Source organism: Chlamydotis macqueenii, chromosome 1 (assembly GCF_036417535.1).
Source record: "Chlamydotis macqueenii isolate bChlMac1 chromosome 1, bChlMac1.mat, whole genome shotgun sequence".
NCBI lineage: Eukaryota > Metazoa > Chordata > Aves > Otidiformes > Otididae > Chlamydotis > Chlamydotis macqueenii.
In genome coordinates this window covers 70,136,532-70,258,427 of record NC_141556.1, presented here as the reverse complement: position 1 = coordinate 70,258,427, position 121,896 = coordinate 70,136,532, and the positions used below count along the sequence as shown (strand labels likewise).

The 121,896-nt window shown below is 41.0% G+C and overlaps 1 protein-coding gene across 2 annotated transcripts; it reads left to right on the top strand.

The window, feature by feature from the left end:
- The first annotated feature begins 236 nt into the window (after positions 1 to 236).
- Positions 237 to 111,687, top strand: RERG (RAS like estrogen regulated growth inhibitor). 2 transcript variants are annotated; one of them, XM_086756105.1, is made up of 5 exons: positions 237 to 356; positions 1,885 to 2,059; positions 92,583 to 92,639; positions 106,949 to 107,022; positions 107,745 to 111,687. In XM_086756105.1, exons 2-5 carry the CDS (start codon positions 1,999 to 2,001, stop codon positions 108,150 to 108,152), a joined length of 600 nt encoding a protein of 199 aa, XP_086612231.1. In that variant the 5' UTR covers positions 237 to 356; positions 1,885 to 1,998; the 3' UTR covers positions 108,153 to 111,687. The 2 variants fall into 2 exon arrangements, with proteins under 2 accessions (XP_086612231.1, XP_086612237.1); XM_086756111.1 differs by having other exon boundaries at positions 264 to 356; positions 1,998 to 2,059.
- The last annotated feature ends 10,209 nt before the right edge of the window (positions 111,688 to 121,896 follow it).

Sequence of the window (121,896 nt, the reverse complement as noted above, 5' to 3'; positions counted from 1 at the left end):
GAGTGGGGGGCAACACCTCGCCCGCCCCCCGTGTCCCGCTGGCCGTCCCCCACCGGCCCGGCCGGCACCGCAGCGATCCCGCCGCCCTCCGCACAGCACCGCACCGCAGCGCCGGGGCGGGCGTGCTGCGCCGGGCCGCCCGCAGGGGGCGCCGCAGTGCCGCTCGGCGTGGCGGTGGGCACTGCGGGAGGCGCCGCCGGGCGGGCGGAGGGGCGGGCGGCCTCTCCGCATTGTGCGGCCGCGCCGCCACTGCCGCGGGCGGGAGTGGGGGTGCGCCCGGGACGGGCCGCGCCTCCCTCGCTGAGCGCCGCGGCGCAGTCCGGGCAGCGCCGTGCGCGGCCCCTCCGCTCCAGGAGGTGAGCGCTAGGGGAGGTGGTGGGGCGGGGGTCGGCGGCGGTGCGGAGTTCTGCTCACGCTGGGGGGCGTGGGGAGGAGCGTGAGTGGGGAGGTGCGGCGCGGGAGGCGCGGAGCCGGGCGTGTTGGCAGGCACGCTGGGCGGGCGGCACCTGCCGGGAGCGGGGCCGGGGAGCAGCGCCCACCCGAAGTTACGGGGCAGGCGGTGATGAATCAATATCCACGTAGAAATGTCACACAGAGCTGAGGGCGTGCGGGAAGCGGAGGCTGCGCGGGCGCGGAGCGGTAGCAGCCGCAGGGCGCTGGGTCCGGTACCGGCGAGCGACCGGTGTCCCCCTTCCAGGCAGCCGGTGAGGTGACAGAGCTGCTGAAACACTTTGCGTCTCTAACCCTTCACGCAAAGCGAGCGTGGTCTGGTATCTGCTGTTCCAAACGAACCCGAGCGTGCAGACCTCAGAGGTGCATCGGGATTCTTCTCTGCGTAAGGTGTCTTTACTCTTTCATTTTCTTTACAAGCTTAGGCAAAATCCCCAGGCTTTCGTTTCAAGGAACATCCTTGAAATGCATTTCACTGTAGAGCAGGTAATATTAACATAGTGCTTCTTACGTCACCTTTAGAATTTGTGGCTAAAGTGGACACCTTAGCAAACCTTCAGATTGGGTTGCATTCCTAAGTTCTACCTCGTTTTAACGGGAGACTAAATTTTTGAGGTTTTAGTCAGGGCTGAGGATCATCATCGTTGTCACAGGTGATATTTTTCACCCAGGATCTTGAAGCATTTTACAATGATAGGTACTGTTATGGATTTTTACTGTGCAGAGAAATCAAGGAGATGAAGTGTCCGGTGACTTGCTCAAGGTCACGCAGCAAAGCTGTGAATATAGATAATTCCCATGTGGCCTGTTAAAAGTGTGTAACCAGAAATTCTGGGATCCTTTTTCTAACCCCACGCTTTGCCGAATGTTTATGTATGAGCTGAGGCAGCTTAAACAAGGAGTGCTGGAGAACTTCTGGGTACGGATTTGTTTAGCAGAATGGGCAAGGTACAAGTGCCTTAGAGGTTTTTTTAAGCAACTGCAGCTGAGTAATTGAAACCTTTCTGAAACTGGAAGGCTTGAGGAAAGATCAGGTATCTGCAGGCACTGTTGGTGAGTGCTTGTGGTTTTTAAATACGTTCTACAAAAAGTCATTCATTGGAGTTGAGGCAAGTACAGTAAATATAAGCAATTGCAGCTGAAAGAGAAAGAAAGAATAAGGAACCTTATGCGGAGGTGTGAGGAAGGTTCTTTGGGTTGTTAAGTACTTTTTGCAATATTACAGTGCCAGTAGAAGAGCTAGAAACAGCGAGAGCTAGAAAGCTGAAGGGTAGGTTTTGCATGAACAGTGCCAAATGTGTCAGTGGTGTTACTGCAATGTTTAAAGAAGGAATGTAGCATCAATTATCATGACTATTTAAAAAAAGAAAAAAGGGGGAGGTTGAGGGAGAGCCTGGCTCCTTACAGCTCCATCCTCCTGATGTTCTTCCCCAGGCTCTGCATTGACGTCACAATGACACGGTGAAGTCGAAGACGGGAGCTGGGAACAGGTCTTCTGCTTCACTTTTGGTAATCGAGTGAAGTTGTCACCACTCCGTTCCTTCCAGCATGGCTAAGAGTGCAGAAGTGAAGCTGGCGATCTTTGGTCGAGCTGGTGTGGGCAAGTCAGGTATGTTTGCTGTCTGATTTTTTCTTCTGCTTGTCATCAGGTAACTTTTTGCTCCCCCTGTGCAGACAAAGTCTTTGTACAAAAAGACAGCTGTGACCTTATTCTTGTCAGAGAGGTCAGGGTCAGGCCAGGAGTTCTCTCTTTCTTGCTTTCTATGCTGCTTTCCCGAGGTTCTCCAGAATATAAGTACTTTTATTGCTTAAAAGAAACCAAACCAACAACAACAAAAAAGCAAACTTCCCACCCCAACTCAATCCCACTTCTCATGAAGTGAGTGGGAAGATTCCTCTTTCCATTGGAACAGAATTAGTAATATTTAATTTGTCTCTTCATAGCTTGTGCTAGATGAAGGTATTTATATTATGCTCCCTATCTAAGATCAGATCCTCTGTTAAATATTGTATGACTTCTGTAATAGCTGTAATTCTGGTTGATTTCAGTGGGAAATTTTAGACTTAGCAACTCCAAGAATTTTTATCCTCAGTGCTCTCTTGGATTTACATATTTAGAAGGAAACCATGGAAGTATGATGTGTAAAGTTTGCATTTGGAGAGATCTTTTGAGAAATAAACAGAGTCTGGTGAGTTCATATGGTAGAAACACAAGGGGGAGGTATAAATGTTAAAAATCCATTTCTACAGACAGCCTTTCCTTTGGTGAGACAAGGAGCGTAATGGGAGGGTTGTGAGCTCTCTCAGGTAGTTTGGTGGTGTTGCATTAACTTGACAGCTCCAGGACCACTCTAACATGTCCTTGCACCACAGGGATAAGGAAATAAGGAGACCGAGTCTAATCATGCTTCTGTGCCAGTTTGGGAATTGTAAGATGCTGTCTATTTTAGAGAAATCTGCGCAAGTGAAGCTAGGAGGGAGGACATACTGCTAAGAGCATCAGGCTAGACTCTCAACTGCTGTCAACTAGAAGTAACTTTTGTATTAGAAGTGAAAGTTCTGGCCTGTAAACATTATAGTTTTGTTAACTTCAGAACGGGTTGTTTAAAGAAGCACATTTACCCAGAAGGTATTTTACCAGAACAACACTTGGTGAAGTAGCTCTGTCAGCCTTCAGGAAAAAAGGCGTATGTGAGGCAGAGGTTGTTAGAGATTATACTGCTTATACAAAGACAATGCAGATTAAATTCTAATGTTTTGAATAAGATACCCAAGGGAATGCTGATAATACACTGGGATAAGTTTAAACTGTTCCTTCTCCCCTGCTGCACTCACCCTACCCCTCTTGTATTTGTATTTCATTGTCCTATCCAAGTTTTGCGAGTAACTTCAGTTGTTCCCCCTTGGGTTTGTCTTATATTCGGTTGATGGTTTCTGTGGTTGTCCAGTCTTTTGGTTGGATTCAAAATAATGCAAGAGGATGTTGAAGTATTTGCAGAAAAACTGAAACACTAAAAGATTCCCCTTGCCCTGATATTACTAATCATTTGAGATCTTATATTTAAAAAACAGAAACCTACCAGTTAAGTGCTCAGTTAAAATGCCTCACCAGCACAGGATCAACCTGAGCCTTTTTCTCCTACTGTATCCTTTTTGTAGACTTTATTATACTAGGATTTGATGGTAAAAATGTTTTCTACAGGAAACGTGGAACTGGGTGGGAGATAATTTTTAATGAAAAGCCAATAAAAACATCCTAGTCCTTCAGAGTCCTCCTCCTCTCTCTTTTCTTTTTTTTTTTTTGCTTTGAGATGCAAGGTAACATTACATAAAATATGACTAAGGTCCCCTCTTTTTGATTGTGACCACACGCGTGAATCTGTGTGGAAAGAAGGCACAAATAAGTGGGCAGCACAAGAAGGTGCATTTAAGGGGGTGGAGAAACTCCAGAGTACTGTCAGCTACCTCAACAGAGCAGCAACACTGCCTCCCAGAATCTCCAGCTTGCTTATGAAAACCCCTCTTGTATGTTCCCACAAAAGGATCCGGTTTCAACAGCTCACCCACTCCCAAGAAATAAGTGTGTGTGTGTGTGTGTGTGTGTGTGTGTGTGTGTGTGTGTGTGTGTAAGGGGGGGAGGAAGTCTCTGAAAATACCTATGTGCCTGTAGCCAACAGTTGCAACAGCGGGAGCTGTGCAAGCGCTGTTACACCTTTGCTAAAAGCCGAGCAGGACACAAAGTAGTCTCCAGATAGCTGGGTTTGGCGGATAAGTACCTTGCTAGATTAGCGTTGATAGTGTCTTTTTTTTTAGTGTAGCTGTGTAATTCCCTGTACTTGTGACCAGTTTGTAATGTGCTGTTGAGACAGGATGCTGTGGCTGTAGGTTACTAGAGTAGGCTTGGCCAGACAGCTGAAAGATAAGCCAGGCTCTAGAAGCAAGAATGCAAGCAGAATGCTGGAGCGCACTAGATACGTGTGATGAAAAGGAGACGCTGGGTGATAAATAAGGCCTTTGTAATTGCCAGAAAGTCGTGCCAAAATATGGTCACTGGCTTGCTTTCTTGGCTCATCTTCTTTTGCTGAGGAAGAGCCAGGCATTAGGTTCTTAATCTGTAAGTGGCTTCAGCACCTGACAGCGTCTGTGAAGTTACAGACACATACTGTAATATCCTGGAGAGGCTCCTCTTCCAGTTCCTGACCAGGACTTTGGATCAGTGAATCAAAGCAACTATGAAGAAAGAAGTGTTGTGCTTCAGGACATGTGGAGAATTAAAGCTGTCCCTCATGCACTATGAAAGTCAATAGAACTGTTACCATTACTGAGAGCTGAGGAACATCCTAATCTCATCATTAATGCTAGACATCTGTTTAATGGGGTGCAAGATTCCTTGTTCTACTAAGTAGTCGCTTCCGACTAATCCAAGACTCTCTCAAACATGAGGTGGGAAACCAGAACACTGTTCACAAGTCAAAATAGTGGTGGCATCTCAAAATAAATAATCAAAGCCCGGGAAAACAAAACTTTTCTCCACTTTCTTGCTGCTTATCAAGTTTACATGGTTCAAAGGTTTAAAAAACAAACAGAGGGGAACAGCAAGCCTGAGGGTCAGCTTTTTACTGTTCTTTCTTGCCTTGTCTGCTCCCACCTGCTGGAGAAGGCCAGCAGAATTGCTAATCAACTCACCTGTCCTGTTTTGGTTTTTACTTAATGTAGACCTAAACCTTTCAAATAGAAAAGGGGGAGCCAGCCAACTCAGAAAGGGCTACGTCAGAGTGCTCTAGTAAGGCACCTAGTTCAGATTTACACTAAGTAGTAAATCACTGGTCAGCTCATCTGGGCAAGCTCATCAGGTACAAACATCCCAGCCTGCTTTTGTACAGCGGACTGGATGCTCCTCCATTCACTCAGTTCTTATTGTATAAAAGTTGCATAAAGAGTGTTTTAAACTAGCTAAAAAAAACCCAGATGAGGAGCTCTGCCTGAGCCAAGAAGCACTTTGCTGTTGCTTTACTCGGGAGGAAGAGATGCTCTGTGGGTGGGAAGGGACATTGCTAAGCCCTGCTATAGATAATAGGGCTGCACCTCCTATATTTGGGCTAAAGTTAAGTGGCGCTGAAGGGGAGAACTTTTAAAGTCTTTTTCTTTATGTCCAAGAGGAGCTTGGAGGGAGTAGAGAATTAAAGTTGAAGCGAATTACTTAAACATTTCTGTTTAAATTGTTCTTCTGCTGAATTCTACAGCCTCATTCCTATGGAAACAGAAGTTATAATTTCCTAAATAGCTCCTTTTAAAAATACAGTTGGAACAATTAATACTTAAAGGCCGCCTTCTTCCGTGTCATCACAAGGTACAGTATGTGCCCAGAAAGCTAAAAAGGAGTGAAAGTGTATGAACCAGGAGAAGAAAAGAAGGGCACGTACTGGAGAGCACTGCATGGCTGATGCTTTTCCAACTCATAATTCAGTTAACTATGAAAGCTCAAAATACCTCTGCTTAGGAGCCTTTATATTTTGGCCAAAAATGAGAGAATATCCAGCTGCAGCGTGTGCTATTCAACTTGCCTTTTTGCTGTGCGTGTGCCAGGCTGAATACTCCGAGTTTTTGTGTTAGCGTGTGTGGTGCGCCCAGCCACAAGCAGATGCAGTTGTCGTCTGTTGGGCGGGCCATGCAGCTGCAGTCGTGCTGTGTGACATGGACGTGTGTGTGGTTCCTACTGGTGCTTAAGTGACAGGGAAGATACTAAAGCTCCCACATGCTCCCCCCAGTAAATGTGTGTCTGCTTCTAGACAGCTATGCAAATACTTTTCTTATGCAATCAGGCACATGAGACGTGGGGCTGTTGTCACCTTCTGATCCAGCAATAGTTCAGATGCTTGTGTTTGGGCAAGAGGGTGATTGATAAAGTGGCATCAGTAAAAAGTCATCCTGCAAAGAGCCTGTCCCATCTCAGAAATGAAGATCTCACCAACTTCAGTCATTTTAGTGTCACAGTAGGGAAAGTCCTGAGTAGACATAGATTTATACCTGTTGGCTTACGCTGTTTTCTTCATCTAACCCAGGACAGGGGGACATACTTGGAAGAAAGATACCTGGATTTGAAAGTTACTACAGAACAAATTCAAGCAACAGCCAAGCCAGAGAGCCCTACAACAAATCTGTGTTTTGTTTTTGTTATATGGTGATGTGTCTGAAATACACTACTAGGGATCACTTCCCAACTGCAAGGTCTGAGCACGTGGGGAATAGAACCGAATTCAGAACCACCCTCCCCCCCCTTCAAAAAACCATATGGGTTACTGGGAAAGAAGCCCATTTCAGAGTGATTTTCTGCTTCACAAATCCCTGCTCATATGTTTTCCCCCTCTAGTTTCATTTCAGGGTCTTTTGGGGAAACCTGAGTTATTAAGGAGTGATTAGTCATCGAGCTCACAGCTCTGCTAGTAAGGCAAGGAAAGCTACCACAAAAGCTTAAAAGTCCATGCTGCACCAACTGATGTATCTAGGGAGGATTCCTGTAATAAAGTACCTCTGAAATCCAGCAACATGGGTGGAAGGAGACCGTGGATTTTCTGGGGCTTTTGCATTCTCTGGTTTTACAGTTTTCAACCATATATCAGTTCATTGAGGTACTGTGCATGTATGTGTATACGTACTAGTAGAAATGTAACAGTAATTAGATCACTCTGGGTGAGGTTTTGTGATTATTTCTCCCTCAGCAAGTATGCCCCCCTGGAGCAGGTAATATTGCAAGGAACCAGTTGCATTAACATGACCTTTCCACGCTCCTGTCCAGTGGATGACATTGATGCCTATACAGAGGGTGAGCCCTGGGTTCATGGATCAGTGAAATAAGTTGCTGTCACTCATGGATACATGGATCATTGCCATGCTGACAAGGAGAAGGGCTGCTGTTGTTGTGGCCCTAATACGTGCAGTTTTTGGGCCAGGCAGGGCATATATTAACCAAGTGCAGGGCCCTACTGGGATCAGCAGTACCTGTGGGCTGCTTGGAAAAGCCCCACTGGCTGTGCCGCACATAAACAAGCTTTTAGTCAGCAGCTGTGTGACAATCAGTCTCTCTTGGACTTCCTCAAAACTGTATTTGTTGATTCTTGTTATGCTAAAACTGAAGGGAGGGAACACCAAGAACTTGGGCCAGGCACACAAGCATTTGCTCGGAGTGGCAAGATCTTGTATCTGTCACCTCTTCCTTTTCTTCTGCTCGTTTGCCTGTCTGTGGTTCATTATAGCCTTGCTCTTGGTGTAGAAAGCATTCATGCTCTGCTTGATATTTGATCTTCCTTCTGGCTAACCATGAAATAATAAAACACAGAATTTCTCTAACCAAACACCAACGTTGTTCATTCAAGCATAGCTGCCTTCCCTGTTCCATCTCATTTAACGACATCTGACATCGGCGCTACCTGCATCCCCTCTGAGCAGCTGGTGGCAGCTGTTAGAGCTAAGACTAGTCCTGCTGTTCTTTGTTTCTGTTTAGGTTGGGCTAAATATAGCCTGCAGTTTGATTACCAGGGAAGGAATGCCAGGATTCAAGATTTATGTGTGCAGCACAGATTTTTCTCTAGGCCTGCGCCCGGCCACCCCCTGCAGCTCTTGCCTTGATAAGATAGCCATCCTGCCCACTTCTGCCTCCTGTAGTTATTGTGAAAGACAGCCAAAAAGCTTCCTGGTGGAGAACCTGGAATCCTTCTCTAGCTTGCCACAAAGCCTCGCAGTGTTTTGGTCACTCTGCTGTTCCCCACCACGTCACTGAATGCACTGGTGTCTCCCAGGCTGCTGACCCTAATGGGTGCTTTCAGAAATGCTGAGATTCTTATTCTTCCACAAACTTGTTCTTTACCTCCCTGGTTTCTGCAGTAACTACCTACCCCTTGCCTTCCCTTGCATCTACTTTTTTTGCTTTGTTTCTTCTCAGCTGTCACACCTCCCTTTTCCCTTGCCATTTTAGTACATGTTCCCTAAAGTCTGCGTATGGTGGAATCACTTCTGTATTGTACTTTACATGAAAACTTTGTATTTACAGTTGCCTGCTCAGCCTCCTCACTTAGTGCTTCCTTAGTGCATCTGTTTCTCATCTCCAGCTCCTTCGTAACTCTTTGCCCACAGTGCATCATTAAAGGCTCAGTGCGCGAGATCCAGATGAGCTGACCTGGCAGCAGCGATGTGATGTAGCAAAGAACAGCCATTGTGAAGTGATTCCTACTGTCCCAAAAACCATTCCCTGGCTTGGACTTTGAGGATGCTCCAAGCTTTGACTGCTCCAGACAGTCATTGTGTAAAACCAGCTTCACACAGGTTAAAAAGGGAAGCGGTGTGTATCTTGACATAGCTAGACTCGGTCATAGAAGTGGGTAAATTCACTTATTTTGGCTTTGTAGCAGAGCAGGAGAAGCAAGTTATGTCTGTATTTCCCAAGCAAACTTTCTTCTTCTGCATTTATCTTTGTGCCACCCTTACACCTTTTACATTTACAGCACCCAAAAATAAATATGTAAGTAAATGAAAAACTAACCCTGCCTTAAAGTAGGAGGACCCACAAAATGGTTGAGGGTTAAGCTGAGCTGTGGTTACAGGGCTGTCATTAGCTGCTATTGACTGAAGGTGTTTGTACCCTAGCAGGCACGCTGTGGTGCACAGGAGAGCGTGAGAACTGCTGTAAGGTAGCAGTGGGTGCAGAAACTATGGCATCCTCATCCGTTTAGCTGCTTTGATTCCAAGTCTGTGCTTGCTCAGCATTACTGACAGTCTTTTACTATACCTGCTCCTGCAGAAGCAGAGCTATAGCTTTGGGAGAAGGCACTCCTCAGTTTCCTTCCCTTTCCACATGCAGTTTGTGGGGCACTCCCCATTGCCACTCTGCTGGTTATGGGACTCCCACCTCACTGGCCCTCAACCTGACCTGCTGTTTGAACTAACATTTCTTCCCATTCACCTCAGATAAAACCATGTCCCTCGATTTCATTGACTCCTACCTCTTCCCGGAGTCGGAAAGATAACTGGGAAGGGGGGGTGCATCTGTTTCTATCGCCTTTTTGTAATTTGGAATGGGAAAAGTACTTTTTATGATTGTTTCCCACCAGGTAGAGCATTCACGCTGCTGAGTTAGTCTGCAGCTGTTACGGTTTCTAATGGATTTGCCATGTAGGTGTTGGGAAATGCCATATATTATGGGAGTGATGCTATAGATAACTCATATTCTATGCATACAGTATGAAAAGATGAATGGCGAGAGAAGCATGAAGCCCCTGGGGAAGGAAGTAGTAGATATATTAAACATATGTGCAGCTTTAAAATGCCGTAGAAATTGGCTGGAGTCTCCAGCTGCCTTTCCAGAAATGTTAGACAGTAGTCTGCACACAGGAAAATGAGGGAGTATGTTGAAAACATCAAGCCTGGTTTTAAGAGCACATGGAGCTTCTAACACTCGCAGGTTGTTTTGCTGCAGCCACTCAGGGGTCTGGAGAAAGGAAGCTGCAGATAAGCAAGAGCAGAGGCCTGGGGCAGCAATGTGTTACCATGTGGGAACTGTTTGGATAAGGAGCTTGAAAAGTTTTTCAAGCTGGAAGGATGCAACTGGAGAGCGCACAGGATCTACTCTCCCAGGAAGGGAATCTCTTTAGCACTTGAACAGCACTCTAGCTTTCCAAAGGGCTGTGGGAACAAGGGCCACCGCCATGACCCTCCTGCAAGGCACGCCACTGTGACTATCCTCAAGGGGCCAATGTGGAACTGAGGTGAAGGAAGGAGGAGCTTGATGGTCTCCAGTCACCAAGGGAATTGCCAAAGCTTCTTTTCATGATTTCTCCTCTGGGCCAGGGCTGGCAGTAGTTACCCAGCACCTGAGCCCCAACTCCTGTAGGCCCTGTGGGATCCTCATGACCCTTTATGGCTCCTCCACTGCCATGAATTGTTGACAGCAAAATAAAACATTGAAATAACATTTATTTTCATTAAAAACATATTTGGCGATCCTGTCTTTCACTGCTTACCCTGTCTGGCTTAATTTCATTTTGACCCACAGAACCACAAGCATAAAAGGAGCTGGTCTTTACCTTCTTTCTCCCCTTCATGCGGCTATATTTGCCATCCAACTCTGAGTATAACTACAATATAATCCTTCATAGATGGGCACAACGTTACTCTAGAAGGCAGCTTTTGTCAGTGGCTTACCTCTGTGCCTGCCATGGGAAACAAAAATCCCACTCCTCACAATGCCAGAAGCCAGTTATACAAAGCTGTTGACCATGATCTTTTCCTGACCTACCCAGCAATTGACCTGTGCCCTTGGGGAGCTTTACAAGTGAGAACATTGAGTCTGACATTTGGAGCAGAAAAGTGCAAGAAAGAATGTAGAAGCCAAAAAATCAGAGCAGGCTATTTATTTCTTCGCTGAAATAGGGCTGCAGAATAAATAGAAATATATTGGAGAGTCACCACAGAAGAATGCAGCATTAGACCCATGGGGAGCATAAAAAAAATGCAAACAAAGAAAACCCCCGAACACCACACTCCGCAAAACAGGGGGGCATGGGCATATGAGTGCCAAAACAAACACCTTGTTTGGTGTGGCAGAATCTGTGATGCCAAGCACTACTGCTTAACCCAACTGGATGCTTGTGGTTACATATACTCGAGCTGGTTCTGCTCCAGGCTGAATTCCAAGATGAAATAATTTAATAGTGATCCACGGCAGGCGTTTGTCCCATGAGTCCATGTCTGCTAGATCTATTGCCAGGCAAAGTTTCAGGAAATTTATCTCTAATTAAGAGAACCTGGCCTTTATCTACAGGGAGCATGGCAGATCACAGAAGATTATTGAAGAGGAGTGGAGAGCAGTGTCACCATCCTTATTTATATATTTATTTAGAAATATGTCCTTCAGTGATGTGTGGTCTTTTACCCCTTCTGGCAGTGGGTGCCTACTTACCCCAGCTGAGGGAGTATCTGGCCAAACAAGCTTCCTTACAAAGCTGGGAGTGTGAAGCGGGCTGCCCCGCTCCCGTGCTGTGCCCACACAACCACCTTTCCCCTTGCTGCAAGAGGGACCTGAGGAAATTGCCTTATTTCCTGACCACAGCCAACATATACACTAAAGCAGGAGGATTGGGAGCTCTTGTAATTCATATGCTAGCAAGTGTAACTGCAGATGGAGCCCCTTACATCCAGTCCTTCTGTTTGTTTATGTTTACCTTGCTGATCAAATGACAAAAACAGAGAGCACAGCAATTTTCCCATAAAGATGCACAATCCTGAAAGAACAACACCTGCCTCTGAAGAGCTGCAGGCAGAAAGGCTGAGGGCAGCAAGAGACAATTTTATGCAGGACCCAGCTTACTGTTTTTCATTTATCAAATATTCATGTACTACTGATGGCATTCTGACTAAAGAAATAGGCTTGGGCATAGGGTTGTGAATAATCCAGCTAGAGGCTAGCTAACATAAGTTAGCCATAGATGGAAAACAATCAAAACTGAGCAAAAAGAAACCCATGCTTTTGAGATTTGATAAGTGAAAAATGTAAATCAAAATTCTCACCATTAAGTGTCAATGGAGGAAGGATTTGTTAATGAGTTGTACTGGTAAGATATGAAAAGTAAATGATGCAAAAAGCAATCCAAGTTCATTTTTTGCTTGAAAGGAAGCGACTAACCTGACTGCATGGTTCAGGCTGATTCAGAGGGAGAGGCAGACCTGTTCTGGAAGCACCAGCCAACCACCATTCTCCTCACATTACTGTCTCACTGAAATAAAAGCAAGCACTGGCTGAGGCAAGAAATCAAGATCTTGCCTTTAATTAATCTTCAGTGTCCTATGGTAATCTCAAATAAGTACATCTCATGCAAGAATACTCTTTCATTAGTGTTCAGTGTCATTTAACCGGTCTGTTTCTCACCACCCCCCACCATGCATCAATATCCCTTTGGTAATTTCTTAGGGATTTTTGTTTGCAGTTTCTGACCTGGCATCTGAAATAACCAAGTCTCTCCCATGAAAACAAACTACCTCTACTTTAAACATACTCAGTTTTAATTTTCTATTTAGGATCTAGTGCAAAAGAGGCACCTGAGCATTGACTCAGCATCACTATGGCAGGAACCAGTAGAAATTCACAGAGTGCCCAGTATGTGTTGGGAGGAATTTGGAAGCCTGCACTGTAAGAAATACTTGTGTAGTTTGGATAGGTCTTATGTAAAGCTCTGCAGACTTCTAGAGCACCAAGGAAAAGATCATGCACTATGTCCACTCTTTCCTGCTTGAAAAGGCAAATACATTGGATTCTGAGCTAAGAAAGGAGCTTTGCCTGTTCTGTTTTCGTAGTCCCCCTTTACAGAATAAACCACTAAATTATATAGGAATTTACTTCTTATTTTATTTTCATAACAAAATCTCAATAAAGTTGCCTGTTTCTTAAGGAGTTATAGCACCTATGATGTATATTGATCTGCAGTTTTTGATCTGCATGGTACCATAAGCATCAGCTCTGGCTACCTGGGTATCCCTTCGAAGATGAGGCAGGAGACAGACCATGGAAAATGCAAAATTACTCTAGAGCAATTTTTTAAGTGTTAGCACTTTAGAGGTATGAAAAGTATCATAATTTGCCTGCAGGTTTCTAGACACAGCTGAACAACGCTTCAGAATTATTAGGACTAATTTCATGTTCAGTATAATACATTCTGCCTCACATTAGGTCTGTATCTAAAAGACTTTTTAAGCAGCTGAAATAATTTTGCCTGGCTCATTTTATAGCATTTCTTCAATGGCCACATGTTTACTAAATGATACTTTCTAATAAGCTGTGAAAATTTTAGTACCATCAAGTTTGAGGAACTTCATTGCACATCACAGTGCTGGAGGCATTGCTTTTTGTTCCCAGTGCTGTAGCATGGACAGGGACTGGCTGCAAATAAAAGCAAAGGACTCAACAGAAAAGAGTGGCCCTCACAAGTTAAAACAATACGTTGCTGCCTTAGATCCTGTTTTATGGTTCTGCACAGGCAGTAGCTGACATTCACGTTATTCAAAAAGGCAAGGAAAATACAGTGACCAACAGCAGGAGTTGGAATGGGGCTTAGGGAAACATGTTCATGACTAAAACACCTTGAGGCTTGCTTGTGCACTGTCATTTTCCGTTCCAAACAATTAATATAATTGCTTTTGGTGAAGGTTAAAATGCTTTTTGTGTTTTGTGGCTAGCAAGACACAGTGGATGGAAAAAAGTCTTTAGTTTCAAGCGTGGGCAGACTGACATCATCGTGTGTTAAAAGTACTAAATCATTGTGCAATTCCAGGACTCCTCAGTTCATTTTAATAGGTGACTTAAGAAGTCAGGGCTCTACACTCCTGTGACATTCTAAAGGCGTATTTCATATGATATTTTGGAACACTTTGAACCTGCTGATGGCAAAAGTGCTCTCAGATCCCACATTGTTCTGCTTGGAAAAAAGTTCCCAGGGCAGTCGCGAACAAAGGATGGTTGATGTGCCTCCCAGAGGACTAACCCGGTGAGAGTAGTTTTGTACATGTCTCTGTTTTGTAAGGCATAATCCAGTTGCACCTCTTCAGTTTCTGAAGTCTTAGGGATGGTCTTAATGATGTTGCTTTTTTTTTTTTTGGTCTGAATCTTGACCTCTAGAAAAAACCTTACCTGCGTGAAACTTAGGGCACAGAGGGACATTCTCTAGTTCTCCATTGGATTGCAGGCTTTCTGAGGAGCAAGGCCAGCATCCCAGTAAAAATGGTGGTACATTACCTACGAGATCCAAGTTTAATTCCTGTAAGCAAAGTGTCTGGGCTGCAGGCTTTCAGCTATTCTAAGAAAACCAAACCAAAACCCAAACCCCACACTCAAAATAACCCCATGAACACATGGAGCCGCTCAGTCACTATGGGAATGCGGACTGTCTCTTGTATAATACCTAATGACTGTTCTGCCTTCAAGTTAATCCCTGTACCTGTCACACGAGGGATAGCCAGTGCTGAAAAAGCCTTATGGGTTGGGACACTTTTTAGAACAGGACAGGAGTGTGCAGTGAAGGCAATGATACTAATGTGTAAAGACCTCATATCACTCAAGGACTTTGGTGAAGTACTGGGACATGATCAGGGAATTTTTTTTTTACGTCAGCACAACGTTGTAACTGCTACTTCTAAAAAAAAAAAAAAATTAATTGTACCATCCTGAAGCTTTCCGTTGTACAGATGAAGTGAAACAAGTCCCTCAGCTCATGAATTTGAAAGACAGCATTGTTGCCTAAATGTCGTCAAACAGGTAGTGCACTTGCTACCATACTTCAATATTAAGTGATGCTGGAGAAACTTAAAATGTCAGTAAAGTGAGAAAGATATATGTATGGACTCTCTCCACTCTTAGGGAGTCAGTACAGGGTTCTCTAGCAGTAGTCTCAACAGTGCAGAACTTGTCCAATTTTAGGTAACTTATGAACACTCTAGGATTTTATTCCCCAGTAAATAAAATGCTTGTCACTGGGGAAATTATGTCCTTCATTGCAAGGGTCCTTCCTGACTCAAAAAATATGATCTTGTTAAGACAGATTATTTTTGTAATACAGTTATGAAATATCTTTAGAGTATTAAAAAAAAAAACCCAAATCTATAACTTTCTGTTAAATAAAACAAATACATATAATTTTATGGCACTAAGTTGGAAGCATTAGCTGAGTCAATGTTTGGACTGTGCTACAGGAGTGTTAATGAGAAATTGCAAGTTTTATGCATTTGAACTCATTAAAATGAACAGCACAATTTGTGCAGCAGTGACTTATTTGCAAGAATAGAGGTTAACAGGAGCATGTGGAATAGCAGAATAAAGATGCAATTTCTTCTGTAAATTCACATGAAGATCAGAACAAAAATACAGAGCTTTCTGCTGACTCTCAGCTAACATGAATATTTTTACTGATGACTGGGGTGTGAGATTTGAAAACAGAATGGCAAAGAAACTAAGAGCTTGCACAGAGGAGATCCTGCACATACTGGGGGGGAAATCTAGACACAGACAGTTTCAGAAAGAAAATCTAAGTTAACACTCGTGGAAGATGAAAAAGCAAAGTCACAGAAAGGTGAGCTTTAGATACAACTCTTCAAAGCTAAATGGAAATTTCATTGGATTATTTGCAAAGCTGAAGAACATTAGTTATGGGAAATTAAAGATTATTAGTTAAATTAATTCAAGAGTCCACAAAATGCTAGACTAAATAACCTTGTACAGTGCCCTGAACAAATGCTATGTCCCTCACAGACAGGAGGAGGTTGATATATAGGTAAGATTTTATTTCAAACAGTCTGAATTTCTGCTTCTTGGTGCTGCTATTTCTGCACTGTTTTCTTTTCCTGAGAGGTGATAATCTACTAGGGAGGTCTCAGTTTAAAGGAGACTCTCCTTATTCAGAGGCAGCTCTGGGAGATTTGGAAAGTGGAAGTTTCAAAACACTCACTGAGGGAATGGTCAGAAAGTAATGTTTGGAGATTTCTGTAATTTTTTTTTTTTTTAATCTCTTAATTAAGAGAAGATTTCCTCAGCCTTAGCCACTCCAAGGGCTTGAACAGAATTGATCCAGGAGAATCTGCAGTGATTTACAGCGAGGCTTTTTTTTTTCCCCTTTTTTTTTCTCCTTCCTCCAGAAAAATACTATTTTGGGTCTCTTCTGAATTACCATCTTTACATAGCAGTATTTGCACAATTAAGAAGTACTGACAGATATCTAGAGATCAATCCAAAATCGGTGGAAGTCAGTGGAAAAGTATATGTTTAATTCTGTGGGCTTCGGAGCAGGTCCGTGGAGAGCAAGGTCAGTTCCACGGACCATGGCTGCTGTCCCTCCATGGCAGTTCCCAGAGATTCCTTCCGGCAGGAGTCTGGTGCATCCCACACCCAGTGTTAGCAGACTCCCTCAGAAAGTAGTAAAATCATAGAATCTTTAAGGTTGGAAAAGACCTCCAAGATCATCAAGTCCAACCATCAACCTAACACCACCATGCCTACTAAACCATGTCCTGAAGTGCCACGTCTACACGTTCTTTGAACACCCCCAGGGATGATAACTCCACCACTTCCTTGGGCAGCCTGTTCCAATGCTTGATCACTCTTTCAATAAAGAAATTTTTCCTAACATCCAACCTAAACCTCCCCTGCTGCAACTTGAGGCCATTTCCTCTCGTCCTGTCGCTAGTTACTTGGGAGAAGGGACCAACACACCTCTCTCTACAACCTCCTTTCAGGTAGTTGTAGAATGAATTGAAAAGACAGAATAATTAATTGAAAGACAAAATACCATTTAAAAGTAAACCTTGTAAGGACAAAACTGTAGACCTCAGGAAAAGTGTGATATATTATTTACTCAGTCATAGGTGCTGAGTTTTTTTTGCATTTAGAATTTGGAACACTTACAAATTCTCTCAAAGTCCGTCATCTGAAAAAGTTGTAGTTCAGACTTCTTTTTCAACCCTGTCTTGCAACAGCAATAGACTGCAAATAGCGCAGCACTAACATACCCTTGCAGTAGCACATATTTCACGTACTGAGGACAGGCACTAGGTGAAGACATGAACTAACTGATATCAAGCCAGTACCTGTGCCGGGAACCCAACCCAGACCTCTCCAGTTCAATCTAGACCTTGACTCCTTGCACCAAGGACTCTTTTCCTGCTGTTTGCGTGGTTTAAACTGCCACAATCAGCGTGTTAGATTTTTCAGTCGCACAAATCCAGGCTTGCCACAACCTACTGGCTTGACCTCCTAGATACAAGAACCTAGCAGAGTGCTTCTTATCACAGGGCAGCAAGGACATGCTCATAGTTGCAGTGTTTTTCTGTTCAGCGATGAGGTGATCCTTCTAGATGAGTCTGGCTCAGAGTGCTCAGAGCAGTGGAAAAAAGAAGTGGTTTGTTGAGAACTTTGGCAATTAAAATACCAAGGAGACAATGCTAGTTACTAGCACACAAAGCATCAAGGTCACAGGTTCAGTGAGAGGAACTGTTTAGCTGTGCTGCCTCAAAATCCTGAGTTGTATAAGTGAAGTCAGCGCGGCTCCTGCGTTTCTTTCTCTGACAAGAAAGAGCATCATCTGTCAGAGTAAGCCTCAGTTTTCAGTCTGACAGGTGGAGCTGGAAACAACGCTATTTAAGGTAGCCTTAAATAGTACTAGAGTAATACCAGGGTCTCTCTAAGTTTCTTAGGACATTGCTTAGATTTAACTATTCAGAGTGGATGTTTCCATGCTGAGTGTCTGCTTCAGGCTGTTTTCAGGTTGGTTTTTTTTATTTTTTTTTTCTGGAAGATGTCTGCAGAAGTAATATAGTTGTTTCTAAGAACAAGGTTAGAAAAAAGATGAGTTGTGTCTATGTTAAAAATATTCTTGCAGCCACTTCATGTAGGTATTCTAGTATCATCATTCCCCAGAGCACGAACTCAAAATATGCAAGAGGGGGGTTAGCATGTCAGCAAGGGAACGCTTTTGCTATGCTTGTGAAAGTATACTTATGTTTGATAGCGAGCCAGTGCCTCTGGAAGTCCCGAGTTGTGTTTCACGTGTTGGAGCTGGGAGTGAAATTTTCCTTGTGAGTTTATCCTTATGGAAAACATTTCAGCTCTGGATACAAGACTATCTTTCTTTTCAAGGAGCTGTGTAAGGGAAAAAGAGAGCACGCCGGCATTATTGCATTTTCCTTTTTGCTGGCATGGAGGCACTGTGAAGAAGTACTGAAGTGCATGGGAGACAGAAGTCCCAAGAAATGAAAAGCAAACAGCAATATAGGATTAAAATTTCCTTTCCGTTACTTATCTGAAACAGATTTGTCTCTGAAAGCTGAAAATGTAGCTCACAGCCTCAGAGATCAGTGGCAAAATTTCAGTTGCTTTACTTCATCTGGCATCTAAGTCTCAGCACATCAGTGTGAGCCTTTCTCTCTTCCACGCTTGGGCTTTGATGGAGCTTTTTACACTCTATTTTTTATATCCAGTGCAACCAGAAATAAAGAATGAATCAGTGTCACCCACTTAAAGATGCTTCCCTCCTGGGCAGGATTGCAAGACGTCAGCAAAGGGAGATCTCCCTCCCGCAACTGCCTGTGTGGTAGTGAAGACTAAGGATAAGCAGAGGTCTCCTGTCTCAAGGGCCAGCAGGCCAGCCAGCACCTCTCACCAGCCCAAAAAATAATCCAAAGAGCAGGGCTGAGGTTTACCTCACTGGTTCGGGAGAAAATTTTAGTTTATGAATCTGAGAAACTGAAGCGCTACTAAAAGAGAAAAGCCTACCTTCATAAGACCTCTTGTCAAACATAAGCCACAAAGGGGATATCAGTGTATAATTTATATTTCTATTTTTTCTAACATCCTAGATAGAAGCCATTCCAGAACAGTTATTCTTCCCCACACACTTCCATTGAGTTGTTTTCTTGTGGCCTCTGACTGATTTTTTTTTTTTAATTTTTCTTCTTTAAAAAGAGGCTTTTTTTAGTGCAGGGCTGAATGCAATTTTCAAGTAGGCTAGTGAGCAGCTGGGGGGGACAGTTTTAATACCCTGAGTACACCCCATACAGCAGCAGCAGGCCCAGACTCCATTGTCGGTACATTAAATTAATTCTAGATGTTCATCCTAATTCTAGGTCTTCGTCTTAGCTAGATGCTCGTAAGACTCTAAAAAATGAGAGATAATCCAAATGCCTTCCCCAAGATTTAGCACTCACACAGCAGTGAGGAAACTTTTGTTTAGCCTGAGATTCCAGCTTAGCAACACAGTCTTATTTAGCTTTGGTGGAATTTTATAGCCTGTTTTACTGCTGAAAGAGCAGCAATGTGATGAAACTTTTAAATAAATCTCATCTGATGGATTTGCTGGTGCCTTGTTTAGACTAGGGGTGAAAAGCATCCCACCCTCAAAGCTCAACCCTTTTACCACCAACACAGGCGCCATGTTACACCATTAGTGCAGTCTTGACTGGAACATTTCTATAAAAAAAAAAATACATGTACTGTGTGAGAACATGTCACAGATGAGCATTAAGTGTACGCAGTGAATAACTAAACATTAAAACAAACTTATATTACCTTAAGTCAGGGCCCTACTACACAACAGCCAGATAGATCATCACTTCTGCTATGTGTTTTTACCCAAATGCAACAAGTGAACAAAATTAGTGTTCTGGAGTTCATCTGCTGCTGAAACAAATTGTGTGAAAAATAATCCATTTAAGGGCAGCTTCAATTTCATGTTCACTCAGATGCTGAGTTTGACCCAGTTTCTTTTTAAAGAAACTTCCTCTCCCCTTCCCTCGGCTCCCCTTTCTGCTTTCTACTTTGGTGCTGCAATACTACAGGAAGCTGTTTGAATGGTATTTTTCACCTTGTCTGAAGCTGACATGAGGAAAATCTGTTGTCCCAGTGAGAGTAAGGCCAATTTTGCAGACTCTTGAAAAAAATCAAATAATTTTTGGACAAACCCCTAAACTTCTAGCAGTTGTATCTAGATTTGGACTTTTATCTGTGCATTACTCAGGGAAAGCAAAAAAGAGGCATGGGTTAGTGTGTAGTTCTTGATCCCATATGACATGATATCTTAATAAAACTTGTACCTTTGTTTGCTTAAGCCCTTAAATATGTAGAACTGAGACCTTAGCTAAGATCTGTTGAAAGGGCAGCGTCACTGGTCTATGCAAGTGTTAAGTTAATGATTCTGAATGTTGCCTAGTGTTTCTGCTAGGTGAAGGAAAACTCCCCTTCAGCGTTTGTCCCTGTACGTAGGAGTTTAAGGGCCTGAAAACCCTGTATCTTGCCTAGGCTTTCTGCACATTGTTACAAGGAGGGGTTTTTCTGTATTTCCACTGCCTCCCCATTACCATCTCTTTTCTTTCCGTTCCCTCTTAAGATGTCCCTTGCTGAAGGATAGTGGAAATGAGGTCTTACAGCTCTGCTGCCTTTCTTGAGGACACGTCCTTCCAAACTGGATGCCTTTGTGTCAGCCTTTTCCTGCTCAAAGCTTTGTGAAAGCCTTATTGACTCAGTGTTTCCACTGTGGCTTGCAGGGGCATGAAAACAATATTTTTATCAACCTGAGGCATATTAATTTTACATCTATGAGTGATAGAAGCCTGATCTTTATCAAAGATACAGGAGCTGTCTACAGATCCAGAATGTCACATTCTTTTGTGACATTTGGACAATCAGTTGCACAGGCCTGGAAACTAAGCATATGAAAGCTTGAATCCTGAATTGTCAGTGTTACATCCTTCACTATAGTCAGGATGCCTTTATATCCAGGTGAGAATTTTCAGATCCTAGATTTTTAAAAACATCTTATGACCTACCATTACCAAAAAATTTATAAAAACACCTTGAAAAAATAGTTCTTTATGGAAGTTTTCCCTCAACATATTTCTGTATTTTTATATAAGAAAGGATACAGGTGACATATCTTGTGAGCTTGAACCTTTTTGAGCAGTGGACTTAAAATCTGTTTAGAAAGGATAAGAAGTTAATTGCTTTACTAGTTTGATATTGAATATTTAATAATTTTCTTCTTATGATATAGGAAGAGAGCATCCTCTTGCCTTTTTACACCTCCCAGAGAATCATAATTGGACTTGCAGTGTCATTCATACAAGTTGGCATGAATGTTCAAAGGTACTCTCAGTGAATTTTAACTGCTAAAGAGAACAGTTTTAATACGAATACAAGTACAAGGATCGTGTTTATTTGCACTTAGCAAATGAATGACAGTTCTAAAGTCCAAGTGTGTCTACATCAATAGTTAGCAGCCAGGAGAAAATGCAAGGTTAAATATTGAAATGTATGAAGCCAGGTTGGTGTAAAGCTCCAAAGTAATGTCATGCTAAAATGTTTCCCAGAAATTCTGCCTTGAAATGAACCACAGAGTGCTATGGTTGACAGCAGGGGACTTTGGTCCTAGTTTTCTAGCGTCTGTTCTTAATACTGCTGCTATCTATTATATAACCTTGAGAAAACTTCTATCATTCTGGGGCTCCTCACTCACCATCCTATGGTGAGACATGAGGAGAAGGCTTTATTAATCTTAGAGAAATGCTTGATGTCCTTGAATAGAAGCAGCCATACAAGTGCAAAGTGTGGATGATAAAGAGAAAATTCCCCGGGGAGAGACTAAGAGGAGGTGAAGGTGGAGGGGAGTTCCTGCACTCCTGTGATGCGTAGTTCTGCAAGTGCTTCTGCAGAATAGGTAGCTCTCAGAAGTCTGGCTGGAGTAAAAAAGATGCTGATTTGTGACTGAATTAAGCTTTGCAGTCAAGGTGGATAGGAGAGAAAGAGAAATTAAGGGAATGTAACAGCAGCTTTACAAGGAGACATTGGGCAAAAAAAAAAAAAAGGGACTCCCCAATTAGAAAGCAAAAGGGAGAGGGAAGATATGGTCAGGGTTTACACATCATTAAAATGGTGGGCAAAATGAACACAGAGTTCATTGAATACTACAGTACGAGGCCATTTGGTGAAACTAGCATAAGTCTGGCTTAAACCAGATACAAACAAGTATTTCTTTACAGAATAGGTAGTGACATCCTGAAACTTGTTGCTAGAGTTTTAAAGCACAGGTAACATCAACAGGTTCATAAAAGATTTACTCAAGTTCACGGAGAACAGATCTACAAATGGGTTTTGAAGGAGAAGGCAGGGATTTGCCTTAACATCCGTAATTCAACAAGTCTCAATGAGAGGAGCGGACCACAGATAGCAGCCGGGCTTGCATGCTTTCCCTAGACAGTATCTCCTGTTGCCGCTGTCGGGGACGAAGCACTTGGCTAAGATGAACTGTTGATCTGACCCAGTAGGGCATTTCGTATGCTCCTGTGCTACAGGGAACAAATCACGCAGGCAGTGCCGTAACTTTACACGCTGTTGTCCCTGTAAGACTCCCTTTTCATATTATCTACAGACTTTCAAATATCAGAACAGGACTAAGCACCTTCCTGAACATATGCTACTACTGCCCCCCTCCCCCCCCCCGCCAAGAGAGGATGTTTAATTTTTTTTAAAATTCACATTTTCAATTAGCTGCTGTTAAGATTCTTTTTACTTGCTTTCTGGTGTGAAGTTTCAGAACACACCTGCTTAACATTTTCAAACTTTTCTGCATAATCAGGGTGGCTGAACACGTCTCTGTGGGCTTTCAAACAAAGCTGAGATTCTTATAGTGTCTGCTGCCATCAGTCAGGACTGCAGTAAAGGTAGCAAATGTCAAAAAAATTGTGGTGAAGTCAGGAGAGATGGCTATATTGTTGTGACTAAACAAGACTGCAGCTGGCTGTCAGCCATCTAGATGATTTTGTATGTGTTTAGCTTCCACAAATCAAAAAGACTTCTGGAATTAATCTATTTCAGAGGTCTACATCAAAGAAGAACAACCATTACAAGTGGCATTTGAAGTGTCAGCACAGGTATTATAATAACCCGAATAATGGCACTAAAAATCTGTATTCTTGGCAGCGAACCCCTTCCACCACAGTCACAGGAGTATGGGGTGGTTTTTCTTGAGGCTGAACAGGTGAATTGTGTCTTAAAGTCTGTTGGCTGCAAACTTCTGCAACAACAGTTGACCATACAAACTGACATTGGTGAACCTGAGAGCAAAATCTGACCAGGTACATTTAGTTTAATGTGATTCTTAAGTTGTTGGCTTATGTTTTATTCTGCTTCTGCCTGGCTCCTTTCTTTTGCAAGTGCACTTTACCTGGAAGGCACCATTCTGTGCTTACTGGGCCATAAGATAGGGCATCCTTTTCACTTGACAGCTTTGGAAGCAGGGATAGACCTCATAAGAGAGGTGATAACACACATGCTTATCTAGAAGTCTTACAAAATTTCAACCTAGAGCTATTCAAAGTGTTGTGGTTGTTGGTGGGTTTTTTTTTGGTTTGGTTTTTTTTTTTTTTTTTTTTTTTTTGGAGAGGGCTGGTAGGGTGGTGTTGAGGTTTTTGGTTTTTTAAACAGACACTCAAACTCCTAGGAATAATTTCTGAAGCATAAACAGCCTAATCTGACTGTAGCCAAACAGAGGAAATGTTAATCTGTCTCACTGTAAACAAATACTTTAGCACTCCTTATCAAAACCCCTGTAGGACCACAGTATTCTTCAGAAGAGCTCTACCGACCTGCACACACAAGCCTTGGTATTTAAGTCCCTCTATTAAGAGGGCTACACATTGACTCACTAAAACAAGAAGGTGTGCAGCCTACTTATGGCAAAGCACAGGTGGCTTATTTTGAGGTGCTGAGCTGTAAAATAGGTTATTTGCCTATGTCCCCAGGTGCCAGGAGGTTATCTGGACGTCCAGTGCATGCGTTGATGCAGTTTCCAAGTTTTCTTATGCTTTACGTAGAGCAATCCTGGTTTTAATGAGAGAAGTCCTATATCTACTAATGAGAGCTGCAGATTAGGAAACAGGAGCCTGAGGGTTATCGATGATAGTTCAGTCCTTGTGTGGTCTTGGCAAGTCACTTAATTGTTTGCTACCTCAACTTCTCCCAGGCCCTGAAGAATATAGTACTTTGTTATTTCCTGCTTCCTCTTTCATTATGGTAAGCACCAGCAAGTCCCTGCAGAGATTAGAGGACTCTCTCTACTGTTTGCTATAAGGCAAACAAGAAAAAGATGTGCAAAAATCAGCTGATGTTTATATACTGACGGGTGCCTTGTTTGCAGTGCACCATATGGATGTGAAGTTTTCGTCTGGTGTATTCCTACAAGCAGATGCCTGAAGGAGCAACTGCTCATCTGAAGTTTTTACTAGAGGAACCTTCCATTTCGTTTGCAGCCACAACCACCTCCTCTTTCTCCTCCTTCTCTAATGTATGGAAATGAAATGTAATTATGACTCAGGGGAATATTTGTGCTTTCCCTAAATGCACTTTCTGTGAGAAATTTTCTTTGTTGCCTTTCTTACAAGCCATTTGTATAGTTTGTGTGCTTCTATAGATTGTATTTTGTGTATCAACAGAAAGCCATTTGCTTGTACTAATGTTATGGGCCACTGATTTTGCAGACAGGTTTGCCATTTCAGTTGGCTTCAAGGCCAAATCAAGGTATCCCAGCTGAATAGTTTGGTTCTCCCACTTTCTATCTGCAGGGAACTTTGCTTTTGTAAGTGCAACACAATGCTCAGTGAGGGTTACATGAATAACTAATCGTGAGGCAGGCATTAATTTCACACCATAGTTTATTAGCTGCTGTGTGGCAACCGCCGTGTGTTTGCTTTTTCTTATACTGTGGAAGATGCAAAGTAGCCCTAATGGGAGGTGAACTCCCTTCTTCATTTGGGAACAACTACTGCAAGGAAAACAGGACAATATAATGCTTATCAAAATTTGCCTGGCCCTGATTTGTTTTGGTTCCCCATGTCTTATGATTTAGTTGTCATTAAGGAACAGACACCTTACTCAAAACTAGTGACTTGAATTCAAGTTTCCTATCTGACTCAGGTTTCTTGTACAACCTTAGGTCAGTCACTTCACCTCTAACCTGATTATTAGACTATATCTTTATTTCAACAAAGCCTGAGGAGGATAAATGCTTTCAGACCTTTAAGTACTTGAATATCACAACAGTGGGAGGCTCCACATGTCAGTTTGGGTTATAATTGTGTAAAAATGGTATAGAGGAACTAAAAGATATATCAGCATATACTATATAGAATAGAATATATTTAGGGTTGCTGAAGAAATTCATTTACTGAGAGAAAAAGCAGATGAGATTTCTTTTACTGCTGTCTACTCCTTGACCTCCAAATTAGTTTTTCCTCGGTAAATTTTAATGTCAAAATAGTTTTCTTGTATTAAAAAAAAACAAACTTTCTGCAATGCTCCCCAGAGAACTATGGTTAGCTTTACATGCTTCCCCACCACCACCCCATTGTTTGCCGTGCACACAGGGCATCTTTGTTTTCGCTTTAATTCCCCCCACCTCAATTTTTTGTCAATTGTTTTGTTGACCACTTCCAGATGTCGCGTAAACCAGCAGTTCAGAAACCACAGGCTGAGAAACATCATTCTAGAGGCTACTGCAATATCAGAGAAGTGTTTGGAAGGGGGAATATGGGAAAAGCTCCTCTTTCCCAGGGGAGACAAAGCCAATAATTGGAATATTTTTAGCTAAGGACTTTGTTTCTTCACCTGTACCTTCACCATCTTGCCCAAACATCTCTGGCAGTGTCCTCAAAGTTAAGTTTCCTGTCCACTCACTGGGCACCTCGTGGGCACTCAGAGTATGTTCTCCATGATGAATCTTGAAGACACTAGGATTTAAGAAGCCTTCAACTCTGGGTGCTTCTACATGGGGCAACCAGAGTCCACTACTCCGATGCTTCACTATATCCTACAAAACAGTCCAGTGCTCCTGCATTTCCTTCCTCCTCACTTTTAAGGCATTCCCCCGCTGATGCCCCCAGCCCTGCCAAAAGTCACTAGGCAAACAAGCCCATACATGGCTAGGACATGCTGGCCTGAAGTACCTTATATTGGGTTTGTGTGGCAGGGTTTTGATAGCAGGGGGGCTGTGGAGTGGCTTCTGTGAGAAGCTGCTAGAAGCTTCCCCTGTGTCCAGAGCCAATGCCAGCTGGCTCCAAGATGGACTTGCTGCTGGCTGAGGCTGAGCCTGTCAGTGACAGTGGTAGCACCTCTGGGATAAGATAGTTAATAAGGGAAAAAACACTGGGGAAAGCAGCAGTGGAGAGAGGAGTGAGAATACGTGACAGAAAATTCTACAGACACCAAGGTCAGTGAAGAAGCGGGGGGGAGGTACACCAGGGGCTCAAGCAGATATTCCCCCGCAGCCCGTGGTGCAGCCCATGGTGAGGCCGGCTGTCCCCCTGCAGCCCATGGAGGCCCACAGAGGAGCAGAGATCCACCTACAGCCCATGGAGGGCTCCAAGCTGTGGCAGGTGAATGGCCAAAGAAGGCTGTGGCCCCTGTGGGAAGCACACACTGGAGCAGGCTCCTGGCAGGACCTGTGGACCCATGCAGAAGCAGTCTGTTCCTGAAGGACTGCACCCTGTGAAAGGGACCCTGCTGGAGCAGTTTGTGAAGAACTGTAGCCCATGGGAAGGACTCACACTGGAGCAGTTTGTGGAAGACTGTTCCTGTGGAAGGAACCCCATGCTAGAGCAGGGGAAGAGTATGAGGAGTCCCTCCCCTCAGGACAAAGGAGCAGCAGAAACAATGTGTGATAAACTGACCACAACCCCCATTCCCCGTCCCCTGCTGGAGAGAGGAGGCAGAGAATTTGAGGGTAAAGTTAAGCCTGGGAAGATGGGAGAGGTGGGAGGAAAGTGTTAAGATTTGGGTTTTGGTTCTCATTATCCTACTGTTGTTTGATTGTTAATAAATTATGTGAATTTTCCCCAAGTTGAGTCTGTTTTGCCCATGACAATAATTGGTGAATGATCTCTCCCTGTCCTTATCTCGAGCCACAGGCCTTTAGTTAGATTTTCTCTCCTTCTTCTCCCCAGGGAGAGGGGAGGGTGAGTGAGCGGCCATGTGGTACTTAAGTGTTGCCTGGGGCTAAACCACAACATACCTTCACTGCAGCACATTCAAAGAACAATATGGTCAAACACCACAAGCACAACCAGAGAAAGTAACTGAGACTTAATGCTGCTAGGAAGTCTGTGCAGTTCAAAGGATGGGATCTTGGCACTTTCAAAGACAATTCTTTCTAGAAGAGAAAGTGCTGACAGTAGGTAGATGGATGATAATTCCCTGTACAGGTTATTTTTGTAGCCTCAGCTGGATATGGCATATCTATGTTCCAAATTTAAGCATGTTTGTGTTAAAGAGCAGATCAGCATCTATAGTTCCCTATGCAAACAGTCTGGATACTGTACAGCCTACTGCAGTACAAGTTTTTGTCACTGCTAGATCAGTAATTTGCACTGAGATTTATCAAGACAAAATGCGAATAATGGCAGTAATGCTAATTGGTGCTGCCTTGGAGCAGAAGGTCAACACAGTTGGTACCAGGCCCAGGAATATGCTAGGACCCTTCTGAAAAGTGTGAAGCATATTGTCTTCTGATAGAAGTAGAAGAACGATCTGCTCTTTATGTGGCAAGGGGCAGGCTTACATGCTTGCTTTAAAGAGGCAGGAGGTTAAAAAGTGTTTCATAATGGAATGTAAGAGACTCAGCAAGTTGGTTTAAAGAAAATGTTTTTCCTCTCAGTCCATTTTAAACTCTCTCCCTATGTTTTTCCCATTGGCACTGAAGCATTCATCTGAAATAGTTCTCCCCTGTAGAAGCTTCTGTTCCAGAAAATGATATGAGTGAGAGAAATCTTCATCCAGTATCCCAGTGGTACTTATTAGCCCATAGTTGTATATCTGATGCCCTTTTTCTTTGGCAGCCAAGTGGGTTGAGACATTAAGCCTGCCTTTGAGCATCAGGGTGCACTGAGAATTAAGATCACCACCTTTCAAGAACCAAGGTTATAGACAGGAAACCAGTCGGAGGTCACTGCAGAGCAAGGAGTTCGGCAAAAAGCATCCCTACTTTTACTGTAAGTGTGAAGATCTGCTAGTAAGGAATACTGTATACACACCCTGCTCCATGTAGTTATTTAGTCAAGACAACTTGAGCATGATGACATAATTAAAACTGCTGTGCAGGCTAAAGGACCTTCCCTCAGTATTACTGCCTGGATATGTGGCTATAGCCGCATATAGCAGCTATAGGTATGTCAGGGAACATGTGCACAATTTTTTCTCCTAATGGACAAAGATAAACAAGCACAACCTTAGAAGTACATTAAACCTAATTCATCTTCAGCGCATTGCAATGACTGGCAAATCCAAGGTGAGCACGTCCTGCAAAGAACTGGGCTGGCATCCCCAGAAGACAAGGAAATTGTTCTGAAGTAAGAAGGGACAGTGTTAACTTGGAGCATAAGGACTATTCTAGAATATTTCTCTTTACAACTGTCCTGATTTTAAGCCTAGTCTTTTATGATTTAGTTGAATCCCTTTCCAGGTATTTGTTCTTGCTCGAAGCACAGCTCCAAGAGCTCAAGCTGTGTATCTTCCATTTTCCACATCAAGGATCCAGAAATAACACAAGCTTACAGTATTGCCTGCGTGGTATCAAATGACTTGCCTAAATGTGGAGCTCTCAAAGTGAAGTTCTGCATTCTGGTTTATAAGCCACCACAGTCATATTCCCTGTTTGGAGTAGCACAATGCCTTACACAGTTATTCTTACAGGTTCTGCATCAAGATTTGCAGGGGTGGTTTGAGATAATGAGATAGTTTTCTTCAGCTAGAGCTCAGGACTATGGAATTACACTTCATTATCACTTCAGATAGTGTCACCAAGACTGTCAAGATCAGCATTGGAATATGTAGAGACTAAGCTCAGTAGAAGAGCCAGTTTCTTAGCTGAACCTGGTGAGAGACGGTACTGTATCAGAAACAAGGCAAGGTGACATTAATCTTTCAGACCTTCTGACACCTACTTGAATCTTGGACTATTCTTTAGGTCTTCCCTTCTCTAGCATATGTCTGATTGAACCTATTTACAGCATACTGTGTGTCTTGTTGAGACAGGCTTTGTGTCTTTAGGGAATTCATGTGCTGCTGAACTCTAAAGGTTGTCCATATTTTCTGGACAGCACATCATGTTTACATGCATTGGTTTTTGGTGGCTGCTGGATCAAAATGTAGTACCTGCAGCTAACAGCCAGTTACTGGATCGCACAGTAGTATACACTGGCATGCAAGGGAAGTAGGATTATCAGATCCTGAAAAAAAAAAAAAAAACCAAACTTTCTGATTTGTTGTGTATCCCATAGAAACAGCGTAACATTTTTCTTGGAGAAGGGCCATGCACAAATGAGTCAAGCCAAAAGTCTAGAAAAACAACAAAAAACCCCACTGACTAATTCAGGCCCAAATACTAAACCTTGTGTAAAGAACATTTTCTACCTAGGATGGTTTCTCAGTTTCTATTGACTCCAGCCAGGCACCACCTCTGTTTTCATGGCATCAAATCATTCACAAAAAGCAATTTTTCCTAGGATCTGCATGTTGCTTGGGTTGGACAAGCAAAAAAAGCCAGTGTGTAGTAAGCAAGGGCTGCATCTCTTCACTTGAGTTCCCTCACTGCCATTGCTCTCCTCAGCCTCCTCTTCAGTTCCCGTAGTCCGTCCTTTCCCCTGCACCGCTATTATTGGAGTAACCACTGACATTATAATGAAAGTCACACCAAGTTAGGCACAGACAACACAAAGATAGATAGGATGCAACTATTTACACACTCCTGCATATTTCACTTTCTGGCCTCCCTTTTCTCTGCCCTTGTTGGAAACCATTCTTCTTCCACCTTCACCTCTCACTTTCTAAGACCACATCACTCTGCTTGGTGGTTCCCTGCAACGTGTCTAGCACACAGGGGAACAGATGGCACAGCTTAGGCCCAGAGAGAGGGACAGAAAAGCATTGACTTGGTATGTTAGTGCTACATCTCTGATGCCTGGTGAAGCATAGGCCAAAAACCTACTAGTTTGCATTGCAGGTCCTAGGATGAAGCTGCTTATTTAAGTGCCACGCAGCTTTGGCCACCTGGGCAAGACCATTCTTAAAGTAAGGAATCCTTAAGGGTTAAGTGCTAGGGGAAGCACTGTCACAAAGTACTTTGAGTCTGCAGCAGATCCATAGCATGTGGAGGCACAGCTGATGACCAGGCTAGGATAGACCATTTGAGTTTTATTTCCATTCTGCTCTGTATATGTCCAGAGTTTGCACTCAAGAGCAGACAGGCATCTAACAGCATGGGCAGGCAGCAAGCCTGCCAGGCCAATGCTACATCAATAGTGCAGACACAGCATGGGATGGAACAGCAGAGCACCTGAAGTCATAGGCAACAATCCTGACTTGTGGGGCAGGAGCTTAGCTGAACTCCAATCTTTTCAGGGCTGAGGACTAGAGGAAAGTTATGAGACGTTTCATAGAACAGTTCAGGTTGGAAAGGACCTCAAATACCAATCTAGTTTCGATTCACCTGCCCTGGGCAGAGACACCATCCACAAGATCAGGTCACTCACAGTCCCATCTAACCTGGACTTACACACTTGCAGGGATGGGGCATCCACACCTTCTCTGGGCAGCCTCTTCCAATTCCTCACCACCCTCATAATGAAGAATTTTTTCCTTATATCTAATCTGAACCTACTCTCTTTCAGTTTAAAGCCATTACCCTTTGTCCTATCACTACATGGCCTTGTCAAAAGTCCCTCCCCAGTTTTCTAGTAGACTCCTTTTAGGTACTGGAAGGCCACTGTATGGTCTCCCTGGAGCCTTCTCTTCTCCAGGCTGAACAACTCCAACTCTCTCAGTTCTCAAAGAATTCTCAAAAGTTTGGAAAGAACTTTTTCAGGCTTGCATGTCAAGCAGAGAATTGTTCAAACTTTCCTGCTCTGGAGGTGCCCGTTTGACAGGCTTGATGGCCTTCAGTGTTCATTTTCATTCCTACGTTTGTCATTCAGTGCTGCCCATGGCAGCAGCTTGAGATTCAAATGGCTCACTTGCTGCCAAGGGTAAGACTGAGAAGGAGGATGCTGCAGGAGAAAAGACAACCCCTCCCTGATCTTCCTACCACTGTAGCTCCCATGATGGTAGTGTGCTGTGCTCTCCCTGCAAGCATAAAGTGGTCCTTCACTCAGCTCCTGATGGACCTTATCAGACCCACCTGTGGAGTCAGGCCTATTTCTCATCAGCTGGGCCAAACTAAGTTAAAAAAAATATAATCAAGGTAGTACAAAAAATGGGAAGCTATTGAGGGCACCTGTGCCACAATGAATCAGGATCATTTAGGAAAGTCTCCTACGTCATTGCAAGGGTTATTTGACTACAGCATGCAGAGATCAACTCTTGTTTGCATTAACCTAAGTTGTATGGCTGGAGCTGAATATACCTCTTAAGTTAGATCACATCAGAGTTTTCCCATTAAGGTGGTAAGGGTACACCGTGACATAGATTGGATTCTCAGGTTGTGCTCCAAAGCATGTAGGAAAGGCATTGGAAAACAACAACAAATAAAGGAGGATATTTGGAGACTTGGGTATGGATAAAATAAGTTAGGAGCAAAACTAGATAAATAAGACAAGATGTCTGGCTTACGTGGTGGGAGGAGCTTTTGAAGTAGGACTGCAAAGAGTCTCTAAAGGTCTGACCCCGTGCTGTTCAAACAGGCATTCACATCAGGCTTCTCTGCCTTAATATAAAAGGATGGGTACAAGTGCTTCCTATCAGGGATCAGACACAAAGGGTTCTGGCTGCTAGCCTCAATACATGGCCCCACAGGGCACTTGTACCTCTGTGCTTCTCTTACTCCGTCACCAGATGAGAGCATCTGCTGAGTCTAACACTTCTGGCCTGAATATAGGTACAGTTTGCTTATGGGAAAGTAGTTCATGTGTAGTCCTATTACAAAAGTTACACTTTTTTATAAAAGCTATTTTTCAAGAGCAGATTTTCATTACATGGAGTTAAAATGGATTCCTTTGCTTCAGTCAGACTAACTCCAGAAGAAGAAACACTTTTAGCCCAGGAGTTAATCATAAGTGTCTAAGTTAACAAAGAGTGCCTTATTCTCTAGAAGTGTTTCATGTTCACATATATTCTGTTCTAAAGGACAAGCAAAATCACTTAACATTTATTGCAAGTTTAAAAACCAAAACATTCAACCTCTGCAATACTACCCACTACAGTTCCACACCAAAAAAAAAAACCAAACGCCTTCAAGAAACAGAGCACCTGAACTTGCTTAGTCATGTTCTTGATCAGAGGTCACTAATTAGAAACAAAATTGATGATGTGATAAGATATAAAAGTGCGGTATCAGAAGGATAGATGCACTTACAACTCTTCATAGAAATGGGCTTGGACCCTTAGTGGAAACAATTTAGGATTTATTAAAAGTCACAAGCCCACAAGATAAGATGGGGGATGCAAGTAATCCACTATTAGTATTTGAAAGAGATAGGACTGAATTAAAGCTTTAGACTAGATTTTCCATACATAAAGCATCTTATCCCAAGACTTGTATACCACAGCTTTATGAGAAGTGTTAGCAAGAAACTCCAGTTCCAGGCTCCTCTTTTAAACCCATCAGTAACAGCTGTATGTTGGTTCCTCAAGTGGGCAACCAGTCGGTGTTCACAATCCTATTACTTCGATTTCAAGCTCCTGCACCCAGGAAACAACTCCCTGCAGCAGATGTTGGAGCTCCACAAAAGAGCTGGTGTTTTCAGCACGCTGTTTCCAACTCCATGCAGTTACAGAAGTTGACTGTAAAGTGATTTTCTTATTTAAAAAGTCATGGTTCATTTTTTTTTTGCCTCTATTTAAATTCTTATGCAAGATGAAATGTTAAAACTGACAAGCTTGAAGTGAAATCAGAACATTCTTTGACCTTGTCATCACCATTCGCTTTTTATTTTTTTTTTGTGCAATGAAAATACTAAAAAAATAAAAATCAGCACATTCCCATGAAACTTGTTGATTTCCATGAATTGGCATTTTCCAGCAGAAGAAAAAAATGTTAACTGGATATTTTTTAAGCAGCTCTCTACATAAGAAATGCAAAGCAGAAAAATTGCCCTGGCCAGTCCAGTTCGCAATCCCAAAGGCTTCTCCTGTGCTCCTTTAACTCTGTACAGAAGACAGAGCCTTCCTTGAATTCCCTCCTGCAGGAGTATATAATGAAAAAATGGTTCTCACTGCTTTTTTTTGGTTGCTTTACACTATCATAACTGTATATATGTGTTACATTAATGGAATTGATGTAAATGAGGGGAAGACATGAAAATGCCTAATGGGTATCCAGGCACAAAATCATTATTTGCTTCAGGAGAGACACTGCAAGATAATTTTTGTTGCTACAGCAACAGTCACTGCACATAGCAAGATTATATTTTTTTTATACATGTACATAGATAAATAAATACATATGTCATACTAACACATTTAAAAAGGAAATGGCAAATAAATCAGGTGGTTACAGCAAGCAGAATATTTGAGAGTATGATAGATGAATACCCAGAGAGCAAGGAGCTTGAGTTCCCACAAAATATTGTTGTACTTACTGGCCACATCCTTCTAGCATAAGAACTCAGACTCTCAGATTTGGCATTTCTCATTGTACCACACCCCCAGACAGTGATTTCTGAGCAGGGCTCTTACCTTCATAGCATGATACCTTCCCACCTTTCTGACCTTGCATCCCCGTGGTGCTGTGATGTGCAGCCATTTCCAGCCAAAGCAGAAATCCATCCTTTTAGGGTAAATCAGGCTCCAGACAAGTGCTACAAGGCACTACCTTAACACAGCTCCACAGTCCTTACCCTGCCTAGAGGCTTCATTCCTTGTACTTACAGACCAAAAGCTTTGCCCCTTGTTGAGGAAGCAAAGTGGCGGTGGAATTCATTTTGCTCTCCCAGGACAAGCTGGGGAAATAGAAGTGCCAGACAGGAGCTACAACTCCTCAGCAACTTTGTATCACGCCAGGTTCTTTCATCATGCTTCCTACTTCATCTGCAGACACCAAAGTACTTTAAGTTTCTTCCTAGGACCTGCACCACACTGATTTCTGAGTGGTTTTTGTGATGCTGTTTTTTCCACCAGCCACCATAAGAGCCCAGGGCTTGGAATTTAAAGGGACTGCTATAATCAGCTGAGCACCCATCACCTGGTCCCCACTTTCCCCTCAGCCACAAACTGCATTTCCCATCAGGGCTTTGTCCTGGGCTGCTCCCAAGCATCCCTGGTGGAGACGGTGATGGAGAAACAGCTGCCATGGGGCCAGCTGGTGCAAGTGGCAGGGGAGATACAGTGACAGAGCTTTCAGCATAGGCTCTGCAAGCTCCTTGGCAGCTCTCTTTGCTTGGCAGATTATGCTGGAGTGAAGCTGATGGAAAGGGAAGACAGTGCTATAAGCATTCATCACATTTTGTAATCCAAGCCATTGAAACAGATAGGAAGTAAATACCAGCATATCTGAGTATGGAATAATTTGGGAGGAACTGTTAGCAGTACAGATAGTTTTGACAAGTGCAACAGTGGACTGCCCAGTTCCAGAAATTGACTGAAATTGAGGATAATATATCTGAGTGGTCAGCCAGAGCCCAGAGTACATTCCTACATCCTGTGAAAAACAGCATGCCAAGTAGTTACTATGGTGTTGAAATACAGTTTTAAAGCTAGGATTTGATTTCTTGCACTTGATGAGGAGAATTATTTACCTAAACATATATTTTCAAAATTACAAGTGATGTTCTATGAGTAAAAGCTGAATTTGGGTGATTTACAGCTATATTTAATATTGGCCTTGCTAATGACGTGATGTTTTTGTCTGTGTAACCTATGAGTTATCTGTCAAAAACACAATCCTTCTGCTGCTAAATAGCCAAAGGAGAGTTTATCTGGGAGAGTTTATCAAATGATGCCCTTCAACAGAGTAAAGAGGAATCCCTTCTGCTTGTGCAGAAACTTTGTGCAAGTTATGTCAGGACATGGGCACTATCAGCTCTTACGCAGTATTTCCAATGGGCTGCAGATTTGAGAATTAGGTTATAAACTGAAAACTTGCCAGTATTCTGCTTCAGTTTTTCATAGATCTTCATGGTTTCATCTGTCCTATCTTTCCGTTTTCCAGATAGACTTAATTGGCCTGTAGCGTGTAGGTTAGATCCTATTGCAGCACATAGGAAAACAGATCTGCTTGTGAGAGTCTATGCAGAGATGTCATATATCATATGGGCCATGGGTTTAAAAAAAAAGAAAGAGAGAAAGCAAAGAGAAAGAGAAATGGTGGTACATTTCTAAGATGGAGATGAAGTAGTCTTCCCATCACTACTTTGCCGTTGTTTTATTAGATTTGATATTTGGGCATACAGCCTTGTACAAAGGGTCAATAAATGGCCTCTGCAATGTTTATATCCCATGTCATTGCACTAGGAATTGTGGTGAACTGAGGCTTTAAAATACTTCATTCCATATAAGCAAATTTCACATTTTGAAATGCCAAGGAGGGAGATGGCTTATAAACCTCAGAGAGAGACTCTTTCTTTTAAACTAAAGAAATAAAGAAAGAAATAAAGAAACTGTTTTGTAACTAATCTTATTATGAAACTATTCTCTTGTGTAAGATATTTTGCTGTTAAAAAAGTATCTCAAACTGTTTTGTATAACTTGGTCAGAAAGGAACACAAAAAATATGTTTAAATTGTATTTATCAAAAATTTCAGAACATCCTAAAATAGTTTGGAAGTCTTGCGAGAATATACTTTCTAATGAGATTTGTGGGGCTCTTTGCTTCTGATTAAACTGGAGCACAAAAGGGGAAAAAAAAAGGCACAACAAAGTTTAAGAAGGGTTTTCTGAGCTTGAAATAGGTTTGACTTGTTAATTTTCATCTGAAGGTGACAAGTAAATAATGACTGACACTTGTATAGAAGCTTTGATTCATAGAAATCACTGGACATGCAAAATCCGTTTTAGCAGTTCCACACCTGTAGTTGAGTAAAAGGAAATCCAGAAAGAATACAAAGTAATAGTAAAATTAAATTTGATCAGAACAACATGGCTAACAACTGTTTTCTCATGAAAAACAAATAATGTATGTGATCTTGTTAAAAGAGTGATCAATAACTTTTATAATTTCTCAGCTTTAAAAAAAAAAAGTGGATTTTAGAAAGCTGATGGATTTGGCTCAGAAAATATATGCTAAAGAGATGAGAGGATTCTGGACATAAAAAAAAAAAAGAGGATTCATGATGGAATGAAACCTCAGTTACATGCTTAAATTCCTTTACTAGCAGTGTTGAAGAATGACACTTGGAAGTAGAATCTGTGAATCAGAGAATCTGTGTATGGAGCAAAAAGCATATTCCTGTGGGAACAAAGATACAGTAGAAATCTCTAATTCTAGCCAATTTGTTGCATTTTGCAAGTAGGAATAGATCAGAAATATGCATAATTTCAGATAGTGATTTGACTTCAGCAGGTTGCTGAATGAATCTTTCCTGAGCAGGGATGCATTAATACTAGAGATGATGCTATATGACTGGACTTGGGTTGCTTAGAATGGTAATATATGGTTTTATGTGGAATTTGGAATTCCTGTTTCTCAAAAAAAAAAGTGAAAGAGGATGTTATACCTAAGAAATCGTAGAACTTAACTAGAAGAATCATAGTGTAGATTTTTTTTTCCTGGATGTGCAAGGGCATTGCAATATAATGATTATTATTGAAACAGTATTTTAAATGTGCTTTGTATTTACGGTTCTAGTCTCAAATTAACTTACTGTAGTCCATTACTTCATACACTGTAATTCTATCTCTTGTTATTTGGGAGGTGTGATTTTAATTGCATAAGAAACAAGTCTGATTTGTATGGGAAAAACAGTAGGGGGAGGTACTTCTGGAAAAAATATGAACTGTCAGAAGAAAAGGTGTGGAATGAGAAAAATATCATGTGACTCCAAATGTCCCATTTTACTGTTGTCTTTGTCATCCTGGTTTCCTAAGGAAACTGCATTTTTTTTTTGTCATCATGTTGTCTTGCTCTATCTTGCCATCTGTCTCTTATTTTATTTGCTGATCAAACTCCATCCAAATTTGATAAATAGATAGTTATCTCAAGTGTATTATGTTCTAATAATGCATGTAAAGCCCCTGTTGAAGAAACGGTTCATTGTAAACTCTCCTGTTTAGATATTTGAGCTTAATCTTAGGTCCTGAAAAAAAAACTAGGACTCCAGTAGTGTCCCTCCTCCCCTATTTAGTAGCTTCCATAGTTGTAGCAGTTCAGTTCTCAGCACACTGGACCATTGTGTTAGGTGCTGTGCAAACACAGACCAAGAAGAGCACAAGAACAAGGATTATCATCAGAGGATTTATAGAGCAGAAGAATGCCTAGAAAATAGTTCTAGAGTAATATCCATATATCTAGACATACAAACATGTAAAACAAAGCACCAGCCTGGAAAAAAAGATAGTTCTGACAGCATCCTGGACTGGACACTCACAGGCCTTTTGTATTAGGGTCCTAGGACATTCATTGGGTCCCTGTGTGGTTAATCTTCTGTTAATCTGAGTTGTCTTCTTCCTTCTCCCACACATCTCAGTCTGTTGATTGTCAGATAAATGGCTCATTGGTGATCTTTACCCATGGCCTTACGGACCAGTTCTGTCCCATCCCTGTCAGATTGTTGTTTTGTGCCTTCCTGGCACTCCAAGCTGGCTCTGCACTCACTGTCCATTTTCATTTGGCATTCATGATGATCACCTGTACTCTAGGGTTTTGATGTTCTGTTACTGTGGATTCATGTGGTGTAGCTCTTCTACTGGCATTACACAACATAGCTGCAGATGGACAGGCAGGTTTCACTTTTCCCTAGCATACAACCAAACAGCTCAAAACCAGCCAGTTTCTCCTTAATTGTCATGCCAGTCAGTGGGCATGAAAGACCACATCAAAGAGAATTAGAAAGCTATAAATGGGAAGGCAGAAGGAAATACTTATAAATAAGAATGTTTCTGAGCGAAACAAACTTATCATCCACAAGAATTAGTAGGGCAAGAGGAGGTGTTGCTTGCTATTCCCCTACTGATTAATTTTGGTACTACAAGCAGAAGTGACAACTGCACTTAAGAGTCCTGCCATAATGAAGAAGTCTAAGTGCAGATCTTTGTCACCTCTTATATTTTCAAAATGAACCAAAGGGAGAATTAGAAGACTTCAGTTGAAATAATTTTGAAATGCTGATTTCAGCTGCAGCTCGAAATCTGAATTTGTGTGCCAAAGCAGATGTCTCTGTTGCAGATGACTGTAGTTAATTATTCATAGTCCATAAACTGCAATGGAAACAGACCTGGAGATGCAAAAGTCATTTTATGCTTGTAAGTCAAACTCACCAGCACTGAGAAAGCAGGTGCAGCCCCACTAATTTGAGAGAAAGAAGTTCTGCCAGGCCACCAGCAAAATTAAATCATTGTTTAGCATGCAGATGACAGGAGGTTTTGGAAGAAATGGATGTGGTTGATTTGCTTTTCGTAGCAATTCTAATGTAGTGTGCAGCTATATGCCATGTATTTACTACAACTTTTACTTTACTACAGCTGTTCTTCTATCTGGAAATGAATGCTTCCAGACCTTGGTAACAGATGATATACAGACGGCATGTTTCACTGATTCTCAAAACGCTATAAATGGTAACAGCCTAGGATGCTGGAGTTCTCTGTACCCTGCAAGATGAATGCCATTGCGCAATATCAAGCTCCTGAGAAAACGCTACAGTTCTTTCTGCAGGATAAATTAAGTATTTAGTCTCTAAATCCCTGTGGGTCACAGCTGGAGCACACCAGGGATGTGGAGCTCTGCTCTCAGTGTGGTTCTGTGTTGGCTTCTAGCATCGGTGCTGCTCACATCCCCAAGGGCCAGGCAGGAATTACTTTTTGTGGCTCACGCTAGCCAGATTAGCCACCGCTTTTTAACATGTCCCCTCCGTTAAGGACATTGAAGCTGGGTGAAGAGGGATGGGAGATTGTCTGCTTGCTGTTAGCACAGTTAGGGATGTCAGTATTTTGCCAGGAAAATGTTTTGCTTTTGGCACGTTTGCCACACAGAGCACGTTGTTTTGCTTGCTCCTGAAATGCAGCCTTCTTAGGGGAAAAGTGTGGATTCTGTTTCATAGTACAAAGTAGCTGTGACTTTTCTGGTCAGAAAATGAAGGGCTCCTATAGCCATCTCAGCTTCCAGAGTGGAGGCTGGCAGAATGAAGGTGCCTGAGTGTGCCAGAAATAACACGGCTCCTCTCTCCTGCAAGGGTGGCCATCTGTCCTGCTCTCCCTACGCTGCCTTGGAACCTCAGTGTGATCTTTGGCAACCTTCTGCTTTCAGCCTTCTCATTTGCAAAATGGGGGCTTGTCATGTTTCCTACACCTCAGAAGCCTGCTACGAAGCTCTTGAGATGGAAGATGCTAGAGAGGTCTAAAAATACCATGGCTGTTAAAATTTGGAGCGTATTTGGATCGGAAAAGCCAGTGAGAAGCAGCTGGGATATATCCAAGATCTAACAAGGCACATTCATTTCCAGTTAGACTTTGCCATCTGGGTGGCAATGAATCAATAAGAGGAGACCTTCACATGTGCTCTAGAAAGACACTGCGTTACCATTTGTAATATAAGTAAGTGTTGGATAATATTCCAAATAGGACTCTATTGTATTTTGGTGCTGCTGGCAATGGTGTTAAGGGCATAAATATTGCAGTTCTACATTGAAAAGTGATTCTGCTTAATAGAGAATTTAGATGGCTTGGAATTTGGTATTATTCTGACAAGAGATATATTTTAAAATTTGCTATAAAAAGAAAAAGCCATGGGACTAGCACTCTGGAGCAGACATCTTGGCTGTCTTCCCCACAGGCAGTGCAATGCCAAGAGCCCTAAGAAACCTAGCCTTTGTGCTGACTGATCCCAGTGCTTCCTGGGTTGTGAAGGAAAACTGTCAAAGCAAACCACCTCTTCAAAATGTTTCAATTTTGACAAATAAGCAAATGCGATTGGAAAAAGAGGGAAAAAAAAACCAAACCCACCCTGCTGGAATTTTTCTCAGCAGTTCTAGTAAACATTAAAGTGGAAAAGCTTCAGCTAAGCAAACAGGAAAGCATACCCAGCTGTCTAACTGTGCCATCTGGCAGTGGCAAAATAAAGATGAGATTAAAGGTATGTTGGACCACAGCGACCAAGAGAGTTCTGGATCTCTAAGTAGCATCAAGTAACAAAACACAGAAAGATAGTGTCTCTTTATGAACATAACTTTATTTTGCCGTGCAGGTAATCAAGGCTGATTTTGTGATGAAGCCATCCAGAAGAGCATACTGGAACCTGCTCTTGGCCAAAATAAATAAGTAATGACTGCAGGAGAATACACATCTGTTCCCTCTGTTTGATTGGCAAAAGCATCACTGGTATTCCAGTGCCTCCCTAATTTACAAAATTAGCCCTTAGGATAATTATGGCTGTCGTCTTTGTAAAGGGCTTTGAGTTTTGCGCAGGTACCGCTCTATACATAAAGTACAAAATAGTATTATTTCAGCACAGTTGCTGGGTTACGATTATATTGCGCATTATGGGAGTACTCGTGTTAGTGATATTGCTAGGAGGGGGTGTGAGGAAAACCAGAAATATCTTCCCCACCCACCCTTCTTATTCAGTGTGATGGTAATTACTGTTCCCACTTTCTAAACTTTGTAAACATCCCAGCTGGTTGTGAAGAGGGCAGCTTTCCTTTGGCAGCCATACACCCTCCTTCCTTGCAGAACCACGAACACAAGCTGTGGTCCCTCGGCTGTTTTGGAGCCCATCAGTACAGCTCCTCACACGCTCAGTATTCAGCATGTCCCAAGTCACTTGCTGAATTAGGCCCCATTAATGGTGTTAAGCATTGATTTACCTCCCTCAGTGGCTAAAACACCCATGTGTGACATCCCATCCCCTTCCCTGAGCATTTTGCAAACAAATTGCCATCTAGGTCCACAGTGATTAAAAGCATTAAGTTTGCTCTAGCCGCCTAATCTATATTTCTCCGCTTTCCATTTTATTCTTTGCTTTGGGATTCATATTTGAAGAGCTATGACTCACTCTACTTGGGCTCCTGCTGCTTGAAATTAAAATAGGAGAGCTCCTCCCTCTCCTTCCTCCCCTTCCCTAATATCTTGCTTTCTGAAGCCATACAACACCTTATAAATGTTTCACCAGAAGGGAGCTGCCAGAGTATTCCCATCTGTCACATTAACACAGCCAGACTGGAAGTGTTTTTTTAAAATGTAAGATATCGTATGGAGAGAGGGAATGAATAAGGAACTGCATACATGACCGGGAGCAGCAGAGTTGATGGGAGGCTGTGATGCACCGCTGCTTTGGGCTTGAGAATCTAGACCCACCTTGAAAGACCTTCAACACCCTTTACACACGACAAGCAACCGCCACTCTCTGCCTGCCCCATCGATGCTTAGCACAACTGCAAGTTTGGCCCTTGCCATTTTGCTCCGGTACCTAGTAAATTGAGCCAGTTTTACCAAAAGTGAAAAATACAGTGCCTTACAATCAGCAGAGCTTGAGAAAGAATGCTTGAAAATTTTCTTTGCTTATGTTTTCAAAGAGGGGAAGGATGATAAGGTAACTTAACAATAGGTATTGTCTCCTATGTCTTACCAAGTATTCATAACAGTTAATCAATTATAGAATCTTTCATTTGAGCTGAAGTCCTGCACCACCAAATCATTGAGTTTTGCCATTGCTTTGGGCATGGCTGTGCTGGGATTTTAACTTGGGCATGGCTATTCCATGTGAAGTAGTGAGTTTAGATCTCACCAGGTGAGCACTGAATGGGAAATAGAATTTGAGCAACCAGGTAGGATGATTAACCTCGCCTGTTAGCAAGGCTGGTTGTTTTGGGCTTTGTGGCTATGCCTATACTATGCCTATACTGCTACACAATAGACCTAAAGATGAGGGCGATAGGACGAGGGATAATGGTTTTAAAACAGAGGGAGGTAGATTCAAACTGGATATAAGGAAGAAATTTTTTACAATGAGGGTGGTGGAACACTGGAACAGGTTGCCTAGAGAGGTGGTGGATACCCCGTCCCTGGAAACATTCAAGGCCAGGTTGGATGAGGCTCTGAGCAACCTGATCCAGTTAGAGATGTCCCTGCTTCTTGCAGAGGGGTCGGACTAGATGACCTTTGAAGGTCCCTTCCAACCCAAACCATTCTATGAGTCTGTGAGTTCTTAGGCCTGAGACCTGGTGGCACCAAAGAGCTCAGGTCTAATTCCATTTGACGCAGATTTGTCTTGGAGGGAGCTAGTTAGCCTGTTCTAAAACAAAACCAGGGCAACCTAATGAGTGAACAGTGAGAATGACCAAGAGCTATTGCGCAGTCTTGCTTTCTGCCCCTGTGTCATTCAGCACTATATACTTGTGCCGTGTAGACTCACCAGTTCACTCAGTCCTGTTGGCTTCTTCCACTCAGGGGCTGTCCTGAGTGGGAGCCATTGGTGGCTGGCGTGAACCTTACCGGCTTGTGGAATTGCAGTGGATGAGTCTACGTCATGGTGCACGATATTCAAGCTGTAAACCAGAGTTAGTAAAAGGTTGTATTTAGTACAGCAAAAAAAAAAGCTTTTTTTTTTTTCCCTAGGATTGCTTTAATTCTGAGACACAAGCACAGATAGTCAGTACGTCTTTGTACTCGCACACCGCTGACACGCAGTTCTTACTGGAGCTGAACACATATGCTATTGTAAGCCAGCCATACTGCAGGCCAATTTGCAAGAACATACGTGGACAGAAATGGATGGCTTGGAAGCCTGAATCCTGATTTGTTTCCACCTGTTATGCAAATGCTGTGTTGCACTGGGGTCTCGCTCTGTCAGTTTTTCTTCTGCAAAGTAGTGATAACCGTACAAAAGCAATCCAGATTTTCAAAAGATCTCAGCCTCCCACTCTGACAGCCAGACTTTACAAGGAAATCACCTCCCATTTAGGCACCAAAATGTAATATTCATATGTAGGAAAAAAAGCTTAGCAGACTGGGTCCTCAGCTTCTTATACAATTTGGGCAGCAGGCACTGCTGTGAGAGTTGTTGAGAACTTTGGGAAATTTGCTCCTTCTCTAAGAACCTAAACGAGAACCCAGCTTTTCTGAAAGTCTGGCTCCAGTTTAGGTGTTGAGCACTCAAAAATTTGAGTCTGAGCTCTCTGGACAATCTGGCATCTAATGAAGAAGTGCTGTGAGGATAAATTAATTAAACATGAGATCCTGAGGTAACAGTGATGACAGTACTAGTAAACTTTGTACAGAAGTGAGGAATAGCTTCATGTGTTGAAATTTCAGGGATAATACCTAGTAGGCAAGAGATTATGACCGACTGTGGGTCTGCCACAACACAAGGAGAACCACAGTATGTTTTCCCATAGCTGAATTCTGCCACCGATAGAACGGGTACTGTTGCCAGTGACAGATGTGATACTATTGGCACACAATGTTAGAAGTTTTAAAATATTAAAGTATAGACTTTTAATGTAGTGGAGAAACACACAGTAAATCTTTAATACCGGCTTCTTAACCAAGAGGCACAAAGAGTATTTGAAAGCTGTTGCTCCGTTGCTATTAGTTTCACCCGAGTATTTATTGTCAGCTGGACTTAGATTTTCCAGATGACACTAATATCCCTGCAGGAAATGGAAGGGAGATGAAGCAACGTCTTTGAAACTGCTGAAAGACTAGTTTTGTACAAGAATTACGCAAATACAATAATTGTGTGGTTTTCTTTTTAACAGTTGCTCTATAGAAAAGGAAGAGAAGTGCAACTAGGAGATGCCTGTTGCTCATTCTGCGTGTTCACTGATGGAATGTCTGCTTGATGAAAAGTGCCTGTGACTGTCAAGGGTCTTCACTGATCCTTTCAGAGACAAGCATGTAACTCTGTTTTGGGGGGAGGTTTTTCTAATGAGAAATAGGCAGGTTCTTACTTCTAATGTAGTTCTTTTATTTCCTGGTATTTTCTCAAACACAGCTGAAGAATAAGGCTAGACCTGGCACATCCTTACTGTGTGGGGTATTCGCATCTTCAGCAGAAGGCCATCTGCAGCTGAGGCCCAGCAAGATTTATCTTATAGCTTCATGTTCCAAGGACCATCTACCTCTTTGTTTTGTAGTGAGCTAAGCAGCCACGATCTAACAAATACGTAATTCTAATGAATTCAGCAGAGCTACTCTATTTCATATCAGCAGAGAGACCAGTCAAGTAAATAATCTTTTTGCAGATACACTAGTTATTTGTACACATTTGTATACATGGACAGCATAGCACTCCAAGGGCAGTGGAAACCAGCAGGTTTGGCATTTTTCCCTTTTCTTAGCTGTCTTGCCTCTTTTCTCAACATTTCTTTTGTAAGCTACAGCTTTCTCTTTTCTTCTTGTGATACTTAACTCTCACGCCTGCTTCTGCTGATTTAAAAGAAAAAAGGAAAAACCACAAGTTCTGGGAAAATGAAATGGTTTCTGGAATGTGTCAGCAACAAGTAGAATCTCTTGGGATCACCTTTGACATACAGGAACAATAAGTTTGAGAGAGGAAATTGGTTTCCCCACGGCTGATGGTTTTCCAGGATTGGCTTACCCCACTCCCACAGTGTTGAAGCTATTGAACGCTCAATTAGTATTCCCCAAAGTGTCAAAACGAATTGAACCAGCTCCAGAAATTCTTCACTGCAGCTCATGTATCATTTCTCAGGGTTCGAGAAAAGGACCTACTGTTTCACCGTGTGCTGCAAACAAATTGTCCCCTTTTCAGCCCTCTGCCGCTTCGCTTTTTTTACTTGGTTCAAGGGCACCTGCAAAAATAAACAGGAATGGCAAGTTATTGCAACCAGAATGTGTGGAGCACCTCAGCTAACTAGTTTATAAATAGCTAGACAGATGGATATAATGACTATAGTATCTTGAAGTATTTTGGGTTGGTTTTGTTTTGCTTTGGGCAGTTGCTATATTACACTGTGTGATTCTGACAACGGTAATGTATTCCCAAAGTGCAGATGGCAGGCTACATTTTGAGCTACAGGCCAGAATCATACTGCCAACCTCAAGGACTCGAAAATCATGACCTAGATTTCACCCCAAATAACGGAATTTCTTCAGAAGCCAGTGGAACTGAGTTTTATTAAAAAAAAAAGTCACTTGTATTTCATATTTATATTTTTCAGTCTTTGTAATGTGTTTGGCTACATTTTTTATCTCATCTCACCAAAAGTCATAAATTTCTTGCTTAGTAATAAAAGTGGAGACCATAGTGTGACACCAAGAGTCAAAGCTCCAAGAAAAATGCTGATATTCACTAAAAATGACAAAATGTCAGAAGTTAGAAATTCACTTTTCAAGTGCAAGAAGTTTCCAAAGATGACCCATTCTGGTTCATCCCAGTGCAAATTCCAAGAAAGCTGCATCTCAGCTTTAATCTCAGCATCTCAGCTCAAGTGTAATAGTCTCATTAACAGCTCAAGTGTAAAAGTCTTATTTGCATTAACTTCATTAGATTGCTTGCTGTAGTTATTCTCGATCCAGTCTTTGCTAGCAGTGATGTCTTCCTTTGTGTTGGCCAGGCTTATGTTTGTGGTCAGGAGAAGCAAACAGAAATAAAACCAAGACATAGCTAAGCTGGGTGCTGGGCAAGACTCAGTGCATCACTCACCAAGGTGCTCAGAAGAATGAAAAAGAAGAAGTTATTTGAACTTTAAACCTAAAATCACAGTTGGACTTACTTTAATCTGAGGTAGCAAAGAAATTTCTGACAACTTGCTATTTTATTCTGAAACAAGTGAGCTTTAGTATCTTGGTGCTTTGCAGTGAGATCAAGGACTGTTTTTCAATGATTGAGACACTTAGCTTTGAGTAAGTCATAAAAAGCAGCTCTTTCCAGTTCAGTCCTAGTTATAGGAAAAGTGCATGCACAGGGAAGCCTCAAAGAGGACCAGCCTGGAAAAAGGTTCAGGTAAAGAACTAAACAGAGAAGAGAAACAGTGGCAGACAGACAATGGGTCAATTTGCAAATATCCTTTGTTAGCCACTGACCTCTAACAGGTCAGACAGATGGACAAGAAGTGTGTTAGAGAACAGAATAAGAATTCAAAATGGTCCTGGTGAGTTGGAGAAGTGGTGTAAGATGACCATTCTTTTAAGAAAAAGACCACTTCTATTTAGAAAAGGGTTGTTGTACAAGAGAAGTGGAAAGTGTGGCACAGAGGTTGAATAAATTAATGATGTGAACACAGCCTGGAAGATGTCTGGCTGGGTATCACTTTATCCAGCAAGGATCTGAGGGTTATCATGACATCATCTACCTGGACTTGTGCAAAGCATTAGACACTGTCCTGCATGACATCCTTGTCTCTAAACTGGAGAGACGTGGATTTGACAGATGGACCACTCGATCGATAAGGAATTGTCTATATGGCCACACACAAAAGGTTTGTGGTCAACGGTTTGATGTCCAAGTGGAGACCAGTGACAAGTGGCATTTCTCAGGGGTTGGTATTGGGACTGGCCCTGTTTAATATCTTTGTCAAGGGCATGGACAGCGGGATTGAGTAGAACCTCAGCAAGTTCGCAGACAACACCAAGCTGTCTGGTGCGGTCGATGCGCTGCAGGGAAGGGATACCATCCAGAGGGACCTTGATAGGCTGGAGAGGTGGGCTTGGGAGGTGGGCCTGTGAGAACCTCATGAAGTTCAACTAGGCCAAGTGCAAGGTCCTGCACATGGGTCAGGGCAATCCCAAGCACAAATACAGGCTGGGCAGAGAATGGATGAGAGCAGCCCTAGGGAGGGGGACTTGGGAGTGCTGGTGGACAAAAAGCTCAACATGAGCTGGCAATGTGTGCTTGCAGCCCAGAAGGCCAACTGCCTCCTGGGCTGCATCAAAATAAGCATGGCCAGCAGGTCAAAGGAGGTGATTCTGCCCCTCTGTTCCAGTCTCATGAGACCCCACCTGGAACTCCAGTTCTGGAGCCCCCAACATAAGAAGGATATAGGCTTGTTGGAAGGAATCCAGAGGATGGCCACGAAGATGATCAGAGGGCTGGAGCACCTCTCCTATGAGGACAGGCTGAGACAGTCAGTGCTATTCAGCCTGGAGAAGAGAAGGCTCCAGGGAGAACTTACAGCAATCTTCCAGTACCTAAAGGGGGCTTATAAGAAAGATGGGAACAGGCTTCTTACCAGAGCCTGTTGTGACAGGATGAGAGCTAATGATTTTAAAATAGAGAGGGTAGATTCAAACTGGATATAAGGAAGAAATTTTTTACAATGAGGGTGGTGGAACTCTGGAACAGGTTGCCCAGAGAGGTGGTGGATGCCCCATCCCTGGAAATTTTCAAGGCCAGGGTTGGATGGGGCTCTGAGCAACCAGGTCTAATTGAAGATGTCCCGGCTCCTTGCAAGGGGATTGAACTAGATGGCCTTTAAAGGTCCCTTCCAACCCAAACTATTTTATGAATCAGAGGCTATGACCGTGAGTCAATCAGCCTGAGGCAAATAGGGAAAATATTATACTGATATGTTTAAATTAGAGGATCATCTGTAAGAATAGTGAAATAATCACTGCACTCTACTTGGAGCTCCTTAAGACTAAGAGAGCAATGAGTAGCCTTCTCCAATAGTTAAAAGGCAGTTGTGGGTACAACAAAAGCAATGGCCTTAAATTTGCAGTAAGGAGAGTTCGGTTAGACCTTAAGGACAAACATCTAACAGCAAGAATGATGGACCACTGGAACAAATTGCTGTGGGAAGGCTGAAGAGTCACAGAAAGGCTTTTACCCACAAGATAAACATCCGTCAAGAATAGATATAGTTGAACTTTCACAGGGTGGATTTGATGACCTCAAGGTCCTTATTTTCAGTGATTTATTAATAAAGCCAATATAAAAGAGGAAGAGCTCAACACAATACATTCACCATTTCTTTAATACTCTGGGCAAAAATGATCAACCAGAGACAGTGCCTCCCTTTTGGTCCTTACTGATTTTGATGGTGGCAACAGCAGCCATTGGGTGTATAAGGCAGTTTGCAGCAGAAGCAGAACAAGGGCGAGTGGAGAAGTGAGATGAAGTTGTTGATCCAGACTGTACGATGCGTTGCAACTTCAAAGCCACTTGCCATTACAGGATGCTGCTAATGGCACCGTCACTGCCCACCACCTACCTGCTTCCAGCATGGATGACAGTGCAGCTTGGACCATGTAAGGCCACATAAACAAAAACATTCAGAGCTCAACTCCTTCGGGCTTTACAGCACACATGACGATGCAGCTGTCTGGCCCAGAGAATTTATGGAAGACCCTTCATGCCTCACCTTCCCTTTATTTATCCCTGAATGGCATAAAGGGCTTCTACAGGAAAAGATCTTGTGCATGTTTGGGCTTCTAGCAGGATTCTCATTTGGCATCTGTGAGAGAAATTTAATATCCTACCTGCCACTACTTCCTCTTGGAGCCTGTTGTACAAGCTACAATGGCTACCTAGAGCTTCAGCCCGTACATACTGCAGACCTTATTCTAACTTAGCTCCTTATGAAATGTTATGCATGGAAGACAATGCTTTAAAAATACACTTGAGCAAGCCAAGAGAAAGAGATAATGAGAGTCAAAAATAGATCACTTTCAGGCACAGAGGGTGTACAACCCCTGAAACTCTATTTTCATTTCAGTTTTTGGCTTTCTAAGAGTGCGAGAAAGTTCTGAGAGAGTGGGAGAGTGAGTGCTTTGACATGCACACAAAGACTTGCTCGTTGGCAGAAAAAAAATATTACTGGGTGTGCTACTATATCAAGAGCTTTACTACATTGACTTCAGCACATACACAGTGTTTCGCAAAGTAGTGTCTTTCTTCTGGAATTTCCTCATCTCGTATTTCCATTTTGAAACAATGTAATCAATAAATAAAACATCAGATAGGCTGCTAAACACAAATAGGCATCAAATCAAGAGGAATGGGTGAAGAAAGTGGTGCAAATAAAGGAAAACTGGGATTAAGGGCACACAGAAACTTATTCTATTTGAAATAATGTGCATAACATTTCCTCAGCATCAAGCTAAGAAACCAGGACAAACAGAATGGTACTGCCTCTTCTGTTTTTATTGCCTTCCTATGGGCTTATTTTACTGGGATAAGGTCTGTTTATTCAGATAGTAGAGACACAGGTCTAGCAAGCAGAAGACAAAAGAAGCACAAAGCATTTGCACAAGGCATGGAGGGAGAGAGTGTCTCTATATACCTGCACTTAGGATGCTATTTAGAAGGACCCCTCTGTAGAGCTGTGCCATGGAGAAAGGTTGGTTCTTACTGGCCTTGTGGACTCAGTTCAGCTGTGAGCTAAGCTTGTTAGTCCAGGCAGGGGGTCACATTTCAGTACATACCAAACTGGGCATACATGAACAGTGTCCCTGAAGTCCCATTAATGTGAGCAGTAAGGCTGCTTTCTGGAGAGCCAAGTGGCAAGTCTGAGAACAGATGCTCAGTGAAGGGCTGCTCTGTTGGATGGCAAAGTGAAACACACCTGTGAAGGCAGGCCAGAGCTAGTTTTTATTTCCCCAAAGCTGTTATCAGTATACCACAACCTAGACTCCCAGCCAGCTAGACTGTGGGTACTCAAGTTTGTCACCACGTACAGTAATCACATTTCCAACACCTATCCCCTCCATCGAAGCTCCCTGCAGATAGCCTCCATTCAGTTTAACTCTAGGAAAAAAAAGTTTATGTAAACCAGAGCATCTGAAATAATCAAGTATGCAACAGATTATTTGTAATCTCACAGCAATGAAATTAAATTTCCATAAATAAATCCCTAACAAGCCTGTATTATTTTATTAAGGCATGGCAACAATCTAACTAAATATAAATTAAGGGCAAATCTGGGGACTTTAACTAAAGGGATTACCCAAAATGTTTAGCTGAATCATCATCAATTACTATTTCTGTTTTCTGCTAACAGCTGCACTATTATCTGTGCAGGGTTTAAACAATGTGCTGTTAAAGGTACTTGAACACATGCTTGCCTTCAAACCTCCCACTAGATCCACCACTTCAACCCCAGTGGTGTGTATGTGCTCAGAGACGTTGCTGACACGCAGCCACGATCCTGAGTAGGCATCCAACACATTCAGGTGCCGTCAACAACATGAGTTTTCACGTGTGCGTCAGAAGGTAAAATGACACCAGATTTTTCTCTCCAAGATGCATTTAGCACTGATGACAGCTGTTGAGCCAGCGATGTGCTACCCAGAGCGTACACCCAGCATGAGAGCTTTTCCAGACAGATGTGCCCTGCAACCACTGCTAACACATGTCAGTGAAGGGAGGTTCCTCTTCATGGCTTATTCCCTGCCCTCGAAACCCTGCCCTCCTTCCCATGCCTGGTGTTTTATGCTCACCACAGTGGGTTCTCTGTGAAGTGTGCTGGAGAGGTGGCAAGGGCGGCAGGCTGAGTCAGAGCTCGGGACTGCAAGAGATTCCTTTGGAGGACGGCAGCTAAACTCATCTCGAGGAGGAGGGCTGGAGTGGGATTTCAGCTTGCGTGTTGATTACTGTTGGTATTGTGGCCAGCTCATGCTGGCAAAGTGGAACAGGTGCCAAGGGTCCCTGTGGGCTGTTCTGGCAGCTGCGACCCGTGGTGCATAGACGTGCGTTGACCACGCTCTGTACCTTCTGCATTGTAGACCATTTGCTGGGGAACTTTCTGGAGCTGTTTAGGCTGAACTTGGGCCTGAGCAGCCTAGACTATAGCTAGCCTAAGAGGGGGAAAGAAAAAATGAAATGCAAGTATAAGGAGATTCCAGTCTGTTTCTAATTTCTCCCTGAAACTTGCTCTGCACAAGCCACCAAGAAGCAGCCAGACAGTGGAGACTCAGGTTTTCCACACACTGTGGAGCTACAGGGATTTAACTTTCTGGTGAAAAGTTTTGTGTCTCATTACCAGTGCCTCAGCTTTTGTATGCTGATGACAGAAGGAGTACCTGGTGTTGAGGAATTGCATGCCCACACAAAATTTTAAACCTGAAATCTTAATTTAATTTTATTTTTACTTTAGGACTTCTTTATTATTTCAGGACTTTGAGAGTAATTTATGCCCTGTTATTTGACTTTATTACACAAGATGCCAAGATTTATGTTAATAGAGGAAAATGCATTTAAAATGTCTCCTAATATATTTCTCTTAAAATACATGAAGATTACAGCTGCTGCAATAAACTCATAATCTCTGAATGCTAGAATGGAAATGTTTGACATTAACAGGCTGCTTTTAGAAATGAAATATCTGTAGTGAGGACACGGAGAACTTACAACTGACGTCTAATTGTGACTGCATTTGAACTTTGCATGCTATTATTTGAGATGCGGAGGAGGGGAGAAAGTTAACTTTTTACACATACCTCAACACTTCTTCATGTCAACCAGAAACAGAGGCAGCAGAATTCCACAGGAGAGACTGTTCCTTTGGCAGTTAGGAGCTGAGAGGAACCAAGTAGCATGTGAAATCTTGTGAGAAAGTCTGATCCCTCCTATTTTCCAGTCTCAACAATTGCCATGGAAATTGAATGCTCGGGCATGCATACAGGGATTTATTTCTCAACTGCAGCACAAATTGTAAAAATCTGGCATGATATGGGACAACTTTGGGAACAGTTGGGTTTGAGTTAGCACTGAGATCCTGACGTGTCCTGGTCAAACATGTGACTGGGAGACCTTGATAGTGGACAACTGTGCTGCAGCCCTTCCTGCGTGTAATTTCATTACTTTTAGAGCAAGGAGGCATGCTTTACATGTTACTGTGAAATAGCAGATGATGAAGAGAGAAAGTATGAAGAGGTGGTCTCTGACCAGATTCCCTACTCTGCCACAGCAGTTTTATGGTACTAAGATTTTCCTACCTTATCTCACTGTAAATCTGATCTTGTAGAGTAGAGGTTAAGTCTGGGTTTAGAAAAACTGGGCAACTTTGAATTTAAACTATTTCGGTAGAGCTGTAGTTCATACTACTGTTAGCAATCCTTAGTGCTTAAGTAAGATGAAGATCATTTTTTTGTACACATGAAACTCCCACTGAACCCTGCTGGCATTGACAGAGAAGTGACTAATTGCTCAAAATAAAATATGATTGCCTGTTCTGAATTCCTTTTTATAAGAATCTAGATCCTTTTGCTATACATAGGGTTATTTAAATCTTCCTTTGAAAAATGAACGTAGGAGTGTGGGTCTAAGCATGACAAAGACCTCGGACCTCCATTTTTGAGTTGGGGAAGCCTTGTTATAACAGTCATTCATCTGCTGGGAAGGTTTTTATTTACATTCTCAGCATGAACTGCACAACGTATTGCAGAATAAAATGGTACCTTTGCCTTGTCCTGGAATACCCCACCAGAAGGAAATCAAGCTCAAAGTGGTTATACAACTTGAAGGAGAACAACTATTTTCCTACTTTTCGAAGGATTGCATACAAATACAATGCTACCTGTGCCATCAGAAACAAACAAACAAGTGAAGAAAAACAACCCAAAACCTAATCTGCTTTAATAATATCAATAATTTACTCTTTTGTTTTTTCCCCAAAGGAGTCAATTTAGTGTTTAGTTTATGAATACATTCCATCCTTGCTACACAGATCCCAAAATTGAAATATGCCACAGACCAACCCAGTTAAAAGAAAATCATACATTTTTATTGCCTCTTCACTTTTCCATGTATTTAGAATAATGACATTAGGACAACTTCTATTTGAGGCAAGGTCAAAGTAATTTCAAAGAAATCAATAGAATTCATCTGCAGTTATCTGTGTAACTGAAAGCAGAATTTGATCCAATAAGTGTTAAATGAGCACTCTTAAAATAGGAAGTAACAGATTCTAGGCACATGTATCATCAGTTCAAATTAGATTTTACCTCTTGAAGCATCTCAGCACAATCAGGCCTGGAAAGGAATTACTCAGTCAGTGAGGAGTACAGTATCTCTTCTACTGTTTATATTGTCTACCCTATATGTTTTCTTTTGTTCATCAGTAATAAAGTTTTTAGGTTTTTAATGTAAATTCCTTTTTCTGTTTGCTTTGGGCATTTTGTTTGCCTTATTCTTGAAATCTAGAATGAATGTTTCTGTTAAATTTCCCTTTCTAGTCATTATGCATTGTTACCATTATTTTGTTTATGTTATAAAAGACTCAGAAGTGGTTCTTTGCTGTATAAAAATGCAAAAGAAACCACAGTCCCATCCCTAAAAGGCTTATGGGGAAAATACTAATATGTTTGGGTTAATCCTATTTCAGGAAACTAAATTTGGCCTTTAATATCTTTTAAACAGAAAACACAATGTTATAGGAAAAAATTATTTATTTGAGACAAAAAAAAAGTACTCAGTAGAATCTTAGCTGGGGGCTTTATCTGACTTGGTAGGACTTCTGAAATGTCATCTTTTGCACTTTGAAGGGATAAACTGAAAGACAGTTTGCTATTCCAGTAATGCTGGGAATTATAATTCTCTGCTCATGAACCTAAAAAAGCCCACAGAGTAAAGCATCTATTAGCACAATTTAGCCAGTACAGCTTGAAAGCACAGATCACAATGTTAATCAGCTCAACAAAGCTGCTACATTATTAACAGTCACCAAAGACCTTTGTAATAATAGTAATACTAAACAATGAAGATGCAAATAACAGGATACTTGGATGAGTTTTATAATTATATTTTCTTCTTGGGCACTGTATTTTATTTTATTTATCTCAAATAAACATGGGATCTGTATACTGAAGTGTTTCATTTGGCAGATCAGTAGATTAAGTGAAATAGAGTCAAAATTAAAGAAACATATGTTCATACTTGTTCATATCCTCATCTTGACTGAAGTGGGAGTTGAGAGCTAATTCTCTTAGATGTAGCACAGCATGCTGAAAAACTGAGGTTTTACTATATAATTTTATTTCATTGTATGAACTTGGTTATATAGAGAAAATTTCATAAAAATTATGGTTAATCAAAAGTCAATTTATAGGTGAAGAATGGTTTTGATGACAAATTTATGACCAGTTATAGTCCATAACCGTAAGGGATTCTTAAGGTGGGAAGTAAAGACCTTTCTTTTACTAAACGTATTCACTACTGTAGCATCAAATGTGTTAAGGCCATTTTTTCTCAGGTGGTGCTTTACAGAATCCGATCCAAAACTTAACTGCACAGTGTCCACCTTCTCCACTCAACGAGACAGATCTCCAATATACAGAAACTTAATTCATTATCAAGGCTCTGCCTTCCACCCTCCATCTCGTACATCAACTGTAACAGAGGTCTTGAAATAATAATACATGATCATGCATCTAAAGGTTGTATAGTAGATGGAAAGTAATTAAATTAAGATATTGTGGACAATCTGAATGCTAAGTACTTGAAGCTTGATTTTTTACAAATTTAGCAAGCATATTAATAACTAAAATAATTTTAGGTGTCTATGACAGCTAGTATTACAAAATGGATGTCCCATTAATTTTATGCACATAACATACTTTAAAAAATAGGCTATATTTCATGTAAATAAAACTGTTATATGTAAATGGTGGAGTGGGGATACAGGCAAATAGAACTGAAAGAGAGCTGTGTGGGTCACTGAGTCTAATCCTTCATGCCATGAGTCCCCTATCGGGTGTTTGCTTTCTACATGAATAGTGTATTAAAAATAATACCTCACTCATAAGTTGTTTTCTATTTTATAGATTAACAAATAAGTACAGTATTTGAAGAAGACATTACACTGTAGAAATCAATAGCAGAGTGCTTTGACAGAGTGACGATAAAAGAGATAAGGTACATGAAAAAATCAGGATGCGCCAAAGACCCTTCTTCAGTCAAGGATTATTCCCTAGTTTAAGTCAAAAAAGAGGAAGACGATTGCCTCAGCTCTTCCCATGTGTTTTTCATAGTGCTTTTAAGGTGTAATAGTGTTAATTAAATCAAGCCTAAGGTTTTTTAGGAGTATTGTCATACCTTGGATACTTGTGTGTTATATGATGAACACTGAATCAAGCTGCCTTTGCAGATAAATATTCTCTCTTTGACTCAGTCCTGTTGAACACGCAGCATTGTCCTTGTGGATTTTAAGGGGTGCTTTGCTTGGAAAAGAATTGAGGAAAGCACGTGAGGATATAGCTGTCATGCATGTGTCAGATATTTACAAAGTGATGTTAACGTAGCACATTTACCTTCACAAGTTTGGCAAGTAGATCATCTAAATGTGCTGTGACATTCATCTGTAACTGAATTACTAAAATGCCCACTCTAACCTCAATTTGCTCTAATTGATTAGCTCTTCTGTCTATAATTCAAGAAAATGGCTCTGCTTTCAGAAAAGACAACTGAAAACCAGGAGAATGATACCCATCCACCTGATTTTTAGATTGTGTAAGTTGCTCTTCTGATGACCTGTGAGGCAAAGTCAATGTGCCATTTCACAGTGGTGCTGGATGATGTGAACTGCAATTAATGCTGTCAGAGGAAGCAGACAGTTCTGTTCCTAGGCTGCCACTTAGCCAGGTAGCTTTTGCCAGCTGCACAGTAAATAGTTCTAAAGTGTCCTTTTGGAGGTTAATTGTCCATCATGGTAATTATTCAGACATCACATTATGTACACAGTCCTTGATGCACCTAAAAGTGTCTGCTTCCTGCATACTATCAGCTCTGCACATACATATTCACACGGAGCACACACAGCCCAGATTCAGGTAGGACAGTTTAGTTGCAGCTGCAAAACACTCTCTGTCCAAAATGCAGTAATTTGGGAGGGAATTTGCAATTGCACCTTTCTTTTTTTCCTCCAGATAAAATTGCTATCCCTGACCTTGATATATTGAGTGTCTAGATTCCAGTTTCCAGTTCAGTTCGCCAAATCCTAGTAGAAAGCACAGGTTTAAAAAGGAAAGCATATGTAACAATGAGGTATTGCTGGCAGTTAATGACAAACTGCACTGAACCAAAGTGTTTTAGGTAATTCGATAACAATGTTCCCATTCCTTTAGCAAGCTATACTACATAAGGGGCTATATCTGTTTAATTTTATGCAAGTAACAATATAAACATACGTATGCCGTTCAGTCACATGGGTATGAAAATGCAGCACTTCGCCCCAGTGACTGCTGTTGTCTGGTGTTCCATTGCTGTGCACTTTTCTTTGTAACATAAGCGCTTCAGGAGATGACCATGGCACTTTGCAGATCCCTTTAGGTAGGAGTGACAGGAGGGCATGCCGATGCAGTGGGAACCAGATGTAGCAGGAACAGAGTCCAAATGCCTTTAGGGGCTCCGGAGCTCAGACGTGGGTCACAGTACCTTCCCGCCACCAAAAAGGAAGGTTGGGTGGCCACATTGAAAGAAAGAGCCCAGTTGGGATATTTCGTTCAATTCAAAATGAAGCACTGCATTTATTTTCTTCAGGTTAGTAAAGCCTTATGTTCACACCTTTTATGGAATGACGTCAAATCAGCAACAGAAAAGCTGTTTCTGAAGCAGAATCACTTTGGTTTTTCTGAAACAATTTTCTCCTTTCTTCTGGACAAGACTGCTTGCTGATTTGACAAATGGTTTCAGTCTCTCTAAAGCTGCATTTTCCTTTTATTATTATTTTGTTTACAAACCTCCTTCCTTTTCTACCTCCTCTCCTGTCCCTGGTCTGACACTGTAGCGCACCGCTTCCACCCCTTCCATCCCCATCCAGCTGTGGGAAGCTGCTCAGCTCCACTTGCTCCCCATATTCTGTTGAAAACAAAAACCAGCTGAGTTGTTACCAAAGGTGAGAAGAGGCTTCCTATCCATCCCCCTCCAACTTGTATGCATGTATGCATTCCTACTAAGTAGGAATATTTATTTCCCCTTTGATTAAGGGAGGTTTTTTCCAATACTTGCTGGTTTCCCAGGATGACAGGCAGATACCACAGCGATACAGACTGTAAGAACTGCTCTTCAACTAGAAGATGCTTCCTTTCCATGAAGCTGCAAAGAGCTCAGAAGATGATACTCCCAGTACCCTGCAAAGGCGGCTGGCTTACAGCACCAAAGGCAGCAGCTAAACCAGCTTGTCTTCACATTTGCAGTGATCTGGAGACACACACACAGTTGATTACCGTGTCCCGACCGACGGGAGAAATACACTAACGCAATGGTTTTCAACTGTAGGCCTCCTGCACAGAGCATGGAGCAGCATGCTGACCTCCCATGTTCCTCTGAGCCAGGTAGCCAGACTATTTGAAAGGAATGTTAGGGTGGATCTCCAGACACTTCTGGCTGTGCTGAGGGCACATCCATCATGGTCTCGTCTTGGTCGCTTACCTCTTGGAAAGAGAAGAGGTGGGCGGAGGGAGAGATAAAGGCAAACAGCCCAGCTGCTAGTGGCAGCAGCCACGTCCCAGGACTTCCTTGCCCCAGGCCCCTCTGTAAGGCAAAATGTATTAGAAAACTGAATTTTCTGAATGTGTGTGTTCCAACTAAATTGATGAGGGGGAAGAGGAGAAAGGGTGGAAAAAAATATTTGCAGCTGTTTGAATGGGGAATTTCTGTTTGAGTCAGATCTCAAAATCAGATTTTGTTCAAGCATCAGTACACATTGCTGCACTGGTTTTTACAAGACACCAGATGCTGATCTGAATTGCTTCACAGAAGCCATTAGCAGTTCAAGAGATTTAGGAGGCTGCTGATAAGAGAAGATAGAGCAGCTCTGTAAATTGTCTCCTTACACATCGATAAAGGTTGAAGTGAAACCTTTCATCTACATTTGATCTCTTCCCAAGTATGTAGAGTGGTAGAATGTGCTCATTTTTCTGAATAATAAAACTATTTCATTAAACCTTGCAGAAATTAGTAGGTTAATTCACCATCTTTCACTAAAGTGGCAGTTGTAGAGATTTTTTTTTTAATGCCTTTTTTACATCAAAGCTTTGGAGGCTACTACTGACATTTGCTTCTTGTGGTTTTAAATAGGTGTTATTTACAACACACCTGAAACTGTTGTCAAAAGGGGTTTTTTGTGTATGTTATATCAGCAAACCTAAGTAATAATTCCTTCTGAAGTTGACAAGGTATAAATGTTAAAGGTATAAATGTAAGTTTAGGGAGTAGTTATAGTTAAGTGTAAATATTTTCCGTTTATTTTTTTTAATTGCTGCGTCCTGTTTAACAGATCCTTTCTAAGTTGTGCTGGAGCCTCTCTTGGGAAGCAGTCCCTTTGATGGAACTGCTCTGGGCTCTCTTTGAATGGAAGCAGTATCATGACAAAATACTTACAATAAGTCAGAACAGAAAGTGATCAGCACATTTATATGCCAGGATCTCTGCATTTACAGTTTCCTTGAACTTGTCTGAAGCCATTTGAAGGCGCTCACTTGTGTACAGAGCAGAGCTGGAGAACATCACTGGAATCCTGGTACTGTAACAGGGCTGACTGCATGGAGCAGCTACGGCTGTAGCACTCTGCCAGCCCCGGCTTAGAGCAGCGGCCAAAGGGGAAGAGGCAACAGAAGGGAAGAAGGAATAGTAGGCAAGGATTGCATACAGCATCCAGGGTGCCTGCTGCAGGACTCCCACTGTATTCCCAGTGTTTGTATTCAGAATCGAGTCCTGTGCAGCAAGCTTGCAATTGCTTAGTAGAGAAGAACAGAATTCAGATCAGAAATACGGTCAAAGGGAAGCTAAAGTACTAAAACTGACAATATCCTCTGTGGACTTACATTTCCCATGTGATCTAAGTTTGTAGTCATCTAAAGTTTTGGGGTTGGGGGTGGTCATTGTTGTTTCATTTATTTGGGGGGTTTTGTTTTTGTTTTTTTTTTTTTAATTGTAGTGCATTTAGATATTTGCTAGCATACTTTTCTAAGTAACTTCATTAGCTTGATGGCAGAGGCTAACATTTGCAGCTTATAATAGCTGAAATGTTCCAGTATGTTCCAGTGATTTAAGTGCTTCAGGGATTGCTACCCTAATTCCTTGAGAGCAAAATTTTAAATGTCACTTATAATGGAAGAAATTGCAGCAAATATGCCTGTGAATAACATAATTTACAGTTAAAGAATAACTAAACATTGCTAGGGATGGATATAAACCAGAACAATTGGAGCCAAACATAGCCAGCCTTTCAGACAGACTGAGATCTGGTTACAGTCTTTATAGCTGAAGCATCTCTCTAAATATCCCTGAAAGGAATGTACAACAACTCATAGTGTAATATCTGAGTCACCTTTCAGCTGAGGGGGTAGAGATGGTGAAGACAGCACTGAAAAAAGATTGAATATTAGGGGCGTCTTAGGAGCTGTAAAATAAATAGCCAGTGTTGGGAAAAGTAAGGGAAAAAGTCAATAAAAAGCTCTCTTAAACTTCATGTGTTTGGTTCTGAAGCTACAAAGCTGTTGAATTGCAGACAAATAAAATGAAGGAAACTAAGTATTTACCGAATGTAAATGGAAAAGGAAAAGGAACTGACCAGATGAAAATACACCTGCGCTCTTGGGCTATAGAAACACCATTCTCTTTCAAGCTGTCCAAGTGAAAAATTGTGGGAAAGAAAACAACTGTCTCTTAGAGCCGTGGGGTCTGTCAGGGATCAGGGCCAAGCTCTGGGCGGTGTGGAGGCAACTGGGTGATTCTAAGTGGGGTTAAGCCTGAATGGTGGGAGTGTGACCCATTTAAAAACACTGGTCTGGGCAGTTCCCTGGGCAGATGCCATTAGTAGGGTAGATGGTAACCTCTCTCTCAGAGAGATGCAACCAAACTGAGTTATGTAAAACTACTGGTAAAAATAAGCAACTCTTTATATAGGACTAATTGATATTGTGGACTGAGAAGTCCAGAAACTTACCAGTTTGAGAGTGCTCAAACGAGGAGGTTACATCAGAATTTTATTGAATCAATTATTTGCACTGATAAACTGCAAGAAGTATGTGAACTTAGTTTCTACATAACAAAAGGCTTGTTGAGCAGATTGAAAAAAGAATATGATTACAGATACAGATACCTCAAAGAAGAGGTGACATGCTGGCTTTTGGACATGGACAGTCAGATCTGTCTAGATAATTATGTTTATTTTAATAAGCTGTTTCTCATCATGCATAAATGTATGCTGATCAATAATTAAAACAGCTGTAGTATGAATCTCTGCAGGTTTTCTTTAAACAAGCTTACCTATATTTTGCTGCCCATTCATTTCGGGCTATCATCACAGCACTTTGCCAAATGTAATAAAAGGAACTTTCTGGGAGACCAAGTGTGAATATATTCACATCCAGGAATAAACCATTGGTTCGGTGGTTACAGCTCACTATGTGTCATTTCAGAAGCCTCCTGTCTCCATCGCTGGAGCAGACGTTGGAGAGACAAGCTGCACCTTGTGGCGGTGCACAGAACAAAGACCACACAGGGGTCTCAAAGATAAGACAATTAATCTGTAATGACAATGTTTATTAACAGCAGTAAAATGTGCAATGATCTCACATCAGGGGAAGAAAGGACTCTTAACTGCAATTTTATCCTAATTTGGCTGAGTGTAAGAGAATAAATCAATGGTATTTTAGAACAGGCTGATATGCTTTATGTGAGTGCTAGTATGAAAAGAATTGAGAATAACGTTGCCAAAAGCAGTAGTTTATCCTGTTGAAATTAGGAAGATTCCAAGACATCTTAGAGATTATTATTAATGGAGTCCGTGTAAGAAAGTAATAACTGGGGCTTGGGAGAAGTCTCAGATAATACATGACTGTTCATATTTTTAATTCTTTTGCTGGTTTGTTTCTATTTTATGGTGGTTAGTATTGGAAAATGAAAATATTTTACTACATAATGGAAAATGAACATGCTCCTATTAGGTAAAAGTTTGGATCACTCTGCAAAGTAATTAAAATTGTCAGTTTAAGAAAAGCAACTGAAAACCAACAGGTTTGTGTTTTTCATCTGTGCTGTTGCATAATAAAACAAAAATGTTCCCCAACATTTTGCAAATAAAGCAAAACAATTCGGTGGAAAATGAAGTTTTATTTTAAAAAGTTTTTTTAAAACTGAAAAGTTATTCTAAAGATCATGCATAGTTGTATGGCGTGTCTGATTTATAGCCCACACAAGACACCATAAGAAAGAAGGGCCAAATGCAGAGCAAGCATAAATCAGTTGCTAGTTTAAATAGGGTGTTGGACTAGCTGAGAAACTCATCCTTATTCCATTATGTTGGTAGTAAAAGCAGCACCTCTCATTTATTTCTGAATTAGCTCTCACTCTTGTAAAGGTTCTACACAACTTCTAAGTCCATTATTGTGCTTAGATGAAAGGCTCGGAATAATATATGGCATTAAAAGATGGGGAAGAAACCAATTCTATAGGTCAGAGTCTGTCGTGGCTTAAAAAAAAGCACAAAGTCCATCTTGCCTGAATTTGGATGGTTTTCCTTAAGAAATGAAGCCAAAGAAGACAGATGAGCCACTGGCTGAAAGGAAGAGTTATTATATAATAATAAATATTGTAGGAGACAGAGAGTCATGTTTTCACTGAACATTTTAAGTTTCAAGATGTATTGCCCCTGCCATGACATTTAGCTGGGGCAGAAGAACTCACCCAGTCATCTAGGAAACCTCATTAAGCCAAATTCTGCTCCTTGACACGTTTCCAGCAGCTGTTTAAAGACCATATGGAGCCCTGCATGCATCTCAGGCAGCCTTAAGTTCTGCAAGTGCTTTACCACTGAGTAATAAAGATCTTGCAACATCTTGCACTTTGCAAATGGGGAAAAGGAGACACAGAGAGAGACACTGTGGTCATCTCCCACGGTGTGGCAGAGGCAAAGATAAAATGTCTCTTAGGTCAGAGGCCACTCGTCCATCTTTAGACTGTGCTACTGCTATTCCAAAATGTTTATTCATTTCATATCCAAAATCTGGGTGATAGTGAAGGCAGTAGTAACAATACAAATATGTTTTTAATTTGCATTTTGCTACACACTAGTGATGGCAAAACAGGGAACCTAGGGAAATGCTTTGTCTTCAATTTGATGAATGACCTCTCCTATCTTATATGGAGTCCAAGCAAGTTAACAGAAAAATTTGGTACTACACATACTTTTGCACTGTGGAAGCATCTTCAAGAGTAATGATCACGCTAACACAGAGGAACCATCTAAGACCTGTGTATCACTGTGAAGTCAGAGTATGTTTTAACTTGCACGCGATGTTTGAGTGCTCCCTTCTACACAGGGATTAATTCCTCTGTACAAAAAACATTCCTCAGATACAATTGATATCATAATCTGACACAAAATAGAGCTGAAAAAAATGAATTGATTTGACAGAAATGAATTAAAAATTGTGATGGATCCTTTCTGAACACTAGTGAACACTGTAGGCCAGATTCTGTCCTCATTCTGTGTCATAAATGCTTGGTAATGGAGCAAAATAAAAGTGAAATGTCTCTTCGTACCTGAAGGATTTTAACTAAGAAGGAGGTCCACTGGAAAAAAAAAAGTACTTTAATGGGAAACCAGGATGAGGGAAAACACATTATCAAATGAGGAAACACTAGTGTAAAATTGGAGGAACCGAATAATAAAAAAGCTTCATGAAATCTGAAAATACAGAAGTACTTTTTTATAGAAATGTATCTCAACTGTTTATTTCTTTATGCCCTTGGGAGGTTATGTATATCATCTGCATAGAACAGAGTGAAATTAATCTTTGGAGTATTTTGCTGCTAGCTGGGAATCAAAAATGTTCATAAAAAGGAGCTACTAAATGCATTTCTGATTCCCACAGGGAAACATTTCTCGTGGCAGCAGGCATGACTAGCTCTATTTTCTACCTTGTCAGACTTTCAGCTAAAAGTGAACTGAATAGTCTGTGCTAGGAGCTAACAACTGGTATGTGGGAAAGCAGCAACAAGATTATGTTCGTTTTCATCCTTGGTTCAGATGTGTTCCACATGGCTGTTGGTCAAAAGTCTTTTCCCATCCAAATGCATCTGGAGATAAGCCAGGATACTGGAGACTCATTACAGCTTGTAGAGATGGGTTGCCACCTACACCACATCCTAACTTGATCTAAGTGGAATTTGTGCTGTTGATTTGAGCATAGAGAGTGTTATGTCCTCTCCAGTTTGCTTGATGCAATCAGGACATTTAAGCAAATGTGCCTCAAGTGAGAGCAGCCCTACAGAGCAATGGGACTAGCAGCGAGACCAAGCCTAGTAGAGCTGTCTCTGCATCCCAGGTCCATCTCTAGGTCCATCATCGACAGGATAAAGCTTTAGCTTGGTGGCAAGCCGTTTCCTTCCAGCTTGAAGCCTCACTTGAGTTCTTGAAAAGCGTGTGTGGATGGCAATCAGATCACCACTCTAAGCCTGTTGTGAAGGTAAGATCATGGTCGTGGCTCCGCAGCATAGCAGCAGCATGCTGCAAGTTGGGTTGTGTGTGGCACTGGCGTCCCTGTGGGAAAACAGATCTACCAGCACCTTCAAGCGGGAAAAAGTCCGTTGCTGGTTTGTGAGAGTCAGAAGGGGATGTAGTACACAGTGATTTTAAATTGTTTGTGTTCACTGTATTATAACAAACTCTGAGGCAATAATTACTTCCCTGAGGTAATATCAACTGCACTAACAGCATGAGAAATTTGATCTGCCCATTTCCTGGTTTTGGCCACAGCTCGTGAAATCGCAACTATCAAATGCAGAGCCTGGATGAAAGAGCCATTCTCCTCTATCTGCACAGCTATTTTTGGTTCTTCATAGCTTATAAATAAAATAATCTTTGAGACTGGAATTACTCAGGAGGTTTTTTTCCAAGCAAATGGCAAGTGCCTTTAGAGCATTTGGGGAGATGGGGGAAGTCAAAACCATTTTTGAGTCACACCTGTGTTTTTTTAAATATTTAAAACTGAAAATTTGTTCCTAAAAAAAATGGATACACATATACTCTGAGTTTGATCCTCTCCCCAGAGAAGCATTCATAGCTTCAGTGATTTCTGTGGAGTTTTGTCAAATTACATGAGCTGGGTATTTGCTCCAGGCCATTTAGCAATCACAAACAGCAGAAATGCGATAAAGATCTCAGCATATTTCTGAAAGGAAGGCAAATGTCACTGATAGACTGTTTGCAAAAATGTCATTCATTAATAAAAAGGTCACGAGTGACTGAAATATTTTACCTTTTTGGAGCTTCATTTTGTGGTCCCTTTAATTGCATTTATCAACCACATTTTCCTAATCTTTTCAAAGGTCTGTCTTCCTATGATTTAAGGTCTGTCTTTGGGAACCTTGGGTTAAAAAGAGACCTCCCTTTCAGTCTCTTGAGCCTGGGTACACACTGGAAAGGCGAGGACTACTGTTGCAAGATAAGAGGAAATCTGAGATGTGAGAGATGGCTCAAAACGAAGACACTGACTGAAACAGCAAGCTATGTAAGATGCAGGTATAAGTACAGGCAGCAGCACTGGTGTTACGTGAAGTAGCACGCACTTACAGATGTCATTTTGAAGCCAAAGCCGCATACGCTTGCTGTATGAGCATGTAGAGACTAAAACTATGAAATGTGACCTAATCCATAACACAGCAGCATCCTTGGAAAGACGCTAGAAAGAAAATGATGTCAAAAGAGATGTAATCTCATAGCATCAAGCATGAAATGACTAAATACTTGACTTCCTCAATCACTCCTACCTTAGGCAATGGAAACAAGCTTATATTCCAGGTGGACAGGGAAAATTTATGAGAATTAGGGTAATTGATCACAGTGTTTTATTTGCTTGTGGTGTGCAGGAGTTTCTCAGAATCCAGAATAGATTTTTTTTTTCTTTTTTTTTTTTTCCCAAACACAAACAAGGAATATGTACTGAATTAGAGTGGAAACTTTTAAGTCTGGTTTTCCAAGATAAAGAGCTGTAGCATAAGCAAGAACACAGTCCAACTTAGGGGTCACAAAACCTGTCTAGTCGCCTGATTTGTGCAGCAGTAGAGGTGAAGATCGCCAATTCTTGCACAACACATAATCCAAAATGGAATTCGATTCTAAATCAGTTACAAAACTCTGAAGCTGTTATACGATGTAGCTTTTTCCCCTATTCCACCAAACTGATGTTAGTGAGCAAGTAATGAATGGAGAGCACTAGAATCAATGGTAGGGATAACCCTAAAGTATTTGTACAGTTGTTCCTGTTCCCTGTCTGACCTGCTCTGCTTTATGTCAGTGTCTACTTTAAGGGGTAGGAATTGTCTTTCTGTACTGTGGTTTATGTGGTGTCACAAACGTTGATATTGATCTCTTGCAGCAAAGGTTTCTGTTTGATCTCACCAGCGTAAGAGCATGTATGTTATTTTCATCACGGCCTTTCCAGTCACTTGATTCATTAGTTTTGCACAAAGCAGGACTGTAACTGGGCAGTGAGGAAGGGGAAGTTGTATGTGCAGAATAAGATTTAGCGATTCATGTATTTCCTGCAAAGCAGAGGCTATTTTGAGGTTGCCCTGTTATGTTTGGTCTTCCTTTTAAAATTAAAAAAAAAAAAGGATCTCTCCAAAGCTGAGAGCAATGGCATCTAATTTTCCCATCCACTGTTTGTAAAATCTTTATTAAGTAAACTTTTCTTTTACCTTCTTAACTTCTCTGCTAATTCTGTGACATGCTAACATTGGTCTGAATGTAAATGTTCTTCCTCTCCCAGTCAGAGACACCAAGTGTCCTTGATAAAATAGTATATCTTAATTTTTCAGAACAGAGTTGCTATCCTACTAGTTACTTAAAAAACAAAATTAATGTTTTATCTGTGGGAGCAATTTAAGCTGAGATAAACTGTGGGTATTAGCTTCTCAGAGATTGTTCCAAGCTGACGTTATAACCTTGTTCAATTGATACATCTGGTGGTATATGAGCTCTCCCATAGCAGTATCCACAGAAATGGTTTAGTTTTGAATCATGCAGTAGGATTATGAATCTGTAACACTACCACTGTCGCAGGTGGATATTCTCCTAAGTGGGCTATGACTCACTTGTCATTTGTATTCTTGTAAGGAGGAAAATCCTTCAAGATGTAAATCAAAGGTATTAGTAGGAAGCAACTCATATTGATCTGCAGGAAGCAGGAAAAATGTAAAACTCCCAATGGACTTGAATTACATCATCTCTCTTATAGGATCAGTTGAGCATTATTATTGGGCCATAATAGTTACTCCTAAGCTGTTTGACATCCTGTGATGTGAATTTAGGTGTGAAGACCCATAGAAAGTCTCCTGTGGAGATGTTAAGAGAGACTAAGGGTAGGGTTCAATTTCAGAAACTGTAGCTCAACACGCCACTGTGTTCATGTTTATGTGGGAATGAAGGATCTATGCTCTTCGTGTCCAGCCAGGGCTCTATGAAGTTGCTTAAATAGAATCACCTAGTGCCACCTGAGAGAGCCACAGGAGGCCTGGCTGGTGCGAGACAGGACCTGTCAAAGACTTATGCTTTTCTAAATGGCTGCTACAGACATGTAAGGTGCTACAGGGAATTCCTAATGCCACTTCATACCTGCATTCAGCCAACTGAATTGAGCCCTAAGTGTCTCTACTGCTCTAATGCAGGCAGCCAAGCAGCAAGCACAGCCCAGAAAGGCAGCAGCGCTGGTCACCAAAGAACTGAGCAAACAGCAATGGTTCTTTTAATCAAAACATTTTTCAATGCAGAAATTTCTCTGACAGAAATTAATTGCCTCCCTGCAATTGCTCTAAAGTAGAGCAGAAACAGTGCATCTCTGTGCCCTTCTCTTTTCCTGTCTTCTTGTACTTTTAGATCTTCTCTGACACAGATGAGTAATATTTGACATTCTCTGTGGGGAGAGCAAGTCCAGCTGAAAGTCTAGAAAACAATTTGATGTCCTGGGATGTTGAACTGTGACAGCTAGCCAACTTACTTGCCTCTCAATGCCTATCCTTGGTTCTCTTTGCCTTTCTCAGATATTCTTTTAGACATCATTGGAGGCTGTATTTAAGTAGCAAAGACATTTCTGACCTTACTCAGGAGGAACAGCATCATTATTCTAGTGCTACGTAGCCCACAAGTGCTTTGGAACTTACAGGCGTAGTTGTTTGCTGTGCAACAGGTCCCTGATGTCTAATCTCCCAAGTAAATATGTGACTCATTCATCCTACAACAGTGTGGGACCATAAATATCAGACATTTAATCGCTCCACAGAAGGCCATGTTCACGTATGGTTGATGAATGCAAGTCTCTAGATAGTAAACATGCAGGCCCAAAACAACCCAAGCCTGCAATGAAGAATAAAAAGCTTTACTGTTTTGTAGAATTTCATATTGCAAGGTAGACCTTGTAGTCAGATCAATAATAGTCCCTGCTGAGAATTATGCTATCTAACTTTAATAACAAAAATATTAAAAAGTATTAACTAAGTTTTGTTGTTGTTCCTGTCTTAGTATCCTTTTAAGGCTAAAAATATGTTCATTGTGTCATGAACTGTTTCCAGTCAAAATATGCTTGACAGATTCTAATGAATACATTCAAAGGGACAGTTTTAGTACAGTTTCCCACAGGCACTTCTATAGCAATTGTGTTTCAAGGGGGCAATAAAACCACAGGGAGGTTTTGCACTATAATAACACTTGGCTGTTTATCTGGGCTCAGGGTTACTTGGGTGTTACATATTCTTTCCTGGTGAAGGAGAGTGAATTTAAGAAGGAAAATCATTGAATCATAGAGTCATAGAATGGTTTGGATTGGAAGAGACCTTAAATATCATCTAGTTCCAACCCCGCCTCCATGAGCAGAGACACCTTCCACTAGACCAGGTCGCTCAAAGCCCCATCCAACCTGGTCTTGAACACTTCCCGGGATGGGGCATCCACAGCTTCTCTGGGCAACCTGTTCCAGTGCCTCACTACCCTCACAGTAAAGCATTTCTTCCTTATGTCTAATCTAAACCTACCGTTTTCCAGTTTAAAGCCATTACCCCTTGTCCTGTCACCACATGCCCTTGTCAAAAGTCCCTCCCCAGTTTTCTTGCAGGCCCTCTTTAGGTACTGGAGGGCTGCTGTATGGTCTCCTACCAAGCATCTTTCAGGTGCTGGAGATTTTTTAGCAAAACAAATTCAGTGATTTTAGCCCTAACAGAGCTAGAAAGAGCTCAAGGACATGTACATGCTCTTTTGCATTAATTTAATTTCCACTTAAACTATTTGTTGCTGTGGTGCAAGTCAAATACAGCATAGAGATACCATTACAGAAGTACCACTAGGGACTCCATTACAGGTACGTTGACAACTGCACTTAAAGCAGCATTAAAATCCTGCTAGTTCACGAATTAATGGTAACTTTGGAAACCAAATTCTAACACAATAGCTCTTCAGGGGACAATCTGGAGGAGGAAAGCATTTTCATTTGGCTTTGACAATCTCACTTGTTTTCTTGGCCCCTTTTTTGCTAACAGCCACTTCAAACCTAGCACTTGCAGAGTACACGCACGCCCGAGTACACATCTCAGGATACATGGCACATTTCAAACTTTTAATCACAGCCAGTGATCATTGTTCCTCATAACCTAATTTAGTTCTGCAAACAAGACAATTAAAATGTCAAGCTTCATCAGTTGCATTGATTTTCCAGAGCAGCCTTACACGTGGCTACAGCCTTGACTGCGATGTCTCCCTACAGGCTCTGCTTTTTTCTTGCCCTGGGATCTTATTCAGATCCCAGGACGAATCTTCAGAAGCAGAAACTCTCTGACAGAAAGGCTTTATGAGTTGCATGTTGTCCCTGGTGACATCCAGAGAGTGCAATAGAAGTAGGAGTAACTTTCCAGCAAACCCTCAAGCTACACATCTCAAGAAAATACAGTTCTCTACTGTAGGAGCTGCCAGTCCTCCACTCCCACTAGTAGCAGCGAGGTAGCTTCTCCTTGTGATGAATTTCCTGCAGTGCAACAACTTTTCAAGCTTCAGTTTCTAACTACAGTATATACTTTAATGAGAGCTGAAGCCCGTAGCAGGAGAAGCAACAACAAGCCAGACCGGCAGAGAGTTCATCCTCTTCAAACCTTCCTACATTTGAAGAGGTCCCTTAGGTCCTTGTCCCTTAGTACTTTGGTTCCAGATTAAGTGTTGTTGATTGGGTACATTAGGTCTAGGGTCTAACATGAAAACTGCCATAATAAAATCACACTGCACAATAACTCATCCTCATCTTTGTTCCTAACTACTGAACTCTAGACTGCTTCAGCTGTACCTTAACCAAAAATTGAGCTTTAAAAAATTCAGAGGAGGGCACTACAGAAGATTCGGGTTCACACTGAAATCTGTACAGTGTGGGATAAAAATTAAGTACAGGTGAGAAGTAAGAGAGAGCATGTGACTATGAAGGGAAAAGTGAAATCTAGGCTATCTCCTGTTACAGTACGAGGACATCACTCTCTGGAAAGATTAATATCTGGTAGATACCAAATTAATATCTGGTAGATACAGTTTACAGCAAAGTAAGAGGAAATAATACTCCAAGCATTGTGCGTTATGCATTCAGAAAAGATCAGCACATCATTTTCATTGTCAAAATGTTGAAACAATTTATGGTCTTCAATAAATATCTCTAATTATAGGTGGTAGGATATTGGAGGGCTTTATGAAAGAGTTGTGATTTAGACCTTTAGAAGAGCACTGCCAGGCCTGAGGTCTGTTTTATCGTGGATATAAATGCTGGGCTCACACTACCAGGAATGTCTAATCCATGACTAACCAGAAGCATCTGAGTCCACAGCATGAAAAAGGTCTGCATTGGTGGGTTGTCAGGAATGTTGAGCACTAGAAGGCAGTAATCAACTGTGCCAGAATTTACAAGATCAAGTAAGATTTACAAGATCAAGACAAAATTTACTCCTAACCTGACTCCTAAAAAGATTGGATAGTATATGCATCCTAATCTGGAAAGGTCTTTGAACATACTTCATCTAGAAATCAAACTTACAGTAGCATCTTATGGCAGCACACTTTCATAGAACAGTAAATGTATTTCTCTGAGTTGAGATGATAGCCACCTTGGACCTCACCAGTTCTTATACCTCCACTCCCCCCTAAATTCTTGTTCAGTTAAAAATATTACCAGTAGGAGATCTTCATTTTTGGCAACACTTTCTTTTTACATTCAAATCAGGCCAGTGCTACTGGACCAAATCTTCAGCTGGTGTAAATCAGCGTCATTCTGTTGGTTTCACTGAATCTCAAATGAAGCTCGAACTCGTCTCTTAGCTTCAGTCACACTGTTCTGGTCTGCACAGAGGGTTTGCCCTACTGCCCAATGCATTCATGCAGGTGACAGTTCACTGACCAGTTTCCCTCTACTTAGAGCCAGCGAGACCTCTGACCTGCTCTCCCCAGGGCTGTCACAAGCCAGGAAGGAAGCAGCCAGAGTGGTCACTCACTCTCTCCTTATCACCTCTGTAGACAACCGGAGCATGGAGTGGTGCCCAGAATGGTCTCGAATCATGTCACTATGTTTCTGGGACTTATAACTGAGAGAGAGCCTGGTAGAAAATTACTCCAGTTACCTCTGAATATCTGGCATGATTCTACACTTGAGTTTTTTAGATCCTACATGTTATTAAGTTGCTCCTAAGACTAGGATTTTCAGCAATGAGGAAGGAACCAGGGAACCCAGCTTCTCAACCTGGGAACCTTCTTGTTGTCTGAGCTCTTTCAGCTCTGTTGCATAAAGCTCTAGGAAGATCTTCAGCTTATCTATATAATCCAACCACTTGGACTGCAATCATATTAAACATGTATCTTCTCTGGCATCTTAGAGCAGTGTGCTTTGAAACTCACAGCTTAAAGGACCAAGAGTCAGTTTGGAGTTTAGTGACCATTTAATTGTATGTGGTCCCTATTCTATGTTATCCATATACACAAATAGGAGCAGTGTATGTGACTTCAATTTTGATTAAAAAATATAACTAAATGTACATTGTAAAGATATGTGTAAGTAAACTTTAAGCTAAAGGAAAAACACAGAAAAAGATACTTGCAACTTCTAGATATAATTCATTGCAGACACAGAATTATGAACCTACTATTTTTCCCCCACCTGCCCTCTGAATTTTGGCATACCCTTGCTGTCTTACCCCTTGCGCTGTTTGTTGCTTTAAGTGAATGCTAATGCTATAAAGAGAGTAATTTGATGGCAAAGTGAAGGAACATTTAATCTAATCAATGCCTGCTTTGAACTTCTGCAATGCTACAAAAGCTTGTCAAATTACTGTGTTTACATAGTGCAGCTGCTACTCATGAGCCTGCACGTTGTACCTTATTTAGTGCTGCATGCAAGTGCCAGCAGAGCTCAGGACTGTGGTTGCACGTGCAGAAATGTCTCAGTGCTTTCTTGCAACCTATCTCTGGTTGCACAAGCAATATGAGAATCTTAAGAGAACTTTTCTGTGAGGAAATTTCAGTATTTTTCTCCTGGTCTCAATCAAAACCAACAAGAACAAAGTGCATGAAAAGGTGATGGAAAAAGTAAGTTACCAGAATGATTTCAAACTTCAAAAGAAGTGCCGAGTAATTTCACTTTACAGGGAATCTTCAGGTAACAGAAACAAATAAACATTAATTTGGATGAAATCAAGATGGTGTTCAAAGTAAATCTGAGCCTTGTTTTTCCTCATAGAATTATACTTATTCAATGTAAAATACTTTATATTTCAAAAGAAAAATATAAGCAATAAAGTATTAACTTTACAGAAAAATTTCAGCCTACACACAAAAATGTCACATAGTAGCGTTACCTGATGGAATTCAGACCTGGAGAGTTTTTGGAACCGCAGTATTGCAGGTTGGCTCTCAGCAAGTTATGCCGTATCTGTCTACCTTGCGTTTATCATAAGGTGGTAAATAATGTTCTTCTAGTGAAGAAATCATCTTGCAGAACTGTGGGTGAAAACAGAATTATGTAAGAGCTAATACCAAATATTTATATTAACTTGCTTATATAGCTGAAAACATCCCATGGATAAATGCTACATGCAAGTGTGTAATTGTGAAACATTAACTGGAAAACAGGAAACATCAATTGCATACCAACAGTAAATTGGCAGGACTGGCAAAATATTTTGAAGGTTGTTAGAGACATACACAGGATATAGGAACCCAAAATTTAACTCACATAAAGTCAGGGTAATAGCTGAAGGAAGGTAATACTGGCACTGGGTGAGAAATCTGGAAAAGAGCAATGCCAAAAGTGATCGAGAAGCTGCACTGAATTACACACAGATCAAAAGCTGAACATTATATGATTGTAAAGAACAGCAGCATGTGCTTGGGTTTTGTGCATGAAGGTTTGTATCAGTGTAGAAAGAATATAAGAAAAATCTTAAGTATAAAAGCTGTTTCAGTACCTGAAACATGAATACACCTATGCTCGGCTTTCTTTTATTAATTTAATAGCATGCTTTAGGCAAAATGGGTATAGTGGAGGAAATGGGAGAATAAGCAACAAAAAAAAAGGGCAGGGGCTCACTGGGTGAATATGTAACCAAAAAAAGCAAAGAATATGAATAATCAAGAAGGCAGCAATACTGTGAAAACCTAAAGGTGCTCTGTAAGTCTTACTTTTGCAAAAATGTATTTTTATAAAAAGGACACACCAAGAATTTTTTTTTTAATATTCTAAATGCTATTAATTATAGAACAAACACCACTACGTTGTTTGTGGAAACTAAGTAAAAGAATGCAAAGCAAATATGCGAGTAAACTAATAACTAGTGTTTATTCAATTACTGTTTTATACAAACAAGCAGAGTGGTTTAATATTAGTTTGTAAACATCTCCTTACCCAAACTGCATGTTCAGTTGAACATCATCTGCATGCAAGTCAGTTGAAAATAAGAACGTACAAAAACCAGGCTAAAATTCAAAGGAAAAAGCCCTTGAAAGCACAATAAGGCGGAGTGAAAAAAGGATGAAGAAAAGCAAGAAAAAAATAAAAGTAATAGTTCAAACTTTTTACTTGATAAACAATGTTAGAAAACTGTGAACTGCAGAAATGCAATAAAAAAAAAAATCTGCTCATCTTGTATAAACTCAGTTGTGAATTGGCAAATGGAAGATTTTAAATGAGGCTGGCTGCCAAGAGGAGAAGCGGAAGTCCCAGCTGTAATTACATAGATTGACTCCTCTTTCTCTGGAAGCAGCAGAGCAAGAGCTCCTCTTTGATGTCTCTCAAAACTTCCCCCTTTCTGTGGCTGTTGCAAGTGAAGACCACCTGGCTCAAGGCAGGCTGAATTAGGAACAGCGGGAGGACTGGTGATTTTGGGGACTTTCAGCCTTTTCATTCAGGTGTTCGCATAAGGAGAAGGAACTCTTTAGGGAAAGGAGTTCCCTAGCTGAGGATCCCCCTTCCTCGCTGCCAGGGGAGTTTCCAGCCTGCCCAGCAATTGCCCCCAGCTGCCTCCCCTCCTCTGCCAAGAGAGAGGTGCTTGCAATGCAGATTGCTGGTGCTTTCCTATGAAGAAGGTTAAAAGAAGAGAATTTGCTTTTCAAGTGCAAAGGTTATTGGCTTTGATGAATAAACCATACAAACTGTAGATCCTGGTTAGGTGTCCCCCTCACCAGATCGACTCATTCCTCACTGGCAGTTAGATCATGAATGAAACTGAGGACAGGCATCCTTTACTGAAATATCTTACTCTTCTCAAGCCAATTTTCAAGTTTCTGAGTTTTTCTACCCCAACTGATACTGCTTGAGCAACCATTCAGCTTTCCTATTAGGATAAGCCAAAGATGAAGAATTTCTAGGCTATGATGCAGTCTCTTGCATAAGGGCAAATTGGCTGAGTAGTGACTTGTTTTTGCAGCTTCCTTTCAGATACACTTCCCCCTTCCTCTGTTATCTATCCCGAAGTGCAGACCCCCAGAAGCTAGTGTAGCCCTGCACCATGCCAGCTTCTCAAAACCGGAGGGAAAGCTGCCCTTATAGGTGCCCTTTACCATCAGGCTGTAGCCAGCCAGCTGCTCCGCCAAGGGATGCTGCAGAGGTGGTCGGTTTGTCCCGCAGCTCAATAGGCAGCATAGTGTCTCATGGGAGGAATCCAGGCTCTTCTTTCCCATCTACCTTGTTTTGGAAATCTTCTGAATGTTATTAGATTCTGTAAGACCTGACCTTTAAAAGTCAGGGGTGCGTTTAACCAATCTGCCCAGCTTCACATCAGCAGCTCACACTAGCCTAGGAGAGGCAGGAACCAGACAGTTCACTTCTGACTAATGTCATTACAGAGGAACAGGAGGTGGACCCAGACGCTCTAATTAAACTGCAGCAGGTCTGCTCAGCAGGCTGTTATGATTAAGTGGAAAGCAGAGATACTGTGCAAAGCATGCTCGCATCCCTGGGCTTCATCTAATTGCGTGGCATAGCCATTTTTGGGTTGATTTGCTGGCAGTAGCCTGTCATCCAGCTGGCAAAAGAAAAGGAAGGTATCCAGAGAAATGGGGATCCTCTGGTGCATAAGCCTCTATACTAACTCACTTTATCAAAACTAGTGCATAAAAGCATGGCTAGCATGGAAGGAAGGGCAGTGTGGGCAGGAGATTGCCTTCATTATCTGTGTGGGTGACTCTGCTCTGCTTTCATTTCTATGTCAGAAGTAGCTCTGCGTGTGAGAGGGCCCCTGAAGATCAGAGGAGTCATTTGCTGGAGTCTGACTCAGGGCTCCTTTGGTGTAGGTGAAGACCCAGGCTCTGAAGGCCCTGGCCAGTGCTAAATGGTCGCTCCTCTCTTTCCCTCTCCCATTTACTTCAGATACAGGCTTAAATGGCAAAATAGAAATGCTGCAGAAAGGTGAATCCTGCAGCTCTACTGGGCTTTTTTTTTTTTTTTTGCTTTTTCTGGTATGTCAGTTGGCTTGAATTGTGGATGGTATTTGTCTGTGTCAGTGTTTGCTGTCCTTTCCACCAGGGATACTACTGACATTTCTTGCTTCTTTCTCTCCCTTCGTCCTGCTCACTGTGAGTTGCCTCTGGTGCCGTGCAGCCCTTTTCTGTTAACACACAGAAACCTCAGGCTTAAGATAAACTATTTTTCACTTGGATCAAATGGGTCAAGCCTGAATTTGGCTTTTTTTTTTTTAGGCTGGTAACCTAACCTACTCTGCAGTACAAACACAAGTCAAACCTAGTCAGTTGCTGCTGATTGTTTTGGCCTCTTGTTTCTCTCATCTCTTACTCAGAGAAGCAGATAGGTTTCCTTAACAGTTCACTGTGGAAGAACCACAAGCTCTCCCTTTACTCACAGAGAGAGGGCCTTGGGCTGTCCCCAGCTTTCCTACCACGTGCCAAAATGACCCTGCATACTGAAGGAACCCAGACATTCTTAACATTATTGGAAGTTGAGTGTGTCATAGGAAAAAAACAAGGAGGATGTTCTTAAATGTGGGATTAGCTCCCTGTAACTCTTTACTCAAGGAACAGAGATGGGCTGCTCCAGATTGTAATCCAATGCAGGAGCCTGATGTATCAATTAGAAAAACATCTTGGACAAATTAGTCTTGGGAGGCTAAAGCCAGCTGTTGAGATTAGGTCCCTAACACAGCTTAGATCCTAGCCTAAACCTCCAAGTTTTCTTGCGTTTAGGTGGTTGTGCAAGTGAGCAGCTATACACTTCATGCCTGTTAAGTAAGCTGAGTGCAAGAGCTTAAGCGCTGATTAGTTTAGGCTTAAGAACCTAATTGAAAATCATTTGAAGCTTTCTAAGCCTCTGAATTGCCCCTCTTATTTGTCTTTCTCTATTTGAGTACTAGTAGAGTTTGCAGCTGACATACATACTTCTTTGACTTGCAGAAAAACATTGTTAGCATGATTACCTCTGAGGAAACAAAAAACTCTTTAACGCTTTTTTACTTGCTTCGGATTTGTGTCTATGGTTTTTCACCTCTACTTTGCTTTCCCATATACCGTAGTAATGTTCACCCAGATCCATATTAATGCACAAAAGTTCTGATTATTTTAAAATAGAAGTTATAGGGATAATTAGATATATTGCTGATATAAACTATAACGAAAGTCTAAACTGGCATAGGTGCATTAGTACTTGCAAAGCTAGTAGGGGTTGTACCTCTTCTTGTAAATAATGAAAATGATAGAAATTGCAAGTTATAAGCAGGGACTGAAGGCCAACATTTTAAAAATAAGTATGTCCCTAAAGCTGCAAATAAGTGCCAGGAAACTTGGCGCTTTTGGAAAATCTGATTAGGCCCCTATTTGGATCTTGAGAGCTTAAATATATTTATGCTTATGATAAATTAGAACTTTCAGTAGAGGCTAATGTTGGATCTGGGCCTTTGAAAAAAAATCTAACCTCACTGAAGTGATTGGGAAATCTTCAAATACCTTTTAAAGATTTCCCAATCTTTTAAGTTGAGGTCATCCAAAATTTTGACAACTATAGACCAAATGTTATTATAGGAATTTGCTCAGATTGGGCTTTTGGAGACAAATATACTTTATGATCTTATAGAGCAGTGGAAAAATATTTTTGCCAGGACTAGGTGGAAAACACCCATGGGCCATCAGCTGTGCAGCCATGCACCAAGTTTATGGAGTGACTAGTTACTCATTAACCCCCTTTTTTATGATACTTGCTATTTTCCTGATCAAAGGAAGAAAAAAAATTCATACTTGCTGCTATTCAAGTCCTATTGGAGAGAAGCATAAGAAAGTTTATCTACTACATAATCTTTTCAAATGGAATTAAAGTGACTTTAATTTGGCTTAAATCATAGACTTGTACTCTGTGTGGGTGGATCACAACTTACTTGCCTATGTTTGAGATTCAAGACGCACACAGATACTGAAATCTAAAGACTGGTGGGAAATGTGGTTGATGCTATTTGGAAAGACAGGATATGAGAGCATTATTACTAAGAACAAGTTCAAACCATAGTTAGCTGAAAAGTTACCACATTTTTTGTCTTAAGATCCTTCCAGAAAAAAAAATATTCCTTCCTCAAAGGGCAGGAAAAGAAGTAGAATGTGAATAAGCAGAAGGATGGGGAAACATGCTGCAAAATTTTACCTGAATTTGAAGTATTTCAGGTTTCGTTTGACAAAATGGGAGAAGGACATTGGAGGGGCAGCAGCCTAAAATGGTAGCATTTTCTTCAAAAAAGTTCTGGGAAAATATCTACCAACAAGGGCAACGTATGCTAGTCATAATGACACTGATTTTTTTTTTCTACATCCTTCCTCTACTTCCCTTAAACTAATTTAAATACCCTATCTGCCCCCTCAGGCCTCTCTGATTGTACTAAACCACCATTTTTACCATGATCCCTTTGGCATACAATGCTGCGATGCCTCTTTGGATTCCTTAGTCACCTGTTGTGGTTTACAGTGCGTCCATCTGCCACGCTTTAGGCACTCAGGACATGGCTAGTGCGAAGCTAGCTCAGGTCTGGTGGAGCAAGACCAGAGTGAAGAAGCAACAGCAGAGTCTAATCCTAGCTAGCAGGTATTGTCCAGGTTTCATTAGCTGTGTATTTATAGACGTTATGTGGGATGTTGTTTTCCTCCTCTCTTAGGCTATGTGCTTTCTTTAGTAATTAGCATAGCTTGGAGAAGGATCTGCTGGGATAAATAGATGAGGTCTTTGGCTTAGTGAGAGTGGCAGGAACAGACAGGTAAGTACTTGGAGTGATGCCTTCCACCTAAATTGGACACTTGTAAAGTACACGCTTCCAAAGTGCTAACCCTGCCAACACACTTCACAGCAAGTGCCTAACTCCCACCCAGCAACAACTGGTGAGCAGCTGCACTGCTCCCCACCGGCACCATCTCAGCAGTTGTGGAAGGCCCAGGCAAGCAAGTGAGCAATTAAAGAATAGGGAGAAAAATTAGGCAGATGGTTTTCTTGGAGTACCCTACCCAAACAGTCAGGGCATAATCCTTTTTCCAATAATTTTTGAATTTGTTTTAATTTAAACAAGTTTCTTTAGAGAAAGACCAGGAGTAAGCCTATCCACATAAGAGCTACTGAGAAATAGGAGTTGTACTTAAATTTACCTGCGAGATCATTTTCAGGGTGCAGACAAGCTTTTCAGAGCCATAAATAGCAAAGCAAACATTCAGCTCTTGAGATGAGTATCTAGTGAAATGTTTGTGAGAACCCTCACACAGCAGACGTCGGAGAGATGAGCAGCTCTCTCTTTAGGAGACTGCTCTGTGATGCAGGAATTTAGCATAAGCCTTCTAGTTTCCAGCTATTGCAGGCACAGTGATTTCAGTCTTAACTTCTTTCTTGTAGGGGTGAGGCTGCTTCTGGTATCAATTTGAGAACATGACTTATCTCATCACACCTAAACAACTCCCCAGGGGCGTGAGCTTCAGCCTACAGAAGGAAAGGCAAAGCTGTTGATGACTTCACTGAGTTGTGCCTCAGGCTCCATTCAAGGAAGGAAGAATTCAGTACAAAAGTCATCCCAGAAATGTATAGCTAGGTTGAGCAATGGCAGGGCACTTCCCAGCTGCTGGACAATTTAACAGCCCAATTGAAAATAGCCTCCTGATTCATGTTCCTCTAGGAGTAATTTCAGTGACATGTGAGTTTTCTGCCCTTTCATTGTCAGCTTTATTTCCAGGAATGTTTTTCTCTTTTCCAGCCAATGCTTTCTGTCACAGTGGCTTATCTGACAAGAGGTTGCAATGAGCCTGCTGCTTCTCTGCTTTCCCGAACACACAGTCCTGGCCTGCTTATCTCCTCTGTCAATGAGTGACATACCTTTAAATGTTGTACTTTATCTGGCTAAAATGAGAGCATAATGTGTGCCCCTTTTCTAGTCAGACCACGCTCATTCCTTTAGAGCAGTGAATTATTCATCTGTTCTTAACACATCTTGTGGGTTTTTTTTCTGGGCGAAACCCTGAAGAATGGGAGGGGAGGGAATTCAGAGGATGGGGAGGAATAAGAAAATTCTTCCTCCAGCTCTGACCTGGGGAGAGCAGGAATCGCTGCCTTGACTGCTCATCCTCCAGGACAACAGGTAGAGCAGATAGAGCAGCTAAGCTTGCCTGGAGCAGGAGCATGACAGAGCAATGCTGCCCTGGGCTGGAGCAGGATCACTGTGGCTTTTATTGCCCTGCCCCAGGGCCCCCTGTCACTGGGGCTCCATCACTTCAGCCCCAGCTGGATGGGCAGGAGCTGCCACATCCCTCCCAGGTGCTCTGCTCTTTAAATGGTGAGTCCATAGGGCAGGACAATACCTGTAAGTGGAGCTTAAAGACCACATCTTTTCTTCTATATGAAACCAAGACAATAAAGAGAGGATCAGACTACTTAAAAAGTAACTCTTGCTCCTGTAGGAAAGGTGAGCAAAGCTCTCAGCATTGGCTGAAGTCAGCTGGAGCTCAAGAGTTCATCCCATCCTGCAGCAAAGTCATTTGTGAGACCACAAGACTCATCTTTGTCTCCTAGGAAGGCTACGTTAAGTTGCATCAGGAAAGTTAAAAATGCCAACTAAATTTCCCTCATTTTTTAAATGTAATAAGGAATCGGTGGCTATAGAATATTTATATAGAATATATAAAATAAATGCTTCCCTTAAAGGTGCATCTGTGAAAGCATTGTTTCAGCATTGAAGTAGAAAGCACTACTTATGTTTCCAAAACACTTCTGCTTTGTCAGTATCAGCCTATCTGTAGTGATAATCCATTTATCCCAGCAGTAATACCTTTACACCCTGGTTCCAGATGAAACTGAGAAATGTGCATAGAAACTAAAGACCAAATTTGTCAGGAGCTGCTGAGGGGCTGAAAGACGAAGATAGGTGACAAAATAAATTTCTATAAATGCCCTAGTATATGTGAAATCACCTGGTGCAGGGTGTGTTTTCTTCAGCAGCAAAGCCAATTTGAGCATTCCCCACCTTTCCCACAAGACCACATCTGCTCTCAATTTGGCCACTTCAGCTGTTGGAGGCACCGTGCCTTTCTCAGGATCAGTGGCATGATCAGGGTTAACTAAATCAGTCTTGTGGAAAGAGCAACTTTTTAGTCAGGATAGTTTCACTGATTCCGTGTAGAGCTCATCCCCACAAACACGTGAATCAGCTGGGTGAGCGGACTTGGAGAGCTACGGACTGGGGAGTGACAGCAAGAGACTTGGTGGGGAGATGCCAACAGGGAACAGTGGGGAAGGACATCTGTAGAGCCCAACACCACTTACATTCTCTTGGGCATCATGCTGGCTACCTCTCTGCCCTGCTAGGCACACTAATAGCTTTGAAAATGTAATCACCCATTATTCTGGGCAAAGCAAAACAAAAAGCATGGTGAAGTGAGGAATGTAAATTGTGTCTCAGACTGGCTCTCTAGCCACTGCTTCAGCCTTCATTGTGAGCAATTGGAGGTTTTCTTACTTGTCAAGTTGTAGATTCCCAGGGCTGTGTTTCCTCACAGCTTGTATGATGTCATCACGAACGGTTAAGCAAACGCAGATTGCTGCAGTTGGGATACGGCATTCTGCAGGGCAGTAACAGGACAAATAAATTTCTATTGCTTTATTCAAATGCTGGCAGAGCAAGTGGAATTGTTTATATTCTCTCTGTTCACTCTGAAAAGATGACAGGGTGCAACTGAGGAAGTGTTCTCAAAAAAAAAAGCATTAAAAGAAAAATTCAGCAACAAGAGATTTATCACACTGGCCTGAGAAAATAGCAGAAACTAATATCATCATAATTGCAACCTTCTTTTATTCCTGAAGGATCTGTGAACACCTGGCACTGTTATCCACTGCAGTGGCACCTATCTTCTGAACCCAAGGTGGAGGAGAGGATCCTAGCAGGGAAAGGTGACACAATCCACTTGCAAAACTGCCATGGGATTTTTAACATCCCCCTAGAACAAACAGGAACTTGGTGTTTGCAGCCTCATGTGAAAGGAATGAAGAAAATCCCATCACTGAGGTCACTTTAAACTGAATAAACCACTGAATGAGATAATGACTGGAAGATTCCTGAATATATGACTTGTTATCTTTTCTATCTGTGTAATTTCTATGGACAAGAGAATCTCACATAGAGAGCAGCTCAGATTTTTGGGGTATAAGTCATTATTCAGCATGAATAAATGTAGCAGAGCTTCCTCTTAATATAGACTTTTAATTAAGTATAGCTAATTAGCTAGCTGAGACAGAAGAACACTCCCTGTGGCTATTGCACTCTTGGGAGGCAGGGCCAGGTCTCCTGGCAGCAGTGATGAACATCATAAACTAAGTTATGTTAATCCTCCAAGTTTCAAACTTGAGATAAGTTAGAGGTTTTACAGCATCCATAATCTACTACTGTGTTTTTTGTTTTGCTTGAAGGCATATGATGTTTATTAGCTGAACACCCTTAAGCATTGAAAATAAAAGCAGAAATTTACCATTTAAATTTAGATCATGCTTTCCGCCTGCCACACACATGCATAAAGTTTACTCTAACCAGTTCCCAGGATTGTGTGTCCAGATTCCAAGCAGAAAGCTAATAATAACCCCTACATTATTATAAGCGCCAAATGAGTGCTTATAAAACTGTAGTTGCAGCCAGAGATAGGAGATTATAGTTGTTTATCAAAACAATGAATTAGTTTAAATTCATTTAATGCTGTCACTAGTACTGGGAACCAAGCACACCATCCTGTAGTATACTGGCTGGACCATTTAGCAGTGTTTATCTTTGCCCATTGTAACATGCCATAGCTCTGATAGGAAATCGTTACTTCCCGGTTGTGGGATGAATTAATCTTCCTACTGACAGCGGTTGTGTGGGATGAGTAGTGATGTGAGATCAGGCAGATCACCAAGTAGGCTTCAGTTTTAAACAGACTTTGGTCACTACTGATTTATGGAAAGTTGCTCTCCAAACACACCTACTCTTCCAGCCTGCTCCACAAAAGAAAAAAGGTGATGCTGCAGGTGATGCTGTTAGATACCATTAGGTGGCTAGCAGTCTCATCTCCCCTAGGCTCGGTTTTTTGTCTCTAGAAATGAGCATCTCTATACCATATTAGAAAACCTTTGTTCAGACTGAGCTTTCTTCTTCCGCTAATCATTTCTCCATTTTGTAACATATTTCTTTGTACTGTGAGAAAGAAGTATGTGGTCTATAGCATTCAATTGCTGATCACAGCTTTTCTGTCATCCACTTTTCATGTTCTTTAGTATTGCAAACCCTACAGTGGAAACGATACCTTTGTCTTTTAAAGAGCTTCTCTGCTCCTGCTGCTGTGTCTCTCTTACTTCTCCATGTGTAATAGCAAGGCTGTTAGGTGTAACAAAAGTTCAAGATTCCAGGTGGCAAGCAAGTAACAGGAGCAGAGAAAAGAAGGGAGGGTAACAGGGGAAAAAAAAAAAAAACCATACATAAACATGAGAACAGCCATCAGGACATTTGCCACCACTTTCCATGAAATGCTAGAGGCAGTTGGAAGATTATACACTATGTTGCTAGTAACTAGTCACACAAGCCTGAAAACGGTGGTGGTTTGTGTCACTGTCTGATATATCTGTTCTCACATGCCTTTCTCCATTCATTCTTCTGGGAACTTCTCCAGGTGTCTTGCTCAGGTACTTGGCAATGAGCCCATCAGAAAGAAAAGAATTCTTTGTCTTCTGCCTTTAAAATTCCAGGTAGCCAAGGAGCTGCCACACAAAATCAGCTAATAGCACAATTTGAAAGGAATGGGTTCCCATAAATATTGTGTTGTGCACTGTATTAAAAAGATGTAACATTTATCAATGCTTATGTCGTTAGGCTTATTAAAAAAAAAGAGGATCATGAAAAATCCATGAGTCAGATGTCAATGTATTTTGTTGCCCTAATTCTTCGTTCCTTACAGGCACCTTTCAGGCATGCATCTATTGATCCATAAGCCACAAATCAGTCAATAGAGCCAATATGAACTTGTAGTGTTCACCTAGGCTCCTTTGTCAAAGAAAGCTGGAAATTGCACAGGACATACAATCTTTCAAGATTTACCTGTATATCCTATTCTAGCTGGATTGTAATCATAATGTAAAGTTTTTCCATGTTATCTGACATTTCCATGGAGCCAAACCCAGAAAGCCAAGGTGTGCATGTAAAAGAAATGAAGTATATCACAGAAAAAGCCATGAAAGAGCTTGTTTTTCATTTGGTGCGAGCTGTAGTCCATCTGATAAAGTATACACGGACTTGAAATAAGATGAGATAATTATTACAGTCAGGCTGAGGAGAAGAGAATGATAGATAGTCTGTTGAGACACTGACCACACAGAAACAGACAGTGCTCTCTACTAAAATGAAATAGGGAGCTCTGCCTCCCTTTACATCACTGCGTTTCTGAGGCAAATGAGAGAAGGTGGTACACTTTATGCCATTTCTAATTACCATTTGTGCTGGTCTTTACAAACTTAGTGGAACAGTAGCACAGCAAAGCTTTTCTTCCTAGGAGCAGCTTAAAGCATCTCCAAAATGGCCAACTAGCCCATCCTTTCAGGAGTGCCACTCAAGTAAGTCACGCTGGCAGAGCAAAACCAACTTTGAACCCTTTTTGGTACATATAGATCAGCTGAAGCTGAGTAGCTGGTGGATGCTACAGCAGAGAAAGAGCATCTTTGCCATGTCCCTGTAACAGTGGCATCTGGTTAAAAACCCACACATTTCTCCAGTGCAATACAAAATAACACTGCAGTGAATAAAACAACAAAATGAAGGGTAGTGAGGTTACGTTTGTTTGTTTGTTTGCTTTAAATCTACATTTCCTAAATTGCAGGCTCTTTGAAGACAAATGGTGAGGTGTTCAGGCATTTCCTTTGAAAGAGAAATCTAAAAAACTAGCTTCTTTCCAAAAAAATGGCACGTCTGTTCAAAATGCATTTTCCAACAAAAATTCATTCATACAAAAATGCTTTGACAATACCTGGAAGATCATCCTGCTATCTAAAGTATTGTAGAATTCCCTCCTTTATTTCCTTCTTTTCTTTTTCCTTTTTAAAGACAACAAACTAATTTGACTGAAAAAAGAGAGTGAGATGTTTTCTAAAGTCAACACTAGGAGAAATGTAAGGAAAAAAAAAGTACAAAAAAGCTACAGCCCCTTGAAAATTTTGTCAGCTTACCATTCTATGAACGAAGTATTGGATTTTTAAAGAAAAAAAAGCTTTCCACCCCTTCTTTCTTCTGAAAATATTTTCTTTCTTTTTTCAACTTTTTCTCAGATAAGTAAAACTTTTTATTTTTCATCTTGAGATGGGGGGGAGGATCTGTGTCAAAGTTTTATACTGAGAATCCTATTCTCCTTTACTTTGCCCAGTGTCTTTCAAAATAGCATGCAAATTCAAACCTTACCTGTGTCAGTCATCTAGAAAAGCAAAAGTTATTTATATGATTTCATCTGTAAGACTTGCTCTACAGCCCAATCTCAAATATACTCTGTCTCAGACACAAAAACATCTGGAGGTGTTACCATTAACTATGTTTTGGAAAACCATATGTGTTAGTAATAGCACACCAGAAAGTTTAGTCTTCACAGAAAGGCGACATAACAAGTTATACAATGAAGTCAAGAGAGGAGAAATGGTAGAAGTAGGGCATTCCTAAAATGATCAAAACCATTAGACACACCAGTCTGATCATTTCTCTTTTATATGAGAGGGCACCTGTGAAATAAACAACCTTGTAGTGGAACAATATATTATGGAGTGGGATAATGCAATATAAATTAAGCCTCCTGCTTGTATTCCATATGCTACAACCACCGTAAAAAAAAAATGCCTCCAGCACTGAAGAAAATGGGCAGAACATTACTACAAAAATTGTCCTGTTCAGTGGAGGGGGGATGAATGTGTTTTGGGAAATTCAGAGTAGACTATTCCAGATTAATATACAGACATGTTCTTTTTATCGTGAAATGACCACACCAGGAGCAAGACAAGAAACACTTTGTCCTAGTTTTGGCTGGGATGGAGTTAATTTTCTTCCCTGTAGCTGCTGTATTTTGGATTTAGTACGGGATTTAGTATGTGAAGAATGTTGATAATACACTGATGTTATTGGTTGTTGCTAAGAGATCAAAGACTTTTTCCAGCTTCCCAGGTTTTGCTAATGTGCAGGTGCAAGAAGCTGGGAGGGGTCTAGCCAGTACTGTTGACCCAAACTGGCCCAAGGAAGTAGTCCATACCATAGACGTCATGCTCAGTGTGTAAGAGGGGGCTGCCTGGTGAGCAAGTCTGTTTCTCCAGAAATTGCTGTTCTGAGATCGCCGCTCAGGATCATTCTGAGATTTCTCTCAGTTCCGTTCCATGATTGCTGCTCAGGACGGGCTGCATCAGTTGGTGGGTGGTGAGAAATTGTGTGCAGTTTGTTTTTTAATATGTTATTATTATATCTTCCTTTGCTATCCTAGTAAAGTGTCTTTATCTCAACCTGTAAGTTTTCCTTCTGTTCCAATTCTATCCCCCATCCCACCAAGAGGAAGAGGGGGAAGGAGTGAGTGAGCAGCTATGTGGTCCTTAGTTTCTGCCTATGATACACTTCCTGCTATTAACATTAGGATATGATTATAATCAAAGATTTTGACAAATGACTCCTATATTTTCTGTATTCAGTACTGAATGAGGAAAGTGCTGACATGCTAAGTTCCACTAACATGCCTGTGTCAAGATTACTTTCTCCCCAGTCTCCAAGGAGTGGCAAATTTTGCCTCTAACCTGGGGACCAGATTATATCTCTGTCAGTGAAGAGAGATACTGACAATTCCCTAACATTGAGCTCAGTTTGTACAAAAGCAGGATGGGACATAGCTAGATGTTGCATGGATGTTGATGGAGCATCCACAAGACCCCATGCCTGGGTGTAAGGAGGCAGGTAGCACCCGTAAGCCTGGGCAGCCCACACATGGTCTGTTCGGTGAGCAAGAGAGAAGAAATATGCAGGGAGCAGAGCACTGGGTAAACAGGTAAACCCTGGAAGTAAGTGTGAACAAACGCAGTTGCCCTTGTACAAGTCAGGAAATGGATGGCTCTCCTTTCCATTTGGTGAGCATCTGCAAGCACTATTTTAATTGCACTGAAGTAACTGATTTTTATGTTCATGCTCTGATAAAAGCACAACTTACTGTTTACTTCATTCATAGTGATTAAAAAGTGCTTGCAAAATAATCTGATGTGGTGCTTCCTTCTAGTCTACTGTTAAGACAGTTAAGAGGAGGTTATTTAGTAAGTCGTGCTGTGGATTGCCTGAGTTTCAGATGAGCTCCTTGTAACAAGTTTCTTTTCTCCAGACCCTTTCCACTCAAATGTTCCTAAAATCAGGTCTTTCCCACAGCAGTAAAATGCAATTACATCTGAGATTAACTGAAATTGCCAGAAACAAAAGAAATACTAACCAAAATTTTGTAATAGAATCTGAAAAGTGACAGCAATTTTAAAAACAAGACACTAATTACTTTGATATTTGGTCAGGGTCAAAGGATTAATACCCTGGTGAGGACTACTAAAAACCACAGATGAATAGGACCATGATCTCTCTCTCTTCCACAGTAGCACAGTCCTTCCAAACAATTTATCAGAAGAAGGTCAGTTACTGACATCTAATTGAACAACCTACTGAATTACCATCTGAAACAGTTTTTGGAGTGCTGCTATGTGCATATTCAGCACATGACATAGTAGAGTGCGTAATTTTTACATTTGAAAATATGTTAGTGTTTTCAGAATACTTGAGCTTGGGATATTGGTTTGGTCTATGATCTTGCTGTGAGGATTAAGAGATTTGAGACAAGGATTCCAATTGCTTTATACCTCAACAGAACAAAATTACATTAGAATAATTTTTGATATTCAGATTTGGGTCCACAGAACTGAAGCTTGCATCATTACTGCTGAAGAAAAAAAGCATACATTACGCTAAGCAACGCAACCTCCTGAAAGGCAAAAGCAACACATTTCATCACACAGCTGTTCAATTCCAGTCTGTATTTATTATTATGCAGTACATATATATATATACACACACTGTTATATATACACTGTTATACCGTATATATAAGTATGTTTAAAAGTATATATACTTTTGATATTTATATATAAAAGTGTATATACTTTTTGTATTTATATCATCAGTTAGTGGAGGACCTCACAGGGCTGTTACAGAAAAACAACCATAAAAACATACACAGTGATTTCTCTGAACAGTTCACTGCTTAAGACAGTGATTAAATTATGTATAAAATATACAGAGTTTGAGACAGCAAGGTAGTGTAAAACAGACCAATTTTTATACTTGGTACAGGTTTTCCTTTCTTTTCCCCCACTGGTCTCATTTTACTCCATTAGTTTACCTTCTAGTTTACAGGCACGTTAGGTCTCAACATCAGAAGTGACCACAGTGAACACACCAAGAGAGACAGGAAGGCAAAGAAATCCTCCTGTTGGTGTCCCATGCACTGCTTGTATCCCCACGGCACTGAATTGCCAGAGATACTGTCAAAACTGAGTCAAACCCAGGCCCAAGGATGCAGAGCCACAAGTAGTGACTGCATGTTTACACCCATGATGCACTAGGATCAGAAAAGGACTCTGCATTATAAGTTCAAATTTTCCCCCTCACGCCTCCCCAAAAAACCTGCACTATCAGAAGAAATTAAATTCTCATGGTAGTGGTTTTAAAAGAAACCATTACTTCCCAAAGCTGGACACAAAGCTGCTTAAGGAGGCAGCGCATCACATGCCAGAATCCCGTGGCACCACCATGCTACAGACTGGAGCTTGCCACGTGCTCCAAGTGGACTGAAAGGCCAATACACAAGAGGCCTCTGAGAGGGTGAATGGGGGATGAACTCTCTAACAAAAATATACATTTAAAAAAAATGAAATACTTGGTTTGTGAAAGTGCCTTTTGATCATTATAACCTCTGGTTTTAACCACTCTGGTGTGTCCTGCCAAATACGGTTTACTGATAACACGTCATCGTGGCACCAGGAATGGACTTGTTGATATGTTAAATAATGGGACTACTTTCAGATCATTTTTATAGCTGAAAATTCTCATGGCATAAAAGAGTCATCATACAGTTATTTCACTGCAGAGAACTGTTATTTTTCTTAGAATAACTTTGAACTTTGTAGCTTTTGGGGAAGAGGGGTGTTTTTCAAATAAAACCCTGCTTCCATTCTTCTCCCAAAAGCTCAGCTTGTATTTCAGCTGGAACGATAACAAGTTCATGAAGATACGTATTCAGGCAGATTGTAAATTTAGCCAGAGCATTTATATGTTACTAAATCCAAACAAAGATCTAAAGCAAGACACAAAATACCACAAAAACAAATGTTCCAAAAGATATGGACTGAGATTTTTAAAGCTGAGTAAAGGACTCGGCCACACAAGTCCCAAAGAGATTGATCAATTATGTGGTTGATAATATCAGTTTGTATGCTAATTTAATTCCTGATATAACTTGGTTGTCTTCAGTGGAGTTACACCGCAAATGTATTTGACAGATAGTCATGTTTCCTCTCCAAGAATAACTTCTAAGTCAGAAGGTTTAAACATGAGTGAATGAAAGCCCTGGGCCAAATTCTACCCTAATTTAAACCCTGTACAAAACAGCTGACTTGGAAATGAGGAGGTAAGGAAAGGCAGAAAGAGACATGAGTCTGTTCTTCCTTTGCTGGAGCATTACATCAATTCTCTTAGGTAATGGTCATGTCTCCAAAAAACACAGCAGGAATCCAAATTGCAGTTTGTTGGAGGTTCTTTACTTTTAAGCCTGCAAGTTCCTGTATTTCACAAGTAGTAAGTATTCAGGAAAGAGCCTGGACTAGTCTCAGTGGAGGACCGTGAAATTCATTCCTATTAGGTACTGTATCGATCTGAATGTTGCCTGCTTCAAAATGCATTTCATCTTCTTTGACAATGAGCACTGGAAATGGTTGTTTTAGTATGAACACTGGAATTAGTCCCCTCATTTAATTAGAAAATAATATGTTTCAGACATTCTCAACCTCGATGTTATTTTGAATCAAAACCCAACATTTGGATTATTTTTTTTAAATATGTCGGGTTATTTTTGGCTCATTATTAGTATGGGAGTTAAGCATGTCTAAATAAGGCTGACAAGTCAAACACACCTTTGCTAAGGTGAGAAGGAAGTAATGCCCATCTCAACTCTTTGTATACAGCATTGCTCAGGACACAGGGAAGTTTTATTACTTTGCCCAAAGCATTTTTTATGTCAGTGGCAGAAATCTGAGCACTACAGCTCTAAGTGTAGTGAATTCCTAATATCCTCACTTCTGATTCTTCTGCTGGCAGAAGTTATTTTACTAAAACAAAAGTGATGTAATCTGGCAGTAAGTGAGCTCAACATAAACAAAATGGCTCCACAGTAATACTCCTGCTCTAGGGAGGTCATTTCTCAGGCAGGCAGTGTGAGCCAGCAAGCTGGTCTCTGGACTTGCAGCCCAAGCACCTAGATGCCCTTCCCAACTCTCCTCTCATTGACTATTTTCAGTTAAATCAGATAGCAGAATCCCATACGTTGTTTTAATACCCAGCTGGACATCAGGGGCCCATCTGCTAAGCACCTTTAACGAGGCAAAAGCAAAGACATTTCCCATCCAACGTAGTTTGCAACAGTTATAAACAGGACAGACTCCGGATCAGGAGCATCTCTCATTCCCCTATCTGTGAAACGCAGCTGCTAATCTTCAGCCTTGTAAAAATGTGTGGAAGTGAAAAGCTCCATAGGGTGGGTTGAGAGCAGGGGTATTTTGAGGCACTTGGGTACGCCGGAAGCAGGGAGGCTGAGCAGAGCCAGCCCTGCAGGAACAGCAGCTCTGCAGGGCCCTGAGTGTATATGCCCCCCAAAACTGACACAGAGCACGTGGCTCAGAAGCTGGCACTTCCCCGCTCTCCTGGGGTAGTGCTAAGTAGACATTGTCTTCCCTTTACCAGGCCCAGTCAAGCCTTATGCAAGAACGTTCTTAGTGCCAGTCCAAGCGAGTGACTCGCTGGGCTCACCGTGCTCCCCGCTGAGACCGGCCAGCCAGGGAGACTGATTGCCATCCGGCCCTGTGTGTGGTAGCCATCTCCCACCCTTCCTTTCTTGTCTTGAGCTCTCTCCTCTATATGTGATTATTTGTTATTTCTGCATACCCGTTTTTGCCCTCCTCGCCGGAGCTCATATCTGTAATCTCTTAATTCTTCACTTCTGCAGCGCTCAATGCCTGTACCATTTCATCCTGTGTACATGGCTGTACCTCTCTTCTCCCAGGCTCATCTCAGCTGCTGCAGTCCAGTTCTACCTTTCCTTCTTATGACCTGTCACCCCCTTACCTCCTTCATTTGGGCTACCTCCAAAATCAGCTCTTGTCCCTCTGTTCCTTCAGAGCTGCCGCTCTCTGTCACTGGCCTCAGACATTACTGCTTGACAGGCTTTCTTCCAGTCCCCTTCATCACTTTGACCCTCCTCTCCAGTAATTTCCATCTACAAGTACAATGTTATCATAACTAAGTGGACCATGTTTAAATATGAAAATAGCTGGACAGGTTCTCCCACTCTCTTCTGCCTTTTCTCTCTCTCCATTAGCAACTCCAGGCCCAGGCTCAGGGTCAGGGTAAGGCACTGCAACCCAGGTAGCACATCACTGCTTCTCCTTCAGAGAATGGCTGTGAAAACAGAAAGCATTTTTAAAATCTGTTACTGAAAAAGGAGATGGTGAGGAGTCTTCTGAAAGCGTGTCAGAACTTTTACCCTACATCACTTCCCCAGTCAAAATGGAAAAAGGTAAAAAAAGAAAACATGCTGTGTATTTTACTAGCAATTATAGAACCTATTACTAGCAATTAGAGAAGAGTCATGACCAAACTTTTGAAACATCAAGATGCTTAAACTATTCCAGCTGAGGTAAAATGTGGGGAAAAAAGTCCTGGTGCAAACATCACCATGGATGGAAAATAAGCTACACAGAGATCATCTTGTAGTATAATGACATCCACGTTAGGACTACAACTTGAAAAGTTACTTTGGACAAGAATTGCCACATTCACTCTGAGGGCCAAGGAGAACACTTCTTCAAATGCTAAAAAAGTTTTTAAAAATAGGATTTCCTAAGGAAAATAGAAACTTAAAATAACACCTATTTAAAATTGCTTCTTGTGTAGTGATCTCATTTCCTTAGGTCAGCTTCTTATTACACCTCCAAATGCAAGGCATAGTTAAATCTTCCTGAAAACTAATGTTCTGGTTGTATGTTAAAAATACAAAGCTTTAAGCAAAGCTTAATTATACTTATTCTGCAGAGTGTTGCCTTGTCCTACTCTTGGGCACGGAAAGGTGGGATATGGGACATTCTCATGGCTTTAATTTTGAAAAGGATCAAAACTGGGTTTAGCTGGGTCACCTTTTACTTTCCATCTGCAACTGAAAGAAGAACAGAACAATCCTGTAGGGCTGGCGAGTAGGAAAACTTTTCCTATAGCTGAAATCACTGCAATCATAGCTAGTGCAGTGATATCTCTAGCTCCACTTTGGAAATGCAGAAAGGATTTTGAATAGTTGACAGTGGTGAACTCTTCATTTACACTGCTATAAATTGAAGGCACTGCTTAGTTTTGAATTAGAACATAATCAACATCCTGACAAAGCCTTTGTAGGTTTTTTTTTTTTAAAGGGAGTGGATGTATAGAAAAAATGAAGTATAAGAACATAAGTAGCAAGATCTTAGCCCATAAACTGAAACTGAGAGCTAGTTATCCAGTACTCCAAAATCTAAAGCTTTATTTCTACTTCTGAAAATTCATTAATACTGTTTGTTGACCATTGGTTTAAAATATTACAGCTGGTTGCTTCAAGTGACAAGTAGGCAAAACATGGAAGATAAATTGTTACAAGGAAGGCATGCCAAAATACAGAAGGAAGCTATTATACAATTATGTATTTACCTTACAAAGTTTAAAATCTGAAGGGAAAGTTTTCAAAAATTAAATTATTTAGAACACTCCTAGTTCTGAAGCTTCAAAGCATCGTGGTTCAAAAACTGCCAGTCTTTTTTTTTCCACTGGTTATGGGAAATCTAATGCATCCAAAATATTGTTTTTTTCAAAGGTCATCTGCTCATAGCACCGTAAATGGACTTGTTTTGGCTTTTTAATGGTGAAAGCTATTGTGACAAAAAAAAAAAAAAAAAGCGGAAAAGAGTTAGAGGCTACCATTGAAAACCTCCTGGAATTCTTTGTCCTGCATTGTTACATGGGTAAATTAATAATGCTGTAAAGAGTTTTGTTTTTTTTTCATTTTGCTTCCCCTTCCAAAAATGCAAAGTGGGCTGCAAACAGTGAAAATGTCTCAGCTGCCACAATAAGCAATGCTGAATTCTGCTCACAGTTCAGGGGAGCTGCTACATGCCCATTGACACAGAAAAGTTTGCTGGGAAAGCTTTAAAAATGGGATAAGTTGATGGCTTGTGCATCTCACCTGGAATCTTTTTGCTCCTCCAGCTCTCGTTGTACGCTTCCTGACCAAACGGTTCATCTGGGAGTATGATCCGACATTAGGTAGGTTGCATTATATTCTGTACACATGGTATTCTGTATATAATAGTGTGGCTGAAGTAATGGAAAGTCATAGAGTTAAAATTCCAAGCCTCGGTCAACCCTTAATTTTGCTGTATAAAGCTTCTCTATGGTCATTTAAAGCTGGAGCAAATTATTACCTAAGATGACAGAACAGAGAAGCAGTAACACGCTCAGACAAAAGCAGAATTAATATATGAGGTACCTTTCTGCCTACACAGAAGTCAGTGGGAATTTCGCCATTGAAACCAATTGCATTAGTATTTCACTCTGAAAATTATTTAGCATGCGATCAGTTTTCTGCTTTGGGATAACCTAAGCATCAGCTCTTAGAGAATAAAATGGCTGGAATACAGATCTCAAAAATTCAAAGGGGAAAAGAAAATTTAAGTACTTAGAGTCTGTCTGCCTACCCTTAGGTAAGTTTTTTGTCCTCACTTTCAAGCATATATTATGTCTCACTTTTTGGGTGACTAGATAGGGACACCAGTCATCAAAAGAACATCCACATGTCTCCTCCACTGCTCCCACTTATTGGGTCTGGCACTTTTCAGAAGCTGCCACAGATATCTCAAAAAAAAAAAAAAGTCATCAAACAGTTGCTCTGACTTAGAGGTCTTGCTCAAAAATTTGGGCCAAGGTCCGATTTCTTAGTATTTCCTAAGTTAGCATATGTTTGAATAATCTGCACCAGGCAAAATCCAGGCCAAGTAGTCTGAGATTAAATGTTCACATTTTAGAAGGTATCTTCAATACCTCAGCACTATGTGATTCACATATGAAGTAATGGGCCAGGAAATTTCCTTTTCTCTGACAATCTGTTGCCAGCTGCTTCCTAACCTTTATTTGGAGGCTCAAATACAGATTGTACAGTTAAATATTTATTTCTTTGTTACAGTTCTTTATCTAAGAGGCCACATTAAAGAAACAGAGAATGCCATAAACTTGCACAGCAGAAAAAAAATATGAACGTTTAATACACTTAAAAACCCAGGCGGTCCTTTCAACAAAGCAAAGTATCCAGTGTCATACTAAGTGTTTTTGTCTGGTAAGATGAAGAAACAACAGATATCAGAAATCTCCTCTTGAGAAAAAAATTCTCAGAACAATCTGAACTCCAATACATTATTTTATCTACTAATGTTAATCTATTCATCAGTGAATTATATGTCATCTAGCTTGTACTGCACAGTGGATTGTTCAGTATAATGTTCTATTAGTATTAGTACTTCACATCTCTATCACTAATACATCATTTTAAGAACTTGTCGGTAGAAGTATATAAAGTGTTTTGTATCAGTGTAGTCCAAGTTCATTAATTTCTCACAGGGACACTACTTGCAAAAGTATCTGTGTTGCCTTGTTTAAGCACACAAACTAAGTTATTAGCAAGCTGCAAGGTTTATTATTTTTTGCCCCATTATGAAGGCCCCAGGCCCTTTTTGGTGTACAAGACTTGATTTTTGTTTCTGTTTTACAAATGAATACAACTGCAAATTAACCATGCCCCTCAGGAATCTAATTGTCTTCTGTTTGCAACACAGAAAGCTTTCATGCAGACACCAGTCCTATCTCAATAAAACAAAAATTCAATCTCTTCTGACTTACTGAACTCTACATTCTCATTCAGTTTACAGGATAACAGCTTAAATTATATATTATATCTTTGTGAAGCTAAGTGCTTTAAGTTGCTCAGAGGAAAAGGTTTGAGAAATTAAAAAAAATACCCTAATAAACCATTGTCAGTAAGTTATTTCTTAATCACAGTAATCTCTGGTGGAAGCTGCCCACCAGAGACTGTTTTTTAAAGTGTTCTTTTTTCAAGCTATGGATCACAACAGGATTCAAAGAAGGCTCTGAAGTGTTAGGAAAAAAAACTCCTGAAATTCTAACCACTAGTCAGGCCTTCAGAGATCAGTCAGAAAAGGTCTGTACCTTCAAAAGCTTTGAGAAACAGTGCTTGAAGTAATGCATATCTGTCTTTATCATGATCATCCTGCGGTGATTTAGTGTCCAGTTACCTTTAAAGATCGCTGAGCTGAATTTACTGAGAAGTTTAGCAGAATAGATTCATTTCTTCTTAGCAGTCATGGACTGGCCATTGGGTGGAAAGAGGGATATCTACATATTCTACCAATATAAACAGTTGTGTCAGTGAGACTCATTTGCCCTACAGGGAGTATAAGTAACTGTGTCAAGTAGTTTTGAAAGGACAGGAGTAAAACAGACGTGAACTATCTAGCTACTAAGCAAGAGGAGGTTTGGCCAAAAATCACTGGGGCTGTGACAAAAATGTCATATTTATAGTTTATTTCTTATGTCAGGTTTTCAGCCACCCATTAGCCCTCTGATACAAGGAATCCCCAGATAATTCCTATTTTTAGGAAAGTTTTCACCAAGCTGTACAAGGCCTGATGGAAATTCAACATGATCCTAAACTAAGCATCAGGGTAAAAAACCTTGTCCTCTTTTAATTCAAGGGTGGCACATTTTGACTGGAAAGGAAAAAACACACCTTATAAATATTCTTTACTACCCTAACCTGCCAGAAGAAAATGAAGGACCATATTTTTAGCAGCATCTGGACATACTGCTTTATCTACAGGAGCCAAATTACAAAACCGCAAAATAACATTTTCTGGCAGGAGGAACATGTCTGGATCTTGCAAGCTTTGACACGCGGGGCTGCTGCCGAAGTCAGGGCTTTGCAGCTCTGCCACTTTTGTGCATGACATTGGATCTGTACAAGCATTGGTAGGACAGCTACATCTTCACAAAAAAAAAGTAAAATAAAAAGCACAGTGATATGTACTATTCTCAGCCAAGGGGTAACAACTGCAGCAAAGGTAACTTTTCAGGCAAGTATTAACCTTGACTTCTCTATCATTTGTGCTTAGCTGGCAAGTCACTGTCACAACTTTGGCATGTTTTTATTTTTCATTTGTTTTTTTTTTTAAAGAAAGATGCCTAATCTCTCAGGCTAAGTGGTTACCTGGCATTATCAAGGCAAATGGGTTTCCACTTTCAGTCTTTATTTATAAGTCACAGAACTATCACATACGTGTGACAGCATTAGAAGGTCCAGTGAAAGAGCTGTGTGTAGAAATAGGCTGGAACTGCACATTTCACAAAATACATACCTAGTTGTTTTCTAAAATATTAAATATATTATTTCAGTGTTAAACTTAGTCTTCTTTAGCTTTTTAAATATGTACCGAGAAAGGGGATTGGGATACCACACGGATTTCACAAAAATTCATTAATGTTTGTCTGTTTTTAAATAGAACAGAATTCACAAATTAATAAGTAAATTCAGTGTGGTGTTCGAAGGCCTAAAAACACTTGGCCACCATTTAAGCCACAGCCTAAAAGTGCTCCGCAAACATAAGCAACCCATCCATGGTGGATTTAATACAGAACTGGAAATTTGTGCTATATTTCAGTTTGGCTCTATTAAAAGATTCATAGGAATGTGTGTTTTCATGCCACTTCTGTGTACCATTTCAGCAGCACTTGCCAGGAACCAGGTGGCAGCAGGCTCAGGGAGAGTTTGCAGCCTGCAAGCAGCCACCCTCATAGCAGTGCTGCTGCAGTTGGTTCTCTCGGAGCTGGACCATCTCACTGCTGCCACAAACCCAGAAGTCTATGGATGTGTAAGACCTGCAAGCCAGCATCATCTCAGAGATGGACATACTCTACAGGGATGAGTTTCAAGGTGGAGGAGCAGAGACCTTTGTGTGGACACCTACCCTCTTTGGGTAGGCTCTTGCCCTGAATGCAGGACTCTCACGGGCCTCAGCAACCCAGGGCTTCACAACATCATTTTCAAGGCTGCTGTGAATAGGAGGTCTCCTCAGCACCAGTAAATGTGAATAATGGCCTGGATCTCAGCAGTTTCCCCCATGAGCTAGTGGCTGTACCCAGAATTTAAGGTGCCTCCACCTGACCTCAGAGATGGAGAGATATTGTGGTTTACCATCAAACAAGCAGTATTTAATTGATTTTAAAATTGGAGATGCTGAATCAGAGTAAGTCATCAAGGGAACTGGTAATTTTTTTCCTGAGGGGCAGAAAAGGAGGAGAAAGCTCAGAGTCATCCTAGCAGTAGATAGACAGCACTGATGGCCTGCAGAATTCTTCATGGGCAATAGCAAATTAGCTGCCTGCACAAGCCATGACATGCAGAGAGAATCACCTGGATCAAATTATGAAAGAAGAAAATTCACCATAGCTATGGCTAAGTGGGTGCTTTTTAAAACAAGTTTTGCAGTATTTCTCTGAGAACATGTTGGTTTTTCTACCATCATCGGGACAACTTGCTTAACTAGAAAGAGAGCTGGTATGTCCAACGCTAAAAAAAAAGAGGGGATTATGAGGATTATGAGCGGGGTTGTGTCATTTGTTTTGAACTAGCATTTTTATATACAGTTGGGAGAATCAGGCGCTTTCTCAGGCACAGGGACTTAAAACATCAATTTTTGCTGTATAGGGAAAAAAACAAACAAAACCCCAAGGAAGCGCAGGAGACAGGTTCATCTGTTCTTTTCTTGATTCTGTCACTGATTTTTTGCCTGCAGTCTCTCTGCCTCTGCTTCTGTACTGGTTTTGCGTGGCAAGGGTTTGGTAGCCGGGGGATACACAGGGGTGGCTTCTTTGAGAAGCTGCTGGAAGCTTCTCCTGTGTCTGATAGAGCCAATGCTGGCCGACTCCAAGATGGATCTGCTGCTGGCTAAGGCCGAGTCCATCAGTGACAGTGGTAGCACCTCTCTGATAACATAGTTAAAGGAAAAAAAAAACACAAAAACCCTGATAAACAGTAGCTGGATAGAGGAGTGAGAATATGTGAGAGAAATGGTACTGCAGACACCAAGATCAGTGAAGAAGGATGTGGAGGAGGTGCTCCAGGCGCCAGGGCAGAGATTCCTCTGCAGCCTGTGGAGGTTCCCACGCTGGACTCTCATATCAATGATGCACAGAAACACCAAGCATTTCTCCAAAGACTGATTTTTTTTTTTTTAAAAAAAGTATACTTGGAAAATAACAGCAACCAAGGAGATAATATTTTTGTTGACCTTTCTAAAAGTCACTTGGCTTTCTGACACTATCCCTAGATGTCTTTCTCAAGCTGTTCACATATTTCATACAACTTTGCTAATCCTCTGAAAGGAAAACTGTCTCTGAGCAGATAATCAGCAGAACAGTGCATGGCAGACTAGCCCATCTACAAAGGCAAAGTGAGACAGAAAGCAGAGAAATGTATTTAATTTGAATGGGATAGAGAAAAGACTGTTCAGTATTTGAAGGAGCAGAGGTAACCATGAAGAAATATGAGTCTTAAGAAAAATTATAATTCTGCTGGGACTACTAGTTTAATAGTGACATTTGAAAAGAGTGTTCCTTCCAGCTGTGTCACAATTTCTCTAAATCACTCAGGTTTTTGTTTACTCTTTTTCTACTGGGAGGGGAAAAAAACCCCTGGAGTTGGTATTTCTGTAAAATCCTATCTAATGCAGCATATGGACAGCCCGTAAGACACCAAACATGGGTAAAATGTGTACGTATCAGTAAAGCAGCAAAGATAGACGATAAGGTGGTTCAAATTGCTGCCCCACTAGCTTGATTATGAAAAGCCCATGATAGCACCTTTCTTCTCCAGCATAACATGAAACAGCCAAAGGACTGCAAAAAGGAACACCAGGTAAACAAGTGCTTGAGGGAGGGAGACAGACACCTCCATTAGTGCCCTGAATTATCTCACAGCAGAGAACTTCATCTCCTGTAGACCAGCTCAAGTCTTACAAATTTCACTGCTCTGGCAAAAACAGCAGAAATCACTTTGCAAAGATTGTTTACATTGGCAAGAAGGCTTTTCCCATTGGAAAGCCTGTTGCAAGGAAGATTATTTTTTACATTAGAAGGGTAGTTTTGCCTATATAACTACATCTGTAGCTGGGGATTCTGTTAGCAAAATGGTATCATTCAGGGACCACAAGGGAAGCTTGCAGATACTATACATAAAGTAATTAACATTACAACACTAGCAAATATCACTAGCCTGAGTTTTTTTTCTGCACCTGATTAATACAGACATGTAAAACACCATAAACAGAGTAGACTGGGAAAATATCCAAACTAGCTTCCATCAAAATGGTTAATAACCAGAAACAGCTTAGCTGTGAGAGCCAAGATCTCACTGAGAATAATTTACTCTAGTAAGAGAAGATGCAAGAACTATCTGGGTTAATTTTGTGCCAATGCAGCCATAAAAGAGAGCTCTGGTCCAAATACAGTTCTCAAGGACTGTCTTTGCTCACTTGTTTATTCAGCTAACACATTGTCTGGACATCCAGAATATCATCCGAATACAAACTCCTCATCCCCAGGATTGCTTTCCTTGCAAACACATGCATTTATATTGTAGATTTCTAGTTTTCTTGACTTGTGGGTCACTCAGCAAGTTTGTCTTAACACTCCTTGAAGGTTTACTGCCTGCCTCTACCATAAAAATACTAACTCCCAGCAGCACAGCTGAGAGAGAAGCTGCCCAGGGAGCAAATAGAACTTTTAGCAAAGGGGCTCATACTACAATAAGTGTTAATAAATCATTAACTGATGGTCCCTTCAGCTCTAGGGTGTAAAGATTGACAGACCTGCAGCCCAAGGAACCCTCCTCTCCCAGCCCTCTCTTCCTCCTGCTGCACAGTGGGATACTGCAGTCTACACAGTGCTATAGACCAGATCATCAACATGCTCACAATTAAAAATAACCGTTTCCCATTGAAAGCTAAAGAGGAGAGAGTTCTGCCATCATCTTGCAGAACTTTGCCTTCTGTGTATTTCACCTGAACACTCATGTTGAAAACTACAGCTAGGAATAACATATGTGGTCCAGTATGGGCTTCCAGCCAAAGTGAGGTGTAATGGTAACCAACCATTTGAGGCTTGGAGGAATGGCTGCCAACCTGTGTTTCAGGGAGTACCATGACAAATGTGTAGACGCTTCATAAATTGCTGGAGAACAGCCTCTAGCTATTAGTATCCTCAATTTTTATTAACAAAATTACTCATTCCTTCTGCCTCAGTGCTTAAGGGATTCAGTCCTCAATAGTCCAGATTGTGCCTTGCTAGGTATCTTCCTGGGCTTCTCTTTTTCCCCACTTCAAAGCAGTAGAAACATTACTTAACTTGATATACATTTAATAAGCTGTATCATTTTTACTATACTCCTCAGCAGCAGGAATTTATAATGCATGTATAAATCTTTTGGCTAGATAACCTTTAAAAGGTCCCTTCCAACCCTAACTATTCTATGATTCTATTATGGCAATGAGTCATTAAAGTATTCCCAATTTCTCTGAGGTGTTTGTAAGGAAATGGACTGGTATGGCCTAGAGCACCTTAAACCCCTGACATCGTCTCCTAAAGTGCTTGACAAAAACTTGAAATTATGAAGCCGTAATTGAGAGCAGCAGAAGAAGATGCTTAAAATAACATGGAAAGCAGCTATCTGAAGATGTGTCTTGTTTTCTTTTATATAAGTCTCAAGATGAAGATATTCCTGATGCCAGTAACAAAAATATTGCCTTTTTACGGTAGCTCAACAGACAGCAAAAAATCAGGAATGGCAGTGGCTGCTCTTGCTGTAGCTACAGCTGCAAAATATTTTGCCGCTGCTTTTCTTACTCATCATATTCTGAAATGTTCTCCAGATGAGCAGAAGTTTCCAGTGCTTGCTTTTGTACCTTCAGGAGAGTAGGCTTTTGTTTTGCTTGTTTTAGGTGTGAGAAAAGTCTTACTGGTCAGTTTTCATTTATGTTGGAAGAAGCAAGGTGAAACTCACAGCTTTGCTAACAAGACTTCTTCCCACAATCAAACAGAAAAGTGTAGCAAAATATGTTTTATTTAAACTTAAACTTGTCATGGGCATAATTCCCACCAGGAACTAATGCCTCTGCTTAGTGTTGGTGGGAAAGGTAAATCAGAAAAGTGAAAAAAAAAAAAAAAGCAGTTAAAGCCTTGAAGCTTACTCTCTACTAGTTAGCACTGCTCCAGATTGTTGGTTTTGTTTTAGCAATTGTTTTAGTGTGCCTTAATGAATGCAGTTCCCAAGTACCCGTACATGTTTTCTCTGCCTATCTCAGCAAAAACTGGATAAGGACAGAACCTACAGGAAGGCAAATGCAACATCATTCCTTCTCCTCAAAAGAAACACAGCCTTCGTATGCAGGAGAAAAATCGTATGCAGAAGAAGCCAACAAAGACATACGTCTCATTACTCATTATTTTTAGAGTTATCTCCAAGAAAATTGTATTCTAGGATTTCTGTTTGGAGGTCAAAATATGTTATTTATTGAAAATATCAACAAGAAAAAACCCCCACATTTTTCTGTAGAATAGTTTATTTATCTTCCACCTGTTCTACCTAAAGAGCAAATTTTGGGGATGCCACAAATACTCTCATACCAAGATGGTAATTTTATAGTCTAGTGAGACTATACATGCACTAGCCATTTATTTTCTTTGCCATTTTATTATAAAGAAAAAAACATCGTAGAAGCCTCTAGAAGACTTCTCACCAAGCAGCAGATGTAATGAAGCCTCATTTCTTCTAAATTTTTTCTCCATATTTCATATTGCAGTAGTTGTTTTCTTTCCACGTGGCCCCCATGAGTCCCCACAGCACCTGAAGCTTCCTCTAAGGTCACCTTCTAGTAGTGTTTGCCCATCTACATTGGGCCAGGGACAGCCCTGCAGCCTGGCTTGTGTGGGACACACATGCCTACTGACTGCCCAAAGCAGACACTGGGTCTTCTTCCCTGTACCTCGTCAGGGGCATTAGTAGGGTCTCTACCCCCCACCCAACTCTGATTTGAGCAAACTCTACAGCTTGGAAATATCTGAGAGGTTTGCCTTGCGCTGAAAACAGCAACTAAAAGCAGCTCGGCAAGCTAGGACATTGCCTCCAGTGCTTCCCACGTGACTTTTTTGTGCTCAGATTCAATCTGATTAGATTGGGAATACTTGCTGTACTGCCTTCACAACTCTGATTACAGCAAATCTAGCCTTGTAGAAGGCAGCCAAAAAAAGACAGAAATTAAGTTAGAGAAGAAACTCCTTTGCATATCACCATATCAATTCCAAAAGCAGCATTCACAATGGTAGACTGCATGTGAAGCAGGCTAGAGTCCCTTGAGTTGGATTAAATATCGCTGCAAACAAATACCTTCTTCTTTCATACACATCTTGGTTTAAATTTGTGGCTTGACGTGAATGTTCACGATGTATGATAGTTGTATGTATAAAGCACAACACAGGTACTGTACAATCTCCTGGAACTTTTCCTTCTGTATTTCCTGACTCTTGGGGTTACATGTGTGGAAACACTTACAGCATTGAAGAGTCCAAGTCCAATTATCAGAGCTATCAGAGTCAGAGTTTCCTTTCAGTAACTTTTTTTTTGTTAATACTTTTTCTTCTTTTACACATGATAATGATACCAATAACAATGCATGGCATATAATTTGATGGTATTATTGATAAATATCCCAACCTGCTTATTTAGGGGTCTTTAGTATTATTGGTTAATAAAGACATGTGAGGATACTTAGTGCGTTAACATTAGAAATATGTTCTAAATACACAAGGGCAGAGCTGTAGTTCCTGTAAAAGCAGTGATGGCTGCAGAATAAAAACCCTCATGTAAGGTTAATGATGGATAGAGTAAGTAACAGCCAGATGCAAGCATGAACAAATACATTCAGCTGAGTTTTAAAAAGAGATGGGGTGGGGGAAGGAAGAAGGCAGGAGAGACTTTCTGAATCAGGAACATACATTTAACTTACAGGGGCTTTCTGAAAGGTGAGAAGTTCCTGAAGCAGCAAGGAAGTGCAGAGGGGGACAGATTTCACAGAGACAGGCTGAAGGAAGGCTCTGGAGAACATATCAAAAAGCACCAGGGTTAGTAATGGAAGTAAATTTGTTTCCCAATGGGCTGTCAAAGTCACTGTTCTCAAGCGTGACAGAGGCAGGTGCAGTCCTGCTCAATGTCAAAGATTGCAGGAGTCTAAATGAGTGGGGAGTTTATTTTTTAAAAAAACTACAGGAGCCTTTGTTCTGTAATCAGAAATAATTATGGGAAATTTTAGTGTTTGAGACATACTACTGCGTTGCCATCAAACAAGAGTTTAACCATAACTTAGAAGTTCATGCCTATTAGCTGTAGATTTTTGATCTGGAAATTTAGCTGTAATTATTACACAAAAGCTCTTTCTCTACGCCGCTCGCAGTTCTCAGATCCAACTGGCTGAAAGCCACCATGAGACCAAAGTGTCTTAGAGCATTTTTATACGTCCTTGTTTTATTAACCTTTCTTGACAAAAATCAACTAAAATTCTGAATGGAAATAAAGTCTGTATCCCTTTGTACTTAAAAGCAAACAAAAGAAACCAGGCTGTTCCTTAAATTTACAAGTAAAATGGTGTATGTCATTGCTCCATCCCAACTGATTTACCAACTCCTACTACAAGTGTTTTCTTACAAGCAATAAACCTTTCCAATGCAAATATTTCCTTCCAGAGCTGTGACATACCCCTGATATATATTGCCTGTTCAAAATAAACAAGTACTGAAAACAGATCTTTACGTCACTGCAAATAGACCAAGATCTAGCAATTGCTTCTCAGATAATAGTTTTTCTCTAAAAAATATAATCTTCTGGAACAGATACATTCAATAGATCAGGATAGTTCTGGAGAAATATAAGTGATAAACAACCAGCTAAGTCTTACAGGGCAAAACTCTTAAATATGTGACAATAAGCACAGTGCAAGGATGTGATGTGGTCAAGCTGTGACTGAGCATCATATCCATGGACAGTCTGTGGATCATGGGCTTCAAAGTTTTCTTTGTTTAAGTTTAGTGGGTTTTTTCTCCACGTTTTTAAAAATCATACTGTTCAGAATAGGGAGATTTGTAACATGCTTATCAACCAGAGAGCCCCAGGGAAGTTGTTTTTTTTTATCCCCCCCCCAAAAAAAAAAAAAATCACTATTTCCATAGCTATTCAGCAGCTGTGGTAATTTGAAAATTTTATCCAGTTCCCATTAATGAGTGATGGTGGCAGTATATTATAGACTTAAAAACAAACCAACTGCTACCACTTTCCAACACGTTTCTCAGGCCTTTTGACAGCTCTAAATGTTTTTGGAATAAACTTAAATTTTTCAAACAATGGGACTGTGAGAACCAAGAGTGCTTTGCACAGCAAGAGTGCTGAGGATTGCAGCTTTATAACCAAGCGGGATCCTGAAATCTGACATCGGCTTCCAAAGCCACACTCATCAGCACCTTTGATCTTGTTATTTGGAATACAAATTGAAGCGTAGCACACCCCCAAGCCAACAATAACGGGTCAAATTTACTTACACGGAAAGACAGCAAGCCACCAAACGTGACTACTCTTATTTCCACAGCACTAACGGCATCAGGTGCTCCACAGCTTGGTTAGAAGCGGCAGCTGCTCCCTAGCTCTGCTTTAGGGCTAGCGGTTTTGACGCTGCATCTCTGAAGAGCAAAACATAGCTCTGAGGTTTCTTTTCTATGTGTGAGGTTTTAACCATATAGCCATTGGTATAATCTATAGGCATCACCTGGTGCAGATAAGAATCTAAAGCTCAGAAAGTTGCCTATAGTAAATGTGGGAGCCCACTGGTACAGTGTTGTGCTTTGATCTTTCTACTTGACCTTGATGATGCAAGCATGAGGCATTTGCAGCCTGGATTCATCTGACCAATTTTAGACTTCTAAGTGTTTTTAAGGTGTCATTTATCCCAGGAGAGAGATCAACAAGCTATATCCAGCACCTATTTTACTTCATCAACTCTAGTAGGAGTCAAGGGTGCTTAGCTGAAACATGGACACCTATGTTGTGGATGGTTTCAGTTAGGGATCCAGCAGGTATCTGAAGTCATATAAATTCTCTCTAGCCACATGTCTCAAAAAAAAAAAATAATTAAAGTGGCACAGGAAAAGTGATATTAATAAATCCCAAAGCAGGGCAATGCATTTGTGAAGTACCATGGAATCAATGTGAACAGACTGGAAATCACAACTTCAGGGCTTATAACTTACAAGACAACCAGATTCTTCAGATGTTTCTGTTCCTTTGAAGGAGAAGCAATGTCTGTGATTACACTAAAAAATGCTTTAAATGTCCAGCTGTTTTACACTCTTCATTAAAATTCATTCAGCTACCACACATTCCAAAGCAAGGAACAGATACACATTTGCTAAGATGTATTTACACTAATCTGACCCAAATCAGTACTACTTGTCTGGGATCAAATTCCATCCCAACATGAGCAGCCAAAGTGAGTTAAACTTGCAACCTAAAGTGCCACCAGAGTCCTAATTCGAGAACTCAAGTATCATTTAAGACTCATGCTGCTTTTCTGCAGCAACCACAAGTCTACTCCTTGAGATTTATTCTCCCATTTCACGGGGAAGAGCCAAATGGCCCTACCACACTCTGCCTTCTCAGAAGAGCCTTTCTCAGATATGCTGCAAACATGGCTGGATGAACACTTTCCCAAGTTGTGTGGACCAAATCTCAACAGCTTTTTGTCAAGCAGGGCCAGATAGTTGAAGGCATTTAAGCGTTGCAAGGCCTGGACAAATAAGGAGCTAATATCACATTACTCACTCAGAGAGCCATCTCTTCTTCACAGCTCTCTCCCCCAAAGAAACAAAGCATAAGTTCCCAAATGACCTTGGACACAAAGTGCTGCACAGGGAGTCCCAACCTGGCACTGAACATTTTAGCCACTGAAATAACTTGTTGAAGGTGCATCACCTTCAGCTTCCACACCAAACTAGAGCTCCAGCCTTTTCTGCGTTCACCTGGGGGAATTGCTGCAGGTAGGAGGGTCTACAGAAGGGACAGATAAGACATACTGGTATAGCCTCAGGATCACAAAGATAGAACTCCCACTCCTTCAACAGCCTTGCAGTACTAAACATAAGGGCTATTTACAGTCTTAAAAAACCCCGGTCTTCATTGCCTGAAACCCTAAAGCAAGATTGTTTGCCATCTGCCTAATTAAATTGGCCATTTGTCCCCATAAGAGGCAGCTGTGCTACTTAAAGCAATTAAGGTGGCACAGGAGGGAAGTGACTTTTTTTGGTTGGAGAAGGGAGTGTTTGCAGCCCCGACAGCATTGAGACATTCATCACTATGAAGAAGCGACATTCTTAAGTATGTAATGAAAAAAGGCGTTCACCAAGCATGAGCCCTTTCAGAGGTTCAAATTCAGGATATGTGTTTCCTTAAAGATATCGTTCATTCCTACTGAGGAGATTTGCACCAAATAAAAGAATTGTGTCTCTGACAATGCAAAGCATTCATAGTCACTGGGCACAGTTTTATAGCATTCTCATTTGCCTTTTGATGTAGGACATCTGTGAGCTAGCAACAGTAATAAATCTGAATGTTAGCACAGATAATTTTCCAAGTTTTAGGTCAAATGCTATCAAATGTAACTTATCAGCTCATTAAGATAAAACAAGCCTTTTTGTCATAAGCTTTCTGATTAGTTGCCTGCTTCCAGAACCTGGGACCCAGTAAAGAGGTTCCTTTTTTCCTGTAGGATCGTGTGAATGCTTAATGCCCACTGGTTATGCCTATAAATCATACACAGGAAAGTCAGTGCTTGAGCTATTGCTAAGAGAGGGGAATGTGATGATTTCAGCATGTTTCAAAGATACATTCCAAACATAGCTAACTGTTCTGTAGTTTTATCACATTATAAGGCCTGAGCTTAGTGGTTAGGTTCCCTGATCTGAAACCATACTGGTTTTGATCTTGTCAGGCTTCAAGCTACACGGTGACAGGCTTTTGAGCGGGATACTTTGAGAGTAGTATTTGTATTTGTGTTCCATAGTTGGCAACCTTCCCTATGATCAAACATGAAAAATGGGCTGCAGCCCTGCAGAGCTCTTTGTTGCAGGCAACCGTGTCCTTTTCTTGGGTGCAGAGTGCAGATTCCAAAGGCACAGCCCTTTGTAGATGTAAGACATGGGAAAGAGAGAGTTGTGCCATATCGGGAGAGGTAAATTAGTCACCATTGTAGAAAGGAGGACTTGAGTGTGCTCCAGAATGGCTGGAAGAGCTCCAACTAATAAAATTTAGTGAAACTGTTTGTCACATCTCAAGTCTTGTGCTGGGGTAGCTGTAAGGTAGCTTAAAAAAAATCACTTTCTTTTAATACATTTCACGAAATGTGTTCTTATTTTAGAGTCTACATATCGTCACCAAGCTACCATTGATGATGAAGTGGTTTCCATGGAGATACTAGATACAGCTGGTCAGGTGCGTGGGTGCATGTACTATTATCCAATACCTTGGTTCAGATAGACAGCAGGGAAGGGGAATGCAGTGGTGGCAGCATTGCAGTGGCTGGCAGGTGTGCTCTGCTTCTGAAAACAGAGATTTGCTTCTGAGCAGAGCTCCCCCTCCACCACCATCAGCTTGCTGCTGGACTCAGCATGCTGGATCCAGACCCTTCTGCAAGGGACCCTGCTTAGAGTTTTCAAGCACTGAAAGAATAAAGAAAGTCGGGGTTTACTCTGAGATTAAAATTATTTTGTTCTAATTCCTTGATTCAGGGCCAACCCAACAGTATGTTATTACTGTGCACAAAGTCACAGTGTTTCCACAATCACTTGATGAGGCTTGACAGCCTCTGTCAGTGATTGCCACCAAAGTGAAGGGCAGTTTTGCCATAGCCAGATCACCCTTCTTTTCAAAACATAGCAGGTGCTCATGCTGCACAGTCCTGTGCAGTTCATGTGCTGGGTATCATTCAACAGAAACCCTGTTCCAGTTGCCTGGTACCAGCCTGCCCACAGACAGCCCGTGACACCTTAGTAGAGTAGATCTCCTATGCTACACAATAAAAAAGGTGACATGCATAAAGTATAAAGAAAGATGTACATGGCTTTGCATGCTTTAGAGGACCAACGTCTGTCTGAAAGCCTGGTGTCTTCTTCATAAATCAAATTCCTAAGGCTGGTGTCTATTTTTCAAAACAGGAGGATGCTATTCAGAAGGAAGGACATGTGCGATGGGGTGAAGGCTTCGTGCTGGTTTATGACATCACAGACAGAGGCAGCTTTGAGGAAGTGCTACCACTTAAGAACTTGTTGGATGAAGTTAAAAAACCCAAAAATGTCACCCTGATCCTGGTGGGGAACAAAGCAGACTTGGATCACTCCAGGCAGGTCAGCACAGAGGAAGGCGAAAAGCTGGCCACAGAACTAGCATGTGCTTTTTATGAGTGCTCTGCTTGCACAGGAGAGGGCAACATTATGGAGGCCTTCTATGAGCTCTGTCGGGAGGTACGGCGCCGAAAGATGGTCCAGGGCAAGACTCGGAGACGAAGCTCCACCACCCACGTCAAGCAGGCAATTAATAAGATGCTTACCAAAATCAGCAGCTAAAAAGAGCTGTACTAAGCCAGAGAAGCATTTTAGAGCATGTTAGCTTGGAGTAGGGGCAAGGCAGGCAGAGCACATTTAGTTAAAAATGGTCAAAGCTTTGCAATTAAAAAAATAGAAAAGGCAAACCACACCACTTTTTTGAGTAACACGAGGTCAGACTTTTTTCCTATTTCAAGATGTATTTAGCCACACTGCTTCTGGCTAACGTGGGAAAAAAAAAAAAAGGAGAAAAAAGCAAACTCCAAAGGACTAGATGATTGTGGGGATTGGCATTGACAGAGCGTCTTCTGCTTCTACAAGGCTGGCTCCAGTCCCCTGCAAGTCAGTAGTGCCTAAACACCATTTCCAGCCAACCAGCTGCTTAGTAACCATTGGAGAGCAAGATTCAGTCCTCAGTCCATCAACAACTATCACAATAAATGTTCTCAAGGACTCAATACATGTAGAGGCTGCTGTGTTTTACCAGAAAGTTCATCTGACACCTTTCACCAGCTCTAAATTGGCGCATTGTGTGCTTTTACTCCAGACTGTCCTTCCTTGTTGTTATTTTTGTCAACTCTATGAGTGCTGATGTTCCTAGCAAGGTATGCAAAAAAACATAGGAAAGGTCTTTTTCATGGAGCGTTTAGCCAGCAAGATACAGATTTCAACAGAGCTGAAGTTCAGCTGCTTTTCCATATCCTCTGAAACTGCAGAACTCATCAAGAAATTATCAGCTAGTCCAGTGGCATTTCAGCATTTCCCCCTTGAAGTGCAGTACTGTACTTGGGGATATGGGAGCGTATGTGTTGGGAAATCAAACAAAAAAAAACCCCCAAATATATTACTATTGATTTAGTTATGGGTAGTTTTTAGCTTTTGTTTACATTTTTGTTTTGGTCTTACTTCAATTCAAGTAGTTCCTCTTATTCTATTTTATACCGAAGAAGAACTGAAACCATGCAAAGGCAAGTATTTGAAGTCTAAGCCCAAATGCAAATCACATGTGTATGGCCAATATCTTATCAAAAGGCCATAATTTCCAGCTGTTTAAACTTCCAGATGTTTCTTGAAGCACTCTGTGGTTTAAACCAGCACAGTTTTTTTGTGACTTTATGTGGCACATTCAATTGAAAGCGCATTTTATTAGATTTTCTTGTCTGGGATAAAAGGTGTCCAGGTTTTTCTCCTCACTTCTCCTCCCTCATGTGTCTCATTTAAGCCAACTGTCAAGTTTTGCCATGTTACTTGGCTTATTAACTGTATGCTAAGAGATGGAAGAACCAAGACTAAAAGAGTTTCATTCAGATTGTGCTCATTTCCCACCAGCTGTGTTGCATCCCTTTCGGCAGCGTGGTGTGCTGCTCAGACTGGCATCATGTGAACCACAGCCAAAGGTTAGGATGACAAATGGGAATATTAGTGGTATTCTCCCTGGAGGAACAGCCCTCTTGTAGCAACTACTTACAACTTTATTCTCCACTGCTTTGTACTTCATATGGTTATTTACCTCTGGGAGGAAGTGACACCAAAAGGTTATCAAATGTGAATGGCCACAGATGTAGGAGAGTGAGGATATCTGGTTGGGTAATACTTTATACAGTTATAGGTAGCCATACAAGAGGTGGAACTGGCTGCAGAATCAAGCCTGGGCAGAGCCTGGACAGAGAAAAGTCCCAAGGCAGACCTTTTCAAAAGCATTCACTTAAAGATACTTTACCAAAGTAAATTTTTTTAAACATTCGTTCACCTGTGTCTTTTACCTAACCGGTATTAAAGAACATCATATTCAGGTGTATATTTTATTTGTACTGTTGTTTATTTTCTGTTTCCTCTGTTCTAGACAGTGAAAATTCATTCCGCTCTTCTGGAATCAATATCTATATTTTAGTCCTCCTATTCAGGTATGTTGCCAGACAACAGCTACCCACACTGCAGTGGAAACTTCGTCATCTGCTTCTGGGCAGGAGGTTCTTGCAACAGGTGATGTCACTGTCTCCATGATATACCTGTTCCCAAACTATTGGTCATGCCTCTAACTTTTGTTTAAAAAAAAAACAAGAGAAGTTTTGCCATTTTCAGTCCTGTTAGTAATGCAGAATCAATATAAGTGCAAAAGAAAGAGCTAGTGCCTGTTCATGCACCAGTCATCATTAGCTGAAGGTCTGAACTTGCAGACATGTATGTTACAACATTAGGAGCCAGAGTGGCCATTTCACTAAGTCATTCTGTTATCTTCCAAACCAGTGCTGTTGCACAAATCCAAAGTAAACAAAATCCTTATGTGCAATCCCATGGCAACATAGCTGATGAGGAAAGTAATTAGGTTGGTATTCTAAGCAATTGATTTATCCCTCTGTAAGACAACTTCAATAGTTCTTTTCTCTGAAAGCCTCTCTTGGGTTTCAAAGTAAAGCTGGATTTAAAAAATGAAATGGTCATATATGAATTGCAAGAGAAAATAAATTAATCATATTCATATTTGTTGAAAGAAAGGAGAGGCTAAGTTATGGCCCTAGTACTTTCCAAAAGAATCCCAGCAAATTGTATCTTCTTTTATAAGTCTGTATGAAGAAGTTATAAAATCCTGGTGAAAGAAAATGTTCCACTGTGCAAACATGACTTGTTACATAAAGAACCTCTAATAAAAATAGTAACATTCCTCTGCAAAGACTGAATTTGGAAACTGCCAAACATGATAAACACTCGGTCAAAAAGGAGGCTGCTATTTTGTGACCTTTCCTCCCACACAAACACAAATTTCTTTACTTAATTGCTTATTATTTTTTTTTTCCTCAGTGTAATGGGCTGCTTGTCAAGCCAGTTATAATATAGTATATTATAATCTGTTGATACATATTACATAGTATTAAATGCAATCTGATTTACCGTTGCTCACAATGTTGCAACATATTATTGAGTATACTATAAATGTGTCATATTTCTACAGTGTGTAAATTGTGCCCAAAAAGTGCCCACGCATTGAAACGGCCAAATGCAACATGAACCCACATTCAGTAGCCTTTCCGCAGCAGACATCAACAGTTTAAATTCTGTTTCTACTGCTGCTATTTCAATGTACACATATGACATTAACACGAGATTCCTCTCCTCTGCCTGTTATCATTTCTGCAGAGAGAGGATGGGAAGGACGGTAAACAAAAAGGGGGAGGAAAGGTGAAATGGATACTTGTTACCTACGAGTTGATTGTTATTTGTGAAGTTTTTAAATATTTATCTTCAATTGATGAAGAGTTAGTCATGCCCATGCTGCAAGACCTGGATCAGGAACCAAGACTTCCCTAGAACTTTGAGAATCTTCATATTTGGGGGTTCAGTGCAACCACAGATGGAAGTGAGGATCAGCCACTGGGTTTGCACCTGGATCCAGACAAGTTGTCCCCAAACCTGGGGATAGTTGCATCTGGCAGTTTGCTACAAGGCTAGTTGATTTTTATATATATAATGATCTGTATGCATTTTTACATTAAAAATATGAAAGCTTGTGCTTGTAGATAATATATAAGAAAAAAATAAAAACAAAATGTAAAAAATAGTGCTCTCTGTACTGATTTCTTATGCATTGGTTTTCTGTTAGTTGTCTCTTAAGTGTTGCTGCCAGCTTTTAAGAGGCCGGCTCCAGAAGTCTTGATCTAGTTTTTATTTAATCGTTATCTAAAGAAGCAAACAGTGAATTTTGCATGAATAAGCACTTCAGCATTTGGAACAATTTATTTGAATTTATTTGGCTGCTAGGCCTGGAATTGAGAGGTCCAGCAGTATCTACAGTGAAGCACGGAACTGAATGTCCTTGCTAACTGTTTTAAGGCTGACCAAAAAAGCTGCAGTGCCAGTTATTAAATGACCTTGGTGAAACCCACCACCTAAACTCTGTCCTGCCAAGTAAATAACATGGATATTGATCTCAGACTTCTCAGGTAAAATTTTGGGCTAAGAGTTCTTGGGGATTTGTGCCAGCAATTTGGACAGAGACAACTTTTTACCTACTGCCAGCTATGCCCATTTTCCAAGGTTAATGGTGCTGTTGTTCTGAAGAGAAGGTACATTACATGTACCCTATGTAAGGTACATTATATCAATGATATACAATCACACATACTGTGGCTATTAAGCTATAGCAGGAGAAGCTTCATCGCAGAAGAGGGGAACCAGCTATAATCCACTGTCTTGTTTTGCTCCAAACCTGGGCCAACCAAGTAACCCAAAGCATGATCACAAACAGCTGAATGGCAGCGAGGATGTAAGAATGCCACCCCTGGCAGAGCACTGCATGAAATCTGAGTGCAGGATCTATGCTGTGAGATGAAAGCTCCCAAAATTGGGTAAGGCACCCTTCCAGTCACTGTCTGCCTCTGTAGCACTGGAAAGCGGCCTTGAGTTATGTCAAGCTGCGCTATAACTTGCTTCAGTCAAAATAACATTTCCTGCAAAATAAGTAACTGCAGTCATAAAGGCTAGGTATAAATAGTGTTTGGGTTTCCTTTTATCTTTCTATTCAACGGCTCAATCCATTTGCATATCTTGAGAAGAAAAGAAAAAAGGTAGAGGCTTTAATTAAAAAAGGCTCCTTGACATTTTGATGTATCTGCTTTTATGTTCTTTGAAAAATTAAACATATAATGAAAACAGTGTCCTCTTAGAAACTCTGATATTTTGCACTTTATTTCCATTACAGATGCTAGGCACTAATTACTGCAGGGTTATGAAAATACAGAGCAGCGGCTTGTCGTCTTGTGCTTTGCAAGGTTACTCGGAGGCGATAATGATGGTTTGTGTGAGGCCAGTTCAGTCTGGTTTCTGTAAACACAGTTCCACATGAGGAAAGCTATTACTGCAGCTCACAGCAGAAACAAACAGGCTAAGTTCCCGGTGCAGGACTCCACTGACTCCAGTGGGGTTATGCACAGGACAAGTCAAGGCCCTGATTCACAGCCTTGGTAGCCAACATGTGGAGAAAACACTCCAGTAGCCAGCCTTTCTCATCCACTTGGAGAATCTCTTCTCCATTTTTGGTCTGAAGTAGACTGGAATGAAACTGGAAGGTAAGTTTACACTGCTGACTGTCATCTGTTAGATCAGAGAATATGATGGGAGTTTGGTCATGTGCCTTTTTGGACTGATCTCTTTCACCTCTGCTAGATTCCCCAAAGCAGCATTTTTCCTTTCCCACTGCTATTCTCTTAAAACAAGAGGTTTTTTAAATGAGAGGTGTCAATATGCTCTGATATCCAGGGATGTTTATGGGCCAAGGGGCTATATCACTTCTTGGAGGTCCCTCTCACAGGAATGCAGTATTTACAAATGTCTCTGGATGTAAATTCTTAAAGCTGAACACAGCTGCTCTGAAGAGTTGGAAATCAAATATAGAATCATAGAATCATAGAATGGTTAGGGTTGGAAGGGACCTTCAAAGGTCATCTAGTCCAACCCTCCTGCAAGGAGCAGGGACATCTCCAACTAGATCAGGTTGCTCAGAGCCTCATGCAACCTGGCCTTGAATGTTTCCAAGGGTGGGGCATCCACCACCTCTCTGGGCAACCAGTTCCAGTGTTCTACCATCCTAAGCATAATTTATTTTTTTCCTAATGTCTAATCTGAATCTGCTTCCTTCTATTTTAAAACCATTACCCCTCATCCTATCACAACAGGCCCTACTGAAGAGTCTCTCCCCGTGTTTCCTGTAGGCCCCTGTGAGGCACTGGAAGACCACTATAAGGTCTCCCCAGAGCATCCTCTTCTCCAGGCTGAACAGCCCCAACTCTCTCAGCCTGTCCCTTGTTTTTTTATAATTTTTTTTGTAATGATAGTACAGACCCCTTCATCAAGTACCACAGTCCTAAACCAAACTGAAACATTCTGTGTCACTAGGAGCAGCTATATTCTACCATGAAATATTAACATGCAGAATAATAAAAAAAAAGAAAACTATTCTTAGACAGACCTCAAATTATATCTTGCAGATCAAATAGATTTTTGTTTTAATTTTAAATTTTATTTATGTAACATCAAGAATTTACAGAACCTCATTTCAAATCCAGCAAGTTCTGATTACTAAGAATACATCAGTAAAGTAAACATCAATGGTTCATTATTAAACTACTTTGTCAGTTCACATGCTTTAACTCTATTCTGTTTCCTCTAGCCTAGTCAAAGCCGATATTGCTACAAGGAGTACCAAGGAAACATAGAAGGAAATTTTAACAGGAAAAAAATTCAAATAAAAGAAACCATAAATAACCCCAAAGGGACATAATCTAAATAAAGGTGGAATTCCCATTTTCCTGAAAAGCAGTTCCAAGATTTAAAACATTAACACTGGTACACAGGTAATCTGACCAAAATGAGTAATCAGAAAAAGCTGAATATTTTGATTTTCTGATTTAAGTTTGTTTCTTTTTGCAAATCTAACTGAAAAGAAATAAAATTATTATTGTGCAACAGACATTAGGGCTGGGATTTGTAATTAATGCCAGGTGTCTGATATCCAGCTTTTAAAATGAAGTTCCTGGATTATTCAGTAGTTCAGGGTTAGTTTTTAAGTTCTGGGAAAAAAAAACTCTCAATAACTTTACTCACTATTATTCCAGATATACTGTTCATGTTTCATTTTAAGCAGAATTAGCTGCAAATAGAGGAAGATGACATTTTTCTCAGGAATTCAAAAGCGTACTTTTCCCTGAAATCTCAACAACTGAAACGATAAAAGAGTACATCGAGTAATACCACATACCGGCAGTGACATATGGGAGGAAAAAGCCACAGATTCTATGCAAGCCTTCACAGATCAGTGCCACTACAATATTTCCCCCAAAAAAAAAACTTTTAAGTGAGTATGAGATCTCAGGATTGTCGTGTCCAAAAGCATGTACGTTATAAACCTGAACTAAACAAGTAATATTTTCTGATGGCAGTAAGAACTTCATGTCGTGGAGAGGGTTCATTGCTGTTGGAAGACATGGTCTCTCCCATACACACAGATCTGGCACAGCTATGTCAACATTTGCAAGCATATTTTGTTTCATTCTTTTGGATTTGAGCTGCTCATCATTTTTGCAAATGACACCTGCATAATTTTCAACCAAATCTGAAGTCCAAGAAAATCAGTGGTCTACCTAGGAATGGCTACTCCCACAGTAGCCATTCCTCAACTCCAAAGAGCAGCAGTAGAGCAATGAGCAGGGTCTCATTAAGAATCAGAGAATGGATCAAAATCATCTCCCCCAGTCCCTTTTTTCTTTTCAATAAGGAGGAAACTGGGCATAGAAAAGGTAAATCAGTTGTCTAAAGTCATCATCACAGTGGCTTGTGAAATGCTAGCAATAGAACACATCCTCTGAGTCACTGATTTCTGCTTTCAAAAATCCAGAAAATTAATTTGAAGCTTTCAAGTCTATTCAGCTTCTGCTTAAAAAAAAATTAAAATAAAATAAAAACCTCAACAACAAAAAAAAATTCACCTTAGTTTAAAAAAAAAATCCAAACAAGTTTCTCTGTAGAGGGCTTTCTGTAGTTCTGCAGTTCCACACAAAAGCCTTTGCTAGAGCACTAAACATTGACTCTTGGTATCCAAAAATCTTGCATCTCCTAAGTACAGATATAGTATCAACCACATTCATGTAAAGGGTCAAACTAATTTCAGTGCAAATCTGGGATAGAAGTTTATATCTACTCCACTCCAAATTATTTCATTTTTCCACTTCCTCTCTTTAGAATAGAATTCAATGCCAAAGCAGTCAGTGTTATCAACAGTGTTAAGTACATGTAGTTTTATTATGCCAAAACATATTTAACACAAATCTGTAAACAAAAGAATATGTCTGTGTGAACTGAAAAGAGCAAAAGAATGTTGGATAAGTTCTATAAATACTGAACTTACTTTAATAGAATCATGAGTTGCCTTTCGCTTTTTTTTCTCTGTCTTTCAGTACTTGAAATATGAAATAACCACAATAAATGTGAAAAGCCTGCAACTTCCTTTAGGGACTTTCTCTGAAGAACTGTATTTCTCTGGTGTGGTGTTAAAACATTCAAAGTTTATAACTCAATAGGAAACTTATCAGGAATGGCATCAGAAATTACAAGAAGTTATTTTAGAGAAGTAGAAAGATAGGGAAGAGGTCTTCAGCCTTCCTAGAAAATAAGCTAATTAAAGCTCTCCAAAGGACATCTGACTTTTACAATGTGGGTGGTGAAGCACTGGCAGAGGTTGCCCAGAGAGGTGGTGGATGCCCCATCCCTGGAAACATTCAAGGCCAGGTTGGATGAGGCTCTGAGCAACCTGATCTAGTTGGAGATGTCCCTGTTCCTTGCAGAGGTGTCGGACTAGATGACTTTTAAAGGTCCCCAAACCATTCTATCATTCTGTGATTCTGTGATTTATACATAGTGATGAGCCGTTATCTGAGGTTTAATCTGAGATTCTTTTGAAGTAATTATTACTGTAGGGAGGTAAAGAAAGAATGTATGAAATGGTATGATTTGGTAGCAGGCCATCAGGTCTTCACTTCTGGCCTAGGTTTGTGATAGTTCTGAAGCAGCTAGTTGCCAGACTGATTTCAGATGATTTTCCCAATAAAACCTATCACCACTCCAATTTTTTGCAAACAAATGTCAGTAGAAAAGAGATCTGGAGACTGAAAGATCACAGTGTTGAATTTACCTTTGTAGCCCTTGAGCATTTCTTGAGATTTTAGAGATGGCTGCATATGGAAAACCAGAATGTACTGAGCACATCTGTAACACAATAGGCAGGATGTTCTGCCACACGTGTTGGTCCAGAGTTTTCACCACCTATTTTTTCTGGGCTATTTCAATGTCTTTGTCCACTTCAAGGAAAAATCTGAAAATTTTTTATTTGCATAAAAAGTTTTGGGGTGGGTTTGGTTTTGGGTTTGTGAGGTGTTTTTTTTTAATTGAAACTTTTAGAAAACATTTATGAAAATGATCCCCCCCACACTCTAATTTAGATATTGCTATGATGAGCTCAGTGAAAATATTTAGATATCTGCTTAAGACAGCTGTTTCTCACAAATATGTTCAAGGCAAAATATTTCTGGGGAGAGCCATTCCAACTTTTTTTTTTGTGAGCTCATACACAATGTGTTATACTCTGTAGTTTTCTTTTGTTAACTTTTGCTCAGTAGGCCTCTTATTCTCAGAGATTCTCATGAACTCCCATAAACCTTTGTTAAAACAAGTTGCTTTATTAAGATAGTTTCACAGAGCATATAATGATCTCACAGATCATGTAGTAGTTTGAGGTCGGTAGCTACTGGTCTAATCAGTTTACCATATTCAGGGATGAGTAAAGGGAACAATAATTATCATGTCAAGGAAAAAAAAATTTAAATATTTTTAAAATTATTTTTCTCTTTTAAGAGGCTGGGGATTAAGGTACCTGTTGGTTGGTTGGTAGGTTCTTTCTTAATATACTGAAACAATGCCTTTAAGGTAAAGGAGGCTGTGGAGATTTGTTGAACAAGATTCAACTTAACTTACAGGAAGGCTGAATGAAATACAGAGGTCCAAGCCAATATAATGCACTAACAGCTCATAGTATTCTTGCAGTGACTAGGAGGAAAAAGCAATGTGTAGTTCAGTACCTACATTCCCAAAGCAGTCAGTATATTGCGGATGGAAATGTGCCATGTGATTTGGGTTCCATGAGTTGTTCCTTCTGCCTATCTAGCCAAGGTCTCAAGTCAGAAAATAATGTCTGTTGTCCAGAGCTCATTTACACCCATTCACGTATTTGAATGTCTTTTTCCCATTTAAACAGCACAGAGATCCTTAGGGCTCTGTCTCGCTCCGCGCTTACTTGAGGGTCCAGGGGGGATTAGTTGCTGACCTCTCCATTACTCTCCTCAGATTACATGATGCTGCCTTGTGTTAACATGGCTGAGGCTGAGGCTGGGCACCCCACATCACTAGTCACCAAGGAAGAGGTGGAACTGCACCCTGAGGCTCCCTCAGCCTCCAGAAAGAGATTTCAGATAACTACTATTTTCAGGTAACTACAGATAACTAAGAAAAGTCTCTAATATAAATGCTTTCTGAGAAGCAACACACCGCCTCGTTAGGGTTTGCAGGCCTCAGATCTGCATCATTGCAGGGCTTTCATGTGGCTTGAAGAGACATGTTCTTGGACACGCCGCTTGTCTGACCAACAACTCCAGCTGCAGATGATGTATCTTAATCTATCATCTGAGCTTGATTTACAGCCACAGCATGCTTTTCAACTTAGAGGCAGAAAGGCTATGCACTTTTCACACATGGTTCTTCATGGATTTCATCCAGTTGCTTGTGTGACCCAGTTTGAACTTTGAACACAAAAACCAGAAAAAGTATGGTATTTTCAATATGCAATTATTGTGGCTATGAAGTTCCAAGAAGGAAATAAGCTGTTTCTATTTACATGAAGTAAATGTGTACTAATGGCAGACTTCAGTAGCAGTCAGGCAAAGTTTTCAGAAACTCCCAAAGACTGGTGAATGTATCTGTAAGACTGTTGAGAGGCGCTTTTCTGAATTGACTTTTTCTTTTCAAATACGTCAGGACAGGACTAGAATGCATAGTAATTCACTGCTTAAGGACCTGCACCAAGACTAAGTTCAGTTGTCACGCTGCCTCAGACTTCCTCCTTTTCATCCTGAGCAAGTTAGGTAAGACTTGTTTCATAGCTTACTGAAGTTAAAGAAAATAATTCCTGGTATGTTTTCAGGAACTTTGGGATCTGAATCTTTACCCTTACACTTCTGTTCCCTTAACTGGATGCAAAGGATAACAGTTTATCGACCCCCAAACCCATATTTCTATGGTATATCATGTTAAATATCTGTACAACTCTTGGCATACTGGGAGGCCAAAGTCCGCATCTTGGAGACAGAAGGCAGTAAGATTAAAAATGAACATCAGTCATCTAATCTGAAAGCCACAGTGAATCCACATCAGACCAGTCATGACAAAGTCTATCTAATTGCCCAACTGTCTTAAAAGAATTGCTGACTTTATTCTGTCAAGGGACAGGCAGTGATTTGTAAAAGCTGTCACTACAGTTCTTGTGAGACCAGCTTCATACCACTCCCATGACAGATGCATTTTTCTTGAGGCCTCGTGTCCTGGATTAAAAAAAGTACTTAAAGATGAACTTTTCATTGTCACAGGTTTTGACTCTTGTGACTGCAGAGAGAGAAAAAGATGACATAAGTAGGCATGAAATCACACAATAAAATTGCCACGATGATTACTGAGACCATCTCAAGGCTTTTTTAAAACTTACGTTAGACTACGGTGTGGGTATGGTAATGACTAACATTTACAGGACACACTAAAATGTGGAGATTCAGTTCAAGAAGAGATCTTGTTTCACATCTTGAAAATAAATATTGACTTCTGTATGTCATCACTACTTATCAAGCAAAGCGATGGTATTGCATAGCTTAAACACATAGAACATAAGTACTAGCTGGTAAAAGCATTTTTAACTAGTTTCTTTCTTTTACGTGGGTAATGCATTCTTGAAAGAAAGTGTAGCTTGTTGTAGCACAAGAGAGGAAAAGAAACACCCTTTTCTGGAACATGATGTTGGCTCATTCTCCCCTGAGTGGGAAGTAGACTAGGTAACATCCATAAAGTCCCTTCCAACCTAGGTTATCTTGTGATTATATGAAGAAGTTTAAATATTTGCCTGTATCGGCCCTCTCACCCAGAAATCCCGCCATGGAAAAGAGAGCGGTAGCCATCTGAAGACCCTCGGATGACCCCTGGGATTAAAAAAAAAGAATAAAAATCAAGAAAATCTCCTATCAAAAAACAATGTTTCCTTCCTCTGGACTGAATAAATTGAAAGAGAAGAGGGTATTCTTCCTATCAGAATGATTAATCTACGTCAAGGTGCTTATTCAAAAGCAACTAATAGTTTTCTCTAATTTTGTTGATTAAAAATATTCCTGAACATTGACAGTACTACAGTTAGATATTGGGAGAGGTTTTTTTACTGGTTTTGGATGCATTAAATTATCAAAACGTTTTGTTACAAATCTTCTCCTAGTTGTTCCTCCTTGCTCAAACATCTGAAAACAGGCCCATGCTGTAGTCATCTCCATTTTTCACTCTAAACCCTGTAGTGGTATATTCTTTCTGCCTACTTCCATACTCAGTAAAGTATAAACTAAAAAATTACATGCTCAGTCATTCCTTCAGACCAATCCAATCCCTCTTAAAAATTCATTTATAACCTTTCCAATACGGATAACAACACAAATTGCCAGTACTGACTTCAAAGGCTTTTGGCAACTCACTCTGAGGTGCTTTTCCCCAAAGTCTGATGCCAACTTGGGTCCATTAACCTGTCTTGCACTCCTCTAACTAAACTAATAACACCATTTAAGGCCTGTGTATTTTCTTTCCCTCCCCTTCTGTGTAGACATCTTCTCCCTTCCAACTCAGTAAAAAAATCACCTTCTTGCCAAGTCAACAACCATTCCTTCCAAGACACTTACCAGAAGAGTTCAAAGTATGTTGCTTAAATCAAGTTCTTTGGTACTGAGAGATTTACTTTCTCTTCCCTATATTCCATCCAGTGTTGAGCAAATAGCTAACACTAGACAGGATTAGAGCAGTAATACTTGACACACCTCAAATTTTGGCCTCTATGCAGAAAAGAAGTCTAAAAGACAGTCTCCTTGTTGCTTGTTACTTCCCTTCTGGAGAATTTTCCTGTGATGGCAGCGTGCACCAATTTGCATCACTGCATTAAGGAAGGATATTTCCTTATTCTCACTTACAATAATGAGAATTTATCTTAGAAAGGGCTGCAGTAAAGGATAGCTCCATAATTAGCAACTTCTTAGCACTACATGTTGAAAGGAAAAGGATTGACTAGACAGAGAAGACAAATTGTATTCTTACTTCTAATGTCAGTGGTTTCTGGTAAATAAGAAAGCCAAAAGCACATAAACCTTATTGTCTCCAGTCACTAGCTTTGCTGCTTCTCCTCTAACAATTATTCCTTGTCCACAGGAAGTCAGTTAACCATCCTGAAAAGTTCACCTTGTATAATGCTTAACGTGATTTCATATTCAAACAAAATTCTTTCACATTTTGGAAAAAAAAAAATACTTAACTGGTGATGGGAGAAGGGCAAGCCAAGAGAATTTTTAAATATAGCATATTGATACCAAGTTTTGTACCTCTCTCATTGAGATCACAGTTGCTCCAATGTTCTTTTCCTGTCCTCAGTGGATGTTTGCCCTAAGAAAAATCTTCTCCCAGACACGACGCTGCATATAGAGAACAGAAAATACACTCAAAAGCTGTTGTCATTTTTCTGTCCTAGTTGACAATGCTGGAAGTCATATTGAATTGGATCCACAGGTTTATCAGTCTGAGAAATCATAATAGCGAGCATAGTGGTGACTTCCCCCTGCCCTAAGGAATGACTGATGTTTCTTTTTTTCAATTTACATACCTAAAATGATCTAGTACTACTAGAACTATGAACTACTCCAGTGATGGTTTACAGGGACAGTTTCTTAGCAGAAGGGAATTAATCTTTTTTCAAGTTTGTCTAAACCCACTAAGAAATATTAAGAAATACATCTAGGAATTGAAAGATCAGGAGTCTGCTTTGGGCTCTACAACAAAACTTTTGTCTACATTGGCATCAGGCTCTGATTGCTCATTGGAAGAGAAAAGATAGTAATGCTTATCAATCCCATCAGGATTGCTGAGCCTTAATTTATTA

Excerpts from the sequence above, each read along its gene's own strand:
- RERG (XM_086756105.1), top strand. The coding sequence starts at position 1,999 with ATGGCTAAGAGTGCAGAAGTGAAGCTGGCGATCTTTGGTCGAGCTGGT. Across the intron at positions 2,060-92,582 it reads AGCTGGTGTGGGCAAGTCAG|CTCTCGTTGTACGCTTCCTG; the intron begins GTATGTTTGCTG and ends TTGCTCCTCCAG. Across the intron at positions 92,640-106,948 it reads GGAGTATGATCCGACATTAG|AGTCTACATATCGTCACCAA; the intron begins GTAGGTTGCATT and ends TTCTTATTTTAG.